At 44.7% G+C, this 106885-nt stretch overlaps 15 protein-coding genes across 22 annotated transcripts; 7 read left to right on the forward strand and 8 right to left on the reverse strand.

The window, feature by feature from the left end:
- Nucleotides 1-5578: 5578 nt before the first annotated feature.
- On the reverse strand, nt 5579-32516 carry LOC131265152 (uncharacterized). Its single transcript, XM_058267413.1, has 9 exons — nt 32260-32516; nt 20839-21743; nt 18499-20307; nt 18129-18269; nt 17223-17283; nt 10440-11250; nt 8063-9903; nt 7741-7969; nt 5579-7611 (listed from the first exon to the last, which is right to left on the reverse strand). Exons 2-9 carry the CDS (start codon nt 21406-21408, stop codon nt 6843-6845), a joined length of 6231 nt encoding a protein of 2076 aa, XP_058123396.1. The 5' UTR covers nt 21409-21743; nt 32260-32516; the 3' UTR covers nt 5579-6842.
- Nucleotides 32517-33553: 1037 nt separating this feature from the next.
- LOC131263560 (uncharacterized) lies at nt 33554-34043 on the forward strand. Its single transcript, XM_058265772.1, has 2 exons — nt 33554-33765; nt 33917-34043. The coding sequence occupies exons 1-2, from the start codon at nt 33554-33556 to the stop codon at nt 34041-34043; spliced, it is 339 nt and encodes a 112-aa protein (XP_058121755.1).
- Nucleotides 34044-35006: 963 nt separating this feature from the next.
- Nucleotides 35007-38632, reverse strand: LOC131263558 (type 1 phosphatidylinositol 4,5-bisphosphate 4-phosphatase). Its single transcript, XM_058265771.1, has 5 exons — nt 37974-38632; nt 37098-37264; nt 36281-36490; nt 36049-36213; nt 35007-35961 (listed from the first exon to the last, which is right to left on the reverse strand). The coding sequence occupies exons 1-5, from the start codon at nt 38053-38055 to the stop codon at nt 35830-35832; spliced, it is 756 nt and encodes a 251-aa protein (XP_058121754.1). The 5' UTR covers nt 38056-38632; the 3' UTR covers nt 35007-35829.
- A 1203-nt stretch (nt 38633-39835) lies between these two features.
- LOC131266841 (choline transporter-like 1) lies at nt 39836-43868 on the forward strand. 3 transcript variants are annotated; one of them, XM_058269499.1, is made up of 6 exons: nt 39836-40021; nt 40801-41878; nt 41948-42227; nt 42307-42469; nt 42549-42770; nt 42841-43868. In XM_058269499.1, the coding sequence occupies exons 1-6, from the start codon at nt 39914-39916 to the stop codon at nt 43057-43059; spliced, it is 2070 nt and encodes a 689-aa protein (XP_058125482.1). In that variant the 5' UTR covers nt 39836-39913; the 3' UTR covers nt 43060-43868. The 3 variants fall into 3 exon arrangements, with proteins under 3 accessions (XP_058125482.1, XP_058125483.1, XP_058125484.1); XM_058269500.1 differs by having other exon boundaries at nt 41960-42227; XM_058269501.1 differs by having other exon boundaries at nt 40801-41850; nt 41956-42227.
- Nucleotides 43869-43935: 67 nt separating this feature from the next.
- LOC131266842 (zinc finger matrin-type protein 2) lies at nt 43936-45128 on the reverse strand. Its single transcript, XM_058269502.1, has 2 exons — nt 44888-45128; nt 43936-44822 (listed from the first exon to the last, which is right to left on the reverse strand). The coding sequence occupies exons 1-2, from the start codon at nt 44991-44993 to the stop codon at nt 44344-44346; spliced, it is 585 nt and encodes a 194-aa protein (XP_058125485.1). The 5' UTR covers nt 44994-45128; the 3' UTR covers nt 43936-44343.
- A 519-nt stretch (nt 45129-45647) lies between these two features.
- LOC131262231 (peflin) lies at nt 45648-47615 on the reverse strand. The gene is made up of 3 exons (XM_058264186.1): nt 47418-47615; nt 46935-47202; nt 45648-46849 (listed from the first exon to the last, which is right to left on the reverse strand). The coding sequence occupies exons 1-3, from the start codon at nt 47427-47429 to the stop codon at nt 46479-46481; spliced, it is 651 nt and encodes a 216-aa protein (XP_058120169.1). The 5' UTR covers nt 47430-47615; the 3' UTR covers nt 45648-46478.
- A 429-nt stretch (nt 47616-48044) lies between these two features.
- Nucleotides 48045-49683, forward strand: LOC131263361 (survival of motor neuron-related-splicing factor 30). Of its 2 annotated transcripts, none has more exons than XM_058265549.1 (4): nt 48045-48183; nt 48264-48667; nt 48733-49126; nt 49497-49683. In XM_058265549.1, exons 1-3 carry the CDS (start codon nt 48142-48144, stop codon nt 49001-49003), a joined length of 717 nt encoding a protein of 238 aa, XP_058121532.1. In that variant the 5' UTR covers nt 48045-48141; the 3' UTR covers nt 49004-49126; nt 49497-49683. The 2 variants fall into 2 exon arrangements, with proteins under 2 accessions (XP_058121532.1, XP_058121531.1); XM_058265548.1 differs by having other exon boundaries at nt 48733-49114; nt 49489-49683.
- A 283-nt stretch (nt 49684-49966) lies between these two features.
- LOC131267145 (mediator of RNA polymerase II transcription subunit 10) lies at nt 49967-50624 on the forward strand. The gene has a single exon (XM_058269923.1). The coding sequence runs from the start codon at nt 50028-50030 to the stop codon at nt 50418-50420; it is 393 nt and encodes a 130-aa protein (XP_058125906.1). The 5' UTR covers nt 49967-50027; the 3' UTR covers nt 50421-50624.
- Nucleotides 50625-50697: 73 nt separating this feature from the next.
- LOC131267144 (solute carrier family 12 member 8) lies at nt 50698-54571 on the reverse strand. 2 transcript variants are annotated; one of them, XM_058269922.1, is made up of 6 exons: nt 54087-54571; nt 52538-54020; nt 52165-52470; nt 51925-52103; nt 51635-51827; nt 50698-51550 (listed from the first exon to the last, which is right to left on the reverse strand). In XM_058269922.1, exons 1-5 carry the CDS (start codon nt 54116-54118, stop codon nt 51668-51670), a joined length of 2160 nt encoding a protein of 719 aa, XP_058125905.1. In that variant the 5' UTR covers nt 54119-54571; the 3' UTR covers nt 50698-51550; nt 51635-51667. The 2 variants fall into 2 exon arrangements, with proteins under 2 accessions (XP_058125905.1, XP_058125904.1); XM_058269921.1 differs by having other exon boundaries at nt 50698-51827.
- A 376-nt stretch (nt 54572-54947) lies between these two features.
- Nucleotides 54948-56635, forward strand: LOC131262971 (selenocysteine-specific elongation factor). The gene has a single exon (XM_058265079.1). The coding sequence runs from the start codon at nt 54952-54954 to the stop codon at nt 56530-56532; it is 1581 nt and encodes a 526-aa protein (XP_058121062.1). The 5' UTR covers nt 54948-54951; the 3' UTR covers nt 56533-56635.
- A 415-nt stretch (nt 56636-57050) lies between these two features.
- On the reverse strand, nt 57051-62293 carry LOC131262973 (syntaxin-6). 3 transcript variants are annotated; one of them, XM_058265080.1, is made up of 5 exons: nt 62210-62293; nt 58997-59166; nt 58256-58889; nt 58092-58186; nt 57051-58023 (listed from the first exon to the last, which is right to left on the reverse strand). In XM_058265080.1, exons 1-5 carry the CDS (start codon nt 62290-62292, stop codon nt 57947-57949), a joined length of 1059 nt encoding a protein of 352 aa, XP_058121063.1. In that variant the 5' UTR covers nt 62293; the 3' UTR covers nt 57051-57946. The 3 variants fall into 3 exon arrangements, with proteins under 3 accessions (XP_058121063.1, XP_058121065.1, XP_058121064.1); XM_058265082.1 differs by lacking the exon at nt 62210-62293 and adding an exon at nt 61979-62094; XM_058265081.1 differs by lacking the exon at nt 62210-62293 and adding an exon at nt 61630-61961.
- A 1245-nt stretch (nt 62294-63538) lies between these two features.
- On the reverse strand, nt 63539-80429 carry LOC131266926 (UDP-N-acetylglucosamine--peptide N-acetylglucosaminyltransferase 110 kDa subunit). 2 transcript variants are annotated; one of them, XM_058269618.1, is made up of 8 exons: nt 79956-80429; nt 79060-79246; nt 78237-78447; nt 77919-78102; nt 77765-77833; nt 72810-73006; nt 64140-66242; nt 63539-64069 (listed from the first exon to the last, which is right to left on the reverse strand). In XM_058269618.1, exons 1-8 carry the CDS (start codon nt 80079-80081, stop codon nt 63805-63807), a joined length of 3342 nt encoding a protein of 1113 aa, XP_058125601.1. In that variant the 5' UTR covers nt 80082-80429; the 3' UTR covers nt 63539-63804. The 2 variants fall into 2 exon arrangements, with proteins under 2 accessions (XP_058125601.1, XP_058125602.1); XM_058269619.1 differs by lacking the exon at nt 79060-79246 and having other exon boundaries at nt 79956-80077.
- A 350-nt stretch (nt 80430-80779) lies between these two features.
- LOC131262188 (nucleoside diphosphate kinase) lies at nt 80780-81547 on the forward strand. The gene is made up of 2 exons (XM_058264136.1): nt 80780-80993; nt 81118-81547. Exons 1-2 carry the CDS (start codon nt 80820-80822, stop codon nt 81448-81450), a joined length of 507 nt encoding a protein of 168 aa, XP_058120119.1. The 5' UTR covers nt 80780-80819; the 3' UTR covers nt 81451-81547.
- An 807-nt stretch (nt 81548-82354) lies between these two features.
- LOC131262348 (uncharacterized) lies at nt 82355-85876 on the forward strand. Its single transcript, XM_058264336.1, has 3 exons — nt 82355-82490; nt 83458-83541; nt 83642-85876. The coding sequence occupies exon 3, from the start codon at nt 83666-83668 to the stop codon at nt 84773-84775; it is 1110 nt and encodes a 369-aa protein (XP_058120319.1). The 5' UTR covers nt 82355-82490; nt 83458-83541; nt 83642-83665; the 3' UTR covers nt 84776-85876.
- A 1796-nt stretch (nt 85877-87672) lies between these two features.
- LOC131265521 (cadherin EGF LAG seven-pass G-type receptor 3) lies at nt 87673-103237 on the reverse strand. The gene is given in 8 exon segments (XM_058267795.1): nt 87673-87784; nt 87897-89326; nt 89651-89892; nt 89972-91341; nt 92448-93031; nt 93033-94438; nt 95369-95512; nt 103036-103237. Coding segments are annotated over 8 exon segments (5490 nt in total).
- Nucleotides 103238-106885: the final 3648 nt, after the last annotated feature.

Here is a 106885-nt window from a genome sequence, read left to right on the forward strand (position 1 = left end):
AAAATGTGTCCTGCGCAACTCCATCAAACGAATATTAACAAACACATCAGCCTCGATCGTGAGTCGTTTTGTTTGTTTAGATCATCATTTAAATGTATGCCCGGAAGCTATCCGTGTTTTTGATTTTTTTCCCTCGTGCCGATTCATAACGAGCAAATGTAAAATTAAAGTGCGTCCCTCGACGGGAACGATTAAGCACGACGCGAAACTGCAAACAAGACATCACTTTCGCGCCAGAACCAGAATTCTTCGGATTTTTTATTATTATGAATATTACCATCGCTCCTGCAATGGCCCCTTTTCTAATAACAACATACGATCATTAATCAAGCGGGGTCGAAGTTTCCTTGCAGGGATCGTGCTGCGGCCTTCATTTCCCGCACGCCCGCCGCAAGAGGTGTGCGTCTAACGAGCGAACCCTGGCACGCCGTAAAATTATGCACTTCATGCCAGCATTTTCGAGGCGCTTGCATCGAGCATTTTCGAGGCGAGTCCTTTGCATGCGTGGTTGGTTAATGCGATGTGGCGCATGTAAAAAGAAAAGCAAAACGGGAGCACAAAAGCGAACGCACGTATTGCAAATATTTACCCAAGCGTCAATCACCCCGGCATCAGCGGCATTTGTTTATTAACTGGCTGTGCTTTGTAGACGAGAATGGTGGGTTTTTGTTCGGCAAATTTTATGTTAACATGATTTCCCCCACCCCAAACCAATGGGGGCGCCCCATGGGACACATTTGGGGGCGAACACCGACGCCAAAGGAGCGCGGAAATTATTTATCCCCATTATCTGCGGGACACATGTGGAGCATCGTTCTTTTGTGAGGCGTGTCCTCCTTGTCCGAACAGGCGCTGTCCTTCAGCCTTCGGAGCTCACAAGGCCGGCTTTCGAGCATGTGCTGTAATGAGCGGCAAACGCTATGGCGAGCCCTTGCCCGTTTGCAAAGATGGGAAAAATGGCATCCGACGATAAACAGAACCATCGCAAATGACAGGTTCTTCCCGCGGGGCTTTGAAACGAAACGTCCTTTTCGGGCGTTTTCTTACTGTGTCCTGGCGCCGCGGGAACAACTTTCTAACAAGCCTGTCCAAATATTTATTTGTCGCACCGTCGTCGTGGGTTCCTCGGAGAACGGCAGGCAGGCAGGCAGGCAGGCAAGGCAAGCAATCGACAACCGGTCGAACGCGAACGCGCGTTGGCAAACGCAATTCACACATCATTATGTGACGGCTGTTTGCCGGGGAGTGCAAACCCGCGTGCCGCCAGTGCCATCTTCTTCGCCCGAGGGCGCAACCGCACCGCAACTGCATGGCAGCCGACGCAACAGGTATGCAACTGCAGCAGGACTTTTGCTCGAGGTGTTAACGTGATTTGTATATTTTGCGCACGGAATGGCGTATAATTTTTACGAGGTGCCCGTTCGCTGCCAAACGCGAGGGGCAGGCTCTCCTTGTTCCGCCGGTTCCCGGAACGATGATTACCGGTTAGCGTTAGCACGCAGCTGGTGAAAGTGGTCCGCAGATAAACATTAATGCTCATGACAAATTGTTTGCCGGCCGAGGACGCAGGATCGGTTTTAATGAGCACGTTAGGACTGGTTGCGAAGGAAAGGGAAGCTGAAAGTATGGTTTGCAGAAAAGGATAATTGATAGATGAAACTGTTTTTAATGATTATTCGCAAATTAGTTACCGAGCTTATTTGCAGCATTGCATTTCATATAAATTTAATTTCATTTTAGGACTAAACGAAGTAACACGAAGGAAGGATGAAATTGTTTCAACGATTTGAATATTAAGAAAATCATCATTACTTCTCGCTTGTACCTTCGTTGAAGTTGTTTAAAATTTCCCATTATGCTTCAAATGAGGCCGGTATAAGATGATCTTCTGACGACCAAATAATGTGCAGCTTTACCACACGTGTTTCATTCTTACATTGTGGGTAAATATTGGTTGAATCGATTGTTTTCGTATGCTGGAAACGTGAGGAAATCTTAAACGAAAACCATCACCAAGATTTGCACATCTTGAAGCATACATCACTCGACCTCAAGGATATCCGCAAGTCAATGGGCTGACCCAAAACCACGAGTCTAACAGGAAGGACGGTCCTTAAATTTCATTAACAAGGATTAGCATCTTTCCTCCCGGTCAAAAAGAAAGTGAAATTCTTTGCTTATGTTCAGGGTAATATCCTACCTTGGATCAACTTGTAGGATGAAAGGTTCTTTAGAATTGAATACATTGTTCCCCATTTCATTGAGGACACTTTTTGGCCGCTCTAAGGATCCGATCCGGCGAAAGCTGGACACGGTGTTCCTGCGCTGGACCGGACGCTACCCGGAAATCATAATTAATGGACGGACGCTGGACGGGATTAGGCACGGTCGGCAAAAGCGGTTCCACACAATCACTCGATACCACGCTTCGAGGCTCTTGAAAGAAAGTGAAAAACGGGATAGAATTAACGGCGGAAGGACAGCGGTAAGTGAGTGAATTCAATAGCAGTGAGAAACAATTCCGATCATCGGCTTCGATTACAAAAGGACACACCCGAAGGCTCGAGGCTCGACGATCGTCGTCGCATGTCCTTTTTTGCCACGGAAACGGGCCGAACGAGGCGAACAAACAGGAAATGATCATAAAGCGATTATTGACAGTGATATTGTTTGCCTTCGCACGGTACGGGTCAATCCCGGGAAATGGACGTAAGGTTGACCTGTCGCGGTCAGTTTACATTCGCACACAGGACACAGGAAGCTCCATTCAATGTTTCAACACTCCCGGTTCTTGTGTCGGCAAAGAAAAACACACGATGAATGGAGATGAGGAAATAATATTTTTTTCGCTGTGAAGTGTGTCGAAAGGCATCCGATGACCATCTCAGTGAAGGTGTCGCTGAAGACACAGGTTTTTTAACGATTGAACTGTAGAAGCAGAGAAAATTCATTAATATTAGTTTGTAAGTTTTGAAATAATAATTCAACGTAAACGTAAAGAAAGGCAAACACATTTTTTTCAGCTGGAAAAATAAATATTCTCAAATACTTGTTTCTTGTATTTTTCGTTTCATTAATGGTTTTAAAAACTTCACTACATAAAATCGAATCGTTTATGCTCTTGCCCTACAATCCTGCAACCCGATGCCGGGACCCTGCTAGCCGAGCTAGCTAGCTGTTGACCTTAATTTTTGCTTCACTTACTTTAAGGATTAATATTATCTTTCGTTCGTTTGCTTTTAAACCGTTCATTTTTTTTATAGCTCCTGTGAGTTTTAGGGGAATTTTTGTTTTGTTGATCAATAAAGTTTTGTTTTTAGTTCTCGCAGGAAACTAAACATGATTTCACGAAAAAAACTGATCTATAGAACCTGAAGGATGTATGATTGACAAGATTTGTGTTTGCAGGGAGGTACGTGCTTTAAAGATACAAATAATATTTTGTAAGAAACTCTTGGAGTTTTCGTGGGATTTCCTTAAACAAACCATAACATAACGATGGTTTCGTGGCGATAATGATATTGAGGCTCGGTACACATTAACATGGTAGTGCTTTTATGAAAAACAATGGAATAAATTTGTATTCCCCTTTGAGCTGGTTTCTCTAATTACTTTCTCGGGAAAAGGAAATAAATCTGACACAAAACTTGATAACATTTGATTTAAACCTCCGGGGAAAACTGTCCCCTCATACCTAATGGTACTGTGTTGTCATGGGTAACTAGATTTAACTGTTTGCTAACAAAACTACCACGTTATTGAATGCAGACGAGAAATTTCAAATTCGTCAACAAAATTTCCCACACCGTTCAAGTTTCGTTTCTTCCAAGCATTTCCTAACTTTTCGCGTTTACACAGAGACCACATTTACCACCCAGCCAATTCCACGCCATTCACAACCATTGTTTTGCACACATAGTCACATCAATCCAATTTTTTTCAAACATTTTGTTTCCTTACATTGATATTTAACCACCCATATTCCGTTTCTTTGTTCTAATCCTTTCCTTTCTTTGTCCTTTTTATTCGACAGATTAATATGACGAGAAGGACAATTTTAAAGTGTCTCCATTGTTTGAAGTTTACTTAGAAAGATAGAATAACTGCAAAAGGACCCAACGGGCAAAGTCTACTACGATCATTTCTTTTTTCATATTTTGAGGGGTAATTTTGGATCTACAACTGAGAAACTAAGGGAGTTGTTAGGACTTTTCTACTGATCTACACGCTACCAAGTAAAAACCGGTACCAAGGGATGGAGAGTATCGTTTTTCCTTACGCTCTAGTTCTGATAATTTTTCATCATCAGCAAAACTTCCTCCCTGTAGGACAGCTTCTGCCCAGCACAGGTAGGATGTGTAATACTAACATTTCCTGACTCACTTGTAGAGGATGACATTCATCATTTCACAGATTCGTTCCTCAAAGGTTGCATATGTTTTTGTGTGTGCTCTACTACTTTGGGGTTTCTTAAATCGTTTACATCGAGCCTGCAGCAGGGTTTTTGCGGACACTTTCCTGTCCTTATCCTATACATATGGCATCGCAAACGATACAAGCGTTGCACCTTCCTTTTGCCCTTGCGTTTACCATCATCACATTCATCACAATCCGTACACGGGAAACCAACATTTGTGCTTCAATGCTCAATTCTTTCATTTCATGCTGTGACACTAGATATACAATTTACATTACTTTTGTTTTTTTTTATTTCGTTTTGTTTATTTCAACATTTGGCAGCAGTTGCATGTTCTAACTGGGGGGGGAAAACCTACACAACACACGCAAAAGGGAAACCAGATAATTTAATTTCAATAATCTAACTGAAGAGCTCACTCGTCGAAACATGCAACAAGAGGTTGAGGTCCAGAGTTTGCCAATTCTTAATTGATCGAGAAATTGAACATCTTTGATGTGTTTTCCATCGATATTGTGTGCTATTTAATACGAGTGTTCTTACAAATACTTTACTCACCAAGTGGTCGGAATAAATAACTTATCAAAAAGAGAGAGAGAGAGAGAGAGAGAGAGAGGAAGGGAAGAGAGAGAAAAAACTGGTAACAAAGTTTAAAACTTTGTCTTTAACTATCTGTTATTTTTGAAAGAAAGCAACTTATTTCCAAACATTAAACAAAAGCTTCATAACTGCTCTCTGAAACACTTTTAGGCGATAATTCACATTTGCTCGTAAAAGGGGGAACTTGAGACACTAAACTATGGGCAGAACGTAAATAAAAATCAAAGTTAATTTTCCTTCTACCATTCTATTGATTTCCTTTCCCAATGACCACCCTAACTATCTCTTACTGGTCCTTCAAGAGGGCGGGAGGGGGAACGAAGGGGGGGGGGGGGGGGGAGGGATGGTTCGTTTCTGGCGCTTCCGCATTTTCAGTGGCAAAAGCATGGTGAGTTTACATTAACGCTAAAGAACGGTGTCTCGCTCTACACATCTAAAATGCCATTTACTACGTAACGAACTGCGCGCCCTTACAATCGTCAATAGAATGCATTAGTAATAACAAAACAAAACCCAGTACACATATATAATTATGTTGGTAAATAAACATTTCAGATCACATTTTGCTCATTCCCACAAACAGCTCCGGCTGTGGTGCTCTGTTTGTGTATATAATGGGGTGCCGCCTTTTCCCGGAGAAAGCGCTGTCCATCGTTTTATTTTAAATCCTATTTTTCATATTTTTTACTGGGCATTATCCACTTATCGAGTACGGTGTGTGACAGAACGCACTTTACCGTAACAGTTTCATTATGTTGGACTGGATGAACATTTCGACTGGACAGGGGGGAACATAGTTTCACTCCTTTCATCCTTACGCCTATGCGCCCTCATGTATTCCATATGTATCGAGTTACATTTATATCTTTACACGAGAGTGGGACAAACAAGGAAACATTGTCAAACGATTCGCTAAACGCCTAATCATAACAGTACATTAAAAAATAAAACGTAACAAGATAAATACTTTCTTCTTTTACCGAATACCCGCCGTGACTGTTTCGATCGTTCTCTTTTTGTGTGTTCCGATCTTCGTTACGTACATTTTAGTACACTGTACACACTCCACAGGATGTCCTCCCGTCCGGCTGACCGGTCGGTCGGTCCTTGGCACTGAACCAGGTTATAGTTTCCGTTATATGTATCGTCAAGATAGAATGGTGGTTTGCTTCCCGGCTGTGCTAACACAAAAGCTTAACACAAATAACACGTTCAACATCAAAACTGTGTATGTGTGTTTGTTGTTCCTATTCTAGGAGTAAAATGGTTCTCTTTGTAGCATCTAGTTGTTTCCTCCGCAACCTTCCGGCACCATCAACCTGCGCAGGAGGTGATGGCGGAAGCCATTGCGAAGAAGAACTTTGTGAGAAAGTAGTTTAGCGAAAAATTGCTCTACGGTGTTGTTTTTTTCTTGTCCTCTACATATAAATAGTAGTAATCGTAATAGTAATAGTTGTAGTAGTAGTGCGCGCGGTCGAGCGTTTGAAAAGTTAATTCTGAACAGTTACTACACAAAAACAACAATTCTCTTCACGATCGTGTGTGTCGTCTCGCTCGGAGAAATACACACACCCGTCGAAAAAAGTACACATATGGTCCACCGTCCTCGCGCGACCATCGTAACACAGGGGGTAGACAATTCTATACCCCCACCCTCTCTTCTCCCACGTCGCTTTATCGGGGCCGCAGTAGCGGCGCGTCGTTCCATTGTTCGTACTTAAAATCTACATCCTTCCTTAACATACCATATACGCCTGCCTGCTGCCTGTCTATATCACGCATTCGGATACCCTTTTCCAGGGGTGTGTGTGTGTCTCTCTCTCAATTAGTTAATCGCTTGCTCCGTCATTTGCCGGCAGAGAAACTCGAGCCGGGAGTTTATATCGACAATGCTGCTGTTATGGCTATTGCCGCTGTTGTTGTTGTTGCTGCTGCTAGTGCTGCTGTTGCTGGTGCTGCTGCTATTGCTTTGGCCTGGCCGCAGAACGATCTCGTTGGCTACGCCTACACCGCAATCTCCACCGACGCCACCACTACCGCCGTTACCTTTTTCCGCATTCATCCCGGCTGGACCGCAGCTATCGGTTGGCAGCGGGCCAAGGTTCGTCATAAAAATGGGAGGCGGTGGTACCAGGGGGCCAGAGGTGGCCGGATTGTGGTGCGTAATGCTGCTCAGCGAGTGCCGATGGAACATGAAGTTGGGATGCTGCATGGCCGCCGGTGGTGGTGGCTGCTGCAGCGAGGGAGGTGGAACTTGGGTGGAGTGGGATTGCGGATGGCTCTGATGGGATTGCTGTTGTTGAATGGACGGGTTGTTCGTGTTCGTGCTCGGTTTCATTCCGCTCCCATTGTGCAGCGTGGATGCAAAACTGGGATAAGAGGAGCTCTTGTTGTAGTTGGCGGTCCCATTGCCGTTGTTATTGCCATGGTGGAAGTACTGATGAGCCATTGCTTGCATTAAGGTCTGCGATTGTGGCTGACAAATGGAGTTCCCGTGCCCGGGCGGAACAAAGTACGGCACCGAGCTCTTACGGTGCGGTTTCGATTGGGATTCGTTCAGGTTAGCTGGCTTGTGTTTGTTGTTCACCGACCATCTGTTGAAAGAAAAATATCAAATTAACAGCAATTCAATGAAGGTAAATATTGAATTTGAGAATTTTCTTAAGTAGCAAGTGTTTGTACATATGCCAAGAAAAAAACAAAACTATAGAATGTGCTTTTACCTGGGTTTATTGATGCCGGGACCGGCGACGTTCGTGTTTTTGGCAAAGTGTCCCTTCGGCGTCAGCTGCATCTTGATCTTCGACACCTTAAACTTGTGTTCCTTCATCGGACCCGAGTGCGCTAGGAACGCGTCGTTATGCAAGGCGCGCTCCACAATCCACATGAAAATGTTCAGGTACTCTTCGTCCTGCTGACTACAAACCGGTCGCATAAGGATGATCGAACCAACTAAATGAGGGGAATATATAAACATAATATGGATTGTTTAAAAACTATCGAGCAGAAGCTGACCAAATGGTCATTGAACAGTATTTAACCTACCCAGATCTAGCACCTTCACGAACTGGCCAGCAATGTCCTCCTGTTGGTCCATCCCGATAGGTTTCATTGGCGTAAGCACGATGTTCGTCAGCTCCTCCAGCACCGTCCCGAGATGCGCCTTCTGCCCGGCAATCAGGTCCTTCTCCAGCTGCAGCAGCGTACCGTAGCGTTCGTTCAGCTTCTGGATGCAGATGGCCAGCTTGTGGCGGGCACCCTTCGTGACGCCCAGACTTTGCAGATACTCCTCCGTGATGGAGAGCATCTTGTCGTACGTGAGATTGGAGAACAGCCATACGTACTTGTGCAACCGCAGGCTCTTTAGCCAGTGCGCGATGCTCGACATGCCCACGTTCGGTGGCCCACCGCCGTAAAGCTTCATCAGGCTGCTACTACCCTGCTTGTAGTCATCCAGCTGCGTGTCGGAACCGCTCGAAGCGAGCGACGAGCGGGGGCTTTCCATCGTGAGCGAAAAGCTGCGCGGTTTGTTCTGCAGCAGCTGCAAGTTGGTAAGGTTCTCCGCCGATAGACATTCGTTGTTTTGTTTCTGCTGCGGATGCAGCAGGTCGCCGACACCGCCCAGCGCGGACAGAGTCGTTGGCGTCGTGAGGCTGTTCGAGCGACGCGTCTTCATGAGTGTGCCGTCTATGTCTAGATCGAGCAACCCTCCACCATCGCCAGCACCGTGAGAAAGATGTTGCTGGTGTTGGTGGTGATGATGATGGCCGTAGCTGGGCAGAGGCGGTACGCGCAAGAAATCACTCACGTTGCTGTCGAACGAAACTAGCTTCTTGCCACCGCCGCTTACTCCGGAACCAGCCGAAGCAGCGTGCGGCACGGCGGTGGACGATGCTGCCCGGATGGCTGCCGCGTTACGTGTCAAGAAGTTAAACTCGTCCTCGTTCTCAAAATCACAATCATAGTCGAATATTTCCGTCCCATTCTTGCTGAACGAAATGTGATGGTCGTCGGTGGAGTCGTAGAGCAGCGATTCCGTCGCGGCCATGAGATCATGATGCGCCTCACTTTCGGTGTTGGACGCAGCAACAGTTGCTGCCGATGAGGATGAGGTCGTCGTCGAAGTAGGCCTTTGCTGCTGATTGTTGTGTAACAACAATCTGGGAAGCGAAACTCCATTGCTTGCGTTGCCATTGACAACGTTACCTCCTCCTCCCGGCAACGCTTGACTAGATGCGATCAAATTTTGCCCGATCGTCTTGCTGAACTCGTTCGACGACTTTATGTCTTCCCGTGCTCCGGCGATGGTCCAATCCGAGTGCTGTCGTGGCGAAGACGCACACTTGAGCAACTGCGAGGCGCCACTATCCAGACAGGAGCTGGAACTGGTAGTCGAGCTAGAGCTCGAACTGGAGCTACTACTACTGTTGATGTTACTACTGCTAGTATTGCTATTCCCGCCTGCTTGTGCGACGGTCGTCTGGTTTAGGCTCTGTTGCGATTTGGACAGTGCCGATTGGCCATTCTGTTGTACGGGAGGAAGCGCAGGTGGTGCATGGTGATGATGCTGGTGATGCGGCGGACCGGTCAACAACGGAGGTTGATTCAACGGCACCGACGTAACGCCCGGGTGAAGGTTTGCGTTCCAGGAGCTCAACCCCAGTCCGCCACCAGATGCGGTAGATGTGGTTAGGAATTGTTGTGCGGGTGTGTTTCCGACCGCAGGGAAAGCACTACCGTTGTTACTACCATTGCTGCCAGCATTTGCATTGGTCTGTTGTAGGTTGAAGAAATTGCGATTCTTGGTAATCGTTGCTGCGGACGATGGGGGAAGGTAGGACGTCGAGATGAAATCCTCCAAGTACCGCAGCCAGTGGCTGAGTACACTGCAATGGTAGCGATAGGTAAACAAAAGTTTGTTAGATTAATTAAAATAAACAGAAACAGAACGACGCAATACACAATTCTGTATTTTATAGTACCAGTGGAACCACCAATGGCAACTTTCTTCGAACACTATCACGCTGGATGAACCTCAACTCAGCACTCGTAAACACAAAATACCATGGCAACGTGAAATGTATCATCAGTGTGATTTTGTGTCAACGTTATTCACATAAAAGCTAATTGTTTTTATCGTATATCGTATTCATAATAAGATGGTTTTGCCATCTCATTATAATTGATTATATTGATAGACTTTTGGAGTTGAATTAAAATGAATGGTTAAAAAACTATGATGCCTTTGTGTTAAGTGTTAAGAAACGGTACGGTCAAGCAACCAAGAACATGATTGATAGTTATCATTCGTTGAAAGTTATTACCATTGATTGCTTTACGGGTTCTATCATCCGTTCAGCAAAACACTGCAAAAGTATTACTATGTACGTTATTTGTTAATAAATGTATTTCTTCGCCTTACCGTCGATCGTCGTTCGTTATCGCTGGATGAATAAGCAGATAGGACAGTGTCTGCTGCACGATCTCCGTCGGTACGAGCTGGCGACAGGCGTCATCAACCGCAGCCGGAATCAGCGACATGTACATGCTCTTCGCCTCGTCATTGCCCGGAGCCAACAACGGCAGGTACATGAGAATATCTTTCAGGATGTCTTCCATCGTTTCCGGTTCCCGCTGCTGCTGCTGCTGCTGCTGTGGTTCGTGACCGACGCTTCCGGTGGTACCATTCTTAACCGGCACGCTGCTGGCTGTTACCGTAATCGTAGCCGTGGTCCCAACGGAGGCCGACACCGAGCGCGACGACGACGAAGCGGACGACGGAGATTCATCGGTGCTGGCTGGCAGCGGGACACCCTCGGATTTCTTTAGCAGATCGTACAGCGAAGAAGATTCGTTTGTTGCTTTGAGATTGTTGTTCACACTGTGCGTGTTGTTGTTGTTGTTATTCAGATGAGGCCCACCGATGAGCAGCGACGCGGAGGCATTGGTGTGGCCGCTCAATCGATAGTACTTCTGTACCAGCTTGCTCAGCAGCGCCGTGCTGTTGGCTTTCGTTTCCAGCTGCAGCAGCTTCGACTGCGTGCTGTAGTTCTGTGCGAGATTATAATCGATCGATACCTGCAGAAACTTAAGGTTGGCGAACGGGACGCGCTTCAGGAGCGCGTACAGGACGACGGTGCGCTCGCAGTCGTTCCACTGCTCGAACAGGGACGTCACGGTGCCCACCTGCTCGCAGAACATTGTGGATGGATTGCCGCCAGGATATTTCATCGCTAGTTACCGTTCGCACCGTTTACACCGGCTCCACGTGTGTTATGGTGCTTCTGAAGCTTTATAAAGGTTGTCGATTCTTTTATTTCTCTGCCGATGTGGTGTACGGGAGGTAACGATGAATTTAACTTATTAACTATTTTAAACTGCCTTTAATGCAGACAGTTACGTCAGTTTTTGTATGATCACGTCATTCAGCAACATTTAATATCTGCAAAGGAAAACAAAATAATTAATGAACAGATCATCAATCACATGATTCTCATTTATGCACCAAATTAAATTCCCAAGGCAAACAATGGACCCTTTACTTGTAAAAACACCCACAAAACAGTTTGTTCCGTTGCAGGGAGGCCTGTCCGGACCACATTGGGAGGTATGGGACAATCGATGCTAGGCATATTCTTAACCTCTCTGACTGACGCGTTTTCCAACGCCTACTTACAAATCTACCGGTAAAAAGTTTCATTTTCCCTCTCTCAATCGGTGAGAGAGGAAACCGTGAAAAGTTGTTGTTATTTTGTGATTGTGCGTTTTGCGTAAAATTCCCAAATTAGACATAAATCAGGTCACAGTGGTGGACGGCATTCGCGTCAGCACACACCCACCGCGCTGCCGGTCAGGTTTCATAATCTTCTCAAAAAGCCCCCTTCCTTCCTCTCTTCCTTGCGGGTGGGGTTGTGTGGCAGGGGACAGGGGAAAGGTAATAAAACAAAACAAAAAAGAATCCCAGGGTGTAGACAATCTTTCGGTCATCGTGCGGCCGCTAAACAAAGACCACGCCGTTTACACACTTTTGGGTTACTCGCAACGTGTCCTGCGCGGCGCCGCGTCCTCTAAAGTGCCTGATCAACAATATCTCGACATGTTTGACGGTCACCATCATCTCTCGGGCATCGAGTCACACATCGTGTTGTCGAAGGAATTGGGGAGGCGTTGATGTGGGGCCCGAACGCGATTTACGTCGTCTTGTTCGCAGCAGGAAAATGTGACGCCGGCAAAGAAGTCGATCTACCTTGTAGGTTTTGCTAAATCTGCGTCCTCCAATTTTAAAGCGCTCAGCCCTACCTGGTTTACATCCGTTGCTGAACCGCTTTTTGTGCGACTTTCGCCCTGGCTCGGCGAGTCCTTATCACTTCACAATCTATTCTTATCGCTACAGAAGACAGCACACGTCTTGTGCTATGTTTTGCTGTTTCTTGGACCGGGAGGAAGATCCTCTCCCCGCATTCCTTCCTGGACAGTTTACCTCTTGCTTCGAAAACAAACAAACAAATCCTACCCCCTTCGAGCGGACGGGCGGCCTTAGGAGGTTAACGAGGATTTCGAATCGACGTGTCGTGTGAGTGTGTGTTTAGTGATGTTGCGATCCGACCGTTTCGCAAAAGGTCGAAACTAGCTCGCCCACCCCGCTCTCTCGCTTTCTCCACCTGTTCCGCTACCACGACGGGTCGTACGATTGGGAAAAAATTTTCCTTTCACGTCAGCACGAACGTGACCGACGTAGTACACGCGTCGTCGAAACGATCGAAACTGTTGCGGCTGCTGATGGTAGAACTTACTTTCGCGGAATGCTTTATTTAGGAAGCGGATTTATTATGACGCCGGATGCGTCATGTCGATTCGCAACGTTCGTGTTGTCGATCGCAGGAGGTTCTGAAAAAAAACCCGCCGACTTCGACACATCGATTTACACTTTGCCCACTTTAGCTTTCATCGATCACGATATGTCCCAGACCCCTAGGTGAAGTAGTGATGCAATTCGGCGTTTCGCTTACGATGCTTCCGAAAATCGATAGTGCAGCAGACATTTAATGTGTGCGCCATTTTCCTTCAGTCCTTTAAAAAAAAGCAAAAACAAAATGGATTTCGTTACAACGCTGCCACCATCGCCAGCCATCCAACTAAAAGGTCATTGCCCATCGATATTCCATTTTGGCGGTTTCCTCCTTCGTCCTCATCACTACTAAGAAAGCCGCCATCATCCCCACGCACCATCCGGTGTACCGGTTGTTCCTATCGTCGCATGGCTTTCTCGTATCACCTGTGCGTCTGGCGGCATCTTTCCCTCAGAGTCTACGGTGGGAGATTTTTCACGGAGCATCCAGCTAGCAAACCACGCTATATCGAAAAGGAAAGAGGCACATCATGCGTGTGAAGCGAGTCCGCCACCTGGGACGAGTGCAAAAAGTGTGGTTAACCTGCAACGCCGTGTTGGCACACAAGGGAATGTTTAGGAGCTGGATGTTTGGCGATTTGTTTGCGCGCGCGGGAAAGAAGATGGCCAAAAACACTTCGGTAATGAAAATCTCCCGCGGCGCGGGGTTATGGCGCCATGGTACGCGATGGCGGATGCCGACGATGCTTGTAGTCGTGTAGTGGCGGGCGATAATATATCGTTCTACATAACATTTGGCAGCGCGTTGTTTCGGCTTTTCCGGCTTGTGGGACACACACAAGACACACACATTCACTTCAGGCGAAAATCGTGGAAAAACCCGTTCATTTAACCACGAAAATCTTTTAATTTAGTGTCATACAAGGGCATACCAAACACGTTCCCCCACATACACACAACCCTCCCCTGGTCTTACCTTTTCCCTAGCGTACGTTGCGCAGCGGTTCGAACGCCGCCTTTAGCCGCAATACTTCCGCCGTTCGAAGGAAAACGCGCTCTTCTTCCACGCGCGCACTGGCGGCAGCTGTCCCACCTCCCGCGAGGTTAACCCTGAAGCGCGCGGGCCTACGCCACTGCGTTGTGCGTTCCGATTTGCCGATTTGACGTTCTCGGGCAATGTGGTGTTGGCGTTGTTCGGCGAGGCGGGGTTGAAGAATTTCACCAACGCGCTCGGACCAGCTTCCGACCAACCACCGTCCGTGCGGTGGTATGCGAATCGATCCCAGACCGCGAGTCACTCGATAAGGAGCGTGACGTGCGCCAGGAAACGAAAGGACACGACAAAGGTTTTCATATACACAAACGCGCGCGCACAAACACACAGTCATACACACGACACTACGGAAAAGAAAATGAAGCGACTCTGGAGGTGAAACGCCCGTGCAGTTCACATTTGCGGCAGCGAGCGCCACTTTTCTCCACCGTTTTACTGTTTCACGGAAAGGGGAGGTGAAGACAGAAACGGACGAAAAAGAAAACACTCCTTTTTTAACACACGATGCCAGCAGCGCTTTTCGCATGGACAGACGGATGGATCGGAGGGACCACACGGTGTTGCTGACGCTGCTGCTGCTGCAATAACGGCTGCACCGCTGCACACCCTACCGGACTTGCCGACGGAAAGTTTCCGTTTTCTTCTCCTCCCGGAAAACGGGAAGGCTTTTCAGGGTGTTTCTTCTCCGTCGTCGTTCGTCGTTCTTGCTGTTAATGCTGCTACTGAAATGCTACTCGAACGAGTAGTGTTGGCAGAATCGGATTTTGGCAGATTTGAAGATTCGATCCCTAGACGAATTCTAATGATTCGAATCCCGTATGACGGATTCCAAAGATTCGAATTCCATTTGACGGATTCTAAAGATTTGATTTGATTGGGATTCCTAAAAATCCGATAAACATTCATGAACCTATTTTTCACTAAGAAATACATCATCGATTATCTGAGGGGTTCTACCATAACATTTAGCCCATGGAGTGACAATGATTCAGAACAGGACCTGATATACATTTTTACCGAATCACTGTGCACGATTTTCAATGCCTGCGAAGAACATCGTTTCCATACGTTAGTTGATTTTCAAGATCAACAGAATTACTTGCCGCGGTGAACCTCACATCAAAAATGTGTGGCATGTTTTTATTACGGAAAAAGCGAGTTATCAGTTGTGATTTGATGAGGATTCAGATTAGGATAAACGATTTTTAGACCCACATTGATTGGTTTACATCATCTCGCGAATTTTGCGCATCTCAGAATGGATTTGAATCGAAAGATTTGAATCCCTGTAGAGATTCAGTTTCCTCATCACTAGTTAGTGGAAAGAAGTAACACCTGTTTCCAGCTACCTTGGTGCATCTATGATAGCTGAAGTTGACAGCAGTGAAAAACCAAAACATTGATACTACGATCAAGGTAGGTTGATTAATACTTCGATAACAATTTGAAAGAATTGCTGAAATAACAAATTTATTAATAACTTTTAGATGTTCAGATTGATTTCAACATTAAACCCCCCAAAAATGAATACAGCTTTAAATAACAAAGTTTTTGCGGTACTACATAATTTTTGAAGATTAAAAATGCATGGAGAAAGAGGTACAAGAACCTTGGTGCGAAGAAGCGTGTAAATTGAATAATAAGCAAATAATAGAATATGAATCCGTTATGAATGTACGCTTTATATTTTTATTAGGCAATTCTTGTTCACCATATGCTTTTGAATGCTAAATTTCATCATTAAAGAGCTTTTTGAATTTCTGCCGTAGTTTGTGAGCGTGGGTCATGCTTTACCAGTATCGTGGTGCATTTCGGTTGCATATTCAATGAACCAATTTCTTCCGGAGGGCTTCGTGAGCATTCATCTACCAATTGATTTTCGCGAGTTGCTCTTATTTTGTTTTCCAATGCCAGCAAGCCTCGGTCTATCAAACTGTCCAGGTGATAGTACTGACGGTGGGCAATGAAATCTTTAACCGAATAAACCACATTACCAAGTAGATGGAAAACGTGCGTTAGTCTCTCCTTCAGCCGCAAATCAATCGCAATGTCCGCAGCACGTTGTTGAGCAAAATTTACATTCATCCACACCTTCGTTGTTGCTCGTCCGAGGGTTGAGTTGGCCAGATTAAACTGCGGAGCTATTCCAGACTGGACACTATCGAGTACCTGCTTGCAGAGCCATTTCTTTTCTGGTGGAGCCGTCGGGCGCCAACAGTATGCCTTGGAGTGGCTTTTGACCGGTCCGACAGTGCGTTGCCACTGGACCGATGTTTGGGCGGCCGCGACTGCAGAGTTTCCTAATAATTTGGACATCCTGAACCGATGAAATTTAATGATTTGGCAAACAATGTAGAACTTTGCGAAACTGTAACGTTTATGGTTACTTTGATCGGAACGGAAAAATTTCTTTATGACGCTGAAAAGTTTACAAAAAAAAATTCATTGTTGTATGTTTTACAAAATAGTTAAGTGAACTCTTTATTGTTCAGTATATTTTGCTTTTTAGTTGTTTTTTTGTTTTCATTCTCCAATTATTGCCTGCTACATAGTTCCCAAAAGCATAAAAGTAAAAAACTCATCAAAACGGAAACAAAATCAAAATTATTTGAACTCTTCAATCTAGCAAAATTTGTTATCCTACTTAAAACCTAATATAGAAAGATGGTGTTCGCTTAAGCCGTTGCGCTTGTTTGATAGAAAACCATCACCCTTCGGCATGGCGAAAGCTAGAGGCGCACTTTAGAAAATTCTAAAATTAATTCGACGGATTCCAGCATAAGTTGTATGGAGAGCATATGCGATCTTCTAAATGCATTGCTGGCCGCGATCAACATACTAATCCGGTGGACCGGAATGTGGAAGATGAATGTGGGCACGTTTTTGGCAAAGTTTTATTCGATCGCATAAGTTGAGCGTGTTATGTACAGATGTGAAAATGCGTTAAGTGGGTGCTGTGTGTTTTGAAAAGCTATCTCCTTGTGTGTGGGAGCGGTTTAACAACTAAAGATCCATTAGGGCATTGGTGATTTATGTACTTTCTAAGTACTGATTTTCCAGACTTACATTTGCTTTGAACATTGTTTATAGAAACTAAGGGGCAATATCTACAAATAATTAAAAACAAGTCTCACACCTGATGTTAGGACTACATAATAAAAGAAAATTGTGGCTATTGTTGCAGGAGAAAAAAACAAAACGGTTAAAACGACAAAAATTCCCAGAGTGTGGGCTGCTGATCGATGTGGGTGTGCTGGACCGTTTTGTTCTCTTTCACTTAGAACTATGACATTCGGTAATACTTTTCGCGTTATTAATCTTCTGAGCACTGCGAAGGAGGATTACGTATTGGAATACTACTGTCTACGGGGATTTTGGAAAAAAGAAAAGACTGTTTCGACCTAGCTTATAATTGAAAGTAAAATATGCAGATGGAAAATAGTTGTAAACTGTTTGATGCGCATTCAAATTGTTCCCAATAATTCATTACTGCATCTAGATAGGTCCTGTTGATCATTCAACAAACGTATGTAGCGTGTGAAGCGTAGGAGAAGATTTGCTTTTTTACTTTTTTCTCTCGTTTCTCGAAAGCACTGTACAGTGTCTCAGCTCCGGCTTTTTTGGTTAGAAGATTTTTAATTTTGGTTTTGCCTAATTCATCGCAACGACGATCACATCATTCAATGCGCAAGAAGCAACGCACTTCTCTTCAGCTCTTGGGTTGTGTTTATCTATGTTGTTCCGGTTTTCTGCTACCTTTTACTGACATTATTATCCTTCTCAAATGTGCTCTTTTAGACCAGATATGAGTACATAAGATAGCGAAATTTCGATTGCGCCGCGTGTGCCATTATCAAACTGTACATCGAAGATATCGGGTATGAAGAGTGTATTTTGGATGTAGGAGGAGAAAAAACTGACTGATCTTAACATTTAATTCTGCTTAACGTAGTAATTCAAAATCACCACCAGTTGACACACTATATAGCCCATGGTGCGTGGGGAGAAGGGCCGACGCCTAGCGTCGACCCGAGTGCAGCGAGGAACTGAGATGATGACGGGAAGGAGGGGATTTCCCTGCTTATGCCTACGGACCAACGAACGGAACCAAAACAAGTGAAGCACAATTCCGACGAATTGTGTGCTCTCAATTCCGTCGCCGGCGACTTCCGGGGCCCCGCATGATCGAATCGAATTGCTCAATCGACAAACATTTCCATCAAATCGTGTTCGTACATGGCGATGACCATCATGATGCTGAAGCCAAGCGTTAGGCCAAGAAACTGCAACAAAAACTCGGATGTCTTACAGCGCTCTTCCGCCCCGTGGGATGACGTTAACTCGGGGATCTGTTGCGGGAAGAAAATAAGAAAAAAAATTTAAACTCAATTCGTTTGGTCAAATAAGGCAAACTACTATTGTTGATTGTTAATATGACTGATTTTAATTTTCCTTGCTAACATTCACATTACTGATATCTTTCGCTTAAGGAATAAATTGAAATCTTTAAATTTTATTACAAGGATGAATCACCAACAATAGTTTTGAATAATTTAAGAAAAGCATAACTTCACTCACCATGTCTACCATCGCAATGTACAGGAACATTCCAGCAGCCAGGGCAAAGATCCAGGATGATGCTTCCGGTTGATGGCCAACGATGATGCCAACAACCATACCGAGCAGGCTGAGCAGCGAAGACAACAGATTATAGTACACCGCCTCCTTCGCCGACATGCCCGCCTTCAGCAGTACCGCAAAGTCCCCCAGTTCGTGCGGTAGCTCGTGGCAAAACACTGCAATGGCAGTCGAGAACCCGCCGGCAATGTTGTTTGCAAATGCCGCCCCAATCGTCATGCCGTCGGTGAAATTGTGCAATCCATCCCCCATGATCACCATCCAGGCAACGGCCGACAGCGATCCCGGTGGCGAATGGACGTGACCGTGCGTGTGCGAGTGTCCGTGGTGCTTCGTTTCATGCTCACGCAGAATAATCGTGTAGTTTTCTTGGCGCACTTTTCCACCGCCGCCGGCAGCGTCCACTTTGCCATGTGAGCTGGCGTTATGATTCTGTGCCTGCTCACTCTCGATTGATCCATCGTCCAGATTTGTGGACACCGTATTGTTATCCGCGTTGGTAACTTCCTCCCCCGAGTGATGATGATGATGATGATGGTTGTGGTTCAGTACTGTATACTCGGTGACGTTTTGATCGGTCGCCGTTGAGGCATGCGCACCCCCGCCGGTGTGGTGATTGTTGGCGCACTTTGCCAGTGCATTGTTGTGGTTTTCGTTCGTCCGGTTGTGCTCGTGATGGTCGTCCTTCGTGTCCATGGCAATCTCATCGTAACAGTATGGGTAGGAGCTGTACTTGTGCTTGCACTGCTTCTCACCAGCGCTCGACGCGTGCAGCGAGGCCGATTCCGGGTCACGCATAACACGAACCCTCGACGATGGTTTGCCCTTCTTTTCCCGATTCTTGTACCACTCCGCGATCACCGTCAGGAAACGTTCCATGAAGTAGAAAAACACTATCCCCAGGACCGCCGCCAAACCCTTGTACATCATGGCATCGTGCGCACTGGCGCTTGAGGACGAGCTCATCATGGCGTGTGGTAGCAGATGCAGCAGTGCATCACCACACAGCGTACCGACGGCCAGGGCAACCAGAAACTGCAGTGCATGATGGTAGAAGTGTTTGTCCATGCAGGGAATCACCACGACTCCGAGCAGTCCACATAAACTCACGCCAAGGATGGCAATGGACGAGTAGATCCACACGGCAGCATCGGTCGACTCCCCATTGTGATGGTGATGATGGTGATGATCGTGGTGTAAGCTGGTCACTTGTACTGCTGGTATACTATCCGCATCAATACATCCTGCCCGCTCGAGCGGCACAGGCGACAGCAGTTGGGCAAGCAACAACGGGCATACGTTGTAAAGATCGCGTTCACCAAACATAATAGTCGATTGTACCACCGGCACATGTTCCGGAATCGAACTGCTGCTACTATTGCTTACCCTACTACTACTACTACTACTCCTGTTAGTATTACTAGTACTGCTACTACTCACAAGCGCCTCCTGTTGTGGTACTCGCATCTCAAAACTGAACCCTTCCGTTGAACTACTCACATTGTTGGAGCTACTACCATCACTGGTTGTGTTTTCTATCCTCCTATCGCTGCTGGCAATCGGAGTAGAACTACTATCCTTGCTACTGCCACTACTAGTGCTGGAATCAGTAGTGGTGTTGCTATTGCTGCCTTCTTCCGTCGCACGGTAATTAAGCTTATCACTTGAAGCTGCCGTCTCCTCTTCCCACTCCTGCGATCGTATCCTTGGTGGTGTGATGCGCCGGAGAAAATCACTACTGTTTATACACTAGAGGTACGAAGGAAAGAAACAATAAAAGAAACATAGACGTAAATATTTAGGATATATCATCGTGTTCTTTTTGTTTCTGAGTAATCGAGACATACAAAATAGATAATAGAAGGTTTCGGGATGTGAAATATTTCATTCTTTTCAGAAGCAAAAAGCAGATTCAGCCATTTTTATCATACTAACAGAAATCAAATTTGATGTGGTGAACACAGCAGGCTTAGTTAGTAAAACACATTGTTGTAAATGGTTTGTTACGAGGGTAAATTTTGTTGGCAAGTGGATCGCGGCACCAAATTATAAAAAGAATTATTGTTGAAATTTATTGAAACGGATGGTAAACTGTTTAGCAGTCATGATTAATGGAGAGCCAGGCAAGTATCTTAGCACCTTCTGCGCATGTGCACTCACTTAAGATGAGGGATACTTTCGATTGACCAAAGTAAGCGCGTACCAATCATGCGCCGGTAACCAGGAGTAAATAACAGGAGAAGTACTTTATATTCATTACAAATTCTTCTTTGTTCTTACCTTAAAAGAATCTGCCTGTTGCGCTTGCCCATTCTGGCCACTGATTAGGTTTAAGCTCGTACTTGAGCCAACTCGACTTTTTTCAGACCCTTCCTCAGCTCCACCGTCCGAAACCAATCGATACATATCCAACTTCTGCATCATACTCTCGAATCCTTTCACGGTCATGGTCATACTTTCCGGGTTGCCAAACTCGGTGAAAATTTTCTTCACGAACTGATCCACCTTCGCCTTCAGTAGCCGATTGAATTCAGTCTCCTGTTTGTCGTGTTCACCGTGCTCATGCTCCTCGTCGTCGTGCCCATGGTGATGTTGGTGACGTTTTACTATCCGATGTTCATCCTGCTGTTGACGATACCCCGGAACACTGTCGAAGGCGGACGCTAGCTGACGCTGATGATCGGTTAGCAGCTGATCGTGTCCAGCCTTCTCAAGGACTGTGTACGTCCCGCTGGGCGATCCTCTGCCTGCTTCCCTTCCGGAGGGTTCATCGCCAAAGTGTTGCTTGCATGGGACATGGTCTGCACACAGCAAACACACGACACAAACCGCCATTATATGGCGTGCCATTGTGAGCCTGGCCGTCGATCTAGCTGCCACCCCGGCGCTCGTTAAGGCTGTCTCCAACGTGTCAATGGGGTAAAATAGTTCAAGAACGGCTTCGACTCGTAGAAAACTACTGCTTTTCGTTCTCTCCCCCCCGCAAGCGGCTTATCAATCGCCTTCTTCTGTGCCGTGTTTGGTCCTTCCTTTAGCTTATTTTTTGCAACTTAAGCCCCCTTGCAAATCTCACTTCCGTTCTCCCAACAAGCATCCACTCCGTAGCCTCCGAATATGATTGTTCGATCCTCTCAATTCCATTTATGCTTACCTGCGTTGGCAAAGGATGCTTTGGATGCTACAATCTGTACAGAAAATAGGAAGAAAGGTATAAATACTGGCTGTAATAAAAGTCTAAGGAAATAGTTCATTTCAATCGATAAGGAAGATCTAGAATTTGAATCACGGCAGTTCGTACAATGTTTCTAGAGAATATTGCTGCGGCGACATCAGTAAGTGACCATAATTATTGATGAGACAACTATAATAAATGATCATCACGATAGAAGAACACGCAGCTGGCACGAGAAGGATTGGGCCGGTGCCTCACACAGTCGGCAAAGGATTGCACCATCATAAGCATAAAAAACATACTAATAATGTAAACCTGAATGACCCGTTTCACAACCGAGCGTGGACGATAAATTCCTTATCAACTGCTTCATTAGCACTGCTCCATTTACAACCGTTTCACGTGACAAATTCTGCCATCAACGTGGTTTTCTGTTGTGTAAAAACCGTTTTTCCTTGCTTCAAATGGGTTGCAATTGTAGGTAGTTTTTGTTGCTATGCTTAATTTGATTTCCTAATCACAACTTCACATTCGCACCACCAATTGCCAAATGGTAAACACACCTCGTGCATAACGTACCGACTGGATTTACCATCAACCACAGACACACACACCCTGCGAGGGACTTGCACTGCCACGACGGCAGACCAAGTGCCGCCGCCTCACACCGCAAACCACGTTGGACCACCAAAATTCATTATTTGGACCCCATGCCTCCCCCCTTCTCTCGTACGGAACAGTTCCATAATAACCTTGGCACTGGCACCGGGACCATGTAGCGGGACTGGTGAGTGGAAAGCATGGATGACTGGGCTCGCATTCGCGAAAGCTAATGAGAATCCGGCCAGAATTCCTTTGTCCCCTTTGCCCTTTCTACCTTCTTCTAGAGAAAATCCTTTGCCCTTTCTACCTCCGTGACAAACTGCGAAGGCAAAGGGGGGAGGTTGTATAGATTGCGAATGTGGGAAGGAAATTTGCCAAGGGTGGAGGAGACCGTGAGATGGATGGAGAAATTTGTTTGATCAAACTTCCCCTAACTACTGTTTATCGTGCATCAACCCATTGGTGAGCTTACGCCGTAAGCACGATTGCCGGATTATTGGCCAAAGGTTCGTTCTATGTGACCCTGAAGCAAACAGCTTTCTTTATGAAAAAGGATTCGTTGCTTCTCACGGGAAGAAATCGATTGAATAAAGCGTATTTCTTATGCTAAGCCGGTGTGCTGTTGCACGTGTGTAGGACGATTCTTTCAGAACATGACGGTTAACATTTTGAAAGCGTGTAAGAGAAATGGATAAGATTACCCTTTGCTGGTATCTAAAGCACTTTTACTTAACATAACACTGATATTATTGATAGTGTTTTTGAACATAATTTTTTTTTACCCAACAAGCTCTAGTGCAGCTTGGAATATTCTTTTTGTTAAAACATATTTTTCAAATTGCTTAAATTAAAATTAAAAAAAATTACCTAACTTTAACACTTATATTTGCCAACACGTTCTATGGTAGAAATACACAACTAGTAATACTTTAGAGCTCGGTCACATTTTAGAACAGAATCCGTTTCCGTTGGTTCTATATACACAGCCAGCACTGTACTGATGAAATAACGCCAGCCGTTGCTACCTTTTATAACCACGCCATGGGGCACCCGCCCGGCAACACTGGATGGATTCCGTAGCTCCAACACTGACGCCGCTAAAATTCGCCGCTTAACGACATTGCGCACCAAAACGGAACGAAACGGCGAGCCAGCAGCTTTGCGCAGGCCAGACTAAAAAGAAAATAAAGAAAAGAAACAACCCACAACCGAGCCCCAACGTGGGCTCAATTAACGGTGGGACAAATTTCGTTGAATCTGACGTCTGGATTCTTGGCACAAAACGAACCGCAGACAAAAGTTGCGCCCGCTGCGATTCACCCTGCCACTCGTACCTTCTTTTCTACGTTTTTGCCAACTGAAAACATACGATAAAATGTTGTCCAATCAGCACAACGTATGCGCACACCGTGCCGCAGGAGCAAACGGGACATGGAAATGAAATACCCTCCAACACCCAACACACATGGGATGACGCTCGGTGCGAAAGCATGAAAAAAACGTTTCCCAAACGGAGCAATCCGTTTCTCGTTCGCCATCATCTTTACAGCCCAAAAAAATACAGCACTAGAACTACAAAGGGTACAGGGTTGTGATAGAAGGTTTGCACAATAGTCCAAATACGCGTTTTAGGGTCCAAAAGTAGACATGCTTCATTGGCAGTATTGTTCTTGGAGAACATAGTTAAGATTTGTACATTTCTGGAAATACCATTTGGTAATCCTTTTGTTTGGACCATAGCTGGATCCAGTTATCCATGAGTAGAACCTAACTAGATTTGTAGCAGGCAGTGTAGAATAGGTAGTCCACCATGTCATAAATTGTACATTGAAAAGAATCTAGTAGTGATTCTACTTTCATAAAACCAAAAACGACCATTCGTTAAATAAAACTACCCTCGGATACGAGCGCATAGAATGATTAACCTCGAGAAGATGAAAAAGCCAACCGGACAAAATACGGATTACCAGAACAGCGCCGGGATTTATTGCCTCCCTTACTTGGACGCAGTTGGGAAGAAGATACTAATAAGAAATCGCCCAAAAATCATCTTTGCGCCAAAAAAACCTGTTAGGCCGGCCCTTTGATCCAAAGTCCATTGCAAACCGAGACGCAAAATGAACGATACTCAAGAACGGTAGGGTTATGAACGATTATTGAATCCGTTGGCAGCTTCTTGGTGCGCGTGCACCATTGTTATCGTTTCCATGGGGTTATGAGTGAAACAGGAATTGTAATGCCGCAGCCAATGATATGATCGATGCCGAAATTCCTTTCGCATAACATGCTGCAGCAAGGCATCCCTGGGGGGTCCAGTATCCTGCTGAGTTGCGCCAAACTGCACGCTGCGTTCCGCGCAGGCGAATGCATGTAAGCATAGAACATTCTACGGAGTGGTGTATCGTGTGAAGCTGATGAAACGTAAAACCTGTGGAGATTTCGCATCTAAAACAAAATTAAAATCTAATCTGGAGACATACATATGCACATAAAACGTAAGTAAACCCTTCATAACATGGATAGAGATTTCGGTCGTCCTTAACGACGTTTTCCCGCATAAAATGCATAGGAAACGTTTCTCAAGCTCGACAGCGAAATATTTCACCGGAGCTTTTGTTAAGCAAACCCTTCCCTCGTCGTTCTCATCCACACCCTTCAAAAAACCGTTCGTCATCAGAAAATAACAGCTGCTCACTGCTTCCGAAGCAAAAATAATCAAATCGATTATCGATTTCAAATACTGATTGCGCTGCTTTGAGTCACGAAAAAAAATGGTAGGGAATGTTGACAGTAAACGACTGTAATCCCACCCTTCTTAAGATTTATTGTTTACTATGTGCGCCTGCCTGCTGCGTTGCAAGATAAGCCCAGACCACGTCGTAAAACAATATCGGATAGCTTAACTGCTGAGATGTGTGTAAATCGTATGTGCGCCAATTGGTGGTGGGGGTTCGCTTGCAGGTTCCCCATGGGTTTTTTTAAATGTGTGACTATCGGGCAACATAAAAATCCAGTAGCAAAAAAATGAAGCAACGCGTTTACTCACTGTGTTGCTCAAGCGGTTGTGTAATAACCATATGTGTTGAATTATTATAAACCGATTACGATTACCGACTAGGCATAACCTTGCCGGGGCGCACACGATGCAAATCTTTCACCACAGCCAAACTACGCTAAACGTGAAGTACTCAATATGCAGGAGGTCTCGTCCTATCAGACGCCGATACTCCAAGTAATAGAGGTCAGGTTTCTTCGTGGAGTCCGCTGGTTCGGGAGAGCTTCCATCCTCGGGTTCCTCCTTTTGTATACTGTGAGTGTGTATTGAAGTTGTTTTTCATCGTGCTACTAAATAAGCTCACTGGTTCAGTAGTGCGCGTTGTCGAGCCAGCATCGTCGTCGTCATCATTAAACATCACATCCTCGCCATCACTGCTCGGTTGTGCATGGCAAACTCGGATGCTTGAAAATGGGAACTCCAAACGCAAACAGTAAGATAGTGCCTTTCCTGCGCGCTCTCTCGAACAGAACCCTAATTTCCTGCCAGCAGCTGATAACCGTGTACCACTCTACCGTAAGTGGGGATGTGGATGCTGGCCTTATCGATGAAATGACCTTTTTGTTTCTAGCTATATTGCATGTGTCACCTCTACACACCACAACAACCTGCTGCTACTTCTGATCATTCAAGATGAACTGGTTGAAACTGGCTGCTTGGATGCATTGTTCCTGGCGCCACCGAATACTACGTATTGGCGCATTATGCCACGAAATGGAAAACGTGGAAGCATAAAGTGATACAATGCATACACACACACGCACAAACTGGCGATGGTGGTGTGGAATTGTGGTGTCGATGTAAAGTGCCACACAGGTTGATTGTATAGCCATCGTATAACCACAACCATTATGAAGATAACCTCCTGCACACCTCCATCAGCAACCTATTGTGTGGCTGGCACGTGTCATGTAACGTGCCACCGGAAGGTGGTTGAGGAACAATTTCTAGTTTTGATTTTTCGCTGACAAATGGGATACAACAAATTCTGCTCCGGTGGAAACACCCATTTTTAACGCTACCGTAAAGAATAATCAATTGAAAATGAAAATTAAATCCCGCTCGCCATTAGAATATGGTTGATGGGAAGGTAGTTCTGTCCGGTGCCAGTCAATCATCAACCCACGTTCGTAAGGGGGAGGGGCGTGGAAGATGTATACCGGAGGGGAGCAGATGTCGTTTGGGGCAATGAAGTACCCCGAGGGCCAGCTAAATAAGGATCGATCAGAGCTGAACGAATGAACGTACGAAATTACACCGCACCGTTAATGACGCACATGCATTGAAATTAGACTGTTGCCCGGTTTAAAATGGTCAGCTTATCAAACATCAGAGATTTTTTGCGCGTAGTAAATCCAACTCCCAATCGGTGAAGGTGTCAGAGCACACGGGCCTAAAATGGCCACGCCGCGGTCAAAAAGCCCAGAACTGCGGAGGACTTAAACTAGATCCGGTGGTTCGCTGTAAATGGACACCCCATCCCCCCTCCTCTCCGGACACTCGTCAGACCTCTAGGGCCGGGTATGTACGACTTGGCACGCTTTTGCATGCCACTCTCCAAAGAGTCATGCAAATTTGTCACACGATCATCGTACACACGGTTGGGATGGAAATTGAGCACAATTTAAGCCAATGATAGACAACTAATAACTGCTAACTATCGGTGCCCTTGGGCACATTCCAGTCTACTCAATCTGCAGAGTTCAAGGGATCACGTGACGAAACTGGCGGGAAAAATGCCACGATCAGAGACGTTCGAATCAGGAATTGAATGCTCCTACGATCTTAATGCTACGTGTCCCGATGGACGAATAAGAACAAGTATGTTAATTTTTTAACAATTAGAACCATCAAACCGGGGCCAGTAGTGTTTTATTGATCCATCATATCTTTGAACATCACCAGGGTCTAGCTTGACTTAGAGCGTACTGTGGGTCGTTGACTGTCTACGGTATTCTTTTTTTCTTTTGTCTTGTATTTCTCTTAATGAAGTCAAGGACTTTGGCGCCCATGGTAAGAAGGATTGCTGGGGACATTTTACCCGCTCAATTAATATCAACAAGTCTTAATTCGATCGCGTACGGAGCCAGAACACTTCGCAGAACCTCTTTTATCAATTCATGGACAACCGCTGGTCGTCACGACCCGAAAACTATCAGACACGGTCATGGGAACTAGCGGCAGGTTCCGCGGGGTGGTGGCGTGCGTTTTGTTCTAACAGGTTATTTCCGAACACGTCAGCAGTATATCGATTACATTGTAACAACGCGAAGCCGGGTAAAACTTCCACCGGTTCTATGCGGATCCCTTACCTTACCCAAAGTTGGACAAGCGAACAAGTGCGTGCTATCTTTGTTACTTTCTCTGTTAAATCAATCAACGATAGAAAATGTTTGAACACAATTGCATATGTTTGAATTCTAAGATTATGTTACACAAAATTCCTTTAACTTTTAACCATACCAAATATTTGTCGTTCAAGGTTGTTGACTACATCTAGTATAATTTTCTACATTTAATTCTGTTTCACACAAACACAAATTATTTTAAAGAATTCTAGACGAAAGAATTTTAAAAATTTAAGGGTTTCGATCCATATAATGGAATGTTTCAATAGGAAGAGAGAACATTTCAAAAGCATAGGGGATATTTTCAATCGGTTGAGAGAACTTTGCAATCATATAGGGGAATGTTTCAGACTGTTAGAGGAATCGTGCAAATTCACCGGGGACCTTTGCAACCTAAAATCCGGTGGTAAAATAATATGCTTACTTTGCATCCACCATAACTACATTGAGAGAATACAATTTTCGATACCATTAACCTAAGATGAGTTATTTTAATAGCTAATAGCACGCCAGTCGGACCTTGTTAAATTTGAAATATTTCAGATTATTTTTTTGTTATTTTTGAGATACTAAATACAGTGCCGCGATTTTGGCCTCTTTTTCATCATCTAGCTCTTTTCAGGAAATGTGTGCCAACCCCTGTTCTATATCAAAGAACTCCAAACAACATCGGAATCCAGCGTGTTTAAGTATTCCCCGGTACAACTTCCTCATCGCCCCTTTCCCAATGCGGTTATTTTTACCAACGCGCTTCGAAAATCGTAATCTTCCCAATAATATCGCGATAAAACACGCAATGTCAAGAACATTAGGTCAGAACCGGCATGTTGGAAAGGGAAAACGATTGCCCCTAAACCATCCTAGATCGTTGGTCTGAAAGCAACAGCGTAGAAAAGACGACATCGATTGAATGTAATTGCTGCCCTGCCGGGGCAGGACACGCGCGTGTTCTACAACCCTTACGGGGGTTCGTTCTCGAGGGGCAAGGTCATCCCGCCAACGCACTTCCGAAAAAAAAAACAAATTGTTGTTTGGGTAGGCAACAGAATGACCCGGTGCCTGCGCCGTTGCCTCGTGAGTTGTTCGTTCTGTGTAGTGTGGGTTTGTTGATACACATTGTTTGATCGAATCTCCAAAGCTAAAATCGTGGATGCAAATGTTATACGTTGTAGGTCGTTGGTTCATAACGCAAACCTTCGCCAAATCCGCGTTGGAAACGGCAACAACAAACTGCTAGAAAAAAAAAACAAAAATAAAATATCATAAAACGTTATCAACAAATGTGTTTTCTCGAACGGATGTCAAACGGGACTACAACAACACAGCCACAACAGCCCACCGACGTTCGAGGATCGCCTCGAAGAGAAAAATGCACACAAAAAAAGAGATTGGAGGGCACGTGCTTTGGCCAGTTTGTTTGCGCATGAACTTGACAAAATCAACTGAATGGCAATGTGACCGAATTTGCAGCGTCACTCCGATCGAGTAAATCGATAAATGTGCAATGCAGCCGCGGCAATGTTTGTAGTACAGCGGGAGAGCGGAAGGTCTCCCTTTAGTGCATCGTTTATCGGTCATGGCTTTTGAAGTCGACTCGGTAGCGAAAAAAAAAAGAACAGTTCACCATAAAAACGCCAAGATCATCCACCCACGAACCATCAAACAAGCCCGTCATTGATCACGACAGTATGATCAGGTCGGGCCCTCGCCAGTTAGCTGACAGGACGAACAGTCGGGCGATTGGTTTTGGCCAAAACGAGGTATCTTTACGACCCACGCCAACAGCGACATCATCATGCTCACCCAAGCTTTCAGCGGACTGGTAAGGGAGGAAGGAGAAAGAGCTCAAGGCAAACACCATCGCCAAAAACCAAACCAATAATCCATCAGGTGGCATCGACGGCGCAAACGTGCCATGACCATCAACAAAGTGAAGTATAAACCATCCGACAATGCCAATGATGCTTTACACCGACTGCAAATGTACTCGTTGGACAAAGGATAATGTGAGGGAAACGAGCCTCCAGTGTCCCTTTCCACCAACCTCTGGAAGTGCATGCCAAGCGACATGGAAGACGCAAGACGGTTTGATGCTAGGAATAAGAAATTGAGGCATTGACCCACAAATAGTGCAACAAGCTGAAGATTATTAAACATCAGTCCACAGTGGATATTTTCGTTAGGGTTTTCAATTAAATTTAACCAATACCCCTTTGGTAGTAGAGGAGAAAGTAACTAACAACCCTGTCTTCTGGGTTAGCTTGTGAGCAGAATACACAAACATGAAAAAAAAACTCCAGATAGCGAAAGTAGTGTAAAACGCCGCACGCACCCGTACCGTAGCGGTCAACTTCGCGTGTCCAGTGAATTTTGAAAAAGAAAAAACAGGTGGTTCCGGTTGTACGTAACGATCGATCAGCTACCACCGAAGCCGGGAAGTGCGCATATTATTTGTCTAACTTTTCCAACCGTGACAGAGTAGGCGCGTTTGTGAAGCGGAAAACTATTCCTCTATTTACTCCTTCTTTTGCTTCTAGCTGTGAAGTAATTGATAATGTGGAAATGGTGCATTTAACACTTATTAAGTAACTGCTTATGGCAACAATTTGCTTGTTTTAACCGATGAAATAAACAAAACCGTGTGCAAGGAACATCAGGTCGAATGTCCGACCAACAAAATCGATCGTTTGAAATAGATATATTTTGAAGAATGATAAAGGTATCAGCAAAGTTTTACCAAGGTGGTTTATTCTGCTCAAGTAAGGGTGCACACGAACCGTATACAAACGGGAAAAACCATTAAAATTTTGTACAAGGTTGTTTTATATGTTCTACACTGTTAGTGGACCGTGATGGTATATTTGGTCTTATTTAGATTCTCACCCCAATTAACACTAGAAACCATTTAGTTCATTTGAACCATTCCCGAATGCTCCTGAGCGGACAGTTTGAAGATTCATGTGTGTAATTTTGTCTTATTTAAATCCCAGATCTTTGTACGACTTGGCGTTAAAGGATCTGATGTGCTGTTAGGTGCAAAACAAAATTATCATAGCAAAAACCCTGATTTACTAAGCACAGGCGAAATATGATTTAAAAACACGCTAGCTTGTTTACGATGTTCGCGACTTAAAAGCAATGTGTTTCGGACACAAAAACTATGTTCCAACATTAGAAGTGTGGTAGGCACCAATTGGATCGTTCTTCTGCACCAAATCCATCCCGCCGAGTACCATCCCCATCACAAGGGGATGCATTTTCCAGCTGGAGGTATACGAAAATAGGTTCCAACTATGCACGGGAAACCCACACGAACGTTTGAGCGAGCACGGCCCACAACAGGGTAGACACCAATGAGGTGGTAGTTGCACCAGCCGAGAACGACCCGAGATCGCCAGCTGCCAGAGATCGAAAATAGAGTGACACGGATTTGCCAGCATCGGCTTCCGTTCCTGCAAATAGAAGCAAACCACCATCCCACGGACCGTGGAAACGCACACCACAAGCAGGACCGTGTTCCACTAGGAAAACGGGCCAAACCATCACGGGACGGCAACTCATGTTTAACATTCTTCCTTCATTTGCCTAATTTTCACAAGCTATCTAATTGATGGACAACATTCGTGACGTAGCTTTATCTTCTTGGGATGGGGGGGGCAGCTGACTGCTTCCGGAGGTGGCGATGTTGTGTGCAGGGCGCAAGCAATAACATTTATCCTTTTATGGTGTCCCGCAATATGGTATCCCGTCCATCAGAGCAAGCAAGGCACGGCACGGTGGTGTGGCTGGAAGCTTTCACTTTCCGCTTCGATCACAACAAACCCAACCGCGCAAAAACCTGCTTCTCTGCCATCGCATCGTAGACGGCTTTGAGCCTTGCGAGACAAGCCGGCGTAGTTATGCACTTTTGCACTGTTTTCTTCGTAGGTCTTTCCATAATGTTGCCCATCTCTTTTGCGCACATTGTCACTTTCAATCTTCCCGACCACCGGGCAACCAAAAAGGAAAAACGAAGCACACTATTTGACAGCAGTCGGTGGATTGTTCTTGCGTGGGTCGGAAAATGAAAATTGAGCCGAAAAACGAACGCACGAATGAAAAAGATACAGTTCAACTAGACACCATACTTCTTAGTTGATCGAGTAGTATAAGCTAAAACACCTGTATCGGAAAATTGATTGCATTTTTTCACACTGGCACCACAATGGTGGTCCTGTACTCCATCTTTTTTTTTCTTTGGGAACACATTCGACGCTGGAAGACGCTTAATGCATCTGAAACCGAAATGGCGCGATCGTACGCAACATAGAGCGATGACGATTATTTCGACCTCGCCGGGTCCCAGCAGCATGAACACGTCAGATGCTTATGCTGTTCTAAACACCATAACGTGGTTTTTCTTCGGCAGAACGACACACCAAGCGTAACGTCGCTCCTCGAGCGTAACTTAACTTTTCTACACCATCTTCACTAGTAATTGCACGAAATCGTGCTCAAATTGAAAGCCGGAATTTCGACGGTACCTTTTGCGATTATGGGGCGATTTACATTTGATGAAAATTCTTTCACGGTAGCACCTGGTCTGGCGGTGGGGTGGTGCGGTTGCGGTATCACACGGAAAGCACGTTGCGGGAAAACTACTACAACATGTACTTTGTTCTCATTCCCGTTGCACTCGTTGAATATAGGTACACGGCGCATGCATTTCTAGCATGGAAAACACTTTTGTAGAAGACTGCCGGATCCACGAGCCACCACGATTATCACGACCGATGGTCGGAAGAAAATTGCTATCCGCTCTCTACACCTAGTGTTGGCGGTATAGGATCCTCGGAAGATCCAAAGACTGGATCGCTTTGACGAATTCTATCGGACTACATCCGATTGAACGGGTTCGATTTGATTCGTTTGGGACTGGATTTGTTTCGATTCTGACGCGATGTGATTCACTTCAGTTTAATCGATTCGAACGCAGGAAGGCTTCATGAATTGAGATTTCTGATCGATTCAACGTAAAATTCGAGTAGAAGTTTCTCGCCTAACATTTACAACATGATTTGGAATTCATGGTTCCAGATCCAGACCATCTTTGATAAAAAAAAAGAATGCTACAGGGATTCGGGTTTCCCACCACTAGATTTGATTTTCCCATCACTACTAGTGACAGCTGCTCTGATTATTGATGGAAGAAGAGGGGTTTTGATTTAAATCGTTTATAACACATAGTTCCATGCTTTCATCAGCCAAACTATTTGTGAAACACGCGCACGACCTGCCAATCTCTGGTTGCGCAAAGTACATTTTTAGTAAATTCATATATTTGAGAATGTAATCGCATAACTAGTCAGTTTCATTAGAATTTTTAGAAAAACTGTATAGAAGAACCGTGCGATGATAGAGCAGCTTTGGGTAAACACATCCGTTTATAACAATGGGTCAAAGTGTATGATTTCACGTGCCGCTGTAAAAAGAAAATTTTGAATTATTTTGAAATAAAATAATTAGTTAACAATATTTCTAGAAAGTCGTTTTCAACAGTCTCTGCAAAGTGATGTTGGTATACAAAATACTTTTCAATGCCCAAACAAAAGGATATTAAATAAAAACGAGTGATGTGTAGCTATTCTGGAAAACAAATCTTCATACTTTCTCTTGAGGACATCGGTTTGTACTAACCACAACCAAAACCATATTACCAAAGTACCCTGGGCGAACCTAGCAACGGCTTTCGTTGCCATCAAATCAAACTGTGACGTCAGCGGCAGTATATTGTTCGGTGTTTCTCCCATTCCAAATTGTTTCGTGTGTAACAAATCAATGTCCACTGCTCAAACTAAACCGAAACCTGTGCCAACGCTAGCCTCCATGTTTGCACTGTTCGCAAAGTATCGGCCGACGCTGAACTCGTTCCAAGGAGATGGGAAACGCATTCTCCTTTCACAAAGCGACTGCTGGATGCAACAGGCAGACCTAATTGGATCCAAGTACTTCTCCCTCACCCAGACTGGGCTAACGTTTTTCGAGTTTAGGTAAGGTCATGGTTCTACCGAAGGTGCATCGCGTGATTACATGCTTCACAACAACCCTTTTCCGGCCAACATGATATATGGAGCAATGTAGTATGTTAACTCGCTTGGTACTGTTGTTCACATTTGTTTTATTTATTTCCCCCATCAACAGAAAATCCTCGCTAGATTATGAAGAATACATGCAGTTCCTGGCTATGCTATGCACGGACAAGTCGGTAGATCTAGAAGAAGTGAAAGCTAAATTGACCAACTGTGGCCCGCCGGGGATTAATACCTGACAGTTTGGAACCTACACGGTGATGTCCTACCTCAACAGTATACTCGAAGAGCATGAAAGCTCTCCGGAACATGAGCGCAACACAAGACGATAGGTTCTGGTATAATTTGGAAACATTGTAAAATTAAGGTTTAACATAATTGAAGGTACCTTACTCTGATTCCTTGACGCAACGGCTCTAATAAAGATCAGTGTTTCACTCCATTTTGAGGTTATCGTTACGAGTTTTTTCGGTTTAAATACGCTATGTTGCGGTAAGTAAAAATGACGTGGTTTGATGTATCCAAATTGTATTTATTATGTTTGACTGTATCCCCCATAATTTCTTTACACATACACCTTTCGGTACAGCGCTGGCTGCAAAAGTCGTTGCCTACAAGGACCTGAAGGGTAAAGCGTTATTTTAACTATGGTTTAGGTTTTAAGTGTATCATCCGTGACGTAGCACTCTCTATTCCAACAAAGGATGTCCACCATACGAATCAAGGATGTGTAACCTTCGTTATGCATATTTGCCAGCATATGTTCCAATTGTTTTCCTCTCCCTCTTTTTACGACTCTTTATCCATAGTTGTTAGGTTATACAAATAATAATATCATGTATAGAACAATAAGGGGGAAAGATAAGGTTTCCCAAGAATAACATCGGTTGGGACAAGATTTATGTAGTTTGCGGTATGTAGTTTAGTTGTTGTGGTAAAACATTAGCTAACTGTTACGAATATTATTCTTGTGGCTGCCCAGTGGAGATGCAGCACTGAAAAGGTGGTCAATCTTTTTCGTCGCACGAATGGGATGGGATAAAAATGTCTGTTCCCATCCCCTTCGGGAACCCTTTTTATTTATGCTTATATATCCGTTTATAGTGTATGTATATATTTATATGTGTGAAAAGATGTTTCCCCTTGGCGATAAATGATGCTTCCGAACCGAACGCAACGAAGAAAAACAAACACAGTATGGCTTTGCATTCCCTCGCCAGTGTTCTTTCATCTAAAGAGATCCTTAACCTAGTATGCTGCGCTTCACTCCTTCTGCGCTTTTCGTGCACGTTCCAGCGTACCATGCTGACTCCTTTACTACTGCCTTGTCCGTTAGGCGGATTGCCCGGTCAACAATACGTTTTCCATAGGGTACGAAGTGTAAAGAAGCATTCCATATGCCGCTTTAGTGTATTAACTCATTTTATACAATAATTGTTGTTAGAACATGATATACTAAGTGCGATAATTTAAAAAATCAAAACTGTAGAAATGTAAAAAAAACGGCACATTACAGGATAATAGCCTATTACACAAGCAGTAACATAAAGCACAATTTGCATTTAATTCATACACAAAGCTCCGTTTTAGAAGTAGAAGAAACCCAACAAGCGGTGTACAGTTTGTTCACTTTTTGCCTCGTTGAACCTAATTTGCTAGATTGTTTTACTTTAGTGCTGACAGTCCGAGGAGAACGGTTGACGAGATTTCATCGACCGATCGCCATATGCTAGGCTGAATAATTTTGATTAATCGTTTGCATTTTTACTTTTACTCACTAGGATGTGTGACGTGAACTATTCGATTTTCCATACTCGTTTCTTTGCCCCACGCCCCCGGTTTACTATTGCGTACTTCTGTTTCGTTCTCGCTTCTGCTCCACTTTACGTTGAAAATGTCTTTCCATCCTTTCATGCTTGATCCACATCGGTTTGTCTACCGTTATCACTTGCATGCCTTGCATCTATAATCGCCCCCTCAACTCGGTCTGCGGTTTTAGGAATGTGTTTTCGTTTGAAATTTTCTTTATGACGCCACGTTTGTAAAGGGCCCATCAATGTTACTAATCTTCAGCGAGCAGTAGTAGAGGGTTTTTGCAAACAGTAGTAGCGAGATGAGATACAAGCTTATGTATGCCACAAAAATTCCACTGTAATCCTGCAAAAAGAGGAAAAAGAAATATTATTGTTTGTTCAATGCGTTCGATACCATTATGCAGATCACTCATTGTGAAGGAATGCTTACCCTTACATAGGTGTAGGTAGCAAATGTAACACCGATACCGATCGCCAAAAAGATGATTCCTCCCAGGAAGAGTAAATTACGACGCTTACGACAAAAATCAGCCCCAACCGAAGACACCTTGCGACAGTGTGGACATCTTGCCAGATTGTTCTTCAACGTGTCGAACTATGCAGGGAAAGTAAAATATGCGTATTGTAAAACCAAGCAGTGAGAAGAGCTCGTTACTACTTACCAAAAACGTATCATGGCAATGGCCGCACGTCACTCGGCACATACCGGGCATTGGTAGCAACGGTGGCGTTACCGGGCTCGGTGCCAAGTTGATGATGCGTTTGCAGTTGGGCCGCGGGCAGGCAACCCGCTGAGACGAGCTCTTGCAGATGAGCAAGCAGTTGCACGGGCACCGCACGTACTTCTTTCCAGCAGGTGCATTTCGAATAGGCTGCGTAGGGGAGAGGAGCGTAGGGTAGTAAGCGAACAAGATAGGTTAATAATCGGACCACTAATAGTGTACAAATAGATATCGTTCGTCGCAAAGGGTTTCTTATTCTACGAATGTAACTATACGTAGGTTTTGAGTTGCACTGTGGTTCGATTTCAGTTTTGTGTTTTGAAGGTTTTGTCACTTTTAAGGTTTGGCGGCGGTCTAGAAGTCTTTCACTTTAAGAAAGCAATATACTCCACAGCCCGTAAGGTACGTTTTTCAAGCTTTGCTGAAGCATGCCCAATCGTTGCAACCCAACAATGCTATCTCGTTCTTTTACCACCACAAAGTGTGCTGTGAGTTGAGCTAGTGTACACAAGAGCGCGTCGACGTCGGCTGGGTGGATTAAACGGATCAAGTTTCATAGAGCCACGCATGTGAGCAGCGTGACAAGATTCTGGTAGAATAACAAGTAGTTTACCGGAACTCTGGATAAGATACCTTCGTTTTAAGTAAAACAAAATCCTTAAATGATGTCGGTCCATTTTACACCCCAAAAGCAGCGCGCTTCGTGCGATCGGGTAGACCTGTTTCGATTGGATACCGGTTGTGCGGTTCAACGTACCGTTGCTTCGTTGCACTGCAAACACTTGACGACATGCTGTTCCTTTTTCCAGGAGATGTCGATCAGTGCCTGGCAGACGCGGCACGTTACGATAATACTATTTTGCTGCTCCTGCTGATACGACGGTGGCACCTCATCGGGTCCAATTGGGGATGCATTGACAATTGCTGTAAAGCGAGAAAAAATGGTTAGTGATCGTAAGTTACCTTTATGTAAAATATCTATCGATTCTTAAGAGAGGTCAAGAACTGAAAACCTATTTACATCGGTTGGGAGAAACCAAAAATATTGGACTGATTAACTTAATCTTCCGGTCATAATTGGTTCAGAAACACATTCCAATGAATGGAAAATAAACATCGAGCATACAAAACGGCTGATTGGGGAAGAGAACATTACAGTTTGCTTCATTTTCCGCTATCAAAGTATGCGAGATGCCGCTCTTACCACATCATCAGGACCTTGCCTAGAACGTCTTTTCACTGTTCAGGCAGTACAATCTCTCGACTGCCGCTGATAAGCTAGCGAATGTAAAATAAAAACAAAAGACCCTGATTGCTACGAGCATCCCGAGAACAGTACGACTGAATTAGCCGGTCATTTTTCATTTGTCAAGCCTGTGCGCTGTACCCCTCCTACCCTTTGAGAGCAAGCGGGACAACAACTGGCAAGGCTGACTCATCACATAACCGCAGCTCTTTGCGGTACCGAAAAACTACAACTCCTTCAGAATTTGCGGTTTGCTCGATGTAATTGTATGGTTGTTTTATATTCTTTCATACAAGAAAATGATAACACTATCTTCAACTAATCTGCACCTTGGCGAGGAAAAAGATTGTTGCCTAAGTAAGCTCTTCCGGAACTGCCCATACTTACGTTGCACTGATCCTGAATCTTGCGATTGTTGCTGTTGCTGTGATTGCTTCAAGAGGGGTTGCTTCTCCGATTCACTATCCATTGTTGCTTCCGGCTGCACCGTACGTGCGCTTAGCTGCTGTGGGCCGTAGGTTGGACGTATCAGTGCTTTTTAACCGAGTCGAGTTCACAATTGATGCGTTTTACGACGACAGTTACACACCCCGCCCGCCCTGTGTAACGAGGGAACAAAGAGGATTGCTGCCTCCGAAGGAAGAAGTTGCGCCTCGTTCAGATGAATGCAGCGGAGGAAGATTCAGCATAGAATCTAACCTTTTTGCGTATCACTTGCGTGTCGAACGACGCACTTGTCCGTGTGCTATCGCAAAGCAAAGCCAATCGTACAAAATTTGATACTTTGGTTGCCTCACTTTGACATTTGCCTTTTTTTTTTCTCTTCCGCTTCGCTACCAAGTGAATTTCTATTGCTTCATTCCCTTCGGCTGCTTGAGGTCACTTCTGCAACGCACGGTCTGGGGGCAACGCGGCTCCTTCTTTCACAATTCATCAATTACAGTGCACTAACCCCGCCCGTACTGAAAACTGTTGTTTCTACAGCGTAGCAATGAACCACCATATTAAAGCCCGAGGCTGCACAACGGAGTATCGACGAGCACCGTCTGACGAGCAAATACCGAATGAAAATAAAAAAAAGCGACTTATGTTGACAGATTTTCTGTGTCGAGCTGGTTTTATCGTCCTGCACAGCCCTGACGGTAAATCTGCAGGATCGAATCACAGATGTCGAGCAGTTTTCGAACAACTGTGACAGCCCTGAAACCCAAGGCAGAATTTTGGTCGAATTCTCTCTTGGTCTTGGAATGCCGGCGAATTTCCGTGCTTGGTGATTGAATGCTGTGATTGGTCCAATTTGAGAAACTCAAACTTGGGCAAGTGTAATATAAATGATGCTGTATGCATCAAAGAATCAATATTCCTTCTCGGCTCAAAACATGTATTTCAAACATACACCTCGGATAATGTCGTTCTGTAATTGAATTCAGTACTAACCCCTTCACAGTTTTGCCCTCTAAGCCTATATCGGACAGTTTTTTGTCTCACGTTTTGTTTCTACTTTCATTATGCGTCGTTAATTTAGAGTGCATCTGCTTTGAACACTCGTTCTTATGTGTTTGGAAATTTTTAGTCATGTTTTCTGATCATAAGGAAAATATAAAATTTTCTTCAGCTTTAGAACAAAAACTGTACAAAAATGTAACAAACTAGTGTGACAATTTTTCGAGTCATTTACTCAACAACACAGCAGGACTGTGAAGGGGTTAAAAATCTTCTTCTTCTTGGTGTAACGACCTTGTTGGTCATGCCTTGTTGGGCTTACGAGAGTTTTACCCTATGTGTATGTGGATAGTCAGTTCTCTCATACAGTGGAGGGCTCAGTCTCGGTTGGGATTCGAACCCCCACCGTTGAGGTGGTGAGAGCCCCAACGCTCATGGGCCGATGTTCTAACTGGCACTACCGCTCGGTAGATGTAGGCTCATTTAGTTTTATCTTATCAATGGTAAATCGCGTGAAGAACATAATACATTCATTGCTTCTACGTCGACTCATATCGTGACTATTTGGACTACGAATTCAAGCAAACTCTGAAGGCTGATCAAATCGAGTCCAAGCGAATCAACACTGATTCGAGTCCATCAAATGGGAACCAATCCTTCCGAATCCGATGGAGTCTTCGAATCTTCCAAATTCGTGTTCGCACAACACAACAATAAACAGCCGCGACGCTTATTTTAGTCCGCCGCATCGCGTCATCTCGGTGGAATGTTTTGAGCGAAGTGCAATTAGCATCTTGGAGTTGAGACACATAAAACTACTTTTGATATCGCCGGGCCGCAAGTTAGAAACTGTGTGTGTGGTTTAACCAAAAAGACTTTTCAAAATGGGTTGCTTCGAAAGTAAACCCAATCAACAGGCTCAACCGCTCGCCGTGAGGGGACATACGGATATATTTTGGCTCATTCTTTATATCGTATTTTGGGTTGGACTGGTAAGTAAGGCTGGTGTCATTGCTTTACCGCACGATGTTTTGTCGGACGACAGGTCCGCCAATTTTTCTGTAATTTTTTAAATTCGAAGACGATTAAATGAATTTTATTATTTTTCTTAGATGAAAGGCACAACTCCGAGTTTATAAAGTCCAACTTTGTTGACAGATAAAATCGGATGCGTCCATCCGATAAAATCAAATGATTTTGATTTTGTCGTGCGGAGAAATCGTGCGAACCTTGCAGCTGTCAAATCCCATACATTTTCGCCTGTCAAAAGATCGTGCGGTAAAGCACTGACACCAGCCTAAGGCAGCGTGGAAAATGAACGATTTCGAAGTTATACTATATCTTATCTGCAAGAACTGAACAGCGGGTGTATCTTTTTACGATAACCATCTTTTGTTATCATGCGCATCCCAAAACGACCCGAAGTCAAACACACAAGGGCATTGTGCGTGCAGCTAATTACCGTGTAGCGGTGTTCCCCCGGTGGCACCGACACCGCCCCTATGTTAGTCATGCTTCTGAATAAAACGTAACCCTTTTATTTGAACCAGCAACATAACAGATGGGCTTTGACTTCTATTCCCTGACCTTGTTCAACATATCCTGTAAGGGGAGGTAATGTAATGCCTTTCTTTAAAGCTACCTTATTTTAGCTGCCCGGGTAGAGCATGCGCCAAGGTCAAAGTTAATGAAGCACATCGAACCTGCACCACTTCCTCACCCAGCGTCACGTTTGGTTACCACTTGCGTTGTTTTTTTCTATTTATTTTAGATCGTGATCGCAATATTCTCCTTTATTTATGGAAACCCGCTTCGCATCATCAATGGGTATGACTCGTTTGGAAATACTTGCGGTGTCCGTAGCAACGACAAGTACTCCAACTTTCCCCTGTCCGGCATGAACACGGAAGATAAGCCGTATCTGTTCTTCCTGGACGTAAAGGAACTTCGGCATACTCTTAAAATTTGCGTCAAAGAATGTCCCACGCGTGAGATCGTCAGTGCAGCCGAGTTGTACCGCTACTATGACGAGCGGAACACCAAGTACTGCCGGTATGATTTCAACATGAGCATCCTCCAGACGCAGGACTCGAACGCTCCGAAGTATTTCGACTTCAATGGCCCCTGCCCGCCGTTTCCGGTGTACCAGTCGGCCCCGGTTCTGCATCGCTGCATTCCGACCGGTGTCAACGCCCCACTGCAGCAGGTGAAGAAAATGTACGCTCTGATCAATTCCTGGGAGGCCACACAGCAAGTGTTTAGCGATCTGTACAAGGCCTGGCCAACGATCGTGCTAGTCTGTGCACTAAGCTTGGTATTTTCGATCGTCATGATTGCCCTGCTACACTGGCTGGCAACGATCGTGTCCTGGCTAATCTGCATCATCGTCGTGGTGGCCAGTATCGGTATCACCGGAGTGCTCTGGTGGAGCTACTACAAGACAAAGCACACGCTCGATACGGACCAGCAGTTGTCCTACCTGGAGGAGCTGGTGCGCAATGAAACGACCATCTACGTGCTCGCAATCGCAGCAACCTGCATCATGATTATCCTGCTCGTCATCGTTTACTATCTGCGCGAAAAGCTTACCGGTCTGGCGGCCCTGTTCGAGGAGGCGGGCAAGTGTATGTTGCAGCTGCCGGGACTCTCCGGGCCACCATTGCTAGCGTTCCTTGCACTGTCCGTTTTTCTCGCCTTTTGGGTGACGGTTGTGATATGTATGGCCACCGCAAACTATCCCGGCGTGAAGCCACTGCTCCCATTGACGCAGCTCGAGGAAAGTGCCTCACTTGCGAACGACACGAAACTACGGCCTGAGCTGGCGGGACAGAACGACACTAGCTTCAAATGTAAGTAGGCTTATTTCCGTTCTATGACACCACGCTTACTATGACGCGTTGTTTTGTTTTTACCTTCAGCCTTTAAGCTAGTAGAGTACCACAACGCCAACATCCTACGCCACATGCTGTGGATCTACATCATTGGGCTCATCTGGACCAGCGAGTTCATCTTCGCCTGCCAGCAGCTGGCAATCGCCGGTGCCGTAGCATTCTGGTACTTCCGCAAACCGACCGATTCGCCCGTTCTGCATTCCATTGCCAAGCTGGTCAAGTATCATCTGGGTTCGGTGGCGAAGGGATCGCTAATTATTACGATTTTCAAGATTCCACGCCTTATCTTAACCTATCTTTATGCCAAGTAAGTTCCCTTTCTGGTCGTGTTTTGCTTTTTACATTTTGAAGATTTGTTCACCGCTTTGGTTCATCCTCAATCACAGATTGAAACGCCACCAACAGGAAGGTTCGGAGTGTGCCAGTTGCTGTCTGCGGTGCTGTATTTGTAGTTTCTGGTTGCTGGAAAAGTTCATTCGCTACCTCAACCACAACGCGTACACGGTCATTGCTATTGAGGGTGTAAATTTCTGTCCCGCTGCTAAGATTGTAAGTGACTCGTTCAATAGAGGGTTTTATTTCTTCGCTCGTGTTTTGCACCATTTTGTTCGTATTCCCTTCTGGCCAGGCTTGGAATGCACTCGTGACGAACGCGCTACAGGTCGCCACCATCAACGGAATTGGCGATTTTGTACTGTTCCTCGGTAAACTGGCCGTGGCGGCGCTCTGCGGGCTGGTAAGCATCCTCCTGCTGCGCGACAATCCGGACTTGCACTTCTACATGGCTCCGGTGATTATTATCACCGTGTTTGCGTTCTTCATTGCTCACATTATCCTCTCGCTGTACGAGGTACGTAGAGTTAGGCGTATTCCCAGGCGCCAAAGTGTGCATAATCATAATAAAAATGTTCTCCCTGCAGATGGTTGTGGACACGCTGTTCCTGTGTGTGTGCGAAGATCGCACCATTAACGGTAACAGTGGACGCTGGAAGGATAGCAACCTCGCTCGCTTGCTGGGCGAAGCGCCGGAACCGGACGCGGTCGAAGCTCCGATGCAGGAGGTCCAACTGACACCGATTACCAAGCAACCATTTTCCGCCCAGTTCCTTCAAGCGGAGATGGAAAACAGCAAGGCTTAAGGCTGAATGGTAATTCACCAGAAAGTAAAGATAATCAATGGTTTGCCTATTGACCAATTACACAATGCGTTAAGAAATAGGCTTCAAAATTAAATGTCGAGTATGAATCATTAATAATTTATCAGTAAATTATACTGTATGCTATCGTTAATCATTTGGAAAGAGCGTGACGTCACACAATCGTGTTTTCATCGTCAAATAATATCGATAATAATAACATTTAAAAATCACATTAGAAAGCCGATCATATTCGTCTCATGCTATTATCGGCGTGTCATAAATCTCAACTTCTCAAATCGCACAACTCCGTACTAAAAACGAACATCTTTAGCACGGTGATGATGCAAAACACGCTGTATCGTTCAACAATACCGATTAGTTCGTGCTAAACTTATTTAAAAAATGTATTTTTAAGCTAAAAGGTAAACATCAATTTCGGACACACATTAAACATAACCCGCCAACGCCAACTGATTCGCTCAAGATGTCCAACTAAACAGCAAACGATAGTACGTAAAGCATAAACTATGCTTGGCAAACAGACGGTGTTCTTCCAAACAAACAGAAAAGCGCTTACGATAAACTCTGCCAGGGAATAATAGTTTTTCAACAACATTCAAAAGCGATAATGTATTTACACGTTGCTAATATGCGAACCAATAACGACTGTTGATTGTTTTTTTTTACACGAATTAGAGTTTTGTATTACAGTTTTTGGAGGCCTACTCAGATGAACTATACATCACAGAATGTAACGGGCCTGCCATTCTGCTATTATTGAACTAAAATGCTAAAGAAATAAAGATGTGCACTTACTGAAGACAGCCTTGATTAATTTCGTGAACAGATTTGAAGTCATGTGCAAAAATGATATTGGGGGGTTGGTTTAAATATAATTTATTCCAATGTACATTCCATCAACTGCAGTTCGGCAAATACAGAAGGATCGAGGTTTGTATTTTACGTTTATCCGCGAATACGGAAGGTCTGGACAATGGCTGATTGAACTTGAGAGGTTTAATATATCAGTATGTTTGCTCTTTCAATGAAGCACGTCTGTTTACTTCGACCGTTTTAAGTCGTAAGAGTGTGTACGGTAATATATTAGTATCGGTGAGCTGGAACCATGCTTCGAAACCGGTAACGACCGCACCCGGAAGGGCCTGAGCAGTTTCTAGCTTGCAGGCTTTCAGGATGCCAGTAGATAAGGTGCATGGTGTTAACCTTCCTGAGCGACATCCCATACCCAGGGCCCAGGGCGGTCTGGGCTTGGACGGAATGGTTTCAATTTTTCTTCGACCCACCAAACCCAGCAAAGCCCATAATTGCGGCCATTTCCGAACCACCAGCGTCCAGGTCGAGATCGTCATCATCCGCCTTTCGCTTGCGTTCTTTCCTCTTCTCGCGTTTGTACTCGCGGTAGCGATCTTCTTCCTCCTTGGCTTCCCGGACGCGCGACTCCAACTCATAGTCTTTTTTCTTCTCCTCGGTTTTTTTCTTGTTAATTTTGAACCGTTCCTTCACCTGGTCCAGGGAGCTACGTTCGACCTTCATCGACATGCCCAGATTTCGCTGATGCTTCTTCCCGTTGATGTGGTCCAGGAAATTGATCGAGTCCTTAACGACACAGTCGCAAACATTGCAGTAGTAGCCGCCGGACTGCGACGAGGGGGTACTCTTGTTGATGACCATGCTCTTGCCCAGCTTGCTGTCCAGGTCCACTTTGTACTCGCGCTGCTTGAGCAGCTCCTTGGTAACGGGTTCTGGAACCAAACAGCGGCGGTTAATACCCTATTCTAGCACTCAAGACCACCTGTAACCAACGTACCTTCATCTTCGGGGCCTTTATCCTTCGCCAGGATTCGCTCGTGCGCCAACCGTTCATACTCCTTCCGGTCCCACTTCCTACGATGATCATCCGGTCTCATCGACATCCTGCTGCTGCTATCGTTTAGCCTATTCACTATCACTTGGAGTGCGATTTGTTTCAATTTCTTTTCCAGACAAATGGCTTATTTCGATTGGAAAAAACTACGACTGAAACAGCCCAGATTACCAACTGTTTGGATCGAGTTTCACAAGACAACAAAAATTTGACAGATGTTTTGTTTATAAACTCTTCAGGGAAGCTTCCACTCAGGCGTAGGTCTTTTGTAAATAAATTCAGTTTAACTAATCTGCTAATATTGACAATTTTTCCATTTTTGTGTAAATAAATACTCCAATGTTAGTGCTTTATATTATTAACCATTTATTCTTTTCTTCATAACATCCCGCAGCTGCATAGACACTAGTGAAACTACAGTAGGTAACAAAAAAAAGTACAGACGCGTTTTTGGCACATACGTAAACATAGATACAAACAAAAACCGATTTGAGCACGAAAATGGTTCAATTTATTTTAAGAACAATAATATAAATACAAAAATTTATAAATTGAATTATACAGCTGTATTGGTTTAATTTTTGCTCGCATGACCGAACGTTTAAAAGAATTTAAAAAAGCAATGCCACGAAAACTATACATAAACACGGGTGCATCGAAAATGTTCGGTTTAACAAGATAGACAACGAACAATTTGGAACGATTTAGCTTTTCTCTCTTTTTTAATATTGCAAACATGGAGTAGATAATAGTACATTTATTTCTGATAGTTAAAATAGAATGCAGTTCTCGGCATGCCACGTATCTTGACGATAACGAAACTCTTATTACCATATAAGACGATAGCTCCAATGCGCAGAAACCATTGCCAATCAACTCAAAGATACAATTCCGGCACCGTACGAACCGAACCTTATGCTAGAAATGCGTGTATGTATGTACTGCTGCCCGCTTCGCCTCTGAGCATGTTCCACAGCATCCTTCCCCGTGCCGGTTTATTGAGAGAACTGAAATTATATGTGTAGCATATACTTGTGTCGCGATTCTGAACAGTGGTATTGTGGTCGTTTTAGCTTTCGTTCGCCGTTTGAAATGCTTTTCAACTGGATTAACTTGAGATGAGATGCGTTTGGTGTTTTGGTATGGAGTAAGTTATGATGTTAACGGTTACTTTCGGCATTTAGTTACGTTGATTGTTTCTGTGTTATTACAATAATAGGATCGATCTACGCCGTTCTTCCTCCGTTTATGGTAATGGTTCATTTGAATGCACTATTTTGATTCTTTCTCACAAAAGCGTATTTCATTTAACTGAATAAGGCTTTTCATCATTATCATCATCAACATTCTTTCCATGCTTGCATAATTGGATCTGTGTACTTGTGAGAATACTAAACGTATCATCTCGAGTGTGCCTAAACGTTCAAAGAAGATCGATTACCCATGTTGGTTGCATGTTACATTTGTTCAACAATTTCGTTGCGATCAGAGCGTCGAATCAGCTTCGCCTTCTAGTCCGACGGTACGCACACTTTTAGGAACACATCGAAAGAGCAATGCCGAGAAAGTCCTCAAATCCGATCGTAATGACGCCCTTCTGCTCAGTATCGCGCACACGGAACGCATCGGTGAAGCGCTGTATCTGGATGCAGGTCACAATGAACTGATCGACCGATATTTCCTTTCGATTGACCGGGTCGTTCTTCGTGATTAGGTACTGGATGAACTGCGGCGAAAAGCGGAAGCCCATCTGGGTGAGGGCTTGAGTGAGCTCGGACTCCTCGATATGACCAGACGCGTCGCGGTCAAAGTTTTTAAACACCTGCAGCCACTGGTTGATGTAGTTGTACAGCTTCTCAAAGTCGTAGATGTCCACCGTGCCAACCTTGTTCCGATCGAACATGCCTAAGAGAATTAAAAATAAATACACATACAGTTACCATGTACCATCTTAATTGGTGCGTACGCACCAACGAAATATAATACTCACTGATCATCAAGTTGCAAGCCGTGTCGGAGAAGTGATCACCGCGACCGTTGATAAGCGCCTGCTGGAGCTCCCGGTTGTTGATTCGGCCGGTGTTGTCCTTGTCGATGTTGCGGAAAATATTCTGAATCTCTGGGTTCACCGCAGGTTGTTGGGGCGGAGGCGCATAAGCGCCATAGCCCGCTGCAGTTCCCGGATGCTGCCCATAGCCCGCAGCTGCTGCTGGGTGCTGCCCATAGCCTCCTCCGTACTGCGGTTGCGGATAACCTCCCTGGGTAGAAGCAGATAACGAAGCACCCGGTTAATACGATCAGATCACCATTGCACATTTGTGAATCACTCTTGGGACAGCATCGTTTTCTGATTCATCGGCCAGCTTAGGCACGAAAACAGCGTAAATAAATCACCACAGTAACGAAGGTCAGGTGAACGAGGCAGCCGAAAAAACACGTCACAACATCAACAAACCGGTAGGCCACATCTTACCTGATAAGCCATTTGTGGTATTTAATTGTTTTCTTCGTTTGCACAAGAAATGAGGAACTGGATAATAATTTGGTCACGATTAGATAAAAAGAATGCAGGACACACCAGGCAATATCCCAGACGCGATTGCACTAGCTAACGTAGCTAAAATACTTTTGACAATTGTCTGGGAAGTTGTCAAATGCGAAATTATTCGATTTTTTTTTCTTGTTGTTCATGAAATACAGGCAATTGTTTGATTGTAAAATAGAAGAAATGAAACTTAAAATTACAATATCAACCATTCTGAAATATTAATGCAGTGGCAATAAAGTTTAATAAACACATTTCACGAATTTTTCTGGCGACATACTCTTTGCGACGATACGTATAGCCGAGTGGACAAAAGCACATAAACAATGTTTTACATTGGAAAACTGCACAAAACCTAAAATTATGTTTACGACAATATTTAAGGAATCAAATTAATGAAACAAATGCTTTCCATAAATTTATAGAACCGTTTCAAAGGTTATTTTACTTCATTATTCTACTGCAAATCGAAAAAGGTTTGGAAGTTTTAGAGCCTGTACTGTAAACAAAGAGGTTGTTTGACAATTCCACGATTGAGCGAAGGTAGTTTTTTTTGGCTCGCACAAGATCAGATCGTTTTGCTGAAAATTGAAAACATTTGAGCAAGTTGGTTGTAGCTGTTTGTTGTGTTCTTAACAAAAGGCGGCGTAAAATGGCGGACGACTTACAGAACTATAAGCTTCAGCTGCAGCAGGTATCTGTTTTGTTTTGGAAGATTTTAAATGATATGTATTTTGCTAACGAAGGACTGCATCTTCTGTTGTTGCTTTATAGGTAGAGGCTGCACTGTTGACTGATCCGGAAAATGCTGAGCTGTTGAAACTAAAACAAGATCTGGAAGAAGTGATCGAGCTAACGAAGGACCTGATAAAGGCGCAGCAGGAACCGGAGCAAAAGAAATCTGCATACATCGAGCCAACGACGAGCAGCTATCTTGACGGCGTCTCGGGGGCAGACAAAAAACAAGCGAAACCAGCAAAGGTATGGAAGGTGGGTGATAAATGTTCTGCTAAGTGGATTGAAGACGGACAGTACTATGATGCTACCATAGAGTCGATTTCGGAGACCGGAGAGGTGAGCATCGTATTCGAAGCGTACCAGAACCGAAGTACTACCACCATCAGTGAGCTGAAGGAACGGAAGACCAGGAACGAGGTGTTCCCGGCCAACAGTAATAAGTATGCAAATCCCTTCAAGTAACATAACAATGCGAAGGTAACTGATTTCAAATCTCGCGTTTCAGGCGAATGCGGCACAATCAGAAAGAATATCTGAAGAAAAAGAAGATGAAAAAGGTTCAGCGATTCAAGGAGCTCGAAGAGGAACGGGAGTGCGAGAAGAACAAATGGCTACAGTTTACTGCAAAGTCCTCGAAGAAGGCCGGCGTGAAGCCGAAAAGTATTTTCGCGTCTCCGGAAAATGTAAACGGTCGGGTCGGAATAGGTACCTGCGGCGTGTCCGGAAAACCGATGACAGAATTCTCACACGGAGAAAAGTACCGAAAAGGAGTTTAAACTTTCCTTATATCTTTGCGAAAATATTATCAATCTATCATCATAATGTTTGTTTTATTGTGGATTGCTCCTGGAGAAGACCTGGGTGTTGATTTTACGACAAATTTCGCTATACAGTCTGTTCTCGAGTTACGCGGTTCTCGACTTACGCGGATTCGGAGATACGCGGTTTTCAAAGTTTGACAGTAGATTGGGTTTATTACATCGATTTAAATTCCTGAGATGTACAACCACACGAATAAATATGTAAATTACACATATGCATAACTTACGCTTTTTATTTCGTTTGCTGCAATTTATGTTGTTTGAATACGCTTGCATTGCATTCATATTAATGAACAAAGAAATTTTTTGAATATTCTATGATGCATGTACACAAGAGCTCGATCTCTTAACTCCTAGTATAAACTATGTGTCAAGCAATATTCGAGATACGCGGATTTCTCTGGTCCCCATAATCCGCGTAACTCGGGAACAGACTGTACATATATACTAGTGCCCTGAAGCTCCATACTATAAGTCCATGAATTAAAACCGTGAAAACCTTTTAAAGCCCTTGATATTTCTTATCACAGGCAAACAGTCGCATTAATCCTTATTCGGATGATTTTTACATTGATAACAATTATTAAGTTAAGAAAATGCTTACTGATTTGAAGGAGAAATAAAAAAAGCTAAACTAGTAATCAGTTCTTTTATTTGCAAACCCTTCTGTATCTCTTCGAGATGTTAGAGCGTGTCAGCGTTTTGAAATGAAACTTTCTAGGTTCTGCTAAAAACTAATTATCAATTATTCTAGCAGCGGAGGATTTATTCATGAGTACGATGCCGTGATGAAAGTCTACCACAGTGTGAGGTAACCAGAAACGAGTTGGAGCACTGAAACTACGTTATAAACAGCCATGGGTAAGCATCCGTAGTTTGACGTTCAAGATTTCTGAATCAAAACAACTCACACTGATCGCTAGGGTCGCAAGAACATCGCAGTTTGTTCAGAAGGTCTACATTTTACGAGTTTCACGAAATGACCTCACCGCTGGAAAACCTGGAAAACCATCTGGAGATGTTCATTGAGAACGTACGCCAGATACGCATCATCGTCAGTGACTTCCAGCCCCAGGGGCAGAATGTGCTCAATCAAAAGATCCAATCGCTCGTCACCGGACTGCAGGAGATCGACAAGCTGAAGCACCAGATCGACGTGAACGTACCGCTGGAAGTGTTCGACTACATCGACCAGGGCCGGAACCCGCAGCTCTACACGAAGGACTGCATCGATAAGGCGCTAACGAAGAACGAAGAGGTGAAGGGCAAGATAGATTCGTACCGCAAGTTTAAGAGCAACCTAATGAAGGAGCTAAGCGAAACATTCCCCGTGGAAATCAGCAAGTACAAGGCGATCCGGGGTGACGAATAGTAACGGGAAGCAATGTGCACGGTCGGGCGATGGAGGCCGGATGGCAACCCGTACTGCATGTGACGCGAAACCCTTGCCGTTGGGTGTATCGATATGTGCGTACTAGAAGTATCTTTTTTAATATAGATAAGACATGCTTCAGTGTGTTTGATAACATGTGTTTTATTTATTTTACAACATTGAATAAATTCTGTCCTAATCCTAGGCTCCGCACTGTTTTTACATTTACCAGGAAGAGAAAGTACAGTTTCCCAAAATCAAACAAGAATCTTCATTAGATTTTGGTTTTTTATCTTATTTATTCATTTGATTTACACGGCATTACACGATACTAGCGGTAAGTTTGATTTAGCTTGAATTGCTCATCTAAACAGTAAAAATAATCACGTACACTTTTTTTGTTTATTGTTCCCTCGTTCTCCGAAGTGGTATATTAGTAAACGATACAAAGTAGTATTCTGTGTCTGCTCCTTTCAGCTTCAATATATGCGCAAGGTATTGGATTTATTAGAACGAATAGCAGATTATTTCATAAAGCAAAAAGAGGAAAAAGTAGCACTGAACAATGAAACGTGCCGTTGCATTGCTTGTATGAAGAATATCTGTTCCGATATCGATATAATCTCAACACAATTAACATAAGTATCACTTAAAACAGCATCAATTATCAGTGTGCATTATGGTAAGTTGCCAAAAGTAGCATAGTAGTTGTTAATAAATAAGCCTAAAATGATTATATCTATATGCAGGAAACAATAAGTTTACACATCTGGCTCCAGCTTGAAGTAAAGACAATAAGAAGGTAACCTTCGTATGTACATTTTTTTTATCCTATGCTAACAATTTTGTGTGTTCATGGTCGGAAATTTTTCTTCTTCCTGGATTTCTGCTTCAACACTAAACAGTAATTATTTGATGTGTGCTGCTCGATATTGCTTGTTCCGATCTGTTTCCACCGTTTTGTTTCTTTTTTTTTACATCTGCCGCATTTCTCGCGCCCATTCACAAATACTTATATTTTGGAATTTTGTTAATATAAATTGTTACCGTGTTACATGCTTATTGGTTATGTAGCACACATTTAGCAGTCAGACTCTCACTTTGGCGATCGGTCAAACGGCGGGTTACAACTAAAGGGGCGAGGAAACACTCGTTCAATATAGGAATGAATCCTTCTCTGGCTAGTCGATTTGTTACGTTAAACTCCCGCTTACCGTCGAACGTTCACCGGGGTGTTTTTCCACCCTTCACACCTCGTCCACGTACCGCCCTTGCACAACCGCTGTCTGGTGGTACCGACGCCGGGATGCAAAGTCTTCGTTTTCCTCGTTCAATTGAGCTGCCGCCAGGTTCACGTTGGGACAGGTTTGTGTGACAACAACCTGCTCGTAATCATGAACACGTTTTCTGCAAAAACAACGGTAAAACATAAGTCCAGTAAAACAAAAAGGGTCGATGGGTTTTTTTTCCCTCCCCTGAATACGCAAGAGAATCTGTTAATTACCCAAAACACCGGAAAACTACATTCTTCAACCAAACGAAGAAACGAAACTCGTGCGCGAGGCCTGGTTTAACGGCCGGATTTGCCGTTCCGACGTACAGCCAGACGATGAAAACGGTTCCGATGCATATCAGGGCGTACACCCAGCTTACAAGCAGCATTACGAGTATTTTGATGCCAGCCTAAAAGTGGTAAAACGTTAGCTCCTGTGGCCACTGGTTGACACACAATAAATTTACTTACACCTAGAAGAGAGGCCCAGCGGTTACAAAATCCTGAGTACCAATTCTTCGTTTTCGAATGGATTGGTGGTCGAATCGGGGCGATCGGTTCATCATCCGCTTCGCCGATCGAGCTGGTGTTGTTGACGCTGTTCGTGCCATCCCGGAAAATAACTTCGGAATCGCCGCTTGTTATCGATGCACTATGAGGTATTCCGTTAGCCACCGGAGTCGGGTGGGATTGGATTGCTCGAGAGCTCGATTCCTGACCGCGCCCCGAGCTGGTTACGGCATTTGAAGGCACATGCTGGGGTGAGTTTGAGGGTGTCTAAGGGAAGAACAACGATCACATTGAAAAACTGCCTCCTCACGGCCATTTCGACGGGAAAACTCACCCCAAGATTTTTATGCCGCGTCCGCTCCGGGAACAGCTGATCGAGATCGTTACTTTCGTGGTAATCGCCGGTTGTGCCATAATTTCTCGTTTCGTACAGTGGGCTTTGCGCCTGTATCCGGAACCGTTCTTCGCGACTATTCTGAATGTCGAACGTTTGTGCGAGGGCAAAGTACGAATAATCGATGCAGGCGTACGTTAGTAGAAAGGGCATCGTGACGATCGGTGCCAGCGTGTTTATGTCCCCGATGATGATGAACGTCGTCGTAACGCCCGCCACGACGGCCATCGCATACAGTGGAACCTTATTTGGACCGCGCCCCTTGCCCAGTTTGCCGATACCGGGAATGACATTCTCGTTGGCAATACTCTGAAGCACGCGGGGCGTTCCGTACATGGCACCGAGACATGAGGACATACTGGACACGTAGATTCCGGCTAGCAGAAGAAACTCCACCGCCGACACTTTCACAGCAATCTGATAGTCCGTCAGCAGATGGCTCCGCTGGCAGGTGGCTCCGAGGAACAGGGTGAATACCATATAGAGGAACGTGGACGTACTGAGGGCAGCTAGCGTTCCGTTGGGAATGTCAGTCGATGGTGCCCGGAGATCACCGCTCATGTTGATTCCCGAAAGGATTCCCGTTATGGTGGGAAAGAACACTCCGAATACTGTGAACCACGACGTACCTTCCGAGTAAGCCGACCACAGGTTCAACCCCATGTTACCCGTACCCCAACCATCAAACCCGTGCTCGGGTGCTTCGCCGACGAAACTACCGACCATAAAGTCCAACGCTGACATAAGGATGATGATCAGTAGGGCAAACTGCAGCTTCACAACCCACTTCACACCGGCCACATTGATTACACCGAGCAGGAGGACAGCGGCAATGGCGAAACCACGAATGGCCCACTGATTACCCTCCAGTCCGACGAGGCCGGCTATGGATTCACCAAAACCGAGCACGTTTAACGCACAGCCTACGGCCTGTCCGAAGCAATACAGCAGACCGAGCGATCCACCGAAGCGCGAGCCGAGTGTGTGTGCGATGAGAAAATATACGCCACCACTTTCCACCCGACACCGCTCGCAGATGCCAACCGCCGAAAGGACGGACACCAGCGCGATCCCGACGGCACAGAAGATGATAAGTATCGCATGCATGATGCCCGCCTCGGCAACGATCCATCCGGAGCGCAGGAACACGATTACACCGAAGATGTTTATCAAGCAGGATGTAAACACGCCATCCCACGTGCCAAACAGGACCGGTTGGGAGATGAAAAAGTTGCTCCTCCACCACGGCTTGTCGCCCTGATCTTCGGCGAAGATTTCATCGCGCCCCGACGCGTGGTGACCTCCGGCCCCATAGTCATACTCGTTGCCAAGATCCACAAAACCGCTACTGCCGCCACCGGTCCGACTGTGGGCACCGCGGCTCCGCTCGGTCGGTGATGAATCATCACCCCCAAGTCCATATCTGCAATGAAAACAACAAATTAATCCACTCCAGCCAGCGAGTACACTTTTACCATCGCCATCGTACCTGGACCAATCTACATTCGTCCGGTTGGGCATTCCTCAGGCCCGTCGGTTGATATGGCCACGTCACGAAACTTGCACACACTGGACACGGTTGCGATCTAGCGTACCTCCTGGAACCGAGCAATGGATGGGCAAAACACCACACAATTTCAAGTGTGCGTAAACACACACGCAATCGAAAAGTGACTCTCTCGTGGACACTTTCTTCTTTCCCCTCCTTCCGTTTCCTGTTTTGTCCACCGACACGGCCTTTTAAAGGCGTCAATCGTCGTCACCGAAGTGCGTAGTCTTTGGTGCAAGTGATGTCATGTTTTTTCCAGCCACCCCCAGCGGCCGAGCAGTGTTGCAATTTCTTTCCACAAATAGAAACCGCGCCTATCCGCGTTGGGCGGTTCACGATCGAGACACAGTTGTTAGACACAGGGTGAAATACTTTCACCACCCTCGCGCAAGTAAATATTGCTCAAACAAACCGTCACAAGTGGATCGTGATCAAAACAAGGGAAGAAACGGGAAAATTTGCCACTTTGTTGCTTCAGAAACAGGTTGCCCGGTGAAAATGTTATGAGAGAGAGCTGTCAAACTACCGGCGAATTGTTATGCTGATAATTACACCATTCACACAATTTCTATTTCCTTTTAAATTTTAAAACCATCTAAAAAGATATTTCGGATTAATTGATTTTATTCCTAAAATAATATAGAATTTTATTAAAAAAATACAGATACGATAGCTATTGCAATTGTGGTCAAATGCGGTGTAATTAAATTATAAACAGAAAGGTGCAATTACACTATAAACAATCATTCGTCTAATCGCCGGTTTTGTTCGTACCATTCCTTTGGTGTTTGAAATCCAAATCAGAATGTACCTTAATTTGAATATCGGTATTTTGGGTCATGTGGATTCTGGCAAGACAACCCTAGCGCGAACCCTGAGCGCAATCGCCAGCACGGCAGCGTTCGACAAAAACCCACAGTCTCAGGAGCGTGGCATTACGCTGGATCTGGGATTTAGCGCACTGCAGGTTGACCTGCCGGACCACCTGAGGGAGCAGTGTGTGGCGCACGGATTCGAAAAGCTGCAGTACACCTTCGTTGACTGTCCCGGACATGCCAGTCTTATTCGTACGATCATCGGTGGTGCCCAGATCATCGACATGATGCTGCTGGTGATTGACTCGGAAAAGGGCATACAGCCGCAAACGGCCGAATGTCTCCTCATAGGCGAGTTGACGTGCAAGAAACTCATCGTGGTTTTGAATAAAATCGACACACTGGTTGATCCGCAGCAGCGGAAGAAAACGTTGGACAAGCTGAGGAAGGGAATTTCAAACGTCCTCTCGAAGATGGCATTTGACGAGTCGCCGATTGTGGCCATTTCTGCCGGAACGGGCGAAAACATCCAGTTGCTCGTTGAAACACTAGCAGAAAAATCTTTTCTCCCACGCCGAAGCACCGATCTTCCGTTTATGTTCGCTGTCGATCATTGCTTCGCAATCAAAGGCCAGGGCACCGTTTGCACTGGGACGGTGCTACAGGGAAAACTCGGTGTGAATGATGACGTCGAAATTCCAAAACTAAAGCTTCACCGGAAGGTCAAATCTATACAAATGTTCCGTAAAAGCTGCCAAACCATTCGGCAAGGGGATCGTGCTGGAATCTGCATCACACAGTTTGATCCCAAAACGTTGGAACGTGGCATCGTTTGTGCCACCAATTATGCCCATTATGTCCACGCGTGCATCACAAAACTTACCCGCGTGAAGTACTTTAAACGGCCGATCCGGTCGAAGGCAAAATTTCACGTAACATGCGGCTACGAAACAGTCTTGGCCACCGTGCTTCTTTTCACGGGTAAAAGTGAAACATTTTCCTACGATGAACAGTACGAGTACTTGGAGGAATTATCGGACACTTCGAACGCCACCGATGACCACGTGTTTACGCTCTTGGAATTCGAAAAGCCAATACTTGCCTTTCCGAACGCGCTCATAATTGGGTCCAGGTTGGACAGCGACATTCATGCGGTCGACTGTCGGTTGGCTTTTTCCGGCCGGCTTACACACATCATACGGGATGTAAAGTATCACGAAACGGTGCTGCCCGGGTTACAGATTTTTAAGCAGAAAACCAAAACCGGTACAATTCAACGGGTGGTGAACGAGAGAGAGTTGATTGCGACGGGACTGTTTAAAAAATCTGGCAACAGTCGGCAAGCGTTCGTGGGGCTGGGAATCAGCTTATCGAGCGGCGAGAGAGGCATCATCGAGGACACATTCGGTGCAAGCGGCAAGGTTAAGTTACGCTTCGCAGAACCGATTGCAGCTCATGTTTTAGAACGAATAGGAAACAAAGCCAGCCAGCAAGAGGACATTAAAGTGGAACTTTCGTTTAAGAAATTTCTATTTCGTAAAGATGATAAGAATAAAAAGGTTGTACAGTAAAAAATAAAACAGAAAGCGTCTCAAGCGATTTTTCCGCTTTTTAATGTTTCATCAACATGTGATATTTCACCATCTTGCGAAGAAAAATTAAATTATTTTGGAAATCGAAAGAACAAGTTTTACTTTTTTCTGTTCCTATGTGTTTTATCATCATGAATTCTACGCGACAAAAATATTATTTGGAATTTCGAAACATGACCACACTATATTAGCGCTACCCGGCTACAACGAACGTTCAAGTGCCGGTTGTTGTATGTAAGTTTTCGATCGGTCCTTACAATGTTAAGAAGGAAGACGCTCCCCGTGCTTCCGTTCTTTTGTTTGTGTGTATCGCTGCAATCCATTACTGCTTCTATCACACCCTCCCGGCTTTTTACTCTGCTATATCTGATATCCCCCTACGGTCTTGAGTATGTGATTCAAAATATAGGAAAATTTGGCTGCTTTAAAAGAGTAGTACAATTAAGTTATTCCATTACATTCCAAGAAAATATACACATATATAGATACCGTATCCGTACGTTTTCCCCTGTGGTTCTACTATTTGGATTGTTATTAATCTGTGATTCTTTATACTTTTGTAAACATAAGCACTCCATAGAAACATGTAGATGCGCAGAAAAAAGTTACATGTACTGTTTTGGAGAAACAGTATCCAGCAACACGAACCCATTATATATTTCTGACTCCCAGCGGCCAGTAGGATTTTTGTGATCCATTTATAAATCACAAAATGACTAGAACAGATCCCTGTAAAATGAAATTGATATTTACGTAAATCGTCCACCCTTGAATATACTGCCATTACATTGCTCACTTGTGACATGTTTGAAAGTAAAAAAAAAAAACTTAGACCGCTGCATTCCCTATCACACCTGAGCCCTTAGAACGAAAAGGGAATAGTATTTACAATGTCTTTTTAACTGCTATAACTTTTTACGCGTTGTAGCATGCATAGAAACGTTAGGAAATATGATAAAATTATCGTTATTGTAGAAGTGATTCGCTGCACAAAAAATCTACCAAAGTTTATAAACTAACTAAATATTTCGACTATCAAAAATGGGTTGAATAGAGAAAAACCAACTTATCTATCCCTTACTATTACGACGTTTCTGAGTAAAAAAGGTTTAAAATAATTGCAATCTCTTTTTTTTGGTAAGGAATGAGTTGTTTTTCCGGATAACTGCCATGGCGTAAGGAAAGGTTTTTAAAACATACTTGATTTCAGATGCCGTAGCAGATTCCTCGTGAATAGAACATGGCTTTGTATTTTCTAATAGCCTCCTCCTTCCGGTTTTTGTACGTTTCATATCTGGACAATATGATAAACGTACTATACCTATACCTTTTCTCATAATCTAAGATGTTATGTTATTATATAATAATTTCGTTAGATACAGTTTGTTGTAGATTAAAGAATAATATAAATAATTATCACAACTAAAAGCGCCAGGGATAAGACCACGATCGCCATCCACTGTCGCCGATCTGCAAGAGATGGAATTAATTATAGTGGTACATCCAAGGGGCTTAGAAGTTTAAAAAATTCTACTCACCGTTGGTCATATGTAGCACTTTAGCAACCTTTTTCATAGTAGCATCGAGCTTGGAATCGGTTTGCTCCAGTTCATTGCCAAATTCGTCCAGCATCCTAGGGATAGGAGAGTAAAAGAAACGTAATGTTTATCTATGTTTGTTATCACATTGATGCTTTGCTTACACTGCCTGCTCGTCCAGCTCAATCCCTATTTGGCGGGAGACGGTTTTAAGTGTACCGATGGAATCACTTATTATGTCCAGTTGCTCATCCTGCCCAACCAAAATCCGGTGCTGTGTTGCCAGCGTGTCTTCTACGAAACGGCTCGAGTTGGCATCGAGCACCGCGTTTGACGACGACGACGGCACATAGTGGCTCGGGCTGTCGTCGAGGTTGTTCTCGAGCTTGGAGTACTTGGCCCCACTGTGCCTGGAGGCCATCGCTGCGCCGGCTGAGCTGATCAGATGCTTGCCGGTTTCGGCTAGATTCAGATTGTTCACCTGACTGTTGTTGTTCAAATTGCAACTGAGCGAGTTATTGTTGAGTATGCCACCACCGATGGGTGTACCGGAGCTGACGGCAATCCCGTTTGATATGATGCAATTATTGTTGATGTAATTCTTGTTGCACGGCGAAGACGACTCGGCGTTGTCCAGCAGGGGCTGACGGGCGGTTATATCCTGGTCGCGATTTCGACTAATGCTCATGCGATCTTTCATCGACTTTACTTCATCCCGGGTCGCGTCGATGAAATGGCGCCGGCTGGAAAGCTCCCGGTTGTCGATCTTAAATTTACCCGGATTTTTCTCTACAATACGTGTCTACGAAAAACGAATCGTTTGTTAAGGAAAATACACGACAGTTCTAAACCAACCACAACAAAAGATGCCCCCATGCACATGATATCGATTAGTAAAAGGATATTAATTGTGTCCTCAAGGTCCTCCAAGTCCCACTCAATGCTGCGGAGTGAGTTTTTTAGTTCAGTTGTCGTCCAGTCGGCTTCTGCTGTAGATCCACCCGAATGTGCATCGTTCAGCTCACGCCAACGAATATAAAGTCCACGCGTTTTATTCAATGCTTTGAATACTTCGCTGTAATTGTAAAAAGAAACGGAAAAGTGAGTAGATGAAAATATAATTTCAATAAATTATACCTTAAACATAAATTCAATCGTTATACATTTCATTTTAATCATTCTAGAAGAAATTCAAGATGTTGTACAGTTCTATTTATCCACGATTTATTTATTTTTGTAGGCCAGAACATAGGCCAGAAGACGCATAAGCATTCATAAGGGAACCACGATTTTGTTTCCATCATATTTTCTCATCTGTGTCATCGCTCTCATTTTGGTGTGTTTAACAGAACCCACCACATGACGAAACTATCGGAGCAATTGAGACATAACGATATTTTCCAATGTTTCGTAAGTGCATCTGCATCATAGGAACGCGTGTGCATACCCACTATAAAACATGTGTGCCATGGCCAAAATACTCCAGTACGCCGGATACACCGGTTGTTGTCTTAGTTCGATAGTTGGAAAGCAAAGCAAGCAAGACAAGAAAATGTGGGCTCGTTGCCTTTTTATTGTGGCTCTTGCTGCTGTTACGCTGGTCATCGCGTACAGCCAAGGTATGGTAGTAGCTTAGGATGGCTGCAGCGCTAGTCATGATCAGCGGAAGCATAATGAAATCGAATTCTCATCCTCAGATTGCACCGGACCACATGAGGAATATTTCAACTGTACCTCGGCATGCCAGAGAAACTGTAGCAATCTCAACGAAATCGTGGAGAGCTGCCGCGAGCCGTGCGTTTCGGGATGCTTCTGCGTGGCCGGATACTTCCGCCAAGAAGGCACCCTGGAATGCGTTCGACCTTGGACTTGCACGAAAGGTGCTTCGAAGCGAAAGCGGACGCCATTATCGAGGAAAAAGCTAGAGTCATCATAAGTGAAGGCATAAGAAAATCTATAGCAAATAAACTGAACATCGTCTTTCTTAAAAACACTGATTCGTGTCACGTTGCAGCTCGATCAGCCGTGTGCCGAATATATCAGACGCAAACTGTTCAAACAGTGTTTCTTAAGCGTCTTTTTTCATATATCAGACGATGGTCTGTGTCAGCGTAAATCCCCACAATTTTAGACGCATGTTGTTTGGATGAAACGAATATATGGCAATGATTAGTTGCTGTTCTATTAACATTGTACCCAGATAGTGTGAGTCATGAAACTTTTCGGTCGCTTCAAGAGTTTCTATGAATCGTTTTTACATAAAACGTAAAATGCAAACAATGTTTAAATAAAAAAAAATTAAACATTGATCCTGCTAGCCGTAGGTAAGATGAAATGGACTCCACCACTCTGTAGCGTATTTTCTATGGGGTTTACGAGTCGGACAATTTAATTTAACCTTACTGCAAGGCAATGGAAGGCAAAAGGTACCATGAAACAAAGACACCTACGATTAAACGGCATTTTGTGAGATTGAAAATTTCAAAATGCCACGTTCTAGAAGATGAACTGCGTATTCGCCCTCCCAAGGCTTCTTCGGCGGTGGGCCAATTGTTCAAATATTGCCACCGATGCGGAGAACGATATAAGGCAGGCCACGAGATCGTCCTCGAACCTAGTTCATTTCGGTTGGTAGACAGCAACCTAGCATCATCGCAAAATGCGCGCCATCTACGCTATTCTCTTCCTTGCGATTTTCGTACTCGTTGGCGTACAGTCTGGTAAGTTGTGGATTCAGTACTAAATTAATTCAAAGTACCTAATAACCTGTTTGCTCATTTCCTCCAGCTGAAGACAAGAGCAAAAAATGTGGTGAAAATGAGACATATCAGCGTTGCGGAACCGCATGCGAACGTCGTTGCGATAACAGTGACGCCTGGAACGTACCGTGCGAGGAGCCCTGCATCGACAAGTGCTTCTGCGATGATGGATACTTGCGTGATAAGGATTCCAATAAGTGCATCCGTGCCTGGCGTTGCGGAGTTATTGACGACTGAATCTTGAGGGAAGATTTGTGAGATAGTTTGTCGAGATGGAAACATGTTTGCGCTATCGTCGTCTACACGCGGGTAACAGTCAATTTGAGCTGGTGAAATAAAATGTAACTAGCATTGCAAGCACATACCCATCGGTTTGGTTGCTCTTTTCCTTTCTTGCGTCATCGGTAAATAATAAAATCTTCCAAGCAAACGTTGTACCTTGCTTTCGTTGGGAAATTTTCGTTTCGCATCGACCTTCACAGCCATACGGTTTTGGAGTATCGTGGCATAATTCAAAGTATAGCTTGATACCACGTATGCTTCATGAGCGGAAAGCATTCAACGTTGTTGAATCGACAAATTTCCCATATTTTCAGCAGTTATAGCATCAGCGCACATATTGGATAACTTTACGGTGGCTTCGTACGGCGCCCCACACTCTTCAATCAATATACTCTCGTTGATGAAGATGATGAGTCAATTCATGGACAACAAGCAAAATTTAAGGATACCTTGGACACCTTCTCTTCGGCTGTACCACCACAAGTTGGAAAACTTACTCTTTCACCACGAAAAATGGGTCTTCCATCCTAGGATTTTGGTTCGAAGTCAACACAATTTTTTTCTTTTCATCAATGCATCAAACGAAGGCGCTTGGATGCTTCGTTTTCTCTGGTACCATCAACAAAACCAATAGCGTTGTACAGTGTAACCATTGAGGTTTGGTTATTTTTTAACTGACTCTAGTTATTGTTGTCTGCTATTGTGATGGTCAATTTTTCTAGCAGCGTATATTAACTTTCACAAAATGCACACAGAAGAATCACGCAAAGCACAAGCGAAGGAATATGCGAAGCGTACAAAGCAGAGTATATCGCACTTTTTTGCAACACCTCCATGCTACTATACCGCTGCCATCATGGAAAAACTGCTGCCTACTCGCCGAACGTATGCGTTTTTGTGTGAGAGAATTTTCATCGTATCCTTCGCATACCGTGGGGAGCAGGGAAAATCGTCGCAAGTGCCTGTGTATGTCCATTTTCTCTGCCGCTTACTCTCGCGTCCCTTCTTTCTCGCTCATCTTCTGTTACGTTTGATTTTCCTCTCGTTCCTTCCTGGTGGCCATATCGGCGAACTTACCGAAATACCGAAGCGCACGATTCAGGACACCCCTGGAAAACATATATCCTCCTCTGGGAAATACTGGGCAAGTGACACAACATCAATTTCACTTTTCTTTGCGTGCTGCGATGACAAGAAAACAAAGCGTTGCGTTTATAGCATGTTGTTCAAAGATACGTTGGTTCAAACGGCAAGTTGACCGTGCCACAGTCGGATCTGCATTTGGTGGGCAATGGTGGGAATTTTAAATATTGCGGTGTATTAATATGTAATTATTTTCTACTAAAACTATTGGACAACTGCAGGCAAACGCTCCGACTTGCGTTTGTTGCTTTATGTTGTTATATTGAGTAATGCTAATTTTGTGTGGAAAGAATGCCATCGGCATCCCAACACTTTCATCTCCGTATCGATGGAGTAGTTTGTGAACTTCAACTGAATAAGTTTCATTTATAATTACATATTTTCCATTGCTTTCAACGTTTCTTTACTCCTGCAAGTAAAAGGGATCGAAAAGGATAAGGGTTTACCTCATCAGGTGACCATGAAGTTACGGTATCTAATTGTCATCACTTGTTACAAAAACGAACCCTTGTACTTTTGTTTGAAGTAATTGTAAACTTTTTTTTTCATTTGTAACATACATTCGAAATCCTTAACTAACATATCCGTTTTGCGTCGTTAGAATACAAGTCTACTGCACCCGTTCAGCTGGGTACTTTTCTCCCCATGCGTATAAGTTCGAATAGGCAGCGACAAAATGTACACCAAATATCTATTTACAAACGAAAATAACTAAGAAAGTGAAATGAAATTGATTGTAGTCCTCAATCAAACTTTATCGGATGGAAATTCAAACCCCAACCCCGAATCTATCGAATCTTCCAAGCGTGGTGGTGGCATGTGCTGGGCTTGATTTCTGCTCTTTTGATGCCAGGTTTGATTTTTCATTAGAATACATTAGCACTGTTTCTTTAGGGGAACTCTAATTTTGATAGCAAGACCGCGTGGTCCAAAACGTTACTCTATCTTCGGATCATCGCCATTCGTTTGCCTATGTACAATGATTTCGTATGAACAAAATTTTAGAATCGGAGAAACTGAACCTTTTGTATAACGGGGAAAAATAGTATACATCTTCCCATGCATGTAAAAAAAAACTTGAGCCTAATTAGGCGGCGACTTTCCGAGTGCTTTCGACTACATACAACAAAGGTTAACCTTCATGTTAAATCGATAAACGCACAACGGGTGCATTTGGCTGTGTGTCGTTTATGACACCCGCCTAATCAAACTACTTGCGTATATTTAAATATAACAGTAAGCTTGCCTCTATACCTTTTCAACTAACCGTTCTTTTCTAATAAATCCTAACATAGGAAAAAAGTCCTTAAATAAATAACAACAAAAAACCCTTCCTAACACACCACACACACTCTCACATGTACACCCAGATATGACGCGTACGCTAAGCTTCCGCTCGCTGACGCCGCCGGATGTGGGTGAAATGCATTATAAGACAAGTTAAATGAAAAATGGAAAATCAATCAGGAAATTTAAACAATATTGTCGGGCCTAGCTTTCCTCCCACGTAAAGCGTCGTGAAGAACTCTCTACTTTTCCTTGGCGGAAATGTGATCGGGTCGTTCACCGCGTGCGAACCGCTCCCACATCTTGTAGAACAGCGTCTCTAGACCCTGCGCGTACTGTTTGCAGTCGAAGAGGGGGCTCTCGCACCGGGCGACCCAAACCTTGGCACGCATCGCCTTTAAGTACTCCCGATCAGTGCCGAGCTTGACGGCGATATCCTGGTACTCTTGGCGCGATTTTGCTATCAGTTCCGGGCATCCAAGCGTTGCCAGTTGTGACGCTGCAACTCTAAATAAATAAAAAAAAAAAAAAACATTAAAATCGGACTTACAACATTTGCAATTGTTTCTGGATTTACCTCGATGCAAGGGTCTCCGCTGGGAGCGTCACGACCGGCGTTCCAGTCCACAGTACATCCATCGATGTCGTATGGCCGTTGCACAGGGGCGTATCGAGGCATACGTCGGCCAGCTGCCCACGGCGCACGTGTTCCTCCTTGGCGGCGACGTTTGAGAAGATGATTCTGCCCGCAGAAATGCCCAGCTGTTGTGCAGTGGCCTGAATATTCGCTTCACCGACGGCCGGGAAGCGAAGCAACCACAGCACCGAGTTCGGTACGTGCTTTAGAATGTACACCCACGAGTGCAATGTTAGGGGGTCGATTTTGTAGAGCTGGTTAAAGTTGCAGTACACGATCGCGTCATCTGGCAAACCGTACTGCTGCCGCGTTGTGACGACAATGTTCTGCGGTACCTCCTCTCCTGTGGCCGCCTTGTTGTTAGTTTGCGTCGTTGCCAGCCCGTTCTGCACAACCACTCCGTTGAGGGACGTCTGCACCTGGCCGGAAGCGATCATCGTTTCGATCGGGGTCGTAGTCGGGAGTTCCGCCACTTTGTGCTGAATTTCGACCGGCTTGTTAGCCAGGACCACCTCGCGGACGGTCTTGACGTCGGTACTTTCGACGAGCGGCGACAGGTCGGTTGCGTTGATCACGGCCACGTTGTCCGCCAGCCCATTGTTCTGCGTTCGGTTACTCACGATCACGCGCTCCTTCAGGTGAGGGAACATCTGCCGATGGTCACCGATAAAGTACGTGTGTGGCATGTAGGCCAGTTTTTCACTGTACTGTGATTCCAGCGAGAGCGGCGATGTGACAGCGTCCGTCACGATGTAGTCCATGAACGAGGCACCGCTTGTACCCGGGTAACCCAACCACATCACCTGCACCGGAGCCGGCCGTAGCGCAAATATTTCATTCCGTGCTCCCTTCGTGTAGCCATTCATGTTCACCAGAATGTGTATACCGTCGGCGTGGATCCGGTCGGCCGCCTTCCCGTTACACGGGATCTGCGAGAGATCGATGAAGTGCTCCGCCTCGCGACTAATCTTTCCACGGAACGTTGTCCCATCGTCCGGGCTAAGGGCATAGCAGAAAATCTCGACCCGAGAGCGATCGTGCAGCCCCGGTACCGACTGCATCAGGTGTGACGTCGGGTGATTGCCGAAATCGCTGCTCACGTACCCGATGCGTAGCCGACCGACGAACTCGCGCGTGAACTTGTACGGTGGTTTGTGCAGGACGTTGATTTTCTCCAGGCACAGGTTCGCGTGCCGCGCTGCGATCGTTTTGCGGAACTCGTGCGACAGTGGGTAAAGCATCGAATGGTGCGGGTGCACCGACGGGAGCCGGTTTTTGTCCAGCTGATCCGCAACGATCGCTACCAGCTTCTTCATACGTGCTTCGTAGTCCGTCCAGTCGCACACGATCTGCAGACAGTGGGCCAGGTTGCAGTATGCATCCGGGAAGTCCGGCTTTAGCTTCAGCGCCGTCCGGTAGGACTGAATCGCCTCGGGGATGTTGCCCGAGTCCTTATGAATGCTGGCCAGATTGCTGTGAGCATCGGCGAACGCCGGGTTGATCTGGATGGCACGCGTGTAGCACTGCAGTGCGCCGGCCACATCCTGCATTTCCTTCAGCGTGTTGCCCATATTCGAGTACGCATCAGCGAACGTCGGCTGGATGCGGATCGCTTCCTTGTAATGCAGCAGCGCCTCGTTCAGCTTACCTTGCTGCTGCAGAACCGAGGCCAGATTCGAGTGGGCCGCCGCAAACTCGGGAAACACTTCCAGCGCTTTAAGATACAGCCTGGTGGCCTCCTCGATGTACCCCTGCTCACGCTTGATATTCGCCAGGTTGTTGAGCGAATCGGCATGGTTCGGGCAGAGGCGTAGCGCGATATTATAGCACTCTTCGGCCTCCTTTACCTGACCCTTCTCTTTCAGCGCATTGGCCAGATTGCAATAGGCGTCTGGGAAGTTGGGCTGCAAATCGATCGCCCGCCGGTACGTGTCGATAGCCAGATCGATCAGCCCTTGCTCGTAGTACACACAGGCCAGATTACCGTGCACCACCGCATTGTTCGGCGATAGATTGAGCGCTCTCAGATATGCTGCAACAGCTCTGAAAAACACAACAAGACAGAGAAAAGAATTTTTAATTAAAATTGAATTTGATGAAAAATTTACTGGAACCGGACTGGAAAATAGTGTTTGTTGAAACAAGAATCATCGGTAAAATAAAGTAATAAGTTGATTTAAAAAAAATGTTGAGATTGTTAAACCCTGAAATCAATTTTTAACCGAGCGCAATTGTCCCTCATGCGTGTAAGCTCTAGTTTGGTCAATTCTATTCGTTTCGAGAAAAATAATTCTCTAAGGTTTTCAAATAATGATGCAAAATAATAATTAATTTTTAATTAAGCATTTTATCTGTTCTCAAACCAAATCAAATATGCGTTTGTCGCAACATCAAATGTATTTGCAAAATTGGCTATGTATCATTAAAAAAGAACCAAAAATGATTCACTTAGTGCCTTCGGTGGTACCACGATGGAAATTAATTTAACATTTAACCCGTTCGTCGTTCGGAAACGGAACACAACTCTCTAAATCAAATTTGTTCTCGACCGTCACTTTCAAGCGTTTCCGAAACATAGGTAAAGGTGAAATAAATTGGAAACGACTTGTGCAAACTCTTTCGGTTTTAAAGGGATTAGGAGGGCTAAATGCCAACCGCCACTCGTTTCACGGAGGGCGGCGGTTCATACGACGGGGGACAAGGCACGGAACGCAGGTCGCATTTGCAAACGCTAAGAATCAGTGTTCATATCTGCCCCCATCGCTCTAACGGAAGCCGCCTCCAGTGTAAGATATGGAAACTGATGACGACGATGAGCGAGTGGAGATTTATCCGTTCATCCATTCGTTCGTTGTCTTCGTCCGTTTGCTTTCCTCGACCTGGTTGACACGGTCAGGGAGCTTTTCGAGAGGAATCAACTGTCGGTCGGGCTTGGTCGGGGTGGCGCTGCTACAGGAAGTTTAATAAATTCCATTACATCAATAAGATTATTTTTAGAAAGCGCGATTCCACTTCTACATGGGTGAAGCACCTTCTACATCGAAACCGGGTCGAGAGCCTTTACTATGGCAACGACATATACTTTTTTTTTACCTTGGGTTATCAAAACCCGATTAGCACTGTAAAATATCGTACATAAGGACGCCATTTGGGATTGAACAACTTTTTCAACAGATTTATGAAGGTTCACTTGGAGAAAAGGAGACTTAAAAAAACTCGTTACCAACGAACGTTATTGAATAAACATAAATTAGGAAAAAAAAAGTATACGAAAAATATCATTTTGCATGCGTTGTTTTTTCCCTCTATATTTCCTAATTGACTGTCGGGTGGGTGTTCAGAATTGCGTATAGAAAGGTACTACTTCAGACTCGTATTGTGCGTGCCTATCGCGAACCATGGGACGTTTCAACACCAGCCGGCATCATGCCTCTTCAGCCGTGGGAGGCAATTGAAAAGCTTGTTCAAACTCTTCCTTTTAAAACGCATCCTTGCGTCCACAAGAACGTGCCACAAACAAACCCAGGCGGGTTGATTTTGATGGAAAGGGAAGAAAAGAAAAAGGACCCCAGACACTACCCATTCCTACAAAAATGAACATAATTGGAGATTTCAAAGCACTTCTCTACGCGATATGATCTACGAAGTAGCGAACAAAAAAAAGAGACAGCCAAATAATGTTTAAGAATGCCGCCCCCGTTTACTTCCATCGTGTGGTGGAAAACTTTTCCTGGCAAAATGTTCCGAAAGCATGCTTTACACAAAGTGGATTTTAGTCTCAATTTTAGACCAAACAATGATAAAAGTGAAAATGACGCGTACAAAAGTATGCCCAAGTGAGATAGCGCTCGTAGCTGCTCAATCAACCTCAATCAATCCCCCGGCGATTGGCAAGAAGATACCCAACCCGTTTGTTGGTGGAACCATAACACCATGCCTGTAATTTAATTTCATCCCATTTGCTCTGCAATACCGGTTCGTGCGCTAACCTTTTAATGTAAAACTTAATCCAATCCAAACAGCCCTCCTGGCTTGCCTTCAGCTCCGAGAGCGAGTTGTACGGATGGTACGGCGTGATGCGCACGATCGTATAAATCACAATACACTGATAGTCCATCTCCGTGGCGCATTGCCTATTTCACACCACAGAGCACGGAAGAAGGTTCGATTCTGGTGACGGCAGGCAAGAACAATAACGGTGGTGTGCCACCGGACGGCTCGGTGTTTGGGAGAAGTACTTCTCTGCGACACGGTAGGGGGTAACACTTGTCGAAAGTTGGCAACACTTGTAACTATGTTGTTATTCTTGTACGGTATCGTTGGTGACAAATGCAATTTGGCAGCTGTGTCCTCTCCGCTAAACTACCCGAATAGGATGTACACCATGATTTTTACACTTTATGAGCCAAATGGTTATTTTCATCTTATTATTTGCACGCACTACTCGAGCATGGCAGGGATTCGCTGTTAATTAGAACAATTTGGCAGGTCACTTGGAATGCGACGTTATAGTTGGCAAACTGATTCCAGTCGAATCCACCTTGCGGTAGGGGGTCTTGAAACACCCAACTAAAACTTTGCCACGTCCGAGTTCAATCCAAACACATTGCAAATCCTCTTGTGTTGTCGTCTAGCACACACATCGTTGGCAATACAGGACAAACCCTCTCCGCAGTTCAAATAACACGCAAAATGTCAAGGCGGACCACAAACTAATTTCCCGGAGGACCAAACCTCCGGCGAACTAACTACACGACCGAGTTTTGCCAGCCACTACTACCACTACCAGCTTTCCCTTGTGTCCTTACAACAAATATAAGTTAAATATACATTCGTTGTCCTAAGAGGTTCACTTTACATTCCTTTTTTCTTCCCTTAACTACGTGTACCTATGCTTAGTTTGGGTCGGAGTTACCGTCGAAACCAAGATCCGATTTATTTCCTTTTATTAAAAACGGTCAAAATTGGGTTCCGTCTAAAATAAAAAAAACAACGAATTCCACTGAAATTGAAATACTTCTGACTAAAACATATTTTTGAAAGTATTTCTTAAATCAGAACATAGCAATGTTGATGGAGTAATACTTCTCCCGTGTCTTGCGCTTTCTCGATCCCCGAACGGCAAGTACCAAACGGATGAGCTTTAGCAGGGAATGCAATTAAATTAGCCGACGGAACACCTGCTCTCTCCATGATGATCTAATAAGGAAAGGGAATGTGCTATTATGCGACCCTACCTCAAAAAACCGTGTCCTTTCATTGCTTATACCATTGATACACAAATACCATTAGTATAGGCTGTAATATCTAATGTAAAACACGTAAAAATCAACTTGCTCTAGTGAATTCTTTTCATTGCCAAATACTCTGTTTGTAGAAGGGCCGAGTGTTGTCACTGAAGGCATTAACGGATACTTAGTGGTATGATCACACGCTTGGAGCAATCTGTTTGCTTAACAGCCGCAAACACTGATCACCTTGCGACAACGCTCACCTTGCCACGTGCAATGGGACGTACTCTCGGGTTCGGGTTTGATCGGAGACGTTCGACTGAAAACCTGGCCCTATCTTTTACGTCAGCCCCTTGCTGCTTCCGTTAGGTTTGGTAGATGCGTGAGTGTCTGTTTGTCAAGAAAAGTTAAAATTAGGAGGTAATACCATGAGACCTTACTTGTTCTCATATATGTATTTGCACATATGTTTGTTTCGGTTAAGGAGAGCAGACCGGTAGACGGGCGTGACACGTCTCAACCACAGGGGGTGGTGTCTGTGTCGCACGCAAGAGGAAATGCATCTGAAGTATAATTAGAACGCGAAAAGACCAGCCTACGATGCATGCGATTTCAAAATTATGTCAAAACGGTAATTAATTAACCGACTACCATTTGGCAGCGAACGGCCCCCCATAATAAAAAGGAGAGAATATTGTTGCTCAATAGAACCTCAAACGGTGTATCCGCTTTTCTAATAAATCTTTCCAGCCTGGAGCTTCATTTTTTACTATGAACTTTGGAACAGCTTAAAATTACAAAAGTATGAGCGGAGGGTGGAGCTGCGTTGGTGGAATTCAAAGGATCAGATTTGAACCATTTCTGCCACAAGGTTGTGTAATTTTGTCCTCTGTATGTTTTGCACTTGTTCCCACATAAATCTGAAATTGATTTTCCAACTTAGAAGCTATCGTCTCAAGGAGCATGGTAACAAAATACATTGAACATCATGATTCAAAGTAAGACGCCAGTCTTGTATCTATTTCATTTGACCTTATCAAGGATTTCTAGCATTTTCGCCAGAATTAGAATTTTTAGAATTCTTTCTTCAAACTTGGCTAATTTTTTTCAATGGCATAATTTTAAACATGCTCTTATCATGTTTAAACATTATTGATTCTGCGATGAAGTGTCGTTTTTATGCCGTTATCATTTTACTATCACATCACATTATTCACACATTCCAGGTTACATTTTAAAATTTAAAATCAACTAAAAAGAATGGAGTCATTGGCGAGCCATGGATTATTCCATAAAAAAAACTCGTATGCTTTGCAGAATTTAAGACACCATACACAAACGATCTACAAACTATCGCAGCGCACGTGAAATTTTCCGACCCACCGGATTGGGGGGAACCGAATTTAAAAATCAACCGTTTTCTAGGTTGTCTGAACCGATACTGCCACTGGCTGCGTTCTCAGCAGGAATCTTCGCAAGGACATGGTTTTCTCTCGATACCATGGTTCCATGTTGCTTACATATCTCCGCGTTTTCTCCCGCTATCCTTCACAGTTACTCTCATCATTTTACGTGCGTTTACTTTTTCTCTTTTCGCAGCTCTCGTGATTCTACCACTGTACGGTGCAACCTCTTGTGGAATTTGAAATTTGTACCGGTAAAAATGCGTCGGAGTGTACCCGTGTCGAAACGGTGTGTACATGACCAGAAAATTGTAAAAAAAAGGGAAGTTGAGTACCTTTCAAATACACCGCCATTCAAATATCCCACTCCCCGAGACTGTGCTGCGCTGTTGTACCTCTGGCTGCCAATGAGGGAAAATCAGCAGCAGTGGAAATTTATTTGAAGCCAGCCGTACGACTCTTGAAAATCCACAACCAATGTCCTTCGCGCAGAAGAACCGCGGCGTCACCACCATCGGGAACAGAAGTGCTCCAACAACCGTCACAAAAACTCAACTCTTCAGAAACCATTGGGACAAACCATTATAGAGCAGTACGCTGAAGAACCACCCAATCGAATGGATGTAAAGGAAAGAATTTTTGTTACACTGCGTGAGTGGTACTTGAAGTGGATCGACGAAGCGAAATGGATTTACACGGAGTAACAACCTTTTAACAAGTCTACTCCCCTACAAAAATTGCTACACTAACCGTAATTGCCGACATAGAAATTACTACTAAAAGGATTGCCGCGAAATAGGAAGAATTTAGTCGTAACATTTACATAACATTTTGGACAAAAGCTCGACAAATTGAACTTCGTAGAAAGCCGTTTGTTGATCGTATCATTCAACAACCACCGTGTGCCTGAGTTTTATCATCGAACCATGTGGTATGTGCCATACGTTCGTTCATAATTAATTGTTCACAAATGGAGATGGCGAACACTGTCACGCAAGCTTCGACTGTCGGAGCGACGGCAGTCGTTCATATGCTCGATCTATGAGCGATGTAAAAAAAATGTTAAAAGAAAGTAAATATTACATTACCTTCCATAAGCTGACTTAACATGGCTAAATTTAACGCTTAGATTGTTCTAACATATAAATTCATATTTGGTAAGATTATGCCTTTTACACGATAAAACGCAAATAATGTCCGAAAATACATTAGTTAGTCAGTGTTCACGTTATACCTTGTAGAGTTGAAGACGCGTCACAGAGCAAAGACCTGTCTATCATCCCTGAAGCAAAAACACGGCCTCGGAAATGATACGTTCCAAATACTCATTTTCAACCAGGTATTATATCGTACAGAATATCGCGTAACATTGACATTATTGAACCACAGACAGATAACAGATATCTACCCTGTGGAGCAGTATCTTCCATTTATTATCTTTTTTATTTAGGGAGTATTCGACCGAACGTGAAGGGATACTGTCGTGGTTTGACCTAAACTCCATCCACCCAGTACTGACTGATCGTCAGTGTGTCACCACATCAAAGCGAAATGTAACAACCTCTCGCTCGACGGAACGTAACGTCTATAGTACCACGGGTAGGACGATTTTACACGCACGGGAAATGTTTCAGGGCTTTTTATTTTTAAACCTCTTCGTTACCACCCACGCCTGCACCATCATCCTACGCATGGTTACCCTCATTTTACAACATATAACAACTGATATGCTTGGACGCATGTCAAGCCAATTGAAACTCTATCCCATTTATCGGTGAGCGATAGGATAGTGCTGGGGTGGGGAAGGGAGGAGGGGGGTTGGGGGAGTGAGGATTTTCGATAGATACACCTAGACGTCCGTTACTACAGAGACTAACGAGGTTGACATAGTGCACTCCGTGGCTTACGGAAATCCTTACGTTACAGAGAAAAATATATAGTAGTACGCATATAACAAAAAAAACAACTGGACTCACCGGTCAAAGATACGGGCTTCCTTCAGCACGTTGCCCAGGTTGATGTAGGCATCCAGAAAGTTCGGGTCAAGCGCGACCGCCTTCTCGAAATGGTGTATCGCCAGCCATATTTCGCCCTGTGCGTTGAACACGCACCCCAGGTTGCTCCAAGCGACCGCAAAGTCGGGTCTCGTTTCGATGGCCTTCAGGTAGCATGCCTATATGAATCCCAACACGGTAGAGGTTTCGATAGAAGCAAGTTTTCGCAACAGCATGCAGAACGCGATGCGTTGTTCGGTTTCGATTGGTTGTGGTGGTTAAGAAAGGGGGAAAAAAATTTAATTTTTCGATAGGAACCAGAAGGAACGAGGAAGGGAATGAGAGGTTCGAACATATGCATTTGAACATAATTTGTTTTCAATTATTTTAGTAAAAAAGGAACACCGGGAAAAGAGAAGAGATAAGAAAATGAATTAGTATTGCACACACGGCTCCGAACTGCATCATTTAGGGATTGTGTATTGAATTGAATTTATGCATGGACTGCAATATCCACCGTAGGCCTCGTGTACATATGAAAATGAATTATAACTGTGTGTTCGATTGCACTTCTTTTTTTTTGGCTATGAACTAGTTCAAATGATGGACTGAAAACAATGACAAATATGTATGTTTTTTGGTAAAGAACAAAAAAAAAAAGAAAACCTAAAAAATCTATTCGATAACTAACACACTTCTTTTAACGCAGTTTGTGGGAAATGTGTGGAATGAGAGAATCAAATGATTGCAACCGCACTTTCCACCGACGATGCCAGAGAATGAACTATGTACTAGCTTTTGCTGTTTTGAAATATTGTCAATTATGCAAAATTCGTTATGATATGGAGGAGAAACATCCTATAGTAATTTAAATCTAAAGTTTAAACCAACATAAACCAGGAACAAAAACAGATATTTTTTTAAATATGAAAGGAAGGCGATAGGACATAAACATGGTACATATCATGCTGAAAGCAGTAGATTGGGCTCGCTAAAAATTACTAGCGTCGCATTTCGCGATCCTCCTCCTTAGCGGTAAAACAAAACAGAGCTAATCTAGCATCGTGATGGCGTCGATTGCAGCCACTTTCAGACTCTCATTCCGTCAGTCACGTTTCCCAAGTGCAATAACGTGCGCTCCAGAGTGTATGCGACCTCCGCGCCGTTACGGAAGTTGGGGCGGCAGGAGAGACCGGTATAGCACTGAATTAGTTCCTTTTTATCCTTCTTTTTTTTTGTCGAGTGTTTATGTGCAAATCCACACGCACGCACAGAGAAATGCCAGTGTGACGCGCAAAGTCACTCGAGAGGAAACAGCATCATCCACCTGGATCGAGAGGGAGGGTTGGGCTGTTGGTTGGTTTTCGGTTGTGGTGTGGTGTACGAATACGGTATTATGCGCCAGGTCGCCAATGCTTTGCTTATCCGCGAGAAGCAACCCTTTTCAGCGAATGAAGTGGTCCGCTCGCTCGCTAACCTTTTCTCTACACTCGTTCCCTGTGAAATTGCGCACACAACCGGGAATAGTGAGGCGTTGGGAGGGGTGGAAAGAAAAAACACATGCTATACAATGCCGGCGACCCATCAGATGGGAAGCGTACGGCATGGGGGGGCCAGTGCATAGATGAAGGATTCGCTGCAAATATCTATCTTTCGTGCTGATGACAGAACGGGTGGAAGAGGAAAGAAGTTGTAGAAAAAACCTTTAAACAGCTATACACAGCAAGCCTAAGAAAATATTGCGTTTGTTTTCTTTTTCTCTTCTCGCTATTCATTCATTTCGTTATTTTGTTTGGCTCTGGAAATTACGCTGATATGGCCGTGTGGTTCCATCGTTCTCGTTTGCAGCCGCAAGGATGGAATGCAGAGATGGTTTTCAAAGGTGAAAATGTCTAGGTATGAATAGATATTAGTTAACTGGCTAGACGAGATCGAGCCAAAGAATATCATCAAGTGTACAGCTGCGCGTGGAAAACGAATGTGTAAACGCTAATGGGGAAGCAGAAATGGTGAAACTGGGTTGCAGTTGATATGTTTGACAGATTTTCTCTGAAAATTGAAGAGCGACGGAAAAACAAAATCATTCCCGCCGCACACATCAAGGAGCATTTAAATGACACTATTTTTAAGAACCTTTACGGATGATACGTAATCATATCGAAGAAAAAGTAGCAAGAGATAGAGAAATCAATCTAGCATAAAGTTCACAGCATACGCAGTGTTCAAATGAAGCCTTCATTTAGACCTGATGCTAAGTATATTAACAAAAATCAGAGATCAGTACTTGAAAGGCCATGTGTGTGAATCAGAAAATGAAAACGATTCAAAATTAACCATCCACTTTGAACAACAAACCGCTATTTAAAAGAACATTTTTCTCTAGTCTTTCGACCTCCCACTAGTTTTGCAAACAAAATATGTGGAAACTATACATTAGAAAGAGTTACGACAAGTACATTTTCGCCGCGTTAACCAGAAATCTCTTTACGCACTGAACATCCGACATCTGGGCATACAATATAGAATATGAATTGTAGTCACTGATATGATCTTGTCGAACAAAGGTTGGATGAACTATGATTGATGAATAAATTCATACATTTAAACATGTGCTGCAAAAATAAATTGTCATGAACGGATTACATAAGAATTATATTCGTCGTATACGATGTATGTGTAGAATCTGCTCATTTATAAACAATTATTTGGTTAGTATAGAAATCTGAAACATGTTTACTCATGGTTGGAAAATTAATCAATTTTGATTCTATTTATCTTATCCATCAAATGAGCAATAAGCAATGTTTCAGCTTCCTGTGTAATACACTTAGCATAAATAGCTGAAAAATTGTATAAAATATGCATTAATATTTATTTACATACAAAGATCAGAGAAAATCTGTCAAACAAAACTCTGTCTCGGCCGGTGTATCCTCGTTTCTGCTATATCATTCGTTGTTGCCACGTTGATTTTGAAGAGTTACTCCAATGTGCTGTATATAACAGTTATAGGAAAGTATGCGATACCTAAAACTAATATTATAGTTGTGTAAAGGTTTTTTCTAGCGACTTCCGTTGAATATTCGTCCATATCAATCACACACAACCTCTGTTTACCTCGAAAGTAGGTTCTATGATGGATTACATTTGTCTAACATTGATGATGACTGAAAATTTTCTATATCAAAATTATTTTAAGGTTATCGTTATAATTGAACAGAGGTGTGACAACTGATACAGTCCGAATAAAAAGTATTAATATAGAAATAAACATATTAAAAGAAATAAAAGAAAGGGATGTTGATGATCGATACTGCAGAAGGTAGATAATAGAGCTGACGCAGAAACCCGCATTCGTAGACCGCACCATACACGGAAAAATGAGCTGCTTTGCGGCGTGTGGATTAACATGTACTGAATGAAAATGTTGCTCAAGCTATTTAGTTCGGTGAAAGTTAGTTCCATTTTTTATGAATAGCTTTTCGTAACATTTTCCTTCAATTCAAACGTAACAACGTGTCATGGAATTGCTCTTGATAAGAATGCTATTTTTTGTTTGCATCTTCAGAAATGCCATGAAACTCGTTACGATCTGATTATTTCTAAATCAAATAAATTAAACCAAACAGTATGGATTCGGTGTATTTTAAACACCGATCAGGCAAGAACCAGGCTTTACGATACTTTCTTCCATTTGACTATTCCTAAGTGGATAGTAAAATGGAACATCTTTCTAGCGACAACCGTTCTACCAGATAGAACCAGGTTGTTGCATGATCGAAAGTCCTAAAGCAGTTCGTGCCCTTTGAAAATCCAACAAATTACGTTACCTGTCGCTATTTGTTTGATCCGGAAAGACACTTAAAAATTATCATATTGAATTGCTTCCAACGCGAACGCGACGCTAGCTCTCCATGCAGACGGCACCACAAACCAACCAACTCGTCATTCTTGGCTCGGCTGTTCCGCCACCTCAGATAATGGAAGTGACCACCGTACACTGGCAGTCGCGGGATGCTGCTCCTATGAACCGTTGCTGACGACTATCATCACCAACCTCGAACCGCACATGGCGCCCAATCATCAATTCGTTCAATTGACACAAACAAAAAATACCGTGCAACGTTTCAATCGAACGTGAGCAACGATGATATTTGCGCGTCTGACACTTTCAACATTCGAGTTTCGATCGATTGAAACGTTCACGTCATGCAATAAAACAAACAGAAGACATTCTTTTGCGGCAGCCGAATGTGCTGAAATGGTTTGGGGCAAGAATCGCATATGATCAATCAGGTTGGGTTTAACAATAGTGGCTTTCTTTTCCTCCGCCATGAAGAAACATCGATTGTTTTTCGTACTTGCTCCAATACCGATATCTTATCATTGGACTGCAGTAAGCTAATGTGGCTTAAATGAAGAAATTTGCGAATTTATGACGGTGGCTCAAACGATAAATGATGAATGCGAATACTGTGCGTACGATGACTGGCTTTTTGTCTTACTTTGCTGAAAGACTTTCAAAATATGCAATTGTCTTTTAAAATGCTTTGCAAACACGTGATTAAGCATCAACCGAACAGACTCAATTAACTAGTTCACGTTGACAAAAGTAATATTTACATTTCACAACATAAAGCTCGACTCACCGCATCTCATAGTAAGCGATTCAACGATTAATATTACGTTAACTTCCTGGCACTACTTTGTCGATTTTTGATTTTTGAAAACAAAAACCATCAATTCACTAACACACTTCATTGAAGGCAATTGCATATAATGATTATACAGGCTTAATTTTTTATTTGCATATGGATCCTGTATCCTATTGCTTTCAACTGGACTCTCATAATCAAAGCCACACCATACGAACTTAATGATACGAGTAATGATCTGTGAACGGACTACAGCCACCTTGTTTGTATTAAATCACTTACCTTGGCCTCGTCAAGCCGTCCCAGGGCTTTTAAAAGATTTCCCAAATCGCTTCTCACGCAGTACAGATCCTGGATGCGTAACAGACAATAAAGAAGAACATTAATCTTTTGTAATTTTGTGCGCTCAACGTAACTATTTGGCAGATCAATTTACCGGGTTATACTGGAGAGCGGTGACATATGCTTGCACCGCCTGTTCCATGTCACGAGCTGCAACTAAAGCAGCAGCCAAGTTGATGTATCCGTCAATAAAATCGGGCTTCAGTCGCACGGCATGTCGGTAGTTTTCTAGGGCTTCCTGGAGTTGCCCACGTTCCTTGTACACATTACCGAGATTGCTACGACCAAGCACGAAGAACGAGGAAAAAGGTATAATTAGTCTTGGAACAGGTATACCATGCGTACCCAGGACATGGTGAAGTAATGGGCAACAATGTTGGGTCTGACTGCTTGACAGGCCACATTCTCTTACCTGTACGCTTCGGCAAGCAGAGGATTCTGCTTAATAGCCAGCGTGGAAAACTGTGCCGATTTATCCAAACGCCGGCATTGGAAGTGAATCGAAGACAGCAGTAAAAGTACCCCCGTGTTGTTATTCTCCTGTCGCCAGAGCTGCATGCAGTGACGTTCAGCGTTTTCATAGTCGACGGCCTGATATTCGCGATGAGCAAGTTCCAGCAGACCTAAAAAAGGAATGACAAATTTTTGATCATCCTGCATGAAAAAGGGTAGCCACTGTTTCGCGTATTAGTATGCTGTGAGACTTGTTACAATGAATACATTGTAAAAAAAATTAGTGTTATGAAATGAAGCAGTGGCTGTTGAAACTGCAACGGCGTGGTTGCAGCTATCGCTGAGCGGCAGTCACGTTGCAGCGAGAAAACTGCAGTAGTCAAGAATGAGTACGCTAGCGTGAAAGAGAGCGTCTCGAAAGCGCGTGACCGCGGTCAATGGAGGAAGAAAATCAATATGCGCGTCGTCGTAAGACGTGCTGCCCTTGGAGAGGAATGGCAAAGTGCATTTTTATAAATTTTCAATCTTTAAAAGACGACAATTCAAAGCAACCATACGCCAATCGCCTAAATTGTCTTATGCTAGAGCAAAGGCGTAAGGAAGTACCGTTGTCCAGGAAATAAATGCGAATTAATCATGGGTCTGTAAAATAAAACTATTTCCATGACGACATAGCACGAAAGATCAATTATCTCGTCATCTGATTGGCCCGATAGGCTGAATATTTTTTCTCGTACAGTTTCTAGAACGTTAGAATAAAGAATCCAGTATTTTTTGCTCACCTGCGGAAGACAGCTGACTCGCGGGGTCCATTTTAACCGAGATGTTCTGTTGTTGCTGCTGTGCCGCGGCGGCAGCTTGTGGAGAGCCGCCTTGAGCCTGTACCGCGCCCGCCACTTGACCCTGCATTTTGATAGCTTCTATTTTCCGACGCTTCCGCGTGAGGTCAGTGTCCACTGTTGTAGTAATCTATTGGTTTCAATTGCGGTACGCCGAGCACATTCCAATCCAGCGATGACCACAATGCAAGAGAATGTAATTTTTGTCGTTTAAACTGCTGTTATGTAAAGTGTCACTCGGGAGTCACAGTTTCTGCACTGATTATCGGATAGTACTGTGCTGGATTAGCCCCAAGAAAACACCCTTTAACCTTCACACGCTGCAATCTTTTCCTATTATCGCGGAGCGCGTTCGATCAGCACCTAATCGCCATCTTTTTCCAAGCCATTGTCATACGACTTTCAGCTGGCGCTTGTGATAGCTATCCTTTCTTCGCTTTATTCTGTCTCGCTCTTGCCCACATTTTCAGATACGGCGTAGATGACAGAAACCTCTCAATGAGTGGTTGGTACGTTTTTTTGTGTACAAAAAAAAAAGATGTGTTTATAACCAAGACTTCAAGTGGGTAGAGCGAGAAAAAAATTAATTGTCGCTTCCCTTCAAAAATTGTTCTAGAATGTTTTATAAAACCAGGAGGTTCATCCTTTCGCTATCTTTGCCTATATTTTGATTTGAAATTATCCCGTTGTATCCTCTACAATATGGAAATTATACTCGCTGTGAAGGTTTAACCCCCTCCACCAAAGCAGTGTAGGGTATTGCGTGTCGTTGGCCCCCAATTAGGATTGGTCAATTGATCGATCCACCATCTTGCCACCGATGTTAATTAAACACTTACCGTCTGCAAATTTTCCACGGGTTCCGCTTCAATTTCTGCGCTGGTGTTGTTGGTGATGATATAGTACACCGTCTGATAAGAATGGTATTTTCCTACACCGTTTTCGGCATTTTCAATTGAGGACATTGTTCCCCACCAGAGAGAACTTGGATGTGTCGAAGGACAGACACTTGGCTTTTCACCATCAACCAACACCTAAATTCCACTTGATTTGATGCAATTGGTCGTATTTCAGACAATGAGTTTGTTGGAAACTAAAAAATCACCTTATGGTTGGTTCGGATGTTAATAGGGTCACTAGAAAACCTGCCTTTTTACCACTGTTGCAGTTCAAAGCTTTTTTTAATTCGCTTTCCAAATCTTTGTTTCAATCTTGAATAAACTAAAATCGTCTGCAAGCGCTGATGAATTGTTAGCGCAGACTTCGACGATACAGCACCAAAGTTACGTAGCAACTGAATTACATTCGCTTATCGATGGTGCACTTCTAAAAACACTTGAGCATCAATTCGAGGTATCGCAGCGGCAGCTGATTTTATTCGTGGCCGACACCGATTTGACAGGATGTAGTATCGCTTCTGACGAATAGATGGCGCAAAAGACAAAGTTTATCGAAAATGTTTAAATAGTTTTATAAAACCATTGATTTTAGGGATGTTTAGTGTGCCAAACTATTAGTTCGATTTTTAAAGATTTTTTGACACCACTCGAAAGGATTTCAAGCTTAGTTGACATTAAAAATTGTTGAATGGTGAAGTTTGCTCGCACAAGGCACTCACAAAGTGTCAAGTGGCACTCAACCAATTTTTGCACTGCCGGGACTTCGTAAAAAATCGTACGACCATTCCGTATCGAGCATTTTGTATGATCGGATCGCTTCTTGCATTTTTCTCATTAATTTCCTCCGCGATGGCCGGCAACAAGGAACGTACCTTCATCATGGTTAAGCCGGACGGTGTCCAGCGTGGACTCGTCGGCCAAATCCTCCAGCGCTTCGAAGCTAAAGGCTTCAAGCTGGTTGCCATGAAGTTCATGTGGGTAAGTAAATCCTGTTCGTGTAGATGGCCGAGCTGCCAAGTGTCATAACCTTAAAAAGTTGACCGAAAAACGTGCTCTCTGACCCGAGATGGCGATCTAATGGCAAACATGATCTCTTTTTCAGGCATCGAAGGATCTTCTTGAGAAGCACTACGCCGATCTGTCCGCGCGTCCGTTCTTCCCCGGTCTCGTCACGTACATGAGCTCCGGCCCGGTCGTGCCGATGGTGTTCGAAGGACTGAATGCCGTCAAGACTGGCCGCAAGATGTTGGGTGCCACCAACCCGGCTGACTCCGAGCCCGGAACCATCCGCGGTGACCTGTGCGTGCAGGTTGGTCGCAACATCATCCACGGATCGGACGCAGTCGAATCGGCCAACAAGGAGATCGCTCTTTGGTTCAAGGATGAGGAGCTGGTTTCCTATACTCCGGCTGTCGAAACATGGGTATACGAGTAAGCAGACGAGAGACGTATTCCATTTATGTTTAAAGTTTTAAGTCCATGCTTTTATGTGCTTCTCAAGAAGAGGAAATAAATTATTAAATGCAAGAGTAGCTGCAAACTTGTGACATCTCTTTAACCTTGAGAAATATTTGACTAAAAACAAAGAGGCTGAGGTGAAAGTAGTGGCAGGGCAATCACTATAAAGCAATAAGTGTTAAGCATCACGCGATGCAGTTGCTTACGTGGGCCTGCACTTATCGCAACCTTTTGTTATTGATTCATCGTTATTGGTAGCAATTTAATTGATAGCGAAGAGACCTACACTAACCAAACACAGATAATCTCGTAGAAACTTAAAGATAGTGTTTAACCATACACTGTCAACTATTCCAAAAGGAAATAGCGAATAGCGTCGTGTTTATTTAACTAACGATCATATCGGTGCTGGCCAATGCCGGGTTTTGTGTTAATCAATCATCTGATAGTTGTTTTTTTCTTTCGTGTATGCACTTTGAAGGGCATCGAAGTTCACAACTATGGTATTAGTTTTATTTGTAAATTAAAGAATGGTCCTTTTCTCTTTCTTTTTTGTAGTCGTTTCTAGTTATTGTTTAACATTTGAGTTGAGCTTGGTCATCAAATAGCAACAGGCGGTCTTTAATTATCAACTCCTTAACATAAACTGTAAACGCTGCTTTTATAAAAAGTTTATCATTTAGCAAACCATCGGTATCAAATAAAAATAGGGTTTTGTTAAAATGTGTGTAAATTTCTTTTTGACCCTAAAATTAAGCAATGAAAACCCAAGGTACATTCGATAGTTTAATACACCTTGGTACCAATCGATGAATACGAACTGTCATCGTTGTTCGTCGATTCTAAATTCGTTCTATTTTTGATGAATCACTCGATTTCTGTATTCGACGATGTGCGCGCTTCTGTACTGTTTGTTTTCATCACAAAAGTTTCCACTGCATACAACGCTCTATTTGGTATTGGCGCTATAGGAGTTTATATTTTGAAGCATTTTGAGGCAATTGCAGTGATTGGAAGGTGAGTGAATGTTTTAAATCAATAGCGTTTGTAGCATTGCGACAGGAAAGTTTGAGTTCACCTTCAGTGAAAACTGTGCAGCCCCGTGCGTTTTCGTTCGCTGACGAAATCTCAATTGCAATTGTGTCGCAGTATGTGGACAGTCGATCAAAGTGCGCGCAACCAGTTTTGATTGATAGTTTTACTCGGTTTTGCAAAATATTTAGCTGAATCTATGGAATTGCCTACTGTTCATTGCACTCTTAAAACCAAATATCCATTTCGCATAATGGCAAAACATTCTTCAATGTGTTAGAAAAGTGGGGTACAAGGAGTAGAGAAGCAAATCAAAACAAGTAAAAAAAATGGAAGGTCTTCCTGCTTGACGTCACGTAACTTGACATTTGGCCTTTTTTTCGTGGATTGTGTTGGACTAGACAAAACATTGTTGTTTTTTTTAAAGCCCATGCTTAAATTAGTCAAAACGAATTCTTTCCAGCAGTTTGTTTACCACTTGCAGCAGTAACCTTGCATGACAAATTAGACTCCTTCAGGCGCCAGTGCTTCCGTAAAACACTTCCTGTCTTGTCGCTCTGATCCTTTTCTGGAAATTTCTACTTCCTTCTTTTGTGGAAAATGGAATGCGCAAAAGCTAGACTACTATAGTTTTGTGTTTGATATAATAGCACCGAAGCGTGCAGTCGGCGGTTTGCACAATTTGTAAATAAATAATTCATTAAATACCAACAAATCGCTGGCCTCCTTTTTGAAGTTTTTTTTTTTATTGTTGTGGCAATTGTGCCATCCTTTACAAACTTTTCATATTTGTTCAAATATTGAAATTGGGACACCCTGCTGGTGAAGCAACATTGATTCGAAGCATAAATATCAAAACCTCGCATTAGTTTATTTTTCCCAAGATGGATTTGTACGGTTTAATGGGAGAATTAAAGTGAGCTATCCTAAAAATATATATTCATTTTTACAGAAACATCCTGGCGAGTTGCAAAAGGAAAGATTTGCTAAGAACGAAGACTATTTTAAAACTATTATTATTGGTCTCTAATGTAATGTGAGTATGCTGATGATTGCTGAACATTTGCTTCAAAATACATAATACAAGACATTACAAATGAATTGACCATATTTTTTTCCTTATTTAACATTTTCAGTGTTCAATAAACAATTGTATCACAATGGCCACGGAAATAGACGAAGAACTAAAGCTAGAGGATACCGTGAAAACATTCGAGCTACTGTACGCTGGTGCTAAAAGTTCGTCCGGTGGCGCTGGAAAGAACCCTTTCCGTACCGAGCTGGATTGTTCCAGCAGCACACGTCAGAAGGACCGCCAGCTGGTTCGTAAAATTTTCGGATCTCGCTGCGAATGTGGTGCTGAGCGTGCTCCCTTCACACCGACCACAAGCATACAATTGGCCACCGTTAATAAAATGGCTCACGGTAAACATAGTGCTTCGCTGCACCTGGAACACAGCATTCGTAATCAACCTACCTTCAAGCACAAGAATCGCACGGAACGCAAAGCGATCGTGCGCGATTCCATGCTGCGGAACATCGGTAAATGTGTACATCAAACGTTGCGAAAGCTGCATGAGGCAAAAGCAACGACGGTTACGCCAGCGGCTGCATGTGGCGCACCACTGAAGCCATCCCTCTCGGAGACAAATCTCACCAAATGCTTTGCCAATGAGGCTAGCGACGATTTGCTCGACTTTAGGTTACTGATAACGCAGTGCAACGAGCTATCGCTTGGCCAGGCCGGTTTGTACGGGCTGCGGCAGTTCGAGGAGGGCCCCAACTTTTCACACACCAGTTTCCGTGCCTTGCGCCCGTCAGATGTAACGTGGCAGCAGCTGAGCCGCTCAACGGTCAACGCGCGACGGAACCGCAGACGGCAGCTGAAGAAATCTAACAGTACCTCATCGCTCGACAGTGACGGAAGCAGTGTGGACGCAAACTATAAGGCCAGCAGCGGGCTGAGCGGACCCTGCCCGGGATCGCTAGGAAGCGTTGTGGCAGATGGTGATGGATTGAACTCCGGTCCACCACTGTTCCCCGCGTTTTCCTCGGGCAGCAGTAGTTCCTCCTCGGCGAACCAATCTGCGGTTGGCAGCAATGGCCTTGCCGTCTCCACCAATACGGCTGCTTCGGCATCATGTTCGCAACAGGCGCGCCTGAACGCAATGCCCTGCGATGTGACGATCGATGAAATGGCCAGCTACTTCGAAACGCTCGTGTACATCCCTAAGAAGATGTCCACCATGGCCGAAATGATGTACATCTAAGCGAAGGTCGTCCCGAGCTATACGTTACCACTAGTGAGGCGTTTTTAATTTCCGTTCAATCATGGTTCATAGGTTGTGCGATTGTCGAGCGAGTATTTCTGTCCCAGTAGTCCGGACAAAGTAGTGTCATTAGGTTGAGGGACTGATGTGGTAGCATCGGTATTTTATGATTTGGTGTCTCTTTTCAAAACTCAGTTGCAGTTCCTTCACTTAAACTAGCGTCCTATATGTTACTTTTTAGTCCTTGAAATTATTCTGCATCAACAATTCACACCCGTCATATAAGCGTCGGGAAATTGATTAATACGTAACAAATTCATTTCCTTTTCGAACGTAAACGGTCCTATCCTCCTCCTTCCTATTACAGCAAATGGAATGCAGTGGAGGAGCTGGATACTGAAAGCAATAGAAAAATGATCATGTTATGAAAAATTTGTCGTAAGCGATTCAGTGCTAAGTTTCAACTGGTTGGCGAAAATAAGAGATGTCTCCAAATTATTTAGATTATTGTTTGACTGATTAACAAGATCAATTTAGGTAAAGAGCACTGTAAACAAATACACAGAAAAAGGCAGTATGGAAATCAGATTTCGATACGAGTAGGCTCATCCGCCATTTTCACTTAACTGTACCCCTCCGTATTCCCTGTTCGTCGTTCAAGTGCGTTGTAGATAAATGTGTTTCGTGCTTTTTCAATCGAGCAAACCCAACTGAATAATTTTAGCTTACCAAATGTATGTGTCCTCGGTGCAAAGTAAAAGCTAGCCTGTAGTGAAATATTGAGCACCTAGTAACCCTCTATCTCTGTACACCATGTCTAGAAGCCAAAAGCTACGACGCGGAATATTGTCGACCTCCGGGGATGTGGGCCCGGTGCGCGCACTAACCGTCTCAACATAATTTCTAACCCGTCTGTACGATCGTGAGATCCAAAGTCTAGTGAATTGCATTCTTCTCGGTACAACCAACGTTTGTGGAATGTTTTAGGAAAAGAAAGGAGAAGTTTCTTACATAAACAAAATAAAAAAAAAAGAAACAGAAATTAAATGTTTCCAACTACGACCCTTCCACATTGTATAAATCACACCGGTCAGGAATATCCCGTAGTTAATGTATAATGTCTCAATTCACGGCTGGAGTTTCCCGGTATCGTTAATGATAGAAGCGTAGGGTGAATCTATTCATCGCTCATCAATTTGTAACATTTGATTTAACAATAAATAAAGGAACGAACTAGTTCCATAAACATAAAATTTATTATTTTTAATCTTGTAACATATATCAATGTTTTTTTTTATTACTTTACAAAGTACGCAGAACGAGGTTGAAGTTGATGGAAAGCTTGATGTGTGAAATTGGTTATGGCAGAACCGTACCAAATGATCGAGAAAAACCCATGATGATGGAGTTACTATTAGCTGTCGTACCATTCGGATCGTATGTAGATAATATCAATGATGAAACTCGCGCGTTTGGCGTGAGTTGTGTCAGTGATCTTGAGCGGGCTCGGAAGCAGGTCAGTACGATATTTTTCCTGCACAAAAATAACATTCATATACATGTTATATATTCGTACGTTGCCAATGAATGTCTAAGTTCATTAGATATAATCGAGACAAGGATCTTAACAATATGTTTAAAAATTGTTGATGAGGTTTTGATTCCTTGCAGCGGGAGTAGAAATTTTCCACGTTAACATCTTTGGTTCATTCTTTGCAAGAAATATAATCTAGCATAGAACGCTAACTCGTCTTTTATGTACATGTCTGAATCTTGTATCATTGTGGTATAGTGTCGGACAAAAGTTCTACAATTTTTAATATTTAAGTTTCTTGAAGTTCATGTAGTTCGGTAGGATCCGCCGGACGGTAGCATCGGTTCGAAAATCGGTCCATCAGTGCAAGGGCTCACCACCTCGACGTCTGTGTTAGAATCCCAACCGAGATTGGAGGATCTCCCCTGTCTGAGAATTCTGATTATGTCCATGTCCACAAAGGGAACAAGTCTAGTAAGCCATTAACGGGCAAATTGTAGAGCTTTTTTCGGACACTGCAACCCATTATCTAAAGTTCTCATTATATAAAGGAGGCTTTTGTAACGAACCTGTTGGACAACCATTACCGAGTCTTATGGAAGCTACATATTTTTTTAAGTTATTTCCAAATTAAAATACTTTATCCTTGTAAACTGTTGTTACCATAGAATTAAATATAGACGTTTAAAAAAATGTAGTTTATTACATTTTCACCGTATCCTGGAACATGCTTTCCACGTTACATGTAGCATATTTCGGATGATAAAGTTCAAGCTGATTTCATCGTTTCAAACTGATTTTTTTTAAAACCTGGCAGTTTGTATATTTTTCTTTCTTCCAAACGTTTCAATTCATTTCTAACTATTTATTTACATCATACATTAAAGGCAGCGCGCGCTCTTGGACTCAGCAGGGTAAGAGGATTCCTTGCGAACGCCCGAAAACAAAACAGTCCACTCGGTTTGGCACGTGGTGGTGCGGAGCGAAAGAGGTAAACTACTGCGTACCGAACCTCTGCCGGTGCGATTGTTTCTCCTTTCTGTCGTTTGTTGTTTAAAAAACTAAACGCAGGCAAAGCCTACAATAACAAAGTTCCTTTAGAAGTAAAATAAATATGACCGACTCCCGTTTTCGCAGTACTGCTTTGGGTCTTCGAGCCGTTGCCGAGAATAATATGATATCACCAGCATGTAAAAAAGCCCCAGCGTCACCTAATGCGGTCTCACATCGAAGTAGATACGACAGAAAACGAGTTTATGCTATGACTTGACTTTGTACAGATTTCTCATCGTTTTGGGCGGTCGGTTCGTCCGTGAGGTTAAATGGTCCCGTTTGGTTGTCACGCTCAACGTGTGCCAGTCCTTCACAGCGCGCCGTAGATCGGTTCCGTGTAGAGGACTGGGGTGGCACTACCGTAAATGTCGGATCCAACGATTCGCTGCGAGTTGATCGTTGATCGCACTTGACTTTTGTATCTAAAATTAAAAGCGTTAGCAAACATTACTAGCTGATCGTGAGCTGTTAAATTTAATGACTGTAGGCAGAAGAAGAAGAATTAACCGAGAGCGGATCGGCACGATGGCTTACCTTTTCGCCAAACAGCACGCGGTCATGGTGGACGCGAATGCAGCGAACCCGATCAGCCCGGCCAGTATGACGAGCCACGTGCCGGAAGAAGCGATTAATGCCCCGGAAGGTACCTTCTTTCCAACGGCGCACGAGTCGATCCGTTGCACCGAATACTGCTGGTAGACCTCGGCCAGTGCATCCTTCAGCTCGGCACTGTCCATGAGCCGCATCATTTCCGTCGGAGCTAGTGCTGACCCATGGCGCGTCAGCTGGAAGCAAGATCCGGTCGAGCTAAAGTCCAGACTGTGGTCCGCATGGCTGAGGACCTGCGCGTCGAACACCGACAGTTCCAAGTTCGCATCCGCCAGCCGGTGCTGCATTTCGGCAGCGAACCGGTCCAACACGGCGCTGATCTCGGTCGGGGGCTTCGCAAACACAAACCGCAGCAATGACTTGTCCCGGATCACGAAGATCTTCATCTGCGTCTCGCTGATACCTGCCGGACGGTCTGAGTTTGTCGCTCGGACGGCGAGCTGGAAGAACCCATCGACGAAGTTGGACATGGCTCGGGCCGTCCTGATCTCACCAGTGTCGACATTGAGTCGAAACACGCTGGTGTAGTCCTCGGTATGGTTATCCCGACGGTAGAACTGTGGCACAAAGTTGATGCTCTCGATCGAGTACCGGATCGGGCGAGCATCGGGGTCCTCATCCAGTGCGCGACTGCTTGCGATCGGAGTGTCGATGGGCACGTTGTGTCGGATGCCGATCGTTTGATTTTCGCGCTCGAAACGTGGCGCGTGATCGTCAATATCGACCACTCGCGCCACAAGCTGCCGCTGAGACCGGTCGAATCGGTTGTACGCTTCGATGCCAGTGAGCTGGTCGGTGGATCCAAGCTTAAAACATCGCACCGTCAACCGGACCAACTCCAACGATTCGCGGTCGAGTGGCTTGGTGGTACTAAGGATCGCCCGGTTGTCTTCCGTGCGTGTCAACGCAAACAGTCCCAGTTCGTTGCCTTCAACGATCACGTAGTCGATTGCACCGTTCGCACCGGTGTCCTCGTCCACTGCCGCGATGGTGCCCACCACCGTACCGGCCGGCTGTTCCTCTAGCACCGACAACTCCAGCGGTTGCGCCTCCGCCTCACGTTCGAAGCGTGGCGCATGGTCGTCAATGTCCAGGACGTTGATGCGGAGTACTACGGTTGCGGCCTGTGGCGGCTCGCCCATGTCGCTAACTTCAACGATGACGTTATAGGCAGCCTTCGTCTCACGATCGAGCGTGCGCGTCGTCGTGATGAGTCCCGTCTTGGAGTTGATGCTGAACGACTTGGCATCCTCGATGTCCGCCTGGATGCGGTAACGCAGGGTTCCACTTGGAGTTGCTGGACTGTCCGGATCGCTTGCGATCACTTGGAACACAGGCGCTCCGATCGTAGCGTTCTGTTATGGTAGAGAACATAATGTTACGATTTAGCCTACGACTTCATTTTTAAATGTTTTAGCTGGTGATTAAAAAAAATGGCAATAAGGGACAAACCTAATGGACCTTGATTTAAAATTAATGATCAAAGTTCAACAACAAGTTTTGACAAGAAAGTGTTGTTAAATCAGTCTTGAGGTTTCGGTTTTGTGTTTTGTAATTTTGCATCGCCTTCCATGAAACAGAAAACATATTATTCTAGGAAGATGTGAGGCCAACCCTCTCGATTAATGCATCTCCGGAGCGCGTTCACTTTCCGGATAGAAGTTTTCGTCCAAACTCACCTCAGAAACGTTAGCTGTTTGACCGACTTGTGGCGCAATAAAGAAGGGAATGCCGTCGTTCGCACTGATATCACCGATGTACAGCGTAAAGGAGACGTCATTGTACAGTGAGCTTTGCTTCGGCAGCTGGCTTCCGCTGTCCTGCGCCCTCACCACCAGCTCGTACGGCTCCGAACGTCCCTTGCCGGTCAGCATCGCCTTCGTTTTGATTTCACCCGTTTTCGCGTTGATTTGTAGAAGCCCTGGAAAGGAAACAAACGCTACGGGTTAACGAGTTTGTTTGTTGGTGGAGGGAAATCGTGGGTTGGGAAGGACCGTTACCGTTTGCTTCACCCTCGTTGAGGAGATCGTAGCGCACCTCACCACCCAAACCCTCGTCGGGGTCGTGCGCGGTAATGGCGATCACGAACGTGTCCACCAGCACGTTCTCCGGGATGACGGCCGTGTAGGAGCGTTGGCCGAAAATGGGTGCGTTATCGTTCACGTCCAGCACGTCAATCACCAGCTCCATGGTGGCCTTGCGTGACTCTTGTGGCCGGCCGGGTGCATCCTCAGCAACCACCACCAGCTTCAGCACGGATTGCTTCTCGCGGTCGAGTGACTGTCTAGGTGCGATCCGGATTTCGCCCGTCACGTTGTTGATCGTGAAGAGATTCGAGTGTGATCCAAACAGACTGTAGCGCACCTCGCTGTACCCGAGGAGGGTGTCGCGGTCGGTGCGGACGGCGTCCCGATCGGTGGCGCGAACGGTGGCCACAACGTGCGGGAACCGGTCGGACTCGAGCACCGTCGCCCGTTGGTTGCCTTCCGGCTCGAACACGGGTGAGTTGTCGTTTACGTTCTCGATCGTCACGTTGACGTACGCCAGGGAGTGCCGCTTCCGGTTGCTAGTGACCGCCTTTACGACGAAGTCGATCGTCGTCTTGCTGTAGGTCTCGTAGTCTAAGCGTCGGCGAAGTGTGATCTCGCCAGTTCGCTCGTTGAGCGCAAAGAACTCGTCGACGTCGGGCATCATGAGCTCAAAGTCGGTGATCGGAACGTCGGCCACCGGGTCGTCGGCCTCGATGCGAAACACGACCGAACCGACCTGCGACTCTTCCTTCACCTTCACCTCGATCTTCGGACGCACCGTCGACCAGCCCTTGTTGCGGAACAGTGGGTTCGTGTCCTTAAACGACTGGATGTACAGTGTTACCTCAGCCCGGTCGCGTTGGCTCTCCGGGGCCACCTGCGCCGCCATGTCGGTCGCTTCCACCGTGAGCGTTATAACGGCCGCGTAGTTGTAATCGAGCGTACTGTTGACGAAAAGTGTACCATCCTGCGGATCGATCCGGAACGCCTGTCGGTAGTCGTAGGAAGACGTCGTTAGCAGCGGAATGCCACCCTTGGTGACGGCCGTGATCGGTTCGACGATGGCGTACGAGAGCCGTGCGTCCAGGTCCGTGTCTTTGGCAACAACGCGTAACACTTCCGCACCGACTGGGCTACGCTCGGACACGTAAGCCGTGTACGATTGCTGCGTGAATCGCGGTGGCTTGTCGTTGATGTCCTGAATTTTCACATGCACCGTCGTGGTGGCCGTCTCCGGGATGGGAAAACCGGCGTCGATTGCGTTCACCACGATCGTGTAGCTCTCCGGATTGGTATCCCGGTCGAGCCGGGCGTCACGCGTAACGGTGATGAGTCCCGTACTGCAAAAGGGAAGTGTTTTTGTGAGCTGGAGGAAGCTTTTCTGAGATGGAATGTTCTATTTTTGATGAGTCTTGTACAGAACATTAATTTATATATTGCAACCTAATGAAGGGTTAAGGGTGCAACCTCTTTGATGGCCTCAAACATAAACGATGGAAGCTTAGATCTACTCGAAGTAATATTACGCTATCGATTTGAATCATTTATGATTTTATGTGAGACAGAACAGTTCTATTTTTTGTCTATGCAGATAAGATTAAGGCCAAATTTAAAACTCATAAAGTATATTTACATAAAGCTTTCCTAAAACAAGTTTAGAACCATTTATCTTCCATTTCCAAAAACAAGGAAAACATGGAAGCTTACATTAAACGATCAGGTTTGTGAAGCGATTGGGCAAAACTTCAAAAGGCAATACGAAAGATAAATTGAAGGCCAGATATGCTAAAAACATAGCAGGAAAATTACCAATGTCCTTTCTTCTTCTTCTTCTTCTTGGCGTAACGACCTTGTTGGTCATGCCAGCCCGTTAAGGGCTTACGAGACTTTTTACCCTATGTGTACGTGGATAGTCAAGTCCTCTCGTACAGGGGAGGGTCCGGTCTCGGTTGGGATTCGAACCCACGCCGTCGAGGTTGTGAGCCCCGGCGCTCATGGGCCGATTTTCTAACCGGCGCTACCGCTCGGTTGACGCGGACCCCCCCCTTTAGTCCTTGTCCTTTAGAAGAATAATTGTTTGGCTAAGAGAATCATGAGTCATTTAAATGAAATCCATTCTCTTCCAAAATTTTCCACAATCTTCTTGAGGCAACGGCTAATTGTCGTGTAGATCACAGAAGGTGATATTTGCAGGCTTAGAGTTCTGAGACCATCATCAAAGGACATACACATTCGGGAATCTTCCTTATCCCGAATCATCTTCTCGTTTGGTATCTATGCCCTATGGTGGTGAACCCTGATTCCTCTTTCGTGGCACAGCGACCGTTTTTGGTCATACCAATCTATAAAGAGAGTACTAGATATTTTTCCTACAGATAAGTATACGGTCTCGGAAGGGAACGATCCCTATATCCGAGCCGTTGAGAATGTTAGAACCAATACTCACTGATCATCGATGACGAAGTTATCACTGGCACCGACAATCTTGTACCTCAGCAGATCGTCCAGCCCATCCGGATCGGTCGCCGAGACTTGCGTCACATTGGTGCCGGCCGGGGCGTTCTCCGGGATTGTCGCCCGGTACGACGGTGGTCCGGGAATGTCGCGCCCGGCGACCGAGTGTCCCTGGAAGATGGGCCGCTGGTTGCCGGAGATGCCGACGCGCACCAGGACGCGCGTGTCGTTCTTTAGAGGCGGCACACCGTGATCGGTAGCGACTACCAGCAGCTCATACTGTCCCCGGTCGGTGTCCATCGAGTTGACGGGGCGCGTTATCCGGATCTCGCCCGACTCCCGGTCAACCGTGAACACGTGCCCGCTGATGCTGTTTTCCGACTCGATGGTATAACTGACCCGTCCTCCACCCTGCTGCGGCCCGTCGGCGTCGGTGGCGCGGACAAAGAACTGCGGCTCGAACTCGGTGGCCCCCTCGCGAATGGTGCGCGTGTACTCCAGCGCCTCGAACGCCGGATAGTTGTCGTTCTCGTCGAGCACGTCGACAAACACGTTCGCGTTCGTTTCTCGCCCCCCCGCCATCGGTGGCCACCAGCGCCAGGCTGTAGCTCTTCTGCTCCTCGTAGTCCAGCGGCCGCTCGACGTACAGGCCGCCCTCGGTCGGATGTGTACGGAACAGTTCCGCGCCGAAACCTTTCACCACGTACCGCAGCTGCCCGAACATGCCCGCATCGTGGTCGGTGGCGCTGATGTTGGCTATCAGGAAGCCGCGCGGGGCGTTCTCGCTAACGGTCAGCGAGTAGCTCGGTTGCGGGAAGGCCGGCGAGTTGTCGTTGGCGTCCTGCAGGTGCACCGTCACCGTCGCACTCGACCGTTCCTCTCCATCGACGGACGCGACCAGCTCGAAGGTGAACGTCTTGTCGTCCACGTTCGGCACGTCGTAGTCAAGGCGGGAGGCGTTCAGTACCTTCACCACCACCGGCGTGCGGCCCTCGCCGTGCGTCGGGGCCACCGCGAACACTCCGGCCGAGTTGCGCACGTCCCGGAGGGCCAGCGAGTAGCGGCTGTTCGGGCCGAGATCGCGGTCCGTCACGACGATGGCGAGGCCCGGCAGTGGCGTGTCCGGCTCGAGATTCTCCGGGATCGACACCTCGTACGTGGGCTGGTTGAACTCTGGCCGATGGTCGTCGACGTCGGTCAGCACGATCGTGATCGGTGAGCTGGCACTGTCTCCCGGTAGCTCGCCGTTGATCAACTCCGTCGCGCGAACAGTGAACGTGTAGGCGCCACCGTTCTGTGCCACCGTCGGGTCCTCACGGTCGAGCGGTTTTCCGGTCGTCACCAGCTCCGCTACTCCCGATCGGGGATGGCCGATGTAGTGCAACCGGAAGTGGCCCATCGTTTCGCCCTCCAGCATCAGCATCAGCGGGTTCGGGCTGCCGGTGTCGCCGTCGGTCGCGTTGATTGTTAGGACGCGCGTGCCCTCGACCGTGTTCTCCGGGATGGTGGCCGAATAGGGTGCGTTGATGAAGACAGGCGGCTGGTCCTGCACGTCCACGATCGTCACCGCCACCGTTGCGTACGCCTTCAGTGCGTTCGTGGGCGATCCGTCGCGAGCCTGGATCGTCAGGACGTAGGACGGCCGGGTCTCGAAGTCGAGCGGTCGCCGGAGCTCGATCCAGGCACCGAACTTGCCCTGCGCCATCTTTTCCGTGTGCACCGTGAACACCTCGCAGATGTCGTCCGCTCCTTTGGCTGGGTCTTGGTAGCAGCTGAACGTTAGCTCGGCGTTCATGCCTTCGTCCTGATCGGTGGCCACGATTTCCGGAACTACCGTTACGTTGCTGCCTGGCTTCGTCGATTCGCTCATCGTCGCACTGTAAGGGCGGCCCACGAACACCGGTGGGTTGTCGTTGTAGTCCCGTATCGGAATCTCCCGCCGCAGGGACACCGTGTTTGGCTCCGTGCCAAGGATACCCTCATCTAAGGAGGACGAACGACAAACACCAATCAGGTGATCAGTACTTATTTATGTTTACGGCTCTCAATTGTGAAAAAATATTGTTTTTTGCATGAATTTTGCTTATGAAATGAGTTCCGTTGTCATGCACTCGTTATTCAATGGTGAAAATATCAAATTTTATATGCGTGGCGAATTGTAATGTTTGGCATAAGATAAAAGTTGAATTCCAGACGTGAAATTGTGTTTTCATGCCTAAAGTGACATTTCCGATATTTATGATATCATCCATCCGGGTTGGTTTTTTATTTCAAAAGATTAACAGTTCATACTTATTAATCATTAGCCCGACACAAGAGACTTCATACTAATCGAAAGTATGTCGAATGCATAACATTATTTTCGCTATTACGTATAAAATGTCACAACGTTATCAATCAACGCAAAATCAGTTCCGCTCCTGGAAGTCTTAACGTCCTGGAATAAATTAAGTTCTTGCACGTCGGAAAACATTGTTTTCAACGTTAATTTTTTTAAATTTTACCTCTTACGTCTGCGACCAGCATTTCCTTGTATGTGATTAATTTCGTATGGAAAGAATTTTATGCATAAACTTGTGTAACATTGGTTCTTTTCTGATTTTAATAATAATACTGTAATGTACCTTAGTTTCAGTTTTCGGGGTGCCTTGAGTATCTGAACCGAATTTATAGAATTTAAAAGTCCAAAATTCACCCCCTTCACCTTCTATACACAATTCATAACATACCTGGGGTTGTTGGCCGTAGACAAAATTGAAAACGTGTTAAAATACAAAATTGTTTTTTCCAAAGTATTTTTGGTGTATCTTTCAGATAAGGTTATAACGTTCCTTCGCTTAAGTTTGAAGGTAATGTCGTCAAGTTCCTGAACGATGTTTTGTTAGAGTTTTCTGGACCTCAACCACGACTTACCGGTAAGACTGATGATCACCTCCACCGTGTCCTGCTGCTCGCGGTCCAGCGATTGCCGCAACCGAACGACGCCGCTGTCCCGATCGACGCTAAAAACCGGACCGGAGATACTGAAGCGTAACTTACTTCCCTCGGGGTCAGTACCTGCGGACGAACGGGAAGAGAGAAAAATTAGAACTCATAAAAACGAAACGTTTGTCCATCGGTGTAACGGATTCTGGCGCTCGATTATACTTTCTATATGCGCTGTTTGTTTGGTTGGCGGCCCGTTTAGCACGAGCAGAGATTGACGCAAGATATTCGCCAGCGTTTTACGGTCGACCGGGTTGTACCGGTGGGGACCAATGGCACACCCTCAGAACGCACGGTCCATAAAACCTGATGGCTTCGGGGCGGATGTTGTGGTTCGAAGAAATGAGATCGACACAGCAACGTGAAGAACGGTTCAGTGGTGCGCGAAAAAACGTGCGAAGAATACCGAGCAAAACCTGTTCTGACCACATTGGTCCGTTTTAGGGTTTCCATCGGTTGTCGAACTTACGAATCTTCTCCCTTATGCGTTTACGTTTCTTAAAACAACAGATTAGAGAGTCGAAAGTTAGCTTCCACCCCTTTCAAGTACTCTGATGGGGGGAAAATTCATTCGCATGGATGCGAGTTGTGCTGAATTTTGATGTGCATTTTTTCACGTAACTTCTGTTTTGTTTTTGCACCACTCGGTACCGTTTGGCGCATGAGAAGTGGCACAAAATGTGTTGAGGTCGCATGCGGGGATGGGTTGTTTATCGCAGCTTGGTTTGCACAGCGATTTGGTGGCATAGTGCGTTTCCGATTCGCTTATGCTGGTGCAGTGTTGTAATGTGTGCTAGAAATGCTGAGTATGCTTTTAAATATGTTACAAAGTTGTGGTTCAAGTCTAGAAGATAGCAAAACCACATGTTGAAGTCATTTCTCCAAAGGCAAAAAATTATTAAACAGTGAAAATGTATAATTGTATTTTGATTTGCTTTCGTTCTTTTCTTTATCATAAATGCTCAGATTCACGTATACCTACATTCACAAATTTGTAAGTTGTTACTTAATTGCCGATAAGGTTAAAGGTTTCATATTGATTTTAATTTAAATGAAGCAAATAAATTATTCTGATTTTGATTATGATCGTTGATGGTTGCTCTGCCTTAAACTCGCAATGAAAAATGCATATGAGATCTCTTTAATTTTATTTGACTCAACACATTTGATGCTACGTTTGGCTTACCAATGACGAATTCGAAAGACGAAGTTTGAATGTCATAACTCAAGCGTAAATACCACCCATCACGAATGTAATAAAACGGTTAATTTTGATCCTCTTCATGCATGCATAAGAAACAACCCAACACCACATCGGCCAATCCATAACCAACTACTCAGCCATCCACAACCCCTACCCGAAAAACACGTGACGGGACAAAGTGTGAAGTGCCTTTAGTCGGGCTGTCGTCTGCTCGATGGCACGTGACTAATCGTGTGTATTGTTTTCAGTGAAGTGTGCCGCCGCCGAGCGAACGCGCAACGAACTCGGTCGACAAGAAAAGAAATGCAACGTGCGTAAAATGGTGGGAAGTTGGTTGAAAGATGCGTTTTTGATTCGTGACGGAAGATAGCCAAGGATTTTCTATCACGAGTGGTACAATTCCAACGTCGCAATATGGGAGGTTTCCCGCTTCACGCCAGCGCAAGTCTTTCGAATAAGGAAGTTGCGTGCCACAGAGATCGAGCCGTCACAGTGCCTAGTTCGGCTGAATGGATCGTGGGAACTCGAGGGTAAAGCTAGACGTTCGTAATCGTTTTTCTTTTCCCTCAACTGCATAAATAAGTCAGCAAAAGGTATTCCAGAGCGACGTGTGTTTGCAGACCGTGCATGAGCAGCCCATGGTTTAGTTTCGTCTGCAAAGGTGTGTCAGGTGTGACTCCCTTCGAGGCCGGGTTGGGAAAGGCCGAGGACTCCGTCGTCTGCGAGAGATAAAATGAACTTTTTTTTTGCCCGACCTTGACTGAGTTCAATGAGAAGGAAAATGGTTGCACCCGCGAAACTCAGCTCGCCACTCGCGGTAATGGTACGTTGTGTAACGATCTAAATTCCCAAAAAAGGAATGTCAATTTAACCTTCGCTCATGTGCATGGAGCTAGAATTCGTGTCAGGTTTGTTTACGAGTTCTTGCTCGCAAGACTTAAAACGCTCCACTTTATCAAGGTTTGACCGTCGGTTACCGGGTGACTGGGACCTGCCTTCCAGGCTGACCATAAGCTCAAGTGAACCGCAAGCCCTTAGAATGTAGCGCGCGTTCCAGTTGGAAGAACAAACCACGTTGAAGGCCACACACAGGCATAACAAGTGGTGAAGCATAAGAAAGGGGGTTTCGTAGCGAACCAACAGCAAGACTGCTATGGCTATCCAAGCGACTAACCTTTAAGTCTAAGCGTTCACCGCATGGCAAATCGGTTCAGCTCCGGGCAACTTTGGACCCGAGCAGTCCAGCCGCCGTTCGGACGAGGTGAGTTCATGGTAAACAAAACGGGGTGAAAACATGGACGGTTTGTATCGCGCGTTTCATCATCCCCATCATCACTCATCACCGGGCACACACTTTCGGTTTTTCTCTTCGGTTTTCGGCGACTGCGAGACGAATTGGCTGCGAATTTTCCGTCCGCCAGTCCGAGGCGAGATTCACCAAGCGGGAAGTGTTTTCAAGATGCCTAATGGATGACGCTGTAAACAACCCGAGCAACGGCGATCGCATGATGAGCAATTTGTGCGAACTTACCCTCGCTCATAACGCTGAAGATGGTAGCTTCGGCAGAAACTCACGGGAGTTCATGCGCTGAGGGCTGATTAATTAATGCCCAATCTTCATCTCAATTCTTTATGGCTTTGAAGTCAAACATGTTCGAGCTGGGATGTCCGAATGGCAAAACTAATGTACTGGAATGGGAAAGTGGTAGGTTTACAAAACCTACCGATGGTTTTCAGTTGCACAACTTAACCCTTAGCGGAACAATGTTGTTTCAAAATATTATACCAGGACCTGTACCATTGATTTGGAGGTTTGGGCTATAGGACGTTGCAGTTTGAATTCAAACGAATAATATTGTATATTTACGCACAAGGGATGATGTTGTAAAAGGTGTTGGTACAAATTTCTAGATATTAGCACAAGTTGCAAAATTTAAAAAAAAAGGAAACATAACCGGATTGGAATTGAAACAGATTTTCTAAATTTCAATTTGATTCAATTGCCATGAAAGTGGTCACGAGGGTTAGAGCATCGGTTTTTTAACAAGTGAGTTTTGGATGAAAAATTTCAAAATTTAAAGAAAAATTAGACGTCTATGTATGTTCTACATATAGAATATGTAAAAGAAAATATATTACAAAAATATTACAAAAAAAGAACGTTGGAAACAAATTCCTCGAAAATGCTTCTGTGGAACACAATGATGATTTTATTCTCGAAAAAATAAGGAACTTGATTTATGCTACCAAACTTAAGCTAAATTAATTGACGCGTTTCCTTTTCGAACGAATATTTTTCATGCTATACCTTATGTATTTTATTTTGTTTCAATTTTGCATATTTTTCATAAAAAAACAATTGCTCATGAGTAAAACATTTACAACGTACACTTTTCGGGCCAATGCAAATTTTATGCCGTATATATGGTACAGATTAACTTTCTATTTTTTGTTTATAAATCTCGTATATATCATACTCTATTCCAAACAGTCACTACTTAGCCGACTACAAGTCCGGTTTGACAATTTCAGAGTCTGCTTAGCATTACAGTAGAGTATTTATTTCGCATCATTAAACACACTCCATTGTGTCTCTTGCCATCCCCGCACCAGAGGCCAAACTTTTCCCGCTCCAGCAGCTTTCAAAAAGTAAAGAAAAACACCTAAACCTCCTCGCGTTTGACTAGACTCGCTGGTGTTGCAGCTACAAGACATAGGAACGGGGGAACTCCATTGGCGCGAACCCTCAAACCGAAGATGAAGTAGATCCGAAACAAAAGATTTCTCCGGGTGGCATTCCTTCCGTGGTCGGGAATTTCGGAACGCTTTTTCGTTTCCCTCGTCACTTCCCCGATTCACAACACCGCAAGTGAAAGCATGGCCCATCGTGACCGCCCCCTCCTCCCCTTGACCACCCCCGTTTCGGGTTTCATCCCGTAATTGTGTCTCTTCCGTCAGCGACGCTGAAATAAAAAAGAAGAAACAATTTCCACCTCTTTCCGAGATCGTCCGACTGGCCGTGAACGAACCTCGCGCGCCCAGACCCGACAAGGGCGACAGGCAAATCGCTTCCCAAACCCCCTTGCCGTCGAATTTTCATTATCAATCGCTTCCCGTCTCGTGCCTGTCTGCGTGTTGTGGCCCACTTTTCGCCCACGGTGTGACTCTTGGTTTTCCTCTCTCGCGCAATGTCGATGGCGTTCCCTTTCTTATTTTCGACTTGACAGACACTTTCCTGCGACGGGGAGGCTGGTCGAGTTTCATACTGTGGTGCATTTCACGTGATAGCGTTCGAAATAACTCCCAATGGTGGAGGCATCCGATACGTTTTGGACACCGATTGCTGTTCACCCAAATGTTGGCAGGCTGTTGTGTTCATCTCATCAACCCAGTCGCAGCGGATCGTTTCTCATTCCAGTTTCTAACGGTGGCGACGATCACGTGCTGCCCTCCTGGGGCGAGTTGCAAACCGGTTTTCCCTTATGCTGTTTTTTTCTCTCTCCTTCCGCTTATTATTTTCCTCCTGTTTTCAATAAACTTTCTTCACGCCGTCGTGCTGTTTGTTTGATCCGTTATTCGATTTAGGATTTAATTTTTCATTTTCCATACCATCCTTAGCTTCCCTGCAGTTCGTCTGATCCCTTGCCAGCTGCCTTCAGCGCAGTGGTCCAACGGAGTGTGCAGCTTTTGTCGCAAATCATTTCTTTCGTAGAGAGTCCGTTAATACATTATTACTTACGAACACAAGCCATATCCAACGAGCGGCTTAAGGAGGTATTCCTAATTAAGCTGATGAAACAAACAGCGGTGGCAGGGTTTTCGCTATGCCCTATTTTCCCTGTGATGAAGATATTTTCATACAGTTGATGACGAGGCGCGATCGAATGGAAACCACAATTGAAGTAACGGCAGAAGTTTTATGAGAATTTTTCGACCCAACGGCATTCTTTTAATCCACCCTTTCATTTTAATCCGACAAAAATGCAGCTATGTTGGATTAAGGTAACCGTCGATCGATTGGTTTTTAATCTGCGCATCACTGCGATTGGATAATTTACGGTGAGCTGTAATTGGGAAAATGTGTGGCCCTCCGCTTGAACCTTTCCTTTATAACGTTACCGCAAATCAAACAACATTCCGAATTACTCGGACAGTGTAAGATCTCTTTTCTGTTTCGTTGCGATCTTTTCCTTTCCTCTCGTGAGCCACAAACACCCTTTCCAGTGGTGATGGACCGGCCATGCAAAGGGAAGGAGTGTAGATCGTGTAATTGCATTAACACTTCGTTTGGTGGAGCAATTTTCCATTTCCTAATCAACGCCAACACCACTAACCTACCAGACGGCTAGCAGTGTACAACCCGAGCCAGGCCAGATGCAGGGCAAATGGTGTGGCAAATGATGAAAATGCTTCCAATTTCATGCTCGAAAACGGACCCACTTCGGAGATGCCACCGACACGGAGAGTGAATGCTCCGTTTGGCAGCGCATATATATGTATGAATGTTTTGTTTTGGCGCTTATGCAACGGCTTCCTTTCGTTTTCAAGCTCATTTCACGGAACGGGTGAGGTGGGAAAGTGCCCGAGGGAGAAGATGAAGCTGGTAGAGGCGGAGGATTTTTCTTTTCAACCTCGTTCTGATGGGCTAATGAGCGCGGAACCCAGTGGATTTTCTGGAACCGATCGCGTATCGTAATGCGGTTCGCTCCGATCGTTAGGGGCGCCTGTTTGATCAATCCGTACCATTTTCCCTGTTTATCGATCTAACTGGTTTCAATCGATCGGGCAATTATCATAATTATTCCGGTTGATTATTTCCAAACTGCTTTACATTGGCGCTCGGTGTACGCGGGCTTGAGGGGTGGGAGCGCTTTCTGTTTCACTCTCACCGTTCGATCACGGGGTTGAAGTCAGCTCCGGTATCGGTTTCATCGGTGGAATCAATTTCCGCAGGATGTTGCAACGAAACAGGTTTTTTTTTTCTGCGCATAAAATCATAAAATATCATGATACTGATCACATTCAACCCGTTTCGACTGAGGGTGCAGGCAAGCAGTGTTTCATTAAGCCTGTTTTTTTTCTTCCATAATTTACGACTTTAACCTTTCGACCGAACAACAAGAAAACGGGAAAAGAAGGCACACATTTTCCTCTCCATAATCAAAACATTCGGCCGGCAAACTCGGCGTGGAAAATTGTGTAACGAATGTGTACACGTGTTGTACATGTGTGTGGCACGGCAGCGGCAATTTTAATTACCTTTTTTGCAGTCGGTCGAACGGTACGTTTCGTTTACGAGTCGGAGTGAATTATTTACGATCTTACCACGTCCTAGTTAATCTGAAGATGCGGGCGCTCAATGTCGTGTAGTGTTTGCATTCTCCCCTCTCAAAATAGTCTTAAATAAAGGTTGACAAAACAAACCGTAGCGGATCAAAAGAAATCTTCATTTTGAGAGAAATAGCCAATCTTCGAGAGTCTGTCAATGTTTTCTCTAATCCCTGAGAAGCAACCTGCCAAAAAAGCCGTACTAATGATATGATTTTGTATTTTTCTGAGGGAATTATTCTACAATGTCTCTGTCGATGGAAAATGAAGTAAGGATAATAGGATAAAACAGTAATATTGCATAGTAAAATTGTTTTTAAAATATATCCTTAACGAGTTTTGCATTATGAATTATCTTAACCAGTGTAAGCCTTTTCAGTTAAAATTGTTATGTTATATTGTTGTGATACTTAAAAAGCCATTTTATTGTTAAACAATGCCATCGGAAAGCAATGGATGACCATGAATTGTAGACTGCTGGAGACGCAGCGGAGACTGGGAGTGAAAATTTTCCCAACTGCCGTAAAACAAAAACTCTCCCACTTCCGTTCTCTTTTAGGCCGGGCTTTCGAAAGACCCGGAGAAAAGCGGAAGAAGCCAACGTAGTTACTGCGAAGGTAGTAAAGAAATATATCATTGTTTTCCGACCAGTTGGGGCTGTTAAGGCTGTCAATTTCGCCGAGAACCACCCATCGAGTGCGTCAGCGAACCGTGACCGTCCGTCGGCGAGTTACTCTTAAAAGGAGGGACGTGGGAGATACTCTTAAAAGGAGGGTTGAAGTGAATGGAGCCACAAACTGGATCCACTTGGGTCCAGAAGACCTGTGTCTCTTAAATGTCATCTTGCCGTCGTCGTCGAAAAGTGAAATGAAGCTGTGCGGAACACCTTGAAAGTGGCCGGCCGGTTTGTGGGCGCTCCAACTGGAACTCGCTGACGGAACTCTGGAGCGCACCGAACCGGAATCGGACTGCCTCTTGCAGTGCAGTGGCTGCGTAATGCAACGAAATTAAAAGTGCAACGAGGGCTGCTTATTAGGATGGAGTTGAATCATCTGGAACGTACCTCGCAACTGGTAGACCACGCTTCCAACGGGGGTATTTTCGGCCAGGCTGAACCGAGACATGTCCCCACTGCCCGGGATGAAGTGCGGCGTCCTGTTGATGGTTTGCGCCCGGGCCAGACCCGCCAGGCAAAGCATGACGGCTAAAACCAGTTTAACGCCACCAGGGGTCAGTTGCATTCTGCTGCTCGTATGAACCACCATGATGGCACCTCTCTGCTGAAGAGCTGCGGTGGACTGCAATGGAACCTCCGCTTGCTGGGAACTTGCTAAAGTGGGCGATCTCCGCTGCAAACACACGCACACACTCTATCTCGCTTCTGCGCAGGTGCTTGGCACCATCACACGCAAAAGGGTACGCCTTCCGGAACTCTTTCGTCTTGACACTTGATCCCCTTCGGTGGTAGCTTTCCGTGTAACCGCGAATGCTTCGTGTGAGAAACGGGGTTGGAGTTATGGTGACCAAATAGGACAAAAAGAAGGTTCCAACCGACGTGCCTGCCGTCGCGACACAACTCCACTTTATTACACCACACACCAGAGCTCCAGTTTTTCCTGCTCTATCTAGCTCCGAAGAGGTGAACGTGCCCCAGCTGGCACGAAACCTACCACAATGGTTGGTTCGCGATGTGTTGGAACGATTTTTTTTCCGTATAAGTTTTGCTCTTTACCTCAATTTGACCTCCATGAATTTGCCCCCTTGGTGTGTCATTGCCGATCGTAAAATTTCTCTCGAAACACTTTGCGCCGACCTTTTCCGAGCACTTGTTTATCACCTCGCGTACGAGTTTCGCGAGGTAGTTAGGAAATTGATCACAAACAGCCGTTTTCACCTGACATTGGGCGATCGCTGCACTGAACGACACTCTCGCCTGAATATGTTGTATGTTGCTTCAGTATTCGTTCAATCTGGCCGCAAAGTGATTGCACATAAATTTGTGGCTGCGATCGATAATTACATGACCGAGTGACCGGCAAAGACTCGGTATGATTTTTCCAACGTAGAAGGGCTGGCGAATACCCAGCGTCAAACAACTTTCGTTACACTTTTCACGTCACTTCTCGGAATGCGATGGGGGTTTTTTTAGCTCCACTTTTCTCTAAGATCGTCGTTCGATCTTTCACTTCACGAGAGCCGTTGCTCCGTACAACACACCATCGATTGCCGTTGACTCATTTCCATTCGCAAAGATCATTCACCACACAACCACCATCGTCAACCTTTCGTGCAGCAGCTTGGCCTCAGCTTCGGTCAGCGTCGAGCTGTGTTTGACCGCCGCTGGACTCGAGCGTCGGATGCCTTTCGCTCTTACCACACCACCGCCACACACCGTCGGAAGATTGGCTTGCAAAAGGCACGGAGGAACACGGAAGAAAGGTAAAACAGGCACCGCACGATCTTCGTCTTCGGATCGGCGTGTGACTCACTCCCGCGGGCTACCGCTGGCAAAGGGCCGCGGATGAGAAGTTTCTCCGGTCGCTTCGCTGAAACCGGTTGTGTTGGATGCTGTGCAGCTCGAGAATATTTGGGCCACCACCGGAACGTCCCATAGGATTGTTAACACCGTGTCGTCGGCGTGATGTGGGTTTTCGTTAGGGTGAGCACAATTTTATCTCGATTCGATCCGCGTGTCACAAATGTGCTAATAGGATAGTGTTTTCTTTTTTTTTTGTTGTCCCGACAGATGCCTCAGGTAGCAACGGACACTTTTCACTGACACAAACACATACACACACAGGATCCTGGCGGTGCAGGTGGGACGAGAATGACGGGTCTATAAGTAAAAGACGCGTCTGCTTCGGTCGAACGTCACTCACTGACTGAGTGAAACCAGGCGGATCGTGGCTTTTCTCGTCTTGGTCCTCTCACGACGTATGCGCGATCTGCTGGATCGCGATCTTTGCGCGTGAGACGGTCAACTTCCGAACGAGTAAACAAAATGCTCACAGCGCAAGAATTTCCCAACGGCAGCCAGCGTTGAGTTCCCCGGGTTTGTTGTTGTTATGGTCGCGTTCGCGGCAGTCGTTCGTGCTTCGCCGAAGAAAAACAGTTCGGTGCGTGCCCGGTGAAGGGTTGTCAACTTGCCTGCACCCCTACAGCTAAAACGTGAAATTCAAGCAAGGTGTTTTAATTGTTTATCTTCGCGTTCGTGAACCTTTGCCAAAAATAATGCACTACACATAAATATGTACGGTTTTGCACACGCACGTTGTGACCGTTATTTACACTCTTTCGCTGTTGGTTTGCTTCCTAAAAGTAGGTGACAATTTATGATTTTGTCATGTTCGGTAGTACTACAACAGCTGGATGCTGTTGTTTCTGGTACGTGATTGGAAAGCGATACCCAAACTTCCCGAAATTCATAAAACCATGTATGTACGGCTGGGAAAAAATACTGATTAACAGGGCTTGTTATGAGTTGCCCAGTGCTTATTGCATTTCTAAAAGGAAACAGCTTTCTTTGTTTTTATTGGAAGCAGGTTTTTGTGAACACATGAAAATGTTATATTCATGCACGCATGTATTTACTATGATTAATGAATGAATTAAAGCTAAAGCAGGATCGGTCTCATTCCGATTTTTAAAAAGAAAAAAAAACTGTTAATAGCGACAGCATTGAATAATGCGCATAAGATTTTAATTTTCTATTTAATAATACAAATAACCAATAGTAATAAAAAGGTTCGTCGCTGCAGGTCACGTTGTAGTCTATCGTATTTCCGCTAGCTGATGGGAACCCTTTTCGTACCGGTACCGGTAAATAACCGATTCAATGTCTCCAAGGTCAATTTCCCGTTTCACCAAATGCTCTGGTTCAAGGTCGTGAGCGTCGACTTGGGAGAGGATTTGCGATTTCGAGAGAGGATTTTCTCAAAATGTGAGAGATCTTCTAAGAAGATCAAATTGTCCACTATAATGTTCAGAAAGTTTTGTGTAGTATTATGTTGTATTAAAGTCTCTTATCGAATCAAAATACATATGTTCTATGAATTTTTTTTAACGATAGTTTTATTGTTTTAAATCTAAATAATATATTTCCGGGTTGTTTTGTTCTTATTGTTAGAAAATATGTTCAACCATGTGAATATACTTCACATTATTATTTAAATTTCTGGTATACTTTTCGAAAAGCTTAATAATTAACGTTTTTCCTACTTTGAAAGTGTTATTTCCTCTAACAAACAATAATCGAATGAATATTACTATAACATATTGACAATTCAAAATGCAACCAACGTATATTACTCACTTCAAAAACGACTTCGATATTCTTGTTTTTCAATCTGTGTCTAATGCTTGAATCACGTTTTCTTCGAAACAGTTTCAAAGAACACCTGCGTCCCTTTTTCGGCCCTATCGCATTCCACCAAGATGTAAGGGCTGTTGTCACTTTCCTTAACATTTAAGAAATTAGCATAAATTTCATTTATTTATTTTTAGATTGTCATTATGTATGCAGTGCGAAACTATCTTCGTTTCGTCTGAACATAACATTTGTTCTTGGTTTCAAAAGGCTATGACAAGAAAATATGGTGGAGCAGATAAAATGATAATGCGTGGTTCAGGAAGAAATCAAAACGAATATGTCCTTTATAACGCCGATTTTACCATTTTTAGTTTCTTTATCATTAGATTAAAATTTGATCAACAAGTTTTTCTGCATTCCTGAATTTGTATTAGATCATTTTATATCAATTTTAATGTAACATCCTGAAAAGCTACGGACGTTTACCGGATATCCGTGACAACGAATAATGACTAAATTCAACATTAAAAAGCTTTTTCTTGTTGTTCCTCTCCTGAATGTAAAGCACACTGCGCAGAATACCAAATTTTTCCATGTATGGCGG

This window comes from Anopheles coustani, chromosome 2 (genome assembly GCF_943734705.1).
Source record: "Anopheles coustani chromosome 2, idAnoCousDA_361_x.2, whole genome shotgun sequence".
In the NCBI taxonomy this organism is placed as follows: domain Eukaryota; kingdom Metazoa; phylum Arthropoda; class Insecta; order Diptera; family Culicidae; genus Anopheles; species Anopheles coustani.

Bases quoted from the DNA above. Each gene is read 5' to 3' on its own strand.
- LOC131265152 (XM_058267413.1), bottom strand. From the start codon at position 21,408: ATGGCACGCCATATAATGGCGGTTTGTGTCGTGTGTTTGCTGTGTGCA. The intron at 20,308-20,838 runs GTAAGAACAAAG...TCGTACCTCTAG, and splicing joins AACAGGCAGATTCTTTTAAG to TGTATAAACAGTAGTGATTT. The intron at 18,270-18,498 runs GTGAGTGAAGTT...TTCCCGCAACAG, and splicing joins ACATTGCGATGGTAGACATG to ATCCCCGAGTTAACGTCATC.
- LOC131263560 (XM_058265772.1), top strand. From the start codon at position 33,554: ATGTCCACTGCTCAAACTAAACCGAAACCTGTGCCAACGCTAGCCTCC. The intron at 33,766-33,916 runs GTAAGGTCATGG...CCCCATCAACAG, and splicing joins CTAACGTTTTTCGAGTTTAG to AAAATCCTCGCTAGATTATG.
- LOC131263558 (XM_058265771.1), bottom strand. From the start codon at position 38,055: ATGGATAGTGAATCGGAGAAGCAACCCCTCTTGAAGCAATCACAGCAA. The intron at 36,491-37,097 runs GTACGTTGAACC...TCCCCTACGCAG, and splicing joins TGCAGTGCAACGAAGCAACG to CCTATTCGAAATGCACCTGC. The intron at 35,962-36,048 runs GTAAGCATTCCT...CTCTTTTTGCAG, and splicing joins CTACCTACACCTATGTAAGG to GATTACAGTGGAATTTTTGT.
- LOC131266841 (XM_058269499.1), top strand. From the start codon at position 39,914: ATGGGTTGCTTCGAAAGTAAACCCAATCAACAGGCTCAACCGCTCGCC. The intron at 40,022-40,800 runs GTAAGTAAGGCT...TATTTATTTTAG, and splicing joins TCGTATTTTGGGTTGGACTG to ATCGTGATCGCAATATTCTC. The intron at 42,771-42,840 runs GTACGTAGAGTT...TTCTCCCTGCAG, and splicing joins TTATCCTCTCGCTGTACGAG to ATGGTTGTGGACACGCTGTT.
- LOC131266842 (XM_058269502.1), bottom strand. From the start codon at position 44,993: ATGTCGATGAGACCGGATGATCATCGTAGGAAGTGGGACCGGAAGGAG. The intron at 44,823-44,887 runs GTACGTTGGTTA...GTTTGGTTCCAG, and splicing joins TAAAGGCCCCGAAGATGAAG to AACCCGTTACCAAGGAGCTG.
- LOC131262231 (XM_058264186.1), bottom strand. The intron at 46,850-46,934 runs GTGAGTATTATA...TAATTCTCTTAG, and splicing joins GGCTTGCAACTTGATGATCA to GCATGTTCGATCGGAACAAG.
- LOC131263361 (XM_058265549.1), top strand. From the start codon at position 48,142: ATGGCGGACGACTTACAGAACTATAAGCTTCAGCTGCAGCAG. The intron at 48,184-48,263 runs GTATCTGTTTTG...GTTGCTTTATAG, and splicing joins ATAAGCTTCAGCTGCAGCAG to GTAGAGGCTGCACTGTTGAC. The intron at 48,668-48,732 runs GTATGCAAATCC...CTCGCGTTTCAG, and splicing joins TTCCCGGCCAACAGTAATAA to GCGAATGCGGCACAATCAGA.
- LOC131267145 (XM_058269923.1), top strand. From the start codon at position 50,028: ATGACCTCACCGCTGGAAAACCTGGAAAACCATCTGGAGATGTTCATT.
- LOC131267144 (XM_058269922.1), bottom strand. From the start codon at position 54,118: ATGCCCAACCGGACGAATGTAGATTGGTCCAG. The intron at 52,104-52,164 runs GTAAGTAAATTT...TACCACTTTTAG, and splicing joins GCTGGGCCTCTCTTCTAGGT to GCTGGCATCAAAATACTCGT. The intron at 51,828-51,924 runs GTAATTAACAGA...TTGTTTTTGCAG, and splicing joins GTAGTTTTCCGGTGTTTTGG to AAAACGTGTTCATGATTACG.
- LOC131262971 (XM_058265079.1), top strand. From the start codon at position 54,952: ATGTACCTTAATTTGAATATCGGTATTTTGGGTCATGTGGATTCTGGC.
- LOC131262973 (XM_058265080.1), bottom strand. From the start codon at position 62,292: ATGTTGTGTCACTTGCCCAGTATTTCCCAGAGGAGGATATATGTTTTC. The intron at 59,167-62,209 runs GTAAGTTCGCCG...TTACAATTACAG, and splicing joins TCGTGCGCTTCGGTATTTCG to CGAAGTATTCAAAGCATTGA. The intron at 58,890-58,996 runs ATATCCTTTTAC...TTTCGTAGACAC, and splicing joins GGACCTTGAGGACACAATTA to GTATTGTAGAGAAAAATCCG.
- LOC131266926 (XM_058269618.1), bottom strand. From the start codon at position 80,081: ATGTCCTCAATTGAAAATGCCGAAAACGGTGTAGGAAAATACCATTCT. The intron at 77,834-77,918 runs GTAAATTGATCT...TTACGCATCCAG, and splicing joins CCGCTCTCCAGTATAACCCG to GATCTGTACTGCGTGAGAAG. The intron at 66,243-72,809 runs GTGAGTCCAGTT...TGTGTTTTTCAG, and splicing joins GAAGCCCGTATCTTTGACCG to AGCTGTTGCAGCATATCTGA.
- LOC131262188 (XM_058264136.1), top strand. From the start codon at position 80,820: ATGATCGGATCGCTTCTTGCATTTTTCTCATTAATTTCCTCCGCGATG. The intron at 80,994-81,117 runs GTAAGTAAATCC...TCTCTTTTTCAG, and splicing joins TTGCCATGAAGTTCATGTGG to GCATCGAAGGATCTTCTTGA.
- LOC131262348 (XM_058264336.1), top strand. From the start codon at position 83,666: ATGGCCACGGAAATAGACGAAGAACTAAAGCTAGAGGATACCGTGAAA.